This window comes from Suncus etruscus, chromosome 3 (assembly GCF_024139225.1).
Source record: "Suncus etruscus isolate mSunEtr1 chromosome 3, mSunEtr1.pri.cur, whole genome shotgun sequence".
NCBI lineage: Eukaryota > Metazoa > Chordata > Mammalia > Eulipotyphla > Soricidae > Suncus > Suncus etruscus.
Window position 1 is genome coordinate 145,543,413 of NC_064850.1, and position 144,179 is coordinate 145,687,591.

At 35.6% G+C, this 144,179-nt stretch overlaps 2 non-coding genes and 1 pseudogene across 2 annotated transcripts; 1 reads left to right on the forward strand and 2 right to left on the reverse strand.

Annotated features, from left to right (window-relative positions):
* Positions 1 to 22,505: 22,505 nt before the first annotated feature.
* LOC126004491 (ubiquitin carboxyl-terminal hydrolase 15-like) lies at positions 22,506 to 104,896 on the reverse strand (annotated as a pseudogene).
* On the reverse strand, positions 82,073 to 82,179 carry LOC126005726 (U6 spliceosomal RNA). The gene has a single exon (XR_007494764.1). It is a non-coding gene; the product is annotated as a U6 spliceosomal RNA (small nuclear RNA).
* LOC126004936 (U1 spliceosomal RNA) lies at positions 97,248 to 97,411 on the forward strand. The gene has a single exon (XR_007494140.1). It is a non-coding gene; the product is annotated as a U1 spliceosomal RNA (small nuclear RNA).
* Positions 104,897 to 144,179: the final 39,283 nt, after the last annotated feature.

Sequence of the window (144,179 nt, forward strand, 5' to 3'; positions counted from 1 at the left end):
GGTCTGTGACTTAGAACTGCAGTACTGAAGTTATAAAGAGTAAATGTGTAATAAAGATGGTAGGGGGTGAGAGAGTTAAAGAGAAAAATGAGCTTTTGTAGGGGTGTGCGAAAGGGGAGAATACAAAATCAACATTCTACATACAAAAAAACATAATTCAAGGATAGGGAGTACTATTAATTTATCTTAATTACATTTTTAAATGTATAGAATTTTATAGGTTTTGGACATATAGACTGGTAAGAAATTACCAGTGACTGCTTTAGTGTAACCGAGCAACTCAGCACCCACAAGTTAAGCCTAGGGTAACCTATGACGGTATGTTTTATGTGTCAGCATGTAGTCTATCCTGCAGAATGACCCATGTACATTGGAGAAGAATGTGTATCCAGGTTTTTTTGGGTTGGAGTGTCATATATATATATATATATATATATATATATATATATATATATATATATATATATATATTCCTCTTTCTTCCACTACTCTTTTCAGGGCTAGTGTGTTTTGTTGGTTTTCAGTCTGATTGACCTATCAAGTGTTGACAGGGCCGTGTTGAGGTCTCCCACAATTATTATGTTATTATTAATGTCTTCTTTCAGATTTGTCAGTAAGTGTATTAGATAATTTGCTGGTCTCTCATTGGGTGCATATATGTTTAATAGTCTGATTTCTTCCTGTTGCACATATCCCTTGATTAGTACATAGTGTCCATCTTTGTCCCTTACCACTTTTCTGAGTAGAAATTTGGTGTCATCAGATATTAATATGGCCACCCCAGCTTTTTTAAAAATATATTTTATTTTATTTAAACACCTTGATTATATACATGATTGTGTTTAGGTTTCAGTCATGTAAATAACACCACCCATCACCAGTGCAACATTCCCATCACCAATATCCCAAATCTCCCTCCTCCCCAACCAACCCCTGCCTGTACTCTAGACAGGCTTTCTATTTCCCTCATACATTCTCATTATTAGGATAGTTCATTATTAGGATAGGAGTGTTGGTTGTAGTTTCTTGCCAGGGCATGAGATGTGGGGCTGAGAGGGTATCCTTTTGCTTTGAGAGCAGGTGGTGGATTATTGGGCAGGAGGTTGGTCTCAGTACCTAATGAGTTAAGAACTGGGGGAAAAAAGGGTTACATAAGGAGGCATATTGACTCAGGATTGGAGGATGAAAGAATAGAAGGATTTCTAAAGGGGGGAGAATATAATATATAAGAGGAGCTATATACACTTTTGACATGGATTGTTTACATTTTAGGTTTGGCAATCAGAGAGGAGTCCACTGTATACAAACACACCCACATAAAGACAGACATTAGTGATCTATTCTTAAGTTGTTGGAGGCCTGACCCTAATAAGATGGGTTTGAGCTCTTAATAAATAATTGAATTAGGAAAAAAAATAAATGATTAGCTAAGATATAGATTAGGAGACAAAGAAAGGGAAAAGAAAGGATAAGGGAAAAGAACAGAAAAATAAGTATGATAAAAATAAATTTAAAAAATTGGGCTGGTGTGTCGGAGTTGGAACATTTTCCAATTTCTAGGCACTTCATCACTGATGGAGGTGGACTTTGCTAAATGAAGGTTTCAGGGTTATATAGTGGCTGGATGGAGCATTTTAAGAAAAGCTAGTTTTAGCGTTTAGTGTCCTAAGCCATATGGTTGTGAGGACTATAAAAGGTGGCTACCCTATGTCGCATTTTATGTATCAGGGTTCCTTTCCTAAAGAGAAACTGACAACGTGGGCTTTATTTAACATAGATTGAATTGATGAAGAAGAGGAAGAAAGGAGAGAAGGAAAAAGGAAGTAGGGAAGAAAAATATGAGAGAAAATAGGAAATGGTAATTTGCAAAAATATATTCGATAAGTAACGTAAGTCTGTGGTGTGCCATTGACTGTTTCAGTGGTCTGAATGATCATATGCTTTAGGTCCTAATAGAAGACATAAACAAAAAAAAGTGGGAAAATTGGAGCATTTTATCGAGACATTGTCATACTGAGCACTGTATATGGTATCTAGTATGATTCAAGGTGTCCACCCTTTGTGAAAACTTGCATTTCTTAATAAATGTGAAGATTTGCATTTTTATTGTTGTGCTTGCCCACTGTGCTATATTTTCAACAGAAATGTTTTTTTATAGAAATATATATGCTAGAATACTTATAAGAATATTTCTTCTTTATAGTCCTAGACTTGAAAGTACCCAAATGCCCATCATTAGAGCTGACAAATCTGCATTGCATTTATATAACTACAAGAATGAGTAACTTCCCATACAATACAATATTGGATGACTTATTTGCCTCAAATGCAAAACAGGTAAAAAAAAAAACAACAAACAAACCCAAACAACCCTGCTCTTAGAATTTGGGCTAAGAGACTACTATTGGTACTAGTTTTTAGAAAAAAACCCTGAAGTTGGTGTTCCTAAGGCTGCTGATAATGTTCTGTTCCTGGACCTGGTTGCTCTGTAGTTTGTGAAAATTTATTGAGCATTATACTTATGACCTGTGCACTTACCTATATATGTGAATTTATATTTAAATCTAAAATTTAAAATGAGTTGGTGCTATTGGTTCTTTTTCTTCTTATCAAAGAAGCTTGGATTGAAATAGTAAATAGAGAAATTTACCATTGAGGAAAGAAATTGTTTTATTACATTTTTCAAATTGATGCTTGTTCTGAAAAATACAATCAGTCATCAAGCTGGCAGGGTTATCAATGTACTGATAATTTATAAATGATAATAATTGTCACAGTATTTTTAGCACCTTTGAAATGAATTGAGTTATAATTCAACTTCCTTATTTGACTTTGGTCATAATTAATATTTTTCTTGAAAATCAATTTCTTAATCTTAAATGTTATATACCACCATTTTTATTTTGTAATGTGCTTTTAAAGCGTATATTTGATGCTTTTGATAAAGTTGTTTTCTATTCTTTACAAAAGGGATCATGTCCAGTGATACTCAAGGGTTACTCTTGCCTCTGCACTCAGGAATCACCTGGTGGTGATCAGGATAGCATATAGGATTTGGGGAATTGAACCTGGGTTGCAGTTTGCAAGGCAAGTGCTTTACTCACTGTGCATTTGCCCCAATCCCTATTTTATTTTTAATCATAGGATATTATAATGACTAAATGTATAAATGTGCACCTGCTTGAAAGTGATTATTGACTTTACAATCCTTAACATGGAACTGACACTAAAATTAACTGCCTTATGTGTATTTATTTCAAGCCAAGCAGAAACATTGACTAATGACTCTTGGAAGCATCTTAATAAGTATGATTATATAGAGGTTCAGAACAGAGATTTTTTCAAGTCAATCCTAGAAGAGTTTGTTACTTGTAGATTTAATCTCATTTATGTAAAATTTATTTGTAAAGGGTATTGAATTTTTGCTTCATACTGAAAAAAGTAGTCTGATGTTGCAAAGGACCTCTGGCTTCCAAACAGTCCACATGATGGGAGGTTTTCTTGAGAACAGTGTTCTGAATGCTGTGACAAGGACAAACAATTGTATCAGGCCAGGAGTATTCACAAATCACTTTGTGCTGTGCTTCTTCAGAATGCTATGTTCCATGCATCATTCACAAGGTTGAGGACAATATAATAACTCTGCACCAACAGTTTGTTAGAACAGTAGTTTTATTTTAAAAATGACATTTTGTTTCTTTTTTTGAAACCTCTTGTTCGTCATCAGTTAGGCCATTCATTTGAATCTGACTCTCCATTATACCACAAGTTATATTGGATAATATAATGTTGCATAAATGCTTCCATTTTTCCACTAATTATACCTTGTGGCTAAAGTACTTGAGTGGTTGTAACAAGTAGATTGGTCTCTTCAGCTTATGTGTGCTTGCTTTTATTTCTTAATCTGATATAATGCTTATAGTTCTTTTTTAATCAGTGCTTAAAATATCTCATTACTTTGAACTAGTAATGTAGCATGACTTACCTAATACAAACAACCTAATACAAACATATATAATACATGACCATGACCTATCTAATACAAACAACATACATTGCAACCAGAAACAATTGGGTAATGGTTACATTTACAAGTTATATATATGTATACATCCATATACATACAGAAGGCAACATATTCACCCAGATGAGAGTGCTTAGAATGCTTTGACATCATACATATGATACATTCCCTTCCTTTTTCTTTCTGGAGGTGCTCTTGTTCAACACCCTGTGATCTTTGAGAGGCTTTTTTGGTGCCAGAGATTGAACCTAGGCATGCTAGGTCTGAACCTTAACTGCTGTACTCTTTTTTCTAGCTTCATTTTCCTTGCTTTTAATTGTTCCTCTATTTTCTGTAGAGGAGCGAAGAGGTGAAGAGGCAGTTTGCTTTAAATAAATCTAAATGCTGCTTTCTCTCAGTTATGATAGCGTTCCAGTAAAGACTCAAGTTCTGAGTGGGACAGTATTTGAATAAGTATCATGAGTGTTTTCTGTGTTTTGAAAATAATTAAATTGTTTGCCAAAGTACTGGACAGTTAATATTTACAACAGCAGTGAGTGACTGTTCCCTTCCCCCCATATTCATGCCAGTATTGGTTATTTTTGTTCTTTGTGATCTTTTATCTATCATGTCTATCTATATACTTTAGTATCTGACTTCTGCCACTCAATATATCAGTAAATTGATTCATCCATACTCTGTTTGTAGCTTACTAACTTCTGTTGCTCTTCTATATTGCAATTTAAGGATATGCTATTATTTTTCAATTTTATTGTTGGAGGATATTTGCCTTTTATGAAAGGTGTCTTTACACATATTCTGTCATGCAGTTTTTGGTAAATATTATAATGCATTTCAACTGGGTATATATATGAAGGAATAGAATTTCTGAATTTTAGGTAATATGCATATTTAGCTTTCTTCTATGCTACCAAATAGTTTTCTATAATTTACCAAACTTGTAGTTTTACACACAAGATTCTGGCTACTCTGTTTTTCAACAATCTTAAGATATTTTTCTTTAACTTTTTTGTTTTATCTAGTTTAATCCTTAAAGTTTCTAGCAAGTATTTTCTCATTTTATTTTAATTTTTATTTCCAAAATGACTCATTATTTGTGGAACCTTGTCATATGCTTAAAAGATAGATGTAAGATGCCAAATATCAGTTAAATGAACTGATCCATCTTTTACTTATTATTATTAAATTGCATTAATAAGTATAAATGCATATTTATAAATACATAATAATATATAAACCTTTTTGTGTTCTAAATGTATATCAGTGGAAATATATATCTGTAGGTTGTTTAATGTTTTTATGAATAGAAATTATATAATAATATATTCTAATGTACTGATATTTTATTTTCTGCATCTTAAGTATCATTTTAAATATTTTCTTCTAGAACCAGAAATGGCTGTGGATCAAGTGGTAGAGGACATGCCTTGCATATTTGAGGCTCAGAATTCAATCACTGACTCGTGTGCACTGTAACATGTGGCCTGTTATAGAGTGGCTCACATAATGGCAATAAAATGTTCGTTTTGCTAAACTCATGAAGATCTGTTACATTTTTTATTCACTTATTTATTTTCATAGTATTTTGAAATACTCCAGGTTCCGTGTTTGAGGGTTACTCCTGGTGGTGCTCAAGTCCAGTATTATTGAACTAACCCAGGGATTCTCTATACAAAGCATGTTCTCCAGTCCATTAAGCTATCTTGAGCTCTTGTCCTATGCGTTTCTTAAAAAACATTATTTAAAACCTTTTAATAGTAAATTGGTAAAGTTTTTCTTTGTATATTCTGAAGCAATGCCTATTTTTCTAGTCATAGCAGAACTTTTGCTAAATTGGTGTTTTGATCCTTGAATGTTTGGAATAATTCACCACTAAAAACCAGTTGGGCTTGCTTATTGTTTATTGGGAAATTGGGAATAGTGGACTTAATTTTGTTAATGAATATCATACTATTTAGATCATTTGTTATTCTGTTAACTGCTAAATTTTATTTAGATTAATTTTTTTATTTCAGTGTTTTATTTATTTTTATTACTTTCTTTATTTTAATTTTTAAATATATTTTTTTATTTAAGTAACATGATCATATTTGGGTTACAGTCATAACCAGAACACTCCCCTTCACCAGTGCAACATTATCCCCTACCCCCTTCCCATCCTCTGCCTGTATTCGAGACAGGCATTCTACTACAGTAATTTGTTTTTAAGTTCAGTAAGTTGTATTTTTTTCCTTAAAGGATAAGAGTAAAAAAATACAGTAAAGGTGTGATAGTGGCAATCGCCAATGTTTGCATAGGTTCAGAAAAATGGAGAAAATGGAAAAAAAATCCTTGACCTGATTACAAAAAGGCCTCACCTCAGAAGTTTATTGGCATAAGACAGACTCTGGGTTCCAGGCATACCAGTCTTTCCAACTCCAGTCATTTATTTAGATTAATTTTTAAATTTAAATTACTCATTGAATAAACGGAAGGGTTTTGTTTTGTTTTGTTTTGTTTTGTTTTGTTCTGTTTTTGGTATTGGAACTACACCTGGCAATATTCAGAGCTAACATCAGGCTCTTCTCTCAGGAATTACTCCTGCCTGTGCATGGGGAATCGTATGGATTGCTGGGATTGAAACTCACGTTAACTGTGTGCAAGGAAAGTGCTAGCCCACCATACACTATCACTTCAGCCTCCTTAGTCTTATCTTAATACTATCAGACCAACTTATGTCTCTGTGATCTTTATTTAAGTTTATTTATGTTATTGGTAATTTGTGTACTTTTTATTTTCTCACTTGTTTTAGGAATTTTAAAAAACTTACCTTTTCAAAGAGCTATATTTTGGCTTTGATGATTGTCTTACATTAAGCATTTATTGCTCAAATTTTAATGATTAGCTTTAGTTTATTCATTTTGGTGATTATTTTATTTATTTTTCCATCTACTATTCTGAAATTTATGCATTTTATAAACTTATGCCATTGACAATAAATGTCATTTATTTTTTTAAAGATGATTATAGTTGGTTTTCAGTCATAATAAAACATCCCCCTTAAAAGGGGAAGAACAAATAGCCAGAGAAATAATAACAGAGAACTTTCCCACCCTCTGGAAAGAAACTTCAGTGCAAATCCAGGAAGTAAAGAGAGTCACTAATAAAATAGACCCTAATAAACCAACACCAAGACATATAGTAATCTAAATGGCAAAAAACAAAGAGAAAGATGAACTCCTTAAAGCAATAAGGGAGAAAAGAATCCTCAAGTACAAAGGAAGGGACAGAAGAATCAAACCAGTTCGCCCATTTGAAATAATTCAAGCAAAAAGACAGTGGAATGACATATTTAAATGACTGAATGAAAGAAATTTCCAACCTAGGGTCCAATACCCAGCAAAACTATCATTCATATGGGATGGCAGACTAAAAACATTCTCAAACAAAAATGAACTCGAATTATTTGTGCAAACCAAGTCGATCCTAAACGACCTACTCAGAGATGAATTACACAATCCAAACCCCCGATTGTAACAACAACCACCCTACACAACACAACTGCACAACAGTCATCTCTGTCAATAGTCTCTCTAAATGTTAATGGACTAAACTTTCCCATTAAAAGACACATAGTAGATAACTACATTAGAAAAAATAAACCAGACTTCTGCTGTCTGCAAGAAATACACCTACAACTACAGGATAAGCACAGGCTTAGAATAAAAGGATGGAAAGTAATTATTGAGACCAATGGAAAACAAAAAAGAGCAGGGACAGCCATTCTTAAATCAGACCAAATTGCATTCAACCTCAAGAATGTGATCACAGACAAAGAAGGGAACATTAGATCAAGAAGTACTAACCCTGCTCAATATCTATGCACCTAATGGAGAGCCAGAAAAATATATAAGGCAACTGCTCGCAAACCTGGAGAAACACAGGAAGGGAAATATGATAATAGTAGGGGACCTCAATACTCCACTATCACCACTGGACAGATCCACCAAATAGAAAAATAGCAAAGAAATAAAAGTTCTAAATAAAAATTAGAGGATCTAGGGCTAATAGACTTATATAGGGCCCTCCACCCCCAGAAAATAGAATACACATTCTTTTCAAGCCCACATGGAACCTTCTCCAGAATAGATCATGTCTTAGGATACAAAGCCAACTTATATAAGACCACAATGTAAGGATCATTAGAAGCACCCTATCAGATCACTGTGCAACAGAGGTCAAAATTACTTCAAGAAGAAGCAATGAAGAAAAACTAATGCCTGGAGATTAAACAACATGCTGCTCAACAACAGCTGGATCAAAGAGCAACTCAAGGAAGAAATAAAAAGATTCCTTGAGACAAATGATAATGAAGAGACAACTTGTCAAAATTTGTGGGACACAGCAAAAGCAGTAATTAGGGGAAACTCATAGGCCTATGTCAAGAAACAGGAAAATGACAAAAACAACAGTTGAAAGGATCACCTCAAGCAATTGGAACAACAGCAGAGAAATTCAAACACAACCAGAAGGCAAGAAATAATAAAATCCAGAGCAGAAATAAACAACATAGAAACTAAGAAAACAATACAAAAAAAAATCAATGAGACCAGGAGTTGGTTTTTCGAAAAAAATAAACAAGATAGACCACTGGCAAAACTCACCAAAAAAAAAAAAAAAAAAAAAAAAAAAAAAGGAAAACACCCAAATCAGTAGGATCACAAATGAAAGGGGAGAGATTAAAACAGAACCCCAAGAAATACAACATATCATGAGATCATATAATGAACAACTATACTCAGGCTGAAGAACCCAGTAGAAATCGACAGATTCCTGGAAAAATACCATCTTCCGAGACTGGAAAAGGAAGTTCTAGAAAGCCTAAACAGACCAATCACCTCAGAGGAAATTGAAGATGTAATTAAGAAACTCTCTAAGAACAAAAGTCCAGGCCCAGACGAATTTACAGGTGTATTCTATCAAACATTCCGAGAAGACTTACTACCACTTTTCCATAGATTCTTCCAAATCACCGAAAAAACAGGAATCGTCCCCAACTCCTTTTATGAGTGTAATATCACACTCATTCCCAAAGATGGCAAAGACACCAGCTAGAAAGAAAACTACAGACCAATCTCACTAATGAACATAAATGCAAAGAAACTCAACAAAATCTTAGCAAACCGAATCCAGCACTTCATCAAAAATATCATATATCATGACCAAGTGGGATTTATACCAGGAATGCAAGGTTAGTTCAACATATGCAACTCAATCAACATTATACATCACATCAACAACAAGAAAGACAAAAACCATATGATCAGATCAATCGATGCAGAGAAGGCGTTTGACAAAATCCAACATCCTTTCATGTTAAAGACACTCAGCAAAATAGGGTTAGAAGGAACCTTCCTCAAGATAGTTACAGCTTTCTATGAAAAGCCCACAGCCAACATTATACTTAATGGTGAAAAACTAGAAGCATTTCCACTAAGGTCAGGAACTAGACAAGGCTGTCCACTCTCTCCACTAGTATTCAATATAACCTTAGAAGTCCTAGCAATAGCAATCTGACAGGAGAAGGGAATCAAAGGAATCCAAATTGGGAAAGAGGAACTCAAACTATCTCTATTTGCAGACAATATGATGATATACATTGAAAATCCTAAAGAGTTCACAGTAAAACTTCTAGAAACAACCAATACAGCAAAGTGACTGAATACAAAGTCAATACACAAAAGACAGTAGCATTTCTATATACAAATAACGAAGTCGAGGAGAAAGAGATTAAAAATACAAATTCATTTAAAATAGTATCAAAAATATCAGGTACCTTGGATTCAACCTTACAAGGGAAGTGAAGGACCTATACCAGGGAAACTTCAAAACACTTCAGAAAGAAATTGAAGAGGACCTAAAGACATGGAAGAACATCCCATTCTCATGGGTAGGTAGAATTAACATAGTCAAAATTACTATCCTACCCAAACTACTATATAGATTTAATGCAACCCCTATCCAAATTCAGACACAATTCTTTAAAGAATTAGAACAATCAATCACAAAATTTATCTGGAACCACAAAAGACCCAGGATAGCCAAACACATACTGAAAAACAAGAAGCTGGGTGGCATCTCCTTACCTAACCTGAAACAATACTATAAAGTCATAGTGATCAAAAGAGCATGGTACTGGAACAAAGGCAGGACATCAGACCAGTGGGTCAGAACAGAATTCTCAGACATAAACTCCCAGATATACAGCCAATTAATATTTGACAAAAGAGGCAAGAACTTGAAATGGAAGAAAGTCTATTCAACAAATGGTGTTGGTGCAACTGGAAAACCACATGTATAAAAGTGAAAACTGACCCATACCTCACTCCTTATACAAAAGTCAACTCAAAATAGATCAAAGACCTTAAAATCAGACTCGAATCTATAAAGTTTATTGAGAATAAAATAGGCAGAACACTCGAAGACATATATATCAAAAATGTCTTCGAGGATGGAGCGCCAACAGCAAAAACTTTAGCATCAAACATAAAGAAATGGGACTACATCAAACTAAAAAGCTTCTGCATGGTGAAATAAACTCTACTTAACACAAGAAGACAGTTAACAGAATGGGAAAAAATCTTTACGCTTAACACATCAGATAAATGGCTGATATCTAGAACATACAAAGCACTCAGAAAGCTGAGCTCCCAAAACCAAATAAAGCCATAAAAATGGGGAGATGGAATGAATAGACACTTCTATGAGGAAGACAGAAGGATGGCCAACAAACACATGAAAACATGCCCACCTTCACTCATCATCAGGGAAATCCAAATCAAGACAACAATGAGATACCACCTTACACCAGTGAGGATGGCTCACATCAAAAGTAATGGGAACAATCCCTGTTGGCGGGGATGCAGTATGAAAGGCACTCTCAATCCACTGCTGGTGAGAATGCTCCTTAGTCCAAAACCTATGGAGAGCAGTGTGGAGAGTGCTCAAGGAACTCAGAATTGAGCTGCCATTTGACCCAGCAATTGCTCTCCCAGGTATCTACCCCCAAGTTGGAAAGACATTTATTCCAAAGAACGTGTACACCTCACTATTTATCGCAGCACTCAGTATAATAGCCAAGTCTTGGAACCAACCTCAGTGTCCAACAACAGATGAATGGATCATTAAGATGTGGTATCTATACACAATGGAATACTACATGGCAGTCAGAAATGATACAATCACAGACTTTGCAGCAACGTGGATGGACCTATAACATATAATGTTAAACGAAGTAAGTCAGAAGACGGAAGATAAACACAGAATGATAGCACTATTCTGAAGCACCTAGAACATACACCTTATATACAACTAATACTCAAAAATCAAATAACATGGTTTAACAGGTTAGAAACTCCAAACACGATAACAGTCAACATATACTCGAGAGCAGTGCCCAAAACACGTGAAAGAGGTACAACACAAACTCTTGACTACAGATTATACCACAAAGAAACCAGCAACAGCAGAAACAGCAGCATAGAGAGAATAGGTATGTAATCAGCCTTCTTCTACAAATACCCATAATAATCCCTTAGGGATCTTATATAGGATCACAGGTAAAGAATACCATGGAAAATTACTGACTCCAATGGAAACATCTCAAAACAATATGTTTTAATGCCTTAATCTTACTATATTTAAAATAACCTCTCAGCTTTTCTGTCCACAGGCGTTCTTGAATACAAAGGGTGGACAAACTAAGATGGCATCTCGGGGCTCAGTCACACGAGATACCATACCCAGCTTGCACTCTGAGAATGTCCCAAGAAAACTCTTTAATATACACTTTATCTCTAGGTTATACCTTCTTTTTTTTTTTTTTTTTTTTTTTTTTTTTTTGGCTTTTGGTTTTTGGGCCACACCCGGTAACGCTCAGGGGTTACTCCTGGCTATGCACTCAGAAGTTGCTCCTGGCTTGGGGGACCATATGGGACGCCAGGGGATCGAACCGCGGTCCGTCCAAGGCTAGCGCAGGCAAGGCAGGCACCTTACCTCTAGCGCCACCGCCCGGCCTCGGTTATACCTTCTTCTAAGATTTGAAGCACGTGATCAGTCAGACCACCGAAGCAGCAACTGTGACCTACAGACGTATACAACAGACACTACTCATCGAACACATTCAAGCAAACTAGCATTCCCTTGCTGTTTTCTCCTCTCTTTTCACTACTTTCTTTTTTCCTTTCCTTTTCTTTTTTTTTCTTCTCCTTTTCTTTTTTACTGTATTTTCTCTTTTCTTCTTTCCTGCCCCTTTTGTATACTTTCCCCTTTCCCCCTTTGGAAATCCGACTATCCCTTCACCCCTCAATCCCATCCAGACCTCCCACCATATTAAAACTCTTCACCCTCAGTTCTTAATCTATTAGGCATCAAGACTGATCTCCTACCCCAACGAACCAGTACCCAGCATCTAAGTGAAGGGACACCCAGTCAAACCCACACCTTGTCCCTGGCAAGAAAAGGCAACCAACTCCCCTGCTGACTCATGCTGCGTGGCCCTCCCTACCAACTCCCCCTAACGTGGACTGTTACTTGAAACTGGACTTAGCTCTAAAAGTATCCCAAAAGCAAGAACTCTTTCAAGACCTCCCTGCCGCAAATCTTTTGCCAATCTCAAGAAGGTCAGGATGTGTGATGAAAAGGTGCTCGGGAACCCACATACCACAAGAAAATCTCAAAAGACAATGGGGAAACCTATACTTCTATCATAAGTATAAGACCTGTATTACACCACCTCTCTACCTGCTTTTCTCAAAAGTAAGGTAGTCTCTTGCATCACTTTTTCCTTTATTTTTTTATTTCATTTTTTAAATGTTTGTTCTTCATATACATATGTGAGCACATATATTTTTGTTCCTATTTTTTTTTTTTATCTTTTTTGGGTGTGTGACCTGCTTCTGTTTTGTTCTCTTTCCACCCCCAAATGCACCGGCAATATAATGTAGCACCGTTTCTCCCTGCAAAGACACACTAAAAAAAGGGGAAATCTTACGTATAAAAACAAGCTCTTATCTACTAGGTATAAGAACCCATACTTGTTTACAATACAGGAATATCTCCCACCTTGAAAATATGTCACATGGACCCAACTTAGACCCCAGGTGATTAGAAGCCATCCGTCCAGCCTTGAACCCTGGATCCCAGACTTAGAAATGACAGTTCTTCACAAAAGCTACAGGAAACAAATCCCATCCGGGATATCCTTAATACTGCTGGGACACCAACAAGTGCCAGCTCTAATATATCTTGACAACGAGAAAACTGGGAACAATGTGACCAAAGAGCAGATTATCCTACCTCGCCAGCTAACAATAAGACAAAATCAGAAGACTTGTCACCCTTTGGTCTGTCCAAAAGCCAAGATCGCGATTTATAGATGACTGGCTGCTAGAACCATGACCGAACTGTATGTATCCTGGGACCAATAAAAAAGCCTTAGTCTAGAGTTTGAGCTACGACCTGCACAACAACCATGATATCCAGGTCCAAAGGTCTGGCTGAGACAATTGCAACGGAATATGTATTCTGGAAACACAACGAAAGATGCTATCCTTGGTTCCATCCTATGATCAGCGCAAAGACCAAGACCACCAACCACAGAAGACGGATTAAAATGACACTGAGGGAACAGAACTTCTAGTACCACAAAGAAAGACTTCATTGTAAGTTCCGCTCCTGGACCTGTGCAGATACTGAGATCTCTAGATACAGAGGTCTGATTTTATCACCCAGGATGGAGCAGAAGTCTTCCAAACACCAGGAAAGCACCAAGGGAAGAGTAAATGAACCTGAACGGAGTGTATAGTTAATCCCATGACAATATACTCGAAGGGTGGAGAAAACCCGTATCTCTTAGGCCAAGAGAATTCCTTTTCGAATGACCTCAATATTTACTATGCCTGTGCAGGATGGGAAAAAAAAGGCAAAAAGCACAAAACATTTTTTGCTTATTTATTTATTTATTTATTTTTTATTTACCTATCTACTTTTTGTCAATTTCTTTGTTTTGGTGTGGTTATTGAAGTTGTTGTCTCCATTCATATTTTTTTCTTCTTTTCTTTTCTTTCTTTATGTGCTCTGCCATGTTTTTTTTATCTCAAGACTGTGGCTTTTTTTGTGGTGCTTATCTTTATTGTTGGAGTGCTCACTGGATATTTTATTTGACACTTCTTTTTTTACTGTGGGGTGTTTCACCTTCTTTTTCCCTTTCGTCTCTCAAACCGATGATGAGAGCCTCTAGAAGGATTCCACCCGTTTTTGGCGTATTTGATTCCCCCCCCCCCAGTTTATTACTTTTCTCTTCTTCAAATAAAACCACATAACTTGAACTATCTAGTACTGCCTCCCAGTCAGAGGGGAAAATACCAAGACCAAACAGGTGTAAGATTACTAAGTAGTAAGTTAGGTACAGAGGGGACCACATATTCTAGCAGCCCCGGGAGTGAGGGAGAAGGATATGGGAGGTAGGACGGGAACGGAGGTGTAGGGAGGACAAATGGGTGATGGGAATCCCCCTGATTTTATGTAATTATGTACCGAAAATATTATTGTCAACAATATGTAAGTCACTATGATGAAAATAAAAATTATATTAAAAAAAACAAAAAAAAACATCTCCCTTCACCAGTGCAATCACTGGTACCACTACCAATGCCCCCCCCCCCCCATGTCCCTTATTTATCTATTTTTTGATAGTTTGTGCCAGTAAGTTTCACAATCCTAAGTGTAGTAGATGGGAAAAATAGCACATTTTCAAAAATTTTCACTGAAGTATCCAGCTCCGGGGCAAGTATTTGTGATTTTGGAGACCTGATACTGGTAAGCCAAAAGGCTTACATGTTAGATCCCTGGGTTGGCTTTGATTACCATATTGAGATATTGTTGCTTGTGGGGGGGGGTCACCATCAGAAACTTATGTTCTTTTCGCTTAGTCATTTTTAAACATACGGTGACCCCAATATGTTACCTCAATTTTAGAATCTTCTTTATCTTGGCCTTCAAAAGAAATTTTCACTTTCTGGCTAAGAAGGGGTCAGGAATGTAAAGCCATTTTTCTTAACTCAGTGCTTTGCCCATTCCCACTCTAAGTTTTTCCTGTTTCTCTTCATCACTACCCTGGATCCATAGAACTTCAGGAATCTTTTGTTTGGGCTACCTTTGATAATAGCCTGACTCTTCTATTTGGATTCACCTGACCCACACTGGTGCTCTCCAATAGGGGAAAATGGAACAGGGGAGGTTGATAACTTTTTTGGTTTAGCCTCTTGTTTATTTTGTTGTAACCACAGACTCAAGACTTTGCTTTGTTGTTGTTGTTGTTGTTCAGGTTCTATTTCCTAAATTGGCTACTCTAATTCCTGACAGCTCAGCTCTCTAGATTTGAGCAGTCAAACAATCACACAGATCATTATGAGTGTTTGGGGGAACTTTTAATAGCATACAATATGAGATTGTACTTTGCATGCTGAAAATAATAAGCTTTCTGAAAAGAGCAGAATTTGGTAGAGATTGACAATATTCATCTTGTGCCTTTGATGCAAATACCAAGTTTCTCTCCAGAGAACTTTCTCCTTCAAATAAAAATATTTTTGAATATTTTGGCATTCAGGCAAAGAATTAAGAATTTTTAATTAACTTCTCTCTTTCCCTAAGGAATGGAGAAGTTAAAATTTTTTCCTCCTTCATATTGATTATAATTTTGCTTTAAGTAAAAAAAAGTAGATCTGTTTTCCAAAAGGCTTATGATTTGAGCATATGACTTTGTGGCTAAGGTGACATTCTTGCAGTCTTGAAACTGAGAATTTGATTTTTGCTTTTGCCAACCTGTGCCTAGTTTGATCCTGGCAACTGCTGTTTGTGCCTGGAAATTGCTGTTTATTATCCAAGACAGAAGTACCTTACCTAAAAGGCTAGAATCCAACCCTCCTACCCCCAGCAATCATATGTTCATGCCCTATAAATAAAAGATGAATTTCTATGAGTACTGGGTTCAGTGTGCAGGCACCATAGCCAACAGAAGGAAAGAAAAGGGAACTAAATTAATAAACAAAATCTAGATGAAAATGTTTGATACAACACAGCATTCTGAAAATAGTAAGGAGAAATATATAATGTTTTTATTTCAGCATGTTTGATTTTTAAAAATACAATATAATTAACTGCACTTAGATTTTTCAGCATCTATTTCCTAAGTCAATTTTATACTTTTGTGCTACACTTGGTTTAGTTTCCATCTTTGCTTTGCATCATCTTGATTGGTAACTATGTCAATAAGTATTTGCTTGTTTAGTATTTTACAATAATTACTGTAATATTTAGATAAAAACATGGACAGAAAAGGATGCTCCTTTTTTTCTGATTTATGGTTGCTCAGGGTTTACTCCTGGCTCTCTGCTCAGAAATAGCTCCTGGCAGGTACGGGGGACCATATGGGACACCGGGATTCGAACCAACCACCTTTGGTCTTGGATCGGCTGCTTGCAAGGCAAACGCCGCAGTGCTATCTCTTCGGGCCCAGGATGCTCCTTTTTTGCCACTCACCTCTGTGGCTTTGTGATATTATTTATCAACTTGCATTGATGAACCATGAGCACCATGTCCAGCTCCATTTCTGTCCAGCTCCCCAGTCAGGGCAGTAGTATCATGAAGGCAGTATGAAGAACATAACGACACAGCTCCTTTCTGAATTTTATGTTGTTAGAATAATAAAGTATGTACTCTTGTGTTGCTTGTCATATTTCAAATATTATTATGCCTGTGATATCCATTCTAATTGTTCTCAAGTATATTATCTGACTCTCTTCCCTTGTTTTTATATTTGTTTTTGGCCACACTTGGCTGTGCTCAGGAATTAAGCATGACTTTGTGCTCAAGGGTCACTCCTGTTGTTGCTTAGGAAACCATCTGCAGAGCCAGGGATGAAACCAAGTTTGGCTACATGCAAGGCATGTGCCTTAACGCCTGTTCTCTTTGTACCCTCACAATTAATATTTTATTTAAAATATTTCAAACCTACCAAGACACTGAAAGTATTATGCACCATTCAGATTCAACATCATCTTTCTTTGTGCTATACTGTCTCTAGCCATCAACTTTTTTTTTTTTGTCACCTGGTGACAGTCAGGGGTTATTCCTGTCTATGCGCTCAGAAATAACTCCTGGCTTAGGGGACCATATGGGACTCTGGGGATCAAACCAAGGTCCGTCCTGAATTGGCTGCAATCAAGGCAAATGCCCTACCACTGTGCTATCGCTCCGGTCCCATCAACTAATTTTTTAATATATTTCAAATTTGCCACTACAATCAGACAACTTAAATATGCATATTTTCATTGCATTGTCTTGATTTTGAAAACATTTATAGACAAATATATTAGGATAATATCTGTATATTTTTTTCTTTTGAGGGGAGGATGGAGGTGTTAGGGCTGCATTCAAAGTTAGGCTTACACCTGACTCTGCTTTGGGATCACTTCTGGAGGGACTTGGGGCTGTATGTGGTTCTGATGATTGAAATCGGGTCAGCCTTATGCAAGTGCCCAACCAGTGTGTTATATTTTGTTCCTATATGTGTGTGTACATACATACATACATGCATATATCTTTATATGCATCTATATATGTCTATATATACATATATTTGTGAGAAAATGAAAATAATGGGAACATAATATTTAAATTTATGATTCCTTGTTTTAATCTTTTATTGTTATTGTTTGGACTTAAACATTTTTTATTTATTTTTATAATTTTTATTTTTTGTGGTTTTTGGGTCACACCCGGCAGTGCTCAGAGATTTTTCCTGGCTCCGTGCTCAGAAATTGCTCCTGGCAGGCACGGGGGACCATATGGGATGCCGGGATTCGAACCTGATGATCTTCTGCATGAAAGGTAAACGCCTTACCTCCATGCTATCTCTCCGGCCCCTTATTTTTTAATTATTTTTATTAATTACTTTATTTAAACACCATGGCTATAAGATTGTTCATAATATATTTGTTGTTTTTTCCACAGTTAAAGTCATACAATATACAATACACTTTATCAGTGCACATTTCCCACCACTGATGTCTCCAATTTTCCCCCCATCCTCCTCTATGCCTTCTCCCCTGCCTGTCTCTGGGACATACATTTTTTCTTTTCTCTCCTCTCCTCCACTCCCCTACTCTCTCCTCTCCTCTTCTTCCTCTTCTTCCTCCCTCTCCCCCTATCCAGAACGTCTGGACTAACTTTTATGAGGAAACCACTTCCTAGACTTTAGCCTCATCACCACAGAACAGAAATACAGTACTACCTTCCCTTCTGGACTGCAGAAGACCCATCTGAAAAACAGGAATGGAAAACAAGTAGGGAAGTAGGAGACAGGCTGTTTGCTGTTTTTCCTTGAGCAATCTTTTTTGTAGATTAGTATGCACAATTTTATATAACTAAATTGAATCATTCAGAGGAAATAAACATAGTTTTAGAATTTCACAGCCATTCAAGACTTAATAGAAAAAATAGAAAAAAACACCAACAGACATATTCAAGAATGGAAATTAAAACTAAACAAAAACAAAAGTGCAGTTCCAGACAGTTTTACAAGTGGTTTCTTTCTTTTTTTTTTTTTTTTTGGTTTTTGGGCCACACCCGGTGACGCTCAGGGGTTACTCCTGGCTATGCGCTCAGAAGTTGCTCCTGGCTTGGGGGGACCATATGGGACGCCGGGGGATCGAACCGCGGTCCGTCCTAGGCTAGCGCAGGTAAGGCAGGCACCTTACCTTTAGCGCCACCGCCCGGCCCCACAAGTGGTTTCTTAAAGGTTTAGAATTAAAGGAGCACTGTAAAAACAGTGTTAGATTGGCAATTATCGTTTGCATAGGTCCACCAAAGTATGGGGGACATGGAAAGGAAGAACATTGGCCTAAATACAAGGAGACCTTACCCTTGAAGTTTCCTGACATAAGTCCAATTCTAGGCTCCAGGCAAACTAGTTTGTCCAATCCAGGTCATTGTCTGTAGTGCCAATACAGTTTTATTTTTTCACACAGTCTTTGTTGTTGGTATCATGTTTCTGTATTGAAGATCCTGGAATCTGTATATCCTACATTGAAGTCAGGATAGTGAGGATAGGTGTCTAATTTCAATTCAGAATTAAAGGGCAATGCAGAAAGCCCTGTCCAGTACGCAAGTCGTTGTTGTTGTTGTTTAAATCTTCTCAGTGTTAAGGAAAGACTCTTTTGAGTAAATTGATGTCAGAGCAGCAGTAGGGTCTTCTCTGGTACAGTATTGCTTCCAGGTGATTTCATAGACAACTTTGGATGTTTCATAGATGGCTTCTCTGGTTCAGGGGTGAATGGAGAATGCCCAAACCTCTGAAGCCTGTGCCAGGTCATCATGTCAATATACAGGGTGTAAGGTCCCATTGCAACACAGGATTTGTGTGTTCCTATCTCTTTTAGATAAGAACTTATTTGTATGTATAGTATTTTCCATTTTAATGTGCCCATGCAAACAAGAAATAATGCCACCTGGCGTTATCAATGTATAAGGGGGTCGCAAGAACAAGTCCAACAATCTCCGTGACCTGGTTCAAACATAAGCATTAAACTGAGGGACTCTTTCACCAAAATTCCTTATTGAGCAGTTCACAATGAGAAAAGAAGATAAAAAGTGGGGATAATAAACAATCTAACTTAAGACAGTGGACACAATTGTCACCATTTAAGGAGATATTCAATAATGGTTATAGTGGTTGAGGGACTATATCTACAATATTCAAGTATGGTACCCCCACCTGAACTGGTCTCTTCCCAGCTTAAGGGTCCATCCACCCATTTTTATTTAAAATATAGTGCCCCCCCGCACGGTTTTTGAAATGGAGACCAATGAGGAAAAAAAATACCAGTGAATGTCACAACACAATGTCCTGACATACACCAGTGCTGCATCGGCCCTCCATCCACTCCATGTGAATCCCCGCTTAGTGTAGGGAGAGAAAGGGGGAAAGTCTGAGGGCCACTATAGAGTCCACCTGGGCCGACAAACAGGGAAGGCCCGGAGTAGGGGAGAAATAGGAAAATGGCTGATGACCTGCCAAGCCTCCCAGCACCTCCCAAGCAAGGGAGTAAGCCTCCAGAACGGGGTGTCCCCTAACCCCATACCTGGGAAGAGCTGGCCTTCAGGATCAAGGCACCGGAAGCCAGCTATCTGCCCAGCCCCTCCCTCTGCTCCTGGACTTAAACATTTTTGTCTTTAGGGAGTAGAGTTGAGGGAAGAAACAATTGATTTGTAGCTAGTTTTTGCTTTGAGTTTGTAGAGTGAATAGGAAAAAGGGGAATTTATGATTAAGCGAATAGGAAAATGAGATTTGGCAAAGTAGAGAAAAAGGAATATTACTTGTATTTCTGATTTGAAAAAAAATATAGAGCTATTTCTATCATTTAATCCATCTAAGGTTTCTCTGATGGCATGCACTGTGTTTAGAAGAAACTCTGCCAAAAGTAAAATTTATTTAGTAAAAACCTAACAAATAGCATATAGATAGAATTAAGAATAGAATTTTTCAATTTTTAATGGGGTAGGAAAGGTTGTATTTATAAAATGAAAGATCACGGATTTGTTGTTGTTTGGGGCCACACCAATTGTGTTTGAAGATACTGCTGGCTCTGCACTCAAGGGTCATTCCTGGCAGTACTAGGAAAACCATAAAGATGCCGGGTATTGAACCCAAGTTAGCTGTGTGCAAGGCAAATTGCCCTACCCATTGTGCTGTCACTCTGGCTCCAGGAACATAGATTTAAAGGGGCATTAGAGACCATTTATTCTCTATTAAAATAAAATTTTTGGGGGGAAGTTTAAAGAATATTGCAGAGATTGTGTTTTAATTGATATAGGTAGAGTTAAATTCACTTGGATTTTCTAATTCATATCAATTTGAGAACTCTTGATACAGTTCAAACTTTTGGTATATATTTTTTGCTGATACTTTAGAAGTTCTGATGTAGGAATATAAAGTTACATTTGATGCATATTTCTTAGCTAACCAGTGCATAATTAAGATTAAACCCAAATTTAAAAAGGTAGTCACAAGTTACATGAAAAGGAAGCTCTCCACAGTATTCTATGCTTAGAGGAATTGCTTCTATAAATGGTCTGTTTTCTGATGTCAGCAAATTTAACTGATTTCAAACTTATTTTTCACATGAATTAAAATTACCATAGAGAGACTTCCATGGAGGTGGATTATATAATCCCTTAATAGCTGAAGAAGTCCATGTTCTTACATTTGTTTGTGGGTCCGTCTGTGGTGATATGCTGCTATCGTGACATCAGACAAAAACAACACTCCATGAAGGGGACAGTTGCTATATATATTTGGTGCGTACTTTGAGAAGTTGCAACTTCATAAAAACTTTTGTGTGGGCAGTCACATGGATCATCTCAGGGTCCTAGTGAGTTATACTCTAAGCAAAGTTATAATTTGATGAATGTGTTTTTGAATGTTTACATTTAAATTTTTAAATCTTTGGAGATTATATTATAAACAGATTTGACTTTAGATATTATATATTAGGCTTAATTGACTATATTATATATTTACATATATGTATCTTTATATTACACATATCTCACATCTAATAGAAGCTGGTTGAATTGAGATCCTTATTTGTCCCTTACTAAATAATAATATTTGGAGATAGGTTGTCAAGCCTTATTGCGATTGTTATTAAAATGGGACAATTAGGGGCCGGAGTGATAGCACAGTGGTAGGGCGTTTGCCTTGCACGTGACTGATCCAGGACAGACCTTGGTTTGATCACCAATGTCCCATATGGTCCCGCAAGCCAGGAGTGATTTCTGAGTGCAAAGCCAGGAGTAACCCCTGTCTGTTATCAGGTGTGGCCCAAAAGCCCCCCTCCTCGGAAAAGGGACAATTCTGAAGAGCTTTGTTGCCATATAGAGAGCCAACTGACCTGAATAAATGGGTATAATTAGAAGAAAGATAATTTTACTCTTTGCAATAATTATAATTCACATTTTATTATACATCTGTTAAACATTTGCTGTGTACCACTCCTGTGTATGATATGTACCAAAAGTGTTTAACATTTTTTGTAGCCTATTTCCTTAAATTCTAATAATATGCCTATGGAATATATTCTAATCTATTTTATAAATAAATGGAGATATTGAAATTTACAGAGAAACCTTAATAAGATCAAACATTAATAAGAGTTAAAACTCAAACTCAGTTTGATTTCTGAGCCTCTATTTAAAAAATTAAAAAAAGAGGAAAACCAAAACAAAACAAAAAAACTGAAGGTGGTGATTTTTTTGCATGGATGCATCACAAGTTGGGGAAAATAGAAAGGAAAAACCATTGGCCTAAAGAAACAGGGTGATCCTACTCAGGAAGCCTCTGCCAAAAGACCAATTAAATAATCTAGTCATGCTAAATTCCCTACTTCCCAAGTTTTTCTTCATGGTACCAGTAAAATTTCTCCTCAATCACGGTTGTTGCAGTCAGGTTTCTGTAGTTAGAGATCTTGCTTTTTGAACGACCCTAGTCAAATTCAGTATGTCACAAAGTGGTTTCATCTCACTGTTAAAGGAAACCTGTCCTGAAAGCAAGTTGTTGGTGTTTCCAAGTCATCGAGGTGTTGTATGAGCCTACCCTGGAGCAAGTCAGTGCCAGGGAAGCATTGGGTCCTTCCCCAGTAAAAGTCCAATTCCTGGTGCTGGTGCAGGAAACTGCCAGTTCCAAGGATGGGATTAAGGGTTCAGGCGTGAATGGCTGATATTGACTTAAGCCTAAGTCAAGTCCCTGTGATAAATGTTCAGGTTGAAAGGCCAACTGCAATATAAAATTTATGGATTCCTATCCATTTAGATAACTTCTTTCTATAAATAACATAAGCCCATTTTAATGTGCTTATGTAAAAAAAAATGCCACACGATACTACTGGTGTATATGGGGTAAAAGTAATGAGCTAAACAATCCCTATAACCTGATTCTAACACAAATTCAGAACCCAAGAGGAACTTAGATACTAGAATTTCCTACTAAATAAATCTATAAATGGGATGAGAAAACTACATATACATAAGAAAATACACAATAATAATTATACCTAGTAAGATATACATCTAAAGAAATATATAAACAAAATATACATATCCCCTTTAAGTCTTTTAAAATAGTCCAGTGAACTGGGTTGAATAAAATCCAGAGCAAAGCTTCAGCCTGTGATGTGGTCTTGTGGAGTCTGAAAATAACTCCCAGCAGGAATCAGGAAATGTCTTTGAGCAGAGGGTCTCTCAAAAGCTTAATTTAGTAGTGAGCAACAATCCTCTGAGAAGGGAGGTGGGAGAAAAGGACCACCAAGAGCAAATCAGCAGAAGTAGTGGTAGCAGCTTCTTTCCAGGCCAAGGCAAGTCATGCTTGGATGCTCTCTTTTTGTTTTGGAGGCTTGTTGGCAGCTGGTTGTGTAGGGGGAACATTCTGGTTCCTGAGGAGTTAAGAACTGAAGAACTAAATAGGGAGAAATGACAGATTAAGGGTGAGAGAATAAAAGAATAGTAAAGGATTTGTAAAGTGGTAAGTGGGAGAGAGGGGCGGAGAAAGGAAAGGTTATATATAACATGGGGAAGGACTATATACAACATAAACAGACATTATGTACATTACAGATGGACATTAGACAGACATAGAAGTGTCCACCACACACATTTGCACACACACATAGACATACAATGAATATTGATCCAGTTTGCAGTTGACAAACTGACTCAGGTGGGGTGGCTCAGAGCGCTTAAAAAATATAAAGCTGCAAGTTAGATGGAAAGGTTTTTCCATTTTCTAGGTAAATCGTCATTGGTGAGGGTAAACTTTACTGAAGAAAAGCTTCATGGGTTAGATGTGTATAGAGCATTCTTAAAGCAATCATAATTTTTAAGTCTTGTATAATAAGCAATGTGATAATGAGCACTGTAAAAGCAGTCTACACCATGAAGTACCATCTAGTGAGTCTTGAGCATCCAGATTCCTATCCTAACAGCAAGTTGAAATAATTGGCATTATGATATAATAATAAACTAGCTTGAATTGAAAATAAATTGCAATAATATACTCAATGAATGAGCACTGTAGCAAGAGTTTATGGCAAGCAGTTTCCTATTCTAATGTTATCTGTGAGCATACAGATATGTCCTATGTCCTATTATATGTCCGAATTGCAGGCATAATTACATGGCAAATGAATAGATTAGAATATTTGTCAAGACATTAACTTAATGAGTACTGTATTTTGTGTCTAATATAGCACTGCAATATGAAACTAGAGCCAAAGAACCACTATCAACAAAAAGGTTAAAGAGTTATTATATACATTAAAATTAAGACACTATAACATTCTTATAGTGAGCACTGTAATGGGAGTCCATGGCTTCCAAACTCATTCTGCACCTGTTTCTGTGGATAAAAGGATTAGAACATTATTATAAACATTTATAGAGCAGTTGATTGAACCACCAAATCTAAACAACTGTATCCATTATATAGGTCTCTAATTTTTTTTGTTTGTTTTTTGGGCCACACTCAGTGACACTCAGGAGTAACTCCTGGCTATGCACTCATAAATCTCTCGTGGCTTTGAAATCTATATTGGATGCCAGGGGATTGAACCATGGTTCATCCTGGGTCAGCTGTGTACAGGCAAATATCTTACCGCTGTGCCATTGCTCCAGCCCCATATATAGGTTTCTTTGAAATTTGCAAGAAAATATAAGATTTTGTTTTTCTACTCTTTCACTCAGTTTCATTTCTTCTCCTTTAAAAACTCTGGGGTCAAGGGTGTTCAAGACAACTACCATTTAGACCACTGCAGTTATTTTGAATATATCATATAAGTGATATTTTGTATTTATCCTTCTTCTGGCTTATTTCATTTAACATATATTCTAATTTCTTCCATGTTGCATGATTGCATTATTCCTTACAGCTATGTTGTATTCCACATATGTACCACATCTTCATGATCCATTCATCTGTTGTTGAGTATCTAGGTTGATTCCAAGTCTTAGCTATTGTACCGAGTGCTGCAATGAATAGCGATATGTACACATTCTTTTGGATGAATACCTTTCTGTCCTAGGTATAGATACCCCAAAGGGGGATTTCTGGGTCAAATGGCAGTTCAATTTTGAGTTTAGAGAGAACCCTCCATACTTTTTCACATAGGGGTTGGATCAGGCAGCATTTCCATCAACGATGAAGGAGAGATCTTTTTTCACCACATCCTCGTTAGTAGAGATTGTTCCCATTATTTTTGATATGTGCCATCCTCACTGGTGCAAGATGATATCTCATTGTTGTCTTTCTTTCTTTTTTGGAGGGGGGGGTGGGTCACACCCAGCAGCGCTCAGGGATTACTCCTGGCTCTATGCTCAGAAATTGCTCCTGGTAACTCAGAGGACCATATTTGATGCTGGAATTTGAACCACCGTCGTCCTACATGCAAGGCAAATGCCCTACCTCCATGCTATCTCTCTGGCCCCTCATTGTTGTCTTGATTTGGATTTTCCCTAATGATAAGTGATGATGAAAATTTTTTTCATGTTTCTGTTGGCCTTCTTTTGGTCTTCCTCAGAGAAGTGCCTGTTCATGTCCTCTCTATTTTTTGATCAAGTTTTTAGGTTTTATAGAGTTAACCATTGTGAGTATTTTGCATATCCTTGATATCAAAGAATTATCTGATGTGCTGAGTAAAAATTTTTCTCCCATTTAGTTAACTGCCTTCTAATTTTAGTTCAAGTTTTTTGGTCACACAGAAACGTTTTAGTTTGATGTAGTCCCATTTATTTAGGTTTGATGTTATAGCTCTTGCCATTGGCATCTTCTCATTAAAAACTTCTCTGAGGTCTAAGTCTTGAAATATTCTGCCTATGTTATCTTCAATGAACTTTTTATGTTCAGATATAATCTCAAGTTGTTAATACACTTTGAATAAACTTTTGTGTAAGGTGTGAGATATGGATCAATCTTTAATTTCTTACTGTTGGTTATCCAATTTTTTCAACTCAATTTGTTGAAGAGATTGTCTTTTTTCTATTTCAAATTCTTAGCTCTTTTGTCAAAGATTACTTGACGATATATATTGGGGATATGTCACTGGATATTCTATTCTGACCCATTGATCTGAAAATCTGTTTTTGTTCCAGTGCCATGCTATATTGATCACTATGATTTGGTAGTAGACTTCCTATTAGGTAATGAGATATCTTCCAGTTTCTTATTTTTCAATATGGATTTGGCTATTCTAGGTCTTTTATGGTTCCACACAAACTTTATAATTGATTGCTCTAAGTCCTTGAAGAATGTTTCCTGAATTTGAATAAAGATTGCATTGAATATATATAGTAGTTTAGCTAAGACAATCATTTTGATGATATTTATTCTACCAATCCACGAGCATGAAATGTTCTTCTATTTTTTAGCTCTTCTTCAATTTATTCTGAAGTATTTTGAAATTGATTGATATAGGTTTCTCATCTTTCTTGTTAGGTTGATTCTTAGGTACTTGATAGTTTTGAACCCTATTTTAAAAGGGTTAGACTGTGAGATCTCTTCTCCTCTGAGTCATTATTTGTCTAAAGGAATACAACTGTCTTTTGTGTGTCAACTTTATAGCCCACCACTTTATTGTATTGTTTATTGTTTCTGTGGACCTATTATGGTCTTTAATGTATTATCATCATGTCATCTGCAAGTAGAGATAGTTTATTTCCTCTTTTCTGAGTTAAATATTTTTATTTTTTTCTCTTGTCTGATTGCTATTGCTAGGGCTTTTAATACTAAAATTATTAAATCAGAATTGTTGAATAAGAGTAGAAACAATGGACATTCTTGTCTTGTGCAAGACCTTAGTATAAATGCTTTCAGTTTTTCACCATTAAATGCTGGCTGCAAGATTCTTACGAATAGTCTTACTATCTTGAGGAAAGTTCTTTCTACACACCTGTGTTGCTGAAGGTTTTCATCAGGAATGGGTGTTATATTTTATCAAATGCTTTCTCTGATTTGATTGATATGATCATATGGTTTTTATGCTTATTTCTACTGATGTGGTGTGCGATGTTGATTGATTTGCATATATTGAACACCCTTGCATCTCTCAGATGAAACCTACTTGGTCATGATGTATCATCTTTTTGTTGTGTTGTTGGATTCAGTTTGATAAGATTTTGTTAAGGATTTTTGCATCTATATTCATTAGTGAGATTGGTCTTTATTTATTTTTTTCTTGGTGGTATATTTATCAGCTTTGGGAATGAGCATGCTATTAGCTTCATAGAATGTATTAGTGAGGATTCCCATTTTTTTTTCATGTTTTGGAAGACTCTAGGGATCAATGGTAGTGACCCTTCTCTGAATGCTTGATAAAATTTACTTGTAAACCTATCTGGTCATGGACTTTTACTCTTGGGTAGTTTGTTAATTACTGTTTCAATTTTCTTACTTGTGATTGACCTGTGTAGGCTTACTACTTCCTCCTCAAGTTTTTTTCAGAAATCAATCCATTTCTTCCAGCTTCTATAGCTCAACAAAGTCTAGTTGTTCATAATAAGCTCTCATGATGTCTTGGATTTATGTGTTTCTTTTGTAATCTCTTCCCTTTCATTTTTTTCCTTGTAAGTATTGCCAGTAGTTTGTCTATCTTATTTATTTATTTATTTTTCAAAAAACCAGCTGGAGTTTCAGGCTGTTTAAGAAAGTGATTTATTGAACTGTTCAATGAAATGTTGCTAGAGGTATATCTGCTTTAGATTTTAATAAATTTGGGAAAATGTAAAAGTAAAATATGAGTGAAGTAAAAAGTTGTGAATGTTAATTAGAAGACTGAGAGGGGAGGGAGTCAGGTTTGTTGGTGATCTGGTAGATAGTCTGTGGCTTATGCATCTGCTCTTTAGTGGTCTCAGGCACCTTTGTTATGTAACAAAGGTGTATATAATCTTCTTTGCATAGAATATTGCCTTTTATGCTACTCATAATAAACATGGATGAGAGATAAAATCCTGAAACCATAGTTAAAATAGAGGTAATTTTCTGATGAATTGTCTGTGCAATTTTCTGAAGCCTTTCTGATCTGGGAGAAATTCATCTCTATCTACCTTACTCCTTAGCAATCTACAAAATGATACTCTCTGCCTAAATCTTTAAGATTGTCCTCCATGAAGACTCTTTTACCTAACTTTTTCCTTTTTTATACTCTATTTTATTCCCTGTAGGTGTCCTCAGTGGCCTTCTATTCTTCCTGTGTATCTTGGGGCTTTTCAATCTTTTTTCTCTCCTATGTAATATATTTAGGTTTCAATCCACTAATTTCTCCTTGTATAGAGGGTAATAATATTTCCTCCATTGTCTAATGAATGATAAAACTTTGTCTTGAATTCAGCTCTATTGACTTTGGAGAGAGGACAAGTCTACAAATTGGTGACTCACTCTCAGGAAGTTAGTTTTGTTTCCTGCTACATTAAAGAAAAAATTTTATTTTAATATATTTGTATTTAATATATGTTAATATAAATTGTTAATATGTTAAATATTAGCTAAATTTTATATTTTTTAAGTATACACAGTAATGTTCTAGGCTTACTCAGCTCAGAATCAGTCCTGATGATGCTTAGGGGAAATATGTGCTACAAGGGATCAAACAAGGCCAGCTGTATGCAAGAAAAGTATTTTATGTTGTACTACAATTCCTGCCTAAATGTTGTAGGTTTTTTTTTGGGGTGGGGGGAGGTCACACCTGGCAGTGCTCAGGGGTTACTCCTGGCTCTATGCTCAGAAACCGCTCCTGGCAGGCTCAGGAGACCATATGGGATGCAGGGATTTGAACCACCGAACTTCTGCATGCAAGGCAAATGCTTTACCTCCATGATATCTCTCCGGCCCCTAAATGTTGTAGTATTTTTTTTGTGGGGGACCACACTCAGTATTGCTCAAGAATTAATCCTGGGGTTTCTTGGTAGACTATATGGGATACTAGGGATCAAAAGTCCAGGGGCTGCATGCAAGGCAAACATAGTACCCAATAAATGCCACAGGATTTTATTAATTAAAACAATTATATTTCTCCCTAGTATCTCTCACAAATGACTGTATCACTAGCTTATTTTACAAGGAGGCCTTTCACAGGATTTTAGTAGGTGGAACCAATTTTGAGTTACCGCTCTTGAATTTCTAGGTTTAGTCCAAGACCAATAATGGCAAAAATAAGACTGGAAACTAAAAAGAATCTCTGTGATTTGATAGCATATGACATTTTCAGAGAAGGAAGAGGTTCAACTTGGGTAAAGAGAGGATGAGATACATAGTTTATAAGAATGAGAGTAAACTTGTGAAATCGGTTTGTGCCAAGCCCACTGCACCTAACCCACCACTGAAAAAAACAGCAGCCCACCCTCCAACTCTATCTTTCTGACTAAAAAATGGTCCACTCCTCTACCAAGCCTCAAAAGAAAATAATGGCTACTAATACTTCTTAGTTAGCTTTTTTTTTTCAGGCCACATCCGGTGACACTCAGGGGTTACTCCTGGCTCTGTGCTCAGAAATCACTCCTGGCTGGAGGAACCATATGAGATGTCGGGGAATCGAACCGTGGTCTGTCCTAGGTCAGCCACATGCAAGGCAAATGTCCTACTGCTGTGCCACCACTCTGGCCCCAGTTTTTGTTTGTTTACTAATATATTTAGTTAAACACCATGGTTACAAACATATTTGTAGTTGGGTTTCAGTCATATAAAAAGTACACCCCATTCACTAATGCAACCTTCCCACCACCATTGGCATTTTAATTATGTTAATCAGCCCGATCCATGATTATCCCAATCAGGGTATATATTTCCATTTCTTAGTGTCCTCTTTTATTTCCTGAAGCAACATTTTGTACCATTCTTTGCATAGGTCTCTCACCTCTTTAGTTAAGTTGATTCCAAGGTACCTGATTTTCTGAGGCAAAATTGTGAAAGAAATTTAAAAATATATTTCTTCTTACTCACTATTTGCATATAGAAATGTTTATTGCAGCACTATTCACAATAGCCAGAATCTAGAAGCAACTCAGGTTTCTAAGAATTGATTAGTGGATAAAGAAACTGTGGTAAATCTACACAATGAAATGCTACACAGCATTTATTTATTTATTTAGAAAAAATAAAGTCATGAAATTTGCTTGTACATGGCTAAATATGGAAAGTAAGATGCTGACCAAAATGAGTCAGAGGGAGAGGGGTAGATACAAAATGATTACAACCATTTGTGGGATATAAAAAAGATAGTGTGGTAATAATATCCAAAGACATTAGGGATGAGGGCCAGGAGGACCAGTCCTTTGTAGGAATATTGCCACAAATAGTGGGGGTAGTGCAGTTAATGCAGAGAAAAGACTACTGTGATAATGATAATTGGAATTGATCACTCTGGACAAGAACTGTGTGCTGAAAGGAGATCAATGTGATCAATGTGATATGCATGATACCCTTTCAATAATAGTATTACAAACCACAGTGTCTAAAGGAAATGAAGGAAGAAATACAGAGAGTAGAAAAATGTCTTCCATAGAGGCAGGCGGGGGTGGGCGCAGGGGAAGGGTAAAATGGGGAATTGGTGGCAGGAAATGTGCACATGAAGGTGTTGGACATTTTATAATTGAAATGCAGTAATGAACAACTTTGTAACTATGTATATCTCATGGTGATTTAACTAAAAATTTATTTACAAAATGAATCCCCCAAATCCTCAAGGAGATGAAACTACCTGAGACCAAAAAAGAAATATATTAACTTAAAAAGTGTTAAGTGAAAGTGCCTAAAAGGAAAATAGAAGGTAGAAGAGAAGATAGAGAAGAGAGAGAAAGAGAGAAGAGAGGGAGAAAGAGAGAAAGAGAGAAAAAATATCTGCCATAGAGGCAGGAGGGGGGGAGAGTGGGGACATAGGTGGCAGAAAATGTGCTCTGGTGACTAGATGAGTATGGACATTTTATGACTGAAACTCAATCATGAACAACTTTGTAATTTTGTTTCTCATGGTGATTAATTTAAAAAATAAAAAAGGGGGGCTGAAATAATATATAGAGAACTTGGTAATTTATTTGTTTTGAATACTTAAAAAAGATGATTCCTTGAGAAAATGTTTTAAAGTGAGTCTTATAGGACAGTGTTTTCAAATTCTTACTTTTAATTTTCGACCTCTAGTAACAAATATAATTGGGTTTAATTAGATAAATTCTTTAAAAGTAAACATATATAAAGATTGAATTTATGAATCAAAGTCAGAGTATGGATGGAGTTGGTGGGTAATAGTATAAAAGAAATCTTTGCTGAGGAGTTATGATTAATAATAAATATTAATTTTAATTGTGTTTTACTTCTTCATGTGCTAAATTAAAGTTCAATAATAAGAAATTAATTTAGCATCCTGATAATTTCTCCAAACTACCAATATTTATGTGATAATTTTTTTTAAGTCTGAGAATATAAAACTAAAAGTCATCACATTTGACACTGAGATCTGATTGTACCTCTTCTCAGTATCTTTTATTGCTTCTCATACCGCTCTCTCTCTCTCTCTCTCTCTCTCTCTCTCTCTCTCTCTCTCTCTTTTTCTTTTTGCCTGTCTTACATTTTACTGCTGAATGAAATATCAGCTAAAAAGCTAATAGGCATCTTGCTCCTCTGTTTTATAAAAAGTCAATAACAAACCCTCTGACAAGATTGTTACTGTATTGTATTAGGTTTGGGACCAACTGAAAATGCTCATTTACCTTTTATGGCAGTAGAAAATGTGAAAGAAATGTGCCTCAAATAAAGATGAACAGTTTTTTGTTTTTCTTTAGGGCTTATTGCTAGCTCTATGTTCAGGGATTACCCCATTAGGGCTTGGGGGACCATATATGGTACCCAGGATTGAACCCAGATTGAGTACATGCCTTATCTACTGTGCTACCTCTTAGGCCTTAAGAAGACACGTCTTATACGATAGGTTATTGGTTCTATGTTCTGGTTTATTAGCTTGGAGAAAATGCTAGAAAAAAATGCGGAAGCATGATTTTAGTGAAAGACTGCCTATCATTGCTTTAGTGTTCTCAGAGTGCTTTAAAGAAAACTTTAATCAAATTAAAGTAGAAGTCATTTGATATCATCATGCCATTCTAGCTTAAATTTATAAAATATGTTTATATCTTAGTATCATTGTCAATTACAGAAAAGGCTTGATCCATTAATATTGTATTCAGAAGGGAAACTCAGATATCACTAGTCCAGTTTGCTTTACACAAGGGACTAGCTGAGAGAATTGAAAGGGAATTCAAACTGCATTTTGAGGAACAAATTTAAAAGTTAAGATGTAGAAGCATTGTTTTAAGTTGATTTTATTGGACAGCAGTTTTCCAGGGGGCATAAGGACACCTTCAGGATGATATAAGAAAAATGAAAGTTATTATGGAAATAATATCCAGAAACAATAGAGTGAGGGCCAGGAGGACCAGCGCATGATATGTGGCAATGAATTTGTCACAAAGAGTGGTAACAATTACTAACTACTCTTACAACTACCATGACAATGATAGTGAGAATCAGAATGGCTGTCCCAGAGACAGGCAAGGGGTGGAGGGGGAAGAAAATGAGGGACATTGTTGGCAGAAAAATTGCACTAGTGAGGTTGTGCATTATATGATTGAAAGCTAATTATGAGTATTCTGTAACCAGGGTGCTTAAATAAGAAATTATTAAGTAAAAAGGTGTCCAGTGTGTAATTGTGACTTGTTTAATGATATTGACTAGTGCCCTCTCTCCAACTGGCTATAGAATACATTTCAGATCATGAGATTGTTTCACTATCACTGGATTAGGAATATTCTCACAAGAAAATGTTTTTGTTTTAATATGAAATGTAAACTAAATGAAAAACAAATGTCGACTTTAGAAAACACATATATAGGATTGAAATAATGAAAAATATTAATGAATGTAGGGCTTGGAGCAGTGGTACAGCCATAGGGCTTCTACATTGCATGTGGTTTGACCCCCAGCTTCCCATATGGTTCCCCAAGCCAGGAGCAATTTTGAGCACATAGCCAGGAGTAACCAGTGAGCGTTACCTATATATATATAAATGACTTTAATTTTTTTAAATGCAAAACTGTGCCAGAAATTTGAATTCTTGTGGAATAAAGCGTATTAGAGGGAAATGCTCCTTCATATAACAGTACCTGGAAAACCATTATAAAGGAGATATACTGCATAAAAATTTGCTATAAATTTAGCTACTTAATACCTCATTCATTCATTATCTCACAGTTCTGTGGTCAAAACTGACAGGCTGTTCTGTTCAAGTTGTCAGAATTCTGTTCTCTTTTCTGGAAGCTCTGGAAAAAATTGCTTCTTATTTCTTGCAGGTTGTTGACAGGATCTAGTTCTTGTAGGGTAGAGGTCCTTGTTAGTTTCATAGATGAGCAGCTCTTCGGACCCACAGGTACCTGCATTCTTTTTTCCGTTCATCTACTGCTATTCAAAGCTGTAGTACATATCCTGTTCTTTGCATATTTGAACTCTAATGTTTCTTTCTGTTCTCATCTGGAAAAACTGCACTTTGAAAGAGCTCTTATGACTAGATTAGCCCTGTTGATTAATTTCCCTTTTGCCTTTTAACATAACATAATCATAAGTGGAATCTTACCATATTTTGGGAGTTCATCCATAATCCAAAAAACAAAAAAGATGTATATTGAAGGGTTTTTGGAGGTCTTAGATCTCTTATGTATCATGAAGAAAAAATTTAGGTTTCTGTAACTCAAATAAGCAACTATATATATATTTTTTTCACAGTACAAGTTAACAATTGAACAATATACAGTTTCTGCTTTTTTCTGATAGCTATGGTATTTTAATAGACTTATAGATAGTTTTAAGTTTTAGCAATTTGAGACAATTTAATTTTTAGTTTAATATATATTACTTTCTAATTATAAATAGCCTGAAGTCATATAATACAAATGCATATATGAATAATACATAAAGAACATATGCAACTTGATGTTTTTGTCCTATTATTTAAGTCTTCAATTTGGGCATGTGTGTTTAATATTCTAATTTTAAATTACCAGTTAAATTTGTGGTCATGTCACCTTTATTTTTATACCTTTAACTTTAACTATTTCTTATTAGAACCATTTCTCATATCTAATATTTTTCTGAAACATAGTATTAATAATTGCATATAAACATTGACTCATTTAATTTATAATTTTCTGGATGCCATGCAATATTAATTTTCCATAAATGGAAAGTATATGCTTCTTCTTAATTATTATTTCTATAATTGTAGATTTTTCATAGTAAGATTTTCTTAATAGGGTACATATAACTTTTTTGATAAATTAATATTTGTAGAGAAGGCATTGGATTTCTATGTGCATATTTAAACTATTTTTTCCTTTTATTATTATTTTTTCTTAGTTCTTTTTCCTTCCTTTGCTACCTTTGCTGTTGTAGTAATCAGGGATCACACACCCTTAATTGCAATGCTCATATGGTTGTGGTGCTTGCTCGGACCTGAACAATTTCATTGTATGCTTGAACATACTTGGTTGTGATGCATAAGAGAACTTTTATTGTAGTACTAGGACTTACCAATGGTAATTAAATTATGCTCATCATATGGGGCACCTGCCAGGAATAATATTTAAGGCTTTTTACCTTAATGATAGGACTTTTACTACTGAGAAATCTTCCAGGATACACAGTATTTTTTTCTTTAGAATATTATGATTGAAAAATTTAACTATTTACAGGGGGTTATTGATAATTTGGTAGTGGTTGTGCTGTAGCAATATATTTTGAAAAGGAATGAAAGTGACCCCTTAAATCAGGTACAGCCATGTAAGGTGGTGTTGTTAATATTTAAAAAAAGTTCACTTAACCACTTCCTCCACATCTCAAAAAAATGATGCTTTAATTTATTATCAAATGAAACATCCACCTAATGTTAGCACATTGCAATATAGGGCTTAAAGTAATCCTTACTATTGCCAACAGGAAAACAAAGTTCTCTTGGAACAAAATTAATGGCTCTAATTCAGTTTGCATTGAATTTTTTAGTTTGTTTTTTTTTTATATAGTAACATAACATATAATATAATTGACATAATAATAATACATGTAAGTCAAAGAGAGATTCTGATTAAAAACACAATTTTTTTCCATAATGGCTAACATATCTTTCACAGTAGTATTTTAGGTACATATTAACATTGAATCAGGGGAATACCCATCACCAACTATGTCCTTCCCCCATTCCAGTTCCCTTTCTACAACCCATATACCCCACCATCATCCCCCGGGCTGCTAGAGTAGGTGGACCCCTCTGTGTCTGGCTTACTATTAGTGATCACATATCTCTTTGGTCCTGGAACCCTCCTTTGTTTCCCCCTCTACTTAAGAGGCAGAGCTAGAAGAATCGAGGTATGTGGTTTTGTTTGAAGGAAAGAAAAGCAACAGATTGGGGTACAAAATAAGAGGGAAAAAAAAAGAAGTCAAAAGTCAAATACGCTGAAAATGGGCAGAGTCCCCCAGAGGCTTCCAACCTCAGTTTGAGAGGGGACGTGAAAAAGGTAATTGAGATACCACAACAATACAGAAAAAAATATCGAATTAAATAACCGGTGAACACTATAGCAATAAAGACAGGCACCACACAATAGTCTCGATTCTGAAATCAAATCATGCTCATGTGCAAAAAGAAAAAGACAAGACAAAATAAAATAAAATAATATTGGAGACATCAACCGTAGTCTCCACACCAAAATAAAGATGTCAAAAAAAAAAATCAATCAATCGATAAATAAACATGTGGAAAAATGATTGTTTTGTGCTTTTTTTTTCTTCTTCTCCTTTTCTTTATCCTCCTGCATAGGCACAGTAACTATTGGGGATATTGCAGAGGAATTACCTTGACCTAGGAGATACAGGGTTTCTCCACCCCTGAAGTATACTGTCATGGAATTAACTCTATACTCCTTGCATGATCATTTACTCTCCACTTGCTGCTTTCGTGGTGTGTGGAAGACTTCTGCTGGTCTTGGATGGTAAAATCAGACCTCTGTTTCTAGAGATCTTGGTGGCTGTGCAGCTCAGGGAATGGAGTTTATGAAGTCTTTCTTTATGGTTCTAGCAGTTATGCTTCTTCACTTTCGTTTTAATCCATCTTCTGTAGTTAGTGTTCTTGGTCGTTATATTGCTCCTAGAATGGAGCCTGGGATAAAGTCTTTCGTTATGTTTCCGGAAGACCCGTTCAGTTGCAGTTGTCTCAGTCAGACTTCTGGAATTGGAGTTCTTGTTTGCTGAACAGATCGTATACCAAAAGCTAGGCTAGAGCTTTTTGTTGCTGTTGTTGTTGTTGTTGTTGATCTCTGGACAGTTTACATTGAATTTAAAATAAATTTGCCATTGCATTATCATTGGAAAGAAATTATTTATCAAAGAAATTTTTAATATTGTGGAGATTTTATTGTCAAGCTTACTATTATTTATTGACTCTGAACCTTAAATGAGTTCACCTTGGATAAAAAGTTTATTCTTTTAATATTCATATACTTTTATTTATTTACTTATTTTTGTTTATATTTGGGTCAACTTGGCAGGGCTGGAAGTTATTCTTGGTTCTGTACTCAGGGGCTGTTTGATTTTTATTTTTCTAAAAAAGTATCTCATATTTCTTATTTAATTTTTAAAGTACTTTAAAAATTCTATATTATCAGTACACTAAACTATTAGTGTTCAAATATGGCTATTTAAATATTATTATTAAATTAATAGTGGAGATGGCTTAGAAAATGTAAAATACAATTTTAATTAATTAAATCACAATTCAATAAAATGAATACTCTTTTCATCAATCTATTTCACGTTAGATTCCACTGTTCTATCATAAACTATCTAAATCAATAGTAGAGAAGAACACAAATATATTTTTAATCCACAGTGACCTCATTCCCCAATTTAGATTTTTCCAGTGAAAGAAAAGGAATAAGGCTATGCTCCTTTATATTTATCCCTTAATTGCTTTTAGGCCTGTAAGGTTCTGTTTTGTTCAGGTGGTTGTTTTGAAGCATATTGTGCTTTCAGAATCTCTTGAAATATTTACAGATGATGAACCTGCAGCCAAAACACTCAATAAACAGCACCTGCAGGACTTAGACTTTGTCTATATTTGGTATTTAGGACTAAAGACATGTGGTTCAGATGGGGTTAGAGAATAGGACTTTTGGAAGATAATTAAAATAAATTGACATAGAAGCTTGAATCATACAACGTGCTATATTTTGTTTTTATATGACTTATTTTTATTATGTTATAGTATTGGTTTTTAATGTAACATGTCAGTTATTTTTTTTAGCAATACAACATTTTGTAAATGTAATTAGCAAATGAATGTAGGCTTGGGCTATAATAAGGATTCTCTTATAGTTATTACCCTATACATTTGATCTTTGTCTCTGTTCTCATTCTCCATTCAGTGATGCACTAATAAATGTTTCACGGCTGAGTCACCAAAGATCACTAATTTAATTTAAAAAGTCCTGATTCATAGCATTAGTTGTTATCCATGTAAATATGACCAATTCCAAGCTATCAAAGATTAATTGAATGCTTACATAAGTTTTGAAAGTTTGAGACTTAATGAGTGAACTGGTATAATGAGTTGGAAAAATTATGAGTTGGTGCAAATCTGATATAGCACCACACTGCCTTGTGTTTCAGTTATTTCCTGATAAGTACTAGACTTTCTCTAGCATGCATAGCTTTAGAATTGGTATCACTATTTGTATATACCCATTTTTTTTATATGTATCTATGTTATTGTGGTGTTTATTCATGGAAAAGTTAACACTTAGGAAAGTTTTAATCCTCTACTTTTCATGTTATAAAATTGCTTGTAGCACTGCATTTTCTAAATGTTCTAAATTTCCAATAATTAAGAAATTTTCCTTTGCTTCAAATTTACTTGTCTGATAAATTAATTCACTTGCTTACTCACAAAAGGAAATAATTGTGTATGAAAAAAGGGAAAATAATTAAAGATGAAATTTAGTTTAATGCTATTTATTTCTATGTATAGAATTTTTATGAAATTCTGAAGTGTAGGTTATATTCTTGGCAGAGTTGATTCTTAAACAGTGTGCTGGAGGATAGTGGGGTAAGACACTTGCTTTGCATGTGATTGACCAAGTTCAAACTCCAGCACCTTGTAAGGTCCTCCAACTCCTGAACAAGGAGCCAGGAATAAGCCCTGAATACAGATGGTTCTGGTTTCTAAACAAAATAAAGTAAAACATGTACTAGAGGAATCAGAAGGCTGCTTGTCTATACTGAAGATGGAGTCACATAGGCTCTTCTGGAGGTTATAATATCTTTAGGTGGGCATTTTATTGAGAGGTCTTAAGATAATAAAGCAGAGAAAAAAAAAGGAAATTATGTGAAAAAGCCTTGTTACCTTTTTAATAAAGAAGGCCTTAGAGCCCTGTGTCCTCAGTTGCAAACGATTATTATTTAATTGATATTTAGTTTTATTGTAGTTTATGTAACATGGCTACAATACATTAAGTTTGCAAACATGCCATTAAATTTCTAGTATTTATTGCATTTAACTCACATGGTGTTTAATTCAGATGAGCTCCTGGAGACAAAAACATTGTATTGTAAGAACTTCTCCAGCAATACTGAGAGATCTCAGTAACTATTATTATTTTTTAAGATGATAATTTTATTTTATTTTATTTTTGTAAATAATTTTTATTGTGTATTACAAGTATTTCACAGTAATATTTGTGGTACATAGTGGCATTGAATCAGGAGTATCCCACCACTAGTGTTTTCCTCCCTCCACCCCAGTTCCCAGCATCCCTCTCCTTTGCCCCCAGACTGGTAGGGTTACTGGTCCCCTTTGTGTATAGCTTGTTGAAGGTTGGCTACAGTTCTGTTGTCATTGACTTTGGGTTTGATGTTTTATTTTTTAAAAAAAGTTTTAAATTAAATCATCATGAAATATAGAACTAAAAAGTTGTTAATAGTTGAATTTTCTTCATATAATATTCTAACACCCATTATTTTCCCCCAAAATTTTCATAGTTATCCTCCAGTTACTCCCATTCCCAATCATACATTTTTCTTCTTTCTCTCTCCTTTCCTTTTCCTTTAGGCACTCTGGTTTGCAATATTGTTACTGAAGGGTATCATTCATAACACTTTACATCCTTTTAATTCTCAGTTCTTGTTCAGAAAGATCATTTTAAACTCTTACTGTCATAGTGGTCCCTTCTCTGTCTTAACTAAACTTCCCATCTATCATTTTTATTGTCTTTTGGTATTATTCTCACACTATTTTTTTTTTTGAGGGTGAAACACATGTAGTCTGGCTGTTTTCTACCTAGTATCCAGCTCACTGCCTGCCAGAATTGCCATTTTTTATTGAATACAGTTCTTTTCCAAGGAGATTTCTTTCTGGCTTTTTTTTTTTCCCAATCAGTGACCTCTATTTGCAGTTTTTGGGAGGCCGTGGTAGAGTGCCAGGCCTCGGGGTTGGGGGGAGCTACAAATTTTCAGCTCTCCCCCATTCATTTCTATTGTATGTCCCACCTGAAGGAGCCTCCACCATGTTCAGAACAAATGCCATTCTCAGTCCAGCTTAAGAAAGCTGTGACAAGCCACCATAAGGCCAAAGCACTCACCATTGTTGCAGTTTTTTTTTTCGGTTCAGGGTTCAAGTCAGTTCAAGGTTTGGGCCCCAGTTTTAAAATCACCCCACGTGCCGTATCTGCAAGCCCTGGGTGAATGAGTCTGCATCAAGGTCACACAAGAAACAATCCAGACCTGTCTGAAGGTGAAACATATGTAGACTGGCAGTCTTCTACCTAGTATCCCTATGTTTTTTTTAATTCCATGGATGAATGTTATAATGTTATGCCTGTCTCACTCCCTCTAACTCATTTCACTTAGCATGAAACTCTCCATTTGTAAGTAAATTTCATGACTTTATTTTTCCTAACAGCTGCATAGTATTCTATTGTGTATCACAGTATTTTTTTTATCCACTCATCTGTTCTAGGACACTTGGATTGTTTCCAGATTCTGACTATTATGACTAGTGTTATAATGAGCATAGGAATTCAGAGGACTTTTCTGCATTAATTTTCTGCAATAATTTTCAGTGATCATTAATGCGGTAATCTACATGCAAATAAAAACAATGCCTTTATGAGCCCCTATAATTATACTCACTTAGAAAGACAAAAATTATTTTTAAAAATACAGAAAATGTAGATGATTTCTTTAAGTTGTACTTTAATAATTGCTGTTTGCTATTAAATTATTAAAAGTCAGATATCTTGGGCCTTCTCTCTGCTGTCCTGCAGTCTGGGATTTTGATCCTCTCTGCCATTGTTTCCTGAGGGCTCTTTTTTTCAGAGGTGGGCCGTCCCACCCACAGACAGTAAAGTTGGTTTCTGCTGTTTGACCTGAAACACAGCAGACATCTTGGGCCTTCTCTCTGTTGTTCTGTGACCTGAGATTTTGTCATGTGCACCTTCTAGCCAATAAATAACACCACAACATGTAGAAAAATCCACACTACAAGCATGACAATGGGGAAAAAATGCAGGCCAACAACAGGCATAGAGAATAAAGATGCCAACTCTAATTACCTGAAAACTGCCAACCACCTAGTTAGACTCTCAGATATGGAGTTAAGAGAAGAAATATGGAGAATATTCATAGAACTCAAAGAAAGCATAGGTCGAGTTGAATAGAACATAAATAAGAATGAAAAGGATATGAAGATAAAATAAAAAAAAAACAAACCTCCAAACTGTAATAGCCGGTCTGAAAAACTCAGTTGATGAATGGAAAGCCTCTCCAACAGGGTGCCTGCCAGCAACTGAGGATAGAATCAGTGAGCTGGATGATGAGAAGCATAACAACTCCATACAGCAGAAGAGACTGGAAAAAAGCCTTAAAGCAAATGATCAGACAATGGAAAAATTACTCAAAGAATGTGAACAAATTAAAATAGAAGTCTTTGATAAGCTCAACAGAAACAACGTAAGAATCATTGGTATCCCAGAGACCCAGAAAGAAAATACCCAGGAAGAATCAGCAGTCAAGGATATAATAACAGAGAAACTTCCAGAGCTAAATATTGCGTGCAGCCAAATACTGTGTGCCTGAAGAATACCGCCTAAAAGAGACCCAAAGAGGGGGCCCAACTGTGAAAAACTGTGAGTGTGACCTGTCTATGTCTGTCTACTGCCCTCTTGCGTGAAACTCTTGCGAGTGGGGCAAAAATAGGCTCCAGAAACCTCGCTCGCCCAGACGCCATTTTCAGGGAGGGACTACAGAGCATGAAAACCGGCAAAGCTTTGCAAAAGCCAGCTCCCAGTGTGTGACACCAGGCGGGGAAAATCCACGAAAGTACACCGGCCGAGTGGGGCCCAACGGTGAAAAACTGTGAGTGTGACCTGTCTATGTCTGTCTACTGTCCTCTTGCGTGAAACTCTTGCGAGTGGGGCAAAAAGAGGCTCCAGAAACCTCGCTCGCCCAGACGCCATTTTCAGGGAGGGACTACAGAGCATGAAAACCAGCTAAGCTTTGCAAAAGCCGGCCTCCTGTGTGCGACACCAGGCGGGGAAAATCCGCGAAAGTACACCGGCCCAGTGGGGCCCAACTGTGAAAAACTGTGAGTGTGACCTGTCTATGTCTGTCTACTGTCCTCTTGTGTGAAACTCTTGTGAGTGGGGCAAAAAGAGACTCCAGCAGAGCACGGCCGCTCCGCTTCGCTACGTGGCCATGCACTCTTTCTAAGGAAAGAACACCATTGCAACAAAAAGGGAAAAATTACACTAAGAACGGTGCTATATCACAGAAGCAAACATTTCTCTCTGGACTGTCTTCTCTGTTGCATGCTCGGGCCTAAGATTTGACCCAGTGTGAGGCTTCATCCACGGAGGACTCCCCTCCCTTAGAGGCAAGTCAGCCCATCCAGAAAGGGAGGAGCCAGAGGAGTGTGCTGCCTGCATCATATAGACAATGAATACCACCACAACACGTAGAAAAACCCACAATACAAGTGTGACAATGGGGAAACAACGCAGGCCAGCATCAGACATAGAGAATGAAGATGACAATTCTGAGGACCAGATAATGACCAACCAACTAATCAACCTCTCAGATAAGGACTTTAGACTAGCAATATGGAAGATGCTCAACGGACTCCAAGAAACCATGGATCGAGTTGAACAGAACACTAATAAGAACCAAGAAAATATGAAGACAGAAATCACAAAACTCCAAACTGAAATAACAGAACTAACAGGACTGAAAAAGTCAGTAAACGAAGTGAATGACAAAATGGATAAGCTCTGGGACAGGGTATCAGAAGCTGAGAATAGAGTTGGTGCTGTGGAAGATGAGATACATAACAATTCCATACAGCAGGAGAGATTGGACAAAAAACTTAAAGCAAATGAGCAGACAATGGAAAAATTAGTCAAAGAATGGGAACAGATGAAAATAGAAGTCTATGATAAGATCAACACAAACAACTTAAGAATCATTGGAGTCCCAGAGACCCAGGAAGAAAATTTCCAGGAAGAATCAACGGTCAAGAACATCATTAAAGAGAAACTTCCAGAGCTAAAGAATATATGTGATCAAATCCTGCATGCTGGAAGAGTACCAACCAAAAGAGACCCCAGAAAAACCACCCCAAGACACATCCTAGTCACAATGACAAATCCTACAGATAGAGACAGAATTCTGAAAACAGCAAGATCAAAAGGGGAAATCACATTCAAGCAAGCTTCCCTGAGATTTACAGCAGACCTGTCACCAGAAACACTCAATGCCAGAAAGCAGTGGTGGGATATTGTGACAAGACTGAATGAAATGAATGCTTCACCCAGAATACTATACCCAGCAAAACTCACTTTCCGGTTTGACGGAAGAATACATGGTTTCACAGACAAAAAACAGCTCAGAAACTTCACAGACACAAAACCAGTCTTAAGAGAAAAACTGAAAGACCTAATCTAAGACAAGACTACCCAAAAGACACACCAAATTTTGAAATAAAGATGGCATTAAATCCCAGGACAATTCTTTCTCTCAACGTCAATGGACTAAATGCACCAGTTAAGAGACACAGAGTGGCTAAATGGATCATAAAACTCAATCCAATCTTCTGCTGCCTACAAGAAACGCACCTGAATAGTCAGAACAAACATAAACTCAAAATAAAAGGCTGGAGAAAAATTATCCAAGCAAACAACACCCATAAAAAAGCTGGAGTGGCCATACTAATATCAGATAATGCAAACTTTATACTCAGGAAGGTTGTAGGGGACAAAGATGGACATTTTATATTAATCAAGGGGTACGTAGAGCAGGAAGAATTCACTCTCCTCAACATATATGCACCGAATGAGGGGCCAGCAAAATATTTAATACAATTGTTGACAAATCTGAAAAATAATATCAACAACAACACAATAATTGTGGGGGACCTTAACACGGCTTTGCCAACACTGGATAGGTCAACCAGACTGAAACCCAACAAGAATATACTAGACCTGAGGAGAGAAATGAAAGAAAGAGGCCTAGTGGATATATATAGGACACTCCATCCCCAGAAACCTGGATACACATTCTTCTCCAATGTACATGGGACATTCTCCAGGATAGACTACATGCTGGCACATAAAACATACCTCCATAAGATCAAGAGGATAGAAAATTTGCAGACTACCTTCGCTGACCACAAGGCTCTGAAATTATTTGTGAACTCCAAAGGGACTCAGAAGAAACACTTTAACACCTGGAAGTTAAACAGCCCCATGCTGAATAACCAGTGGGTCCGAGATGAAATCAAGGAGGAAATCAAAAGGTTCCTGGAAACAAATGACAATAAAGACACAAACTATCAGAACTTATGGGACACAGCAAAAGCAGTACTGAGAGGAAAATTTATAGCTTTGCAAGCACACATCAGGAAGGAAGAAGGGGCCTACCTGAATAGCTTAATGACACAGCTAATAGAACAAGAAAATGCTCAACAAAAGGACCCAAGAATAGGAAGACAGAAGGAAATAACAAAGCTGAGAGCAGAAATCAACGAAGTGGAAACTCAAAAAACAATCCGAAAGATCAACAAAAGCAGAAGTTGGTTCTTTGAAAAAATAAACAAGATTGATAGACCACTGGCAAACCTAACAAAGAAAGAGAGAGAGAGAAACTTGATAACTCGTATCAGGAATGAAAAAGGAGAGATCACTACTGAACTGACAGAGATTCAAAGGGTAATCAGAAACTACTTTGAAAAACTCTATGCCACTAAAAATGAGAACTTGGAAGAAATGGATAAATTCTTGGACTCTTATAATCTTCCACGGTGGAAGGAAGAGGATGTAGCATATCTAAACACCCCCATCACCATTGATGAAATTAAAACAGTAATCAAATGTCTGCCGAAAAACAAAAGCCCAGGTCCAGATGGATTCACTAATGAATTCTATCAAACTTTCCAAGAGGAACTACTGCCAATCTTGGCAAGACTCTTTCATGAAATTGAACAAACAGAAACACTTCCAAATAGCTTTTATGAAGCCAACATCACCTTGATACCTAAATCAGACAGAGACGCTACCAAAAAAGAAAATTACAGACCAATATCGCTGATGAATGCAGATGCAAAGATCCTCAACAAAATCCTGGCAAATAGGATTCAATTGCCTCGTTAAAAAGATCATCCTCTACGATCAAGTAGGTTTCATCCCAGGAATGCAAGGCTGGTTTAACATCCGTAAATCTATCAACATAATACACAACATCAATAACAAGAAAAATAAAAACCACATGATCATATCAATAGATGCAGAGAAAGCATTTGATAAGGTCCAACACCCATTCTTGATCAAAACTCTCAGCAAGATGGGAATGGAGGGAACCTTTCTCAATATAGTGAAGGCCATCTATCACAAGCCAGTGGCAAATATTATCCTCAATGGAGAAAAACTGAAAGCCTTCCCTATAAATTCTGGTACAAGACAAGGCTGTCCTCTTTCACCACTCCTATTCAGCATAGCACTGGAAGTACTTGCTATAGTGATTAGGCAAGAAAATGATATCAAGGGAATCCAGATAGGAAAGGAAGAAGTCAAGCTCTCACTGTTTGCAGATGACATGATACTCTACCTAGAAAACCCTAAAGACTCTATCAAAAAGCTTCTAGAAACAATAGACTCATATAGCAAGGTGGCAGGCTACAAAATTAACACACAAAAATCAATGGCCTTTCTATACACCAATACTAATAAGGAAGAAATGGACATTAAGAAAACAACCCCATTCACAATAGTGCCACACAAACTCAAATATCTTGGAATCAACTTGACTAAATATGTGAAGGACCTATACAAAGAAAACTATAAAACTCTGCTCCAAGAAATAAGAGAGGACACACGGAAATGGAAACGCATACCCTGCTCATGGATTGGCAGGATTAACATCATCAAAATGGCAATACTCCCCAAGGCATTATACAGATTTAATGCCATCCCTCTAAAGATACCCATGACATTCTTCAAAGAAGTGGATAAGACACTTTTGAAATTCATTTGGAACAATAAACACCCTCAAATAGCTAAAGCCATCATTGGAAAAAAGAATATGGGAGGAATTACTTTCCCCAAATTTAAACTGTACTACAAAGCAACAGTTATCAAAACAGCATGGTATTGGAATAAGGATAGGTCCTCAGATCAGTGGAATAGGCTTGAATACTCAGAAAATGTTCCCCAGACATACAACCACCTAATTTTTGATAAAGGAGCAGGAAATCCTAAATGGAGCAAGGAAAGCCTCTTCAACAAGTGGTGTTGGCACAATTGGATAGCCACTTGCAAAAAATTGAACTTAGACCCCCAGCTAACGTCATGTACGAAGGTAAAATCCAAATAGATTAAAGACCTCGATATCAGCCCCAAAACCATAAGATATATAGAACAGTACATAGGGAAAACACTCTAGGACATTACAGGCATCTTCAAGGAGGAAACTGCACTCTCCAAACAAGTGAAAGCAGAGATTAACAGATGGGAATATATTAAGCTGAGAAGCTTCTGCACCTCAAAGGAAATAGTGCCCAGGATACAAGAGCCACCCACTGAGTGGGAGAAACTATTCACCCAATACCCATCAGATAAGGGGCTAATCTCCAAAATATACAAGGTACTGACAGAACTTTACAAGAAAAAAACATCTAACCCCATCAAAAAATGGGGAGAAGAAATGAACAGAGACTTTGACAAAGAAGAAATACACATGGCCAAAAGACACATGAAAAAATGTTCCACATCACTAATCATCAGGGAGATGCAAATCAAAACAACGATGAGATACCACCTCACACCCCAGAGAATGGCACACATCACAAAGAATGAGAATCAACAGTGTTGGCGGGGATGTGGAGAGAAAGGAACTCTTATCCACTGCTGGTGGGAATGCCATCTAGTTCAACCTTTCTGGAAAGCGATATGGAGATTCCTCCAAAAACTGGAAATCGAGCTCCCATACGATCCAGCTATACCACTCCTAGGAATATACCCTAGGAACACAAAAATACAATACAAAAACCCCTTCCTTACACCTATATTCATTGCAGCACTATTTACCATAGCAAGACTCTGGAAACAACCAAGATGCCCTTCAACAGACGAATGGCTAAAGAAACTGTGGTACATATACACAATGGAATATTATGCAGCTGTCAGGAGAGATGAAGTCATGAAATTTTCCTATACATGGATGTACACGGAATCTATTATGCTGAGTGAAATAAGTCAGAGAGAGTGAGAAAAACGCAGAATGGTCTCACTCATCTATGGGTTTTAAGAAAAATGAAAGACACCCTTGTAATAATAATTTTCAGACACAAAAGAGAAAAGAGCTGGAAGTTCCAACTCACCTCAGGAAGCTCACCAGAAAGAGTGATGAGTTTAGTTAGGGAAATAACTACATTTTGAACTGTCCTAAGAATGAGAATGTATGAGAAGAATGGAGAGCCTGTCTAGAGTACAGGCGGGGGGTCGGGTGGGGCGAAGGGAGACTTGGGACATTGGTGATGGGAATGTTGCACTGGTGATGGGTGGTGTTCTTTGCATGACTGAAACCCAAACACAATCATGTATGTAATTAAGGTGTTTAAATAAATTAAAAAAAAATCAAAAAAAAAAAGAGACCCAAAGAAAAGCACCCTAAGACACATCCTAGTCACAATAACAAATCCAACAGATAGGGATAGGATATTGAAAGCAGCAAGATCAAAAAGGGATTACAATTATATTGAACAAATTTAGTTACATTGAAAGGAGCATCCTTAAAATTTACAGCAAACCTGTCACAAGAAACCCTCAAGGCCAGAAGACAGTTTTGGGACATAATAAAAACTCAATGAAATAAATGCTTAGCCTACAATACTACACCAAGCCAGATTCACTTTCAGATTTGAAGGAAGTATATATAGCTTCATAGATAAACATCATCTCAGAAACTTTGCAGACTCAAAACCAGCTTTAAAAGAAAAACTGAAAGGTCTACTTTAAGACAGGACAGACCAACATATACACCAAACTTTTACACTAAATCCCATGAGATCGATCTCTCTCAATATCAGTGGACTTAATACACCAGTTAAGAGACACAGAGTGGCTAAGTGGATCAAAGAACGGAATCCAACCATTTACTGTCAACAAAAAACACACCTGAATAGTCAGAACAAACATACACTCATAATCAAAGGCTGGAGGAAAATTATCCAAGAAAACAACACACTTAAAAAGCTGGAGTGGCCATATTAATATCAGATGACACAAACTTTAGACTCAGAAATGTTGTAAGGGAGAAAGATGAACATTTCATACTAATCAAGGGATATATGTACACAAGGAAGAAATCACACTCCTAAACATATATGACCCAAGAGGAAGGAGCAAAATATCTAATACAATTGTTGGCAAATCTGAAAGAAGATATCAATATCAACACAATAATTGTGGGATACAACACGGCCCTGTCACCCCTTGATAGGTCAACTAGACTGAGGTCCAATAAAAATATACTAGCTCTGAAAAGAGAAATGGAAGAAAGTAGCTAGTGTGTGTGTGTGTGTATATATATATATATATATATATATATATATATATATATATATATATATATATGTCACTCCATCCCCAGAAACCTGGATATACATTCTATTCCAATACACATGGGTCATTTTCCAGAATAGACCACATGCTGGCCCATAATACATACCTCCATAAAATCAAGAGAATAGAAATCATGCTGACTATCTTCACTGATCACAAGGCTCTGAAATTAGACATGAACTATAAAGGGACCCAGAAGAAAAACTTTAACACCTGAAAATTCAACAGCTTACTACTGAATAATCAGTGGGTAAGAGATGAAATCAAAGAGAAAATCAAAACATTCTTGAAAATAAATGACAATAAAGACACAAATTATCAGACTTTATGGGACACAGCAAAAGTGGCACTGAGAGGAAAATTTATAGCTTGTAAGCACATATCAGGAAGGAATAGGGGCCTAAAGGAATAGCTTAATGACACAGTTTATAAAATTAAAAGAAAAGCCTGTCTAGAGTACAGGTGGGGGTGGGGTGGGGAGGAGGGATATTTGGGACATTGGTGGTGGGTATGTAGCACTTATGATGTGGGGGTGTCCTCTTTTATGACTGAAACACAACCACAATCATGTGTGTAACCAAGGTGTTTAAATAAAAAATATTATTAAAAAATATCAGAAAAAAATCCAAATGAAGGGAGCCAGAGCGATAGCATAGCTGTAGGGCATTTGCCTTGCACTCAGCAGACCTGGGTTGGACCCGAATTCTATTCCCAGCATCCCATATGGTCCCCCCAAAATAAAAAAATTATCAACTAAAGGAACCAAAAATAGGTAAGAGAAGAAAATAACAAAGTTTAGAGCAGAAATCAATGAAGTGGAAATCCAAAAAACAATCCAAAAATCAATGAAAGCAAGAGTTTTTCTTTGAAAAAATAAACAAAATTGATAGACTACTGGCAGAACTCATATAAAAAGGGAGAGAGAGAAACTTGATAAACTGGATTAGAAATGAAAATGGGAAGATCACTAAAGATATTGCAGAGACTCAAAGGGTAATTAGAGACTACTTTGAGAAACTGTATGCAATAAAACATGAGAACCTGGAAGAAATGAATAAATTCTTGGACTCTTATAACCTTCCATGGTTGAATAAAGATGATGTGGCATATCTAAACAGCCCATCGCTATTGAGGAAATTAAAATGGTAATCAAAAGTCTTACCAAAAACAAGAGCCCAGGCCCAGATGGGTTCACTAATAAAATTTTTCAAACCTTTTGAGAGAAACTACTACCAATCCTTTTCAGGCTCTTTCATAAAGTCAAAGAAACACAAATACTTCCAAATAGTTTTATGAAGTTAACATCACCTTAATACCAAAACCAGAGAGAGATGATGCCAAAAAAGAAAAGACCAATATCCCTGATGAACACAGATTTAAAGATTCTCAACAAAGTTCTGGCAAATAGGATCCAATGCCTCATCAAGAAAGTCATTCACCATAACCAAGTAGGTTTCATCCTAGGAATTCAAGGATGGATTAACATCCATAAATCAATCAACAATATACACCATATAAAAATATAAATGATGGGGCTGGAGAGATAGCATGGAGGTAAGGCATTAGCCTTTCATGCAGAAGGACAGTTGTTTGAATCCCAGCATCCCATATGGTCCCCCGTGCTTGCCAGGGGTGATTTTCTGAGCATGGAGCCAGGAGTAACCCCTGAGAGCTGCCAGGTGTAACCCAAAAACCAAAAATAAAATAAAATAAAAATCATACGATCATATCAATAGATGCAGAGAAGCATTCAACACTATCCAACACCCATTCTCGATAAAAACCGTCATTATGATGAGAATGAAAGGAAGTTTTCTCAATATCATCAAGGGCATATACCAAAAGCCAATGGCAAATATTATTCACAATGGAGATAAATTAAAAGCCTTTCCTCTAAAGTCTGGTACAAGACAAGGCTGCCCCCTCTCACCACTCTTATTCAACATAGTATTTGCCAGAGCGATTAGGCAAGAAAAAGATATCAGCATCAAGAAAGGAAAGGAAGAAATCAAGATCTCACTGTTTGCATATGATATACTATATTTAGAAAACCCTAAAGACTCTACCAAAAAGCTTCTAGAAACAATAGATTCATATAGAAAAGTGGCAGGCTACAAAATTAACACTCAAAAATCAACGTCCTTCTTGTACACCAATAATAATAGAGAAGAAATAGACATTATAAAAAGTCCTATTCACATTAGTGCCACAGAAACTGAATATATTGGAGTCAACTAAATAGGTGAAGAACCTATACAAAGAAAACTACAAATGCCTGCTTCAAGAAATAAGGGAGGACACAAGGAAATGGAGATACATACCCTACTCATGAATTGGCAGGATTAATATCATTAAAATGGCAACACTCCACAAACCATTGTACAGATATGATGTAATCCCTCTAAAGATACCCATAACATTCTTCAAAGAAGTGGATCAAACACTCCTGAAATTCATTTGGAACAATAAACACCCACAAATAGCTAAAGCAATCCTTGGTAAAAGGAATATGGAAGACACTACTTCCCCCAATTTTAAATTGTATTACAATTTAAATTGTAATTAGTTATTAAAACAGCATGGTATTGGAATAAAGACAGATCCTCATATTAGTGGAATAGACTTGAGTATTCAGAGAATGCTCCTTAGATATACAATCAACTAATCTTTGATAAAGGGAAAAGAAATCTTAAATGGAGCAAGGAAAGCTCCTCTGGCTCCATCCTTTGTGGGTGGGACAACTCACCTCAGGTGAAGGTGAGCCCTGAGGGAAGGATGCTGGAGAGGATCAAATCTCCCAGGCTGAAGCAAGCAGAGAAAAGGCCCAAGATGTCTGCTGTGCTTCAGAGACACAGCAGAGTCAGCTAATTCCACAATCTCTGGGCAGGGAAGACTCCCCTGTTTTAATTTGTATTGTATGAAAGGAGTTGTTAAATGGGATAAGCATATATTGAATAAATAAATGTATTACTCAAGTCCCCAAAATGGGTGCCATTTCTATATATTAACCCAAAAAACTAAAATAAATCCCTCTCTAATTTGGAAAGAGATATGCACACTTATATTTATTGACGTGCTATTTTAGCCAAAATGTGGAACTAACTGAACTGATGATAGATGAGTGGATATAGAAACTACAATGATATATACAATGGAATAGAACCAGCTATAATGAGAAATAAAGTTTTTCTTTTTACTGAAGTATGAATTGAACTGGAAATGGTCATGCTAAGTAAAATAAATCTGAAGGAAAAAGAAAAATACCAGACAATTTCACAAGTCTGTGGGATATGAAGAAGAAAAGCAGTAAGTAGAGAAGGCCAAGGTAAAACAAATTCCTAGACTCTGACCACACACCAGAAACTACTAGAGGGATAGAAGAAGGCCTAATGAATGGTAGGAATAGGGTTTGTAGTGTAGCATACTTAAAAGGGGTATTAAATAGGTTTTGTTTACATTTGGTCACACCCAGAAATGCTCAGATGTTAATTCTGGTTCTGCTCTCAGGAAACTCTCTTGGCAGTACTCAAGAGACCATATGGGATGACGGAAATGAATCCAGATGGGCTATGGGCAAGAAAGAGCCCTACCTACTGTGCTATTCTAGCCCTGAGTTGTTAAATTGAAACACTAAAGTAGATCTTTCTTTGAGAGACTCCCAAGGAACGTGCATTTCTCTCTCGATGATTCTCAGACACTGGGCTGGTAGTTCAGTAGGTTTAAAGTATTTGGCTCTACTTGGGCTCTGCAGTGCCAGTGGTATCACAACACTCTAGCTTGGAAATCTTCTAGGTCCATTCCTGGTAGTGATTTGGGGCCTTTAAGATTACATCTGGTATATCTTAGGTTGATATGTGTGCTGGGGATTGAGCCTGAGTTCCATGACTAGGATGTGCCCTAGCTTCTAAATACTATAAAGTAGTTTTGTAAACTGATGTTATTTCAAAAGAAACTAAATCATTTCAGATCTTATGGGAAAATTTGAGACTAGTTAGTTCAATTATCTCACTTTACCATAAGTAACTATCAGTAGTGAGAGATTGAACAAGTCACCTTTATTTATCCCATTCTTTCTAGAATTCCCACCTTTGTCAGGTTAAAATTTGAAGACATACCAGTAACTATTTATATATTAAGATTGAGATGAGTTATTTATGAAGATGTTGACACTGAGCTAGTATATAATATTAAGTTACTAGAGTAACTTTAGTTCCATTAAATGCAGCAGTTATCAAATTTTATTTTTTGTAAAAGTTCTAAAAATTTAATATCATCATGGCTATGCTCAGATAGTTTTCCCTAATTAAGTGATACCTCAAAATTTCGTTGTTGTGAAATAGCCCCACCATTTTACAATCCACAAAACACAAGGGAGACCAAGCAGATAATAGAGGGATAAAAAATTAACAAGAGTTAAGGGGTATGGCTTACATGAGCCACATGGTCCCTTGAGGATCACACGGGAAGCTCTAGATATCAGAGTACCTTTGGGGTGGCCTTACTATTTTTAGTACTTCAGGAGTGAGTAACTCTGAATTCATGGATTTTCTCATTGGACCACAGGCCCAGATGGGAAGTTGAATATCAAGAAGAAAATGGCTGTTCAAGTTATTTTACATTCACAAATTTTGTTTGATTTTAAACTACATATGGCACACTTTTAGCTCTGCACTTAGGGATTACTCCTGATTAGGCTTGGGACCATATCTGGTGAGCTGGTGATTAAACCTGGTCAGCTCTATACAAAACAGACCTTATCCTGATGTACTGTTCTTCCAGCCTCATCTTTTACTTTTAAAATGTTTGTGGTTGACTAAATTTGAGGGGAAAAATGCTGTATTATGTGAACTGGCATATATTTTGTTGATGATATGTCCTATTTAGTGACTTTACCATAGATTGAAATTATTTTAGACTGTGTATGGCAATTTTCTTTACCTAGAAAATTCAATTTCCTCCAAATGTGATTAAAGTTATTTTAAGTTATATAACTGAGCAAAATACTAATTTATATGGACAAGCTCATTACTAAACCTTTTAAAAATGCATTTAAATTTTCGTCCATACCATAGTTTTGTATTATATTCCTATAATATCTTTCTAACGGTATTTGTAATCTATAGTCAGAATAATTTGAATTCTGAGGAGATAAATTTAAAATTAGTTAATTTACATTTGTCCTGACCAGTAACAGTCATTTAATCTTTTCTGTATATTTTAATAATTGTTCTGTATTCAGCCTGTGTACTAATTGAGTTACTTATTTAAATGGTGAAATAGTTTCTTAATAACTTCTTTAATTATTTAGCTGTTTAACAGAGTTCAGTCTTCTTGTCTAGAAAACAGAGAGCATGTGATTCTCAGTGCTGGCATTATTTCTAGTTAATGGTAATAACCTAGAATTTTTGATAATGTTTTCATAGTGTTTTTAACATGTTTCTTTGTTTTTGTGTTACCCCACTTAAAAATTTAGAATTTTGATATGCTGAATTAGACCATCCTTAACCACTAAAAGCACAGCTTAGCCCCAGACTCATTTATTTTGAATTAGGCAAAATTGGCATCATCCCTGCATAGATGAATGACTTTTGACTAAATTGTGTTGTGTTCTTCTAAAAAAAAAACCAACAAAAAACAACAACCAAAAAACCCCACGCAGCTTTATTTTCCACCCCTGAAAAAACACTATTACTTTTATTGCCAATCATTAATGGTTAGACATGAAACTGGCTGTTCCCTTAATGTCACCCTAGTGATTACATATTCATTTACTATATGTGTGTAACACATCAGATCCGTGTCCATTCTACTTGTGATTATTTTCAGATAACAGTCTGCAGCTAGATTGTTCCTGAACCCTGAACCTCTGATGCTGCTTAGGCGGTGCCATCCTTTTGTGTTAATTTATTCTTTGATTACTTAGTTCTTAAGCTTAATACATTTTCATCACAATCTGTACAAAATTTCCATTATCTATATAGCTCAAACTCATGTATCAACCTTTGTCATAGTCAGTTTGATGATAACTAAATCCGCACATAGCAATAAGAAGCGAGGTTCTTAAATAGGATGGGGGGAGGGAAATGATGGGCTATATTCATTTTTTATTTACCAAAAATTTGGCAGAGAGATATGCTATGCCCACTAAATTTGTTTATAGAGCATGCTTTTAAAACCTTGGAATTTTCTTTTTTTATATTCTTCATACCAGAGATCAACTGTAAAGTTGATAACACAGATTGTATATAAGATAGTTAACATAAAAATAGTCTGGAAGAATGCATGCCACCATCTGTGTTGTCCTATCTAAAATTTGTATCCCTGTCTCAAATTGACTTTCAAATTAATGATTATAAATATTGATAGGAATATATTAGGAAAATTGTAGTTTGTCTATGAATAACATAAAATACTCTATGTAGATATTTAACTTATACATAGAGGAAAATTCATTTTGTCTTGGCAGATAAATTCAACTTGATATTTCCTTTTGAAATGTGTATTAATCAAAAGACACATAAGAGTTTAAAAATATTCTCTTTTTGTGATAGAAGTTTAGTAAGTCAAAGGTTAATGATGGAGACATACATCAACCATAGTATTTTGGTGACTCACAAAAGCACTTAGAAATGCATTTGCTTCTGGATAATGTATGAATGTGTACATGAAATACAGCAATCATCAATCAGACATGAGAATAGAGAAAGAAATTATTTATTAGTCACAGAAGAAAAAGTAAGACTGATGTAGCATAAAGAGAAAAGATGCATTTGACCAAAAAAGATACATAAGAAAAAAAACAACAGGTAAAATATGATTACATTTGGAGCAAATTGCTATACAAGTAAAGTGAGTCATATTTTCCCTCAAAATGCTCATTTTGTTGGGTGAGAAATAACTAGCAATAAATCCAATAAATTTTATTTGATTTGATATATAGACACTGAAACTCTCTGCCCCGAGGAAAATCTTTGTGAATCTAGCTATGTACTGCTTATTATGAGGTTTTTCAAGTATTTTTCTAATTAAAATTGTTTCCTTTAGTATAATGTTTTCATAAGAAAAATACTTGAAAATAAAGTTTGATCATATCTTGTCCTTTCTTTACATAGTTTTATTTTCTCCATTGTGCAAATAATTTTTAATTGGACAACTTAGGAAAGATAGTCTGGGAGCAGTGGAATGGAACAATGACCCTGGGAAGAACATTCTCAAGTGTTTTTGAAGTTGTTTAGATAGAAGCAACAAAATGAAATTCAAGGATAATCTGCCCTCTTTAAAGTATTTTCACTTATTTTTATGGTTTAAAGCATAGTAAAATTACAAGAAGATTTAGCAGTGTATAGAAGTCATGGGCTCTAATGGGTGTCCATTTTAATCTGGAAGATTTATCCATGTGAAGGACCTCTCTGCTATTTGCATAGAACCTTTGTAAAGGAAGGGCAGAACTCCACAATTAGAGTTGATGTTTATTTTAATTAATTAATTTATTTCTGGTTACTCCCAACTGTGCTCAGTGTTTACTCCTGGCTTTGTGCCAAGGGATAATATCTGGCAGGCTCAGGGAACCATATGGGCTGCTGTGAATTGAACTAGTATAGCCTTACTTGTCATACTATCTTTTCTATCCCTTGAGTTGATGTTTAAAGAAGTAACAGAGTAAACAACATACACTTCTGTTAAGGTGATTAGTTAAATCTTTTCTTTTGTTTGTTTTTTTAGCCACACTCGGTAACTCTCAGGGGTTACTCCTGGCTATGCGCTCAGAAGTCACTCCTGGATTGGGGGACCATATGGGACGCCGGGGGATCAAACCATGGTCTGTCCTAGGCTAGCGCTAGCAAGGCAGACACCTTATCTCTAGCGCCACCACGCTGGCCCCAGTTAATCATTTTTTTAAGAACATGTTTAAAGGAAAGTGATGAACTGAAAGCCCTGAGTACCTACATGGTTAGGCACCAAAGTGGAAAAAGTTTTTGAAAAGGGAGCCCAAAATGCACTGAAAGCATTACTATACCATGTGCATAATTTCTATTTCATGTTCTATGAATAGAAAATTAAGTGCAGATTGGTATATGGGTGAATGTGTTCAGTCTCTGAGTAAACAATGCTGGAACATGTGCCTTCAGGATAAAATAAATAAATGTCCTGTTGTAAATTCGGGACATAGATAAGGCTGTTGGGACAAGTTGTTGTAAGCTAATCACTATATCTGAGTTTCTACCTGCTAAGTATCTATGTATCCTCAGTATATTTGGAACTAGCTGATAATAGTGTGACATCTGTAGAGAATACCTCTCTTGTACATAGATGAGTCTAGGACTATAGAAAAGCCCAAGACTGCAATGTGGGAGGGTGGCATGGGGTCTTAACCAGAACCTGATTCTTGTTTTAACAAGTCTTACATGATGCCATGTTCTTGAATCACTTTACTCCTAAACATCTTCATACCTGTGATCACAATAGGGCAGCAGTCTCCAGTCTGTTTATGAATTTGAATCACCTGAGGAAGTTTTTACTTTACGCCCTAGTTCTTTACATTCTAAGATGAAAATTCTTTGTCTGTGTCTTTTTAATTTCCAAAGGAAAAGGTCAAACTAATTAACAATGTTATGGTAAAAAGAAACAAAAACAAAAACAATGCTATGGTATATCTTGGTTACTAAAAAAAGAAAAAATATAGTGAAATTTTGAAGTGATGTCCCTAAAAGCAATTTTTGTATTTAGAACTATTAATTTTTTTAAATTGTGGCAATTTTTATTGAAGAAAATAAAAAGACAATTGTTAATTGTTTGCTATAGAAGGAAAAATCAGTATACCTATAGCTTTCATGTAGCTATTTTGTGAGGAGATTTATATATAGTTCTTGTAAAGTAATAATTCTATATTTTGGTTAAGGATTACTTCAGTTTAATTTGCTAAATATTTGTAGCTAAAAGCCACTGATAAATCACTTATGTGTGAGATGGAAATTAATGTGTCTAAATAGGATTATATGAAAGAATCTGACATGGTTAAAAATACTAGCTAAAAAGTTTGTCTAAACTTTTTTTAAATTATTATTGGTATTAAAATGACTTCAGAAATGAGACAAGATGTGATGAGAGAAATCCAACTCAGGCTGGCCACATGTAAGACAAGTGCCTTCTCTATTCTCTTCTGTATTCTCTCTGGTGAATGACAACATGAAACAGAAATTTGAGGAACTAAGGCAAAATTGTAGCACTTCAGTATGGGGAGAAGTTTTCTTATGCACTTGGTAGAAGTTAAAAGACCTTTTGGGGCAGTCAAGGGGCCAGAGAGAAAATACAACAGATAAGGCATTTGCATTGTATGCCGCTGATTATGGCTCAATTTCTGGCATCTCATATGGTCCCCTTAGGCTGCCAGGAATGATTCCTGTGTGCAGAACCAGGAGTAATCTCTGAACACTGCTGGATGTTCCCCTTCTCCAAAAAAGGAATGACATTCAAAGGACATTGTACTTACTAGAACACTGCACTGCATCTAGAACTATGAAAGGAGGCAATTGAAACTGGGCAGATTTTTGTGAAGCCCACAGGGTGGAGTCTTCATGACATAAGATTAGTATCTCACTGGAAAGCCATGCAATAAATAAAGACAGTTAATGTGTTTGCAACATCTGGCTTTAGACTCGTTGCTGAAGCTGCTTTTTGGCAGCTTTCCCCAAGTGGGTTAATTTGCTTTCCTACAGGGCCAAGCTATTTCTCAAAATGTATGTTGCCAAACAATGATTCTCTTGAACATAGAATTCTACAAATTTTGCAGATTCGTCGAAGAGAGGATAAATGGCATATTTTCTTTTCTCTATTTTCTCTAAAGGAAAAGTACATTCAGGGACTTTTGAGAAGACAAACAATAATGATGCAAAGATTCTTTCATTCAACACACACATACCTATATATGAGCATCTACAGTTTTCTGTCTTTGAAACTATAATGGTGAAAATAACTAATAAAGTTTTTGCCGCATATAGAGCTTGAAATCTCATAGAGATGAACAATTATCACATAATCATTCAGAATACTTATTATTTATGGAAATAATACAAGAAAATGTGTTTGTAATAGGAATATACATTTATAATGGAGATTTAAGTGTCAGTCAGTAGTAGAGAGCAGTCGTTTTATATATTTGTGAAGCAAGCTATTACAAACAGTACTGAAAACAATATATGTGTGTGTTTTCATAATTTTGTTGGCTCTATAGTCTGGACATGTTTTCACTGACTCTTCTTCTCAGGGTCTTGCCAGGTTGACATCAAAGTATCATAAGGACTGTGTTATGGATTCTTTTCTCAGACTATTAGTCATTAGGAAAATTCATTTCTTTGTAATAGAGAAAATGTACAGTTCTTGCTTTAATGATGGTCATCTGGGAAGCTAGTCAAAGGCCCTAGAATCTGTTGTGTTTCCTACCTCAGAACCCTCTTTACAACAGGCATTTTGCTGCTTCAAGGTCATAAGTTGGTGCTTCTTACACTCTCTCTTGTCTCTTTTAAATTAAGATTAAGTTAAACTCATCCAGGATAATTTCCCTTTTGATAATTCCATATCAAGTAAATGGAGATTTTATAAATTTGCAAACTCCCTTCTACTATTTAGTGTGTTGATCATAGGAGAATGATCCCATTATATTTAACTGTAGGAATGTAGAAAAGGAATCAGAAATCCTCTGACTATGCTGGGGAAAAAGGGTTGGAATTTAGGACAGACTGGGGTGGGAGGTGCTGGCATGAGATGGACTCTGGGAGCAATGGTAGAGGGAGATTGAGTGGTGGGATTGATGCTGAAATATTGTATGTCTAAAACTCAACTTTGAATAATTTTGTAAACCCAATGATTCAAATAAAAGAATAAGAAAAAGTAAAAAAAAAAAGTGAAATGAGGGGCCAGATAGAACACAGTGGTAGGGCCTTTGCCTTGCATGTGGCCAATCCAGGATAAATGGTGGTTAGAATCTCAGCATCCCATATGGTCCCCCTGAGTCTGCCAGGGGCGATTTCTGAATAACCCCTGAGTGCCACTGGGTGTGACCCCCCCAAAAAAAGTTAAAAGAGCAGGTGGCCAAAATAGCTCAGTTAAGAGAATGTTAAACTGAAAAAAAAAAAAGACTTTATTATTTTTCAATTCTTGTTAATTCTACTTAGAAGCTCATTCTAGATGAAAACAAGAAATCAAGTTGTTTTTTAAGTTTAACTTGGCTGATAAAAACTTTTTTTGCTTCATAAATTTAACTTATGTTAAAATGTTTGAGAGCTTGCTAATTTCCTCAGTTGGTATAGATGTCTAATACAGAGCCATGATTGACCACTAGAGTTTTTGCCAGAATAATCAGGTGTAGGGCTAAGAAGAAAGCGATAGTTGTGGATACATTTTGAGTGGCCAACTAATAAAGAATTGTCTCAAATTTTGAATTTTCTTTTTTCTGTTTGATTGTGTGACTCAGATTGCATTGATAAAGAATTTTCCCCTAAATTTAAAATAATTTATTTTCACTTAAATTTTTTTCACTTAAATTGTTTTATAAAGTTTTAAAATATTTAATGCTTTTATTATTATGGCATAATAAATGTATTTTATTCAATGAATGTAGACATAATTTTACTATTAGTTGTTTATGATAATTTTAAAATTAGTATCCTACAAGATGTAAATCTTGAGATAAACATCTGTCTTTTTGCTTTTCTAGTGAATACAATTTGTTGATTTTCCCTACTAATTTGTGTAGCATGTTTTTATGAACAAGAGTTTTGTGTATTATAAAATAGAGTTGACTATTATATTTGTTTATTTATTTATTTATTTATTTATTTATTTATTTATTTATTTATTTATTTATTTTTTGGCCACACGCAGTGATGCTCAGTGGTAACTCCTGGATATGATTTCAGAAATTGCACCTGGCTTGGGGGACCATATGGGAAGCTGAGGATCGAACCCAGGTCTGTCCTGGGTCAGCTGCGTGCAAGGCAAATGCTCTATTGCTGCACTATCATGCCGGCCCCTGATTATTATATTTTTTATTCACTAGTTTGACTATTCTTGCTATAGACCTACGATGCTGATTCTTAAACTATTGCTTCATAACACTCAGATCTAAAAAGATAACTTCATTTAAAAATTCTATTATATTTTTATTTCTTTCACCAAACATTTTTTCCATTGTCTTTCCTATTTTAGAATTCCTATAATTTGGAGATTGTTCCTCTTATTGCAAAATTTAATCTTTATTATAAATTGCTTTTCTAGTACCTCTTTTTGGTTGATGTGGTGTTTTTTTGTCTTTTAGTCAGCAATTCTATTTTAAGCTTCTTCCTTTTTTTTTTTTTCCTGTTCTTTTGCTTTTTGGGCCATGCCTAGTGATGCTCAGGGGTTACTCCTGGCTATGTGCTCAGAAATCACTCCTGGCTTGGGGACTAGATGGGACACCGGGAATGGATCCAAGGTCTGACCTGGATCAGCCACGGCAAAGCAAACACCCTACAGTTGTCCTATCGCTCTGGCCTCTGCTTCTTCCATTCTTGAGCCCTGCTACTGTATGGTTATGCTCTTTTCTATCTGTTTAGATGAGTTTTTTATGTATGTATTTTTTTAAATCAATAATTCTTTGAGTTTATTGGTTCTTTCAGTGATTTCCTCAATTCAGTATGAAGTCATCTTGGTCAAGTACTTCAAATAGTTGAGGAATTTCTTGGGATGCTGTATCTATCTTGTTGATGCAGCTAGAGTGACTTTTTTGTTTTCATTATTTCTAGTGCTTTGCGGGAGCTAAGCATGGAGTTCTGATTTCTGGGCAAATCTGAGCAGTGATCCAGTGCTCCCCTTTGTAAATTAGGCATTGGCTATGACTACTGATTTTTGGCAGGCACTGATGACTTTGGGGGGTTTCTTAAATGCTTGCAGGATTGAACTGGTGCCAATGGCCTTGATTTGTGCACACAAGCTTAACAATAGGGGATATGAGGTACCAAAGCTCTGTAGCTGATCTATTATCAAAATTTAGTTTGCTTGGCTCTGGTCCAGGGTTTTCTGTTACTGGTGTGTGGCAATAATATACCATCACAAACCAGCTGACTTAGGGATTCACTAGAAATTGTGGCTATGTGTGAATTAACAATATCTAGCAAACTGATCTTCATAGCTACAGGGAAATTTTTGCCTTTGCTTGTACAGTTTGTGGATGGCTTGCTGAACTGATGGTGATGGGGAATTTGTTACTTGCTATAGTCTGGTCTCATTTGCTCCTCTCCCCCATCATTTTTTGTTTGTTTGTTTGATTTTGGGCCCATCTGGCAGTTCTCAGGGGATTATTCCTGGCTCTGCACTTAGAGACCATTTGGGATGACCATTTGGGAGACCAGTTTTGATGACTGGGTTGCACACAAATCTGTTTGTGGTATACTTATATTTATTTGTGATGCTCTCTGGGGATTGAAAAATCAGGTTGCAGAGGGTGATTTATGGTTCAGTGGTAGAACACTTACCTGAGTTGTATAAGACTCTGGATTTAGTTTCTGGTATACTAAAAAAAAAAAAACACAACAGATTGTAGTACTTGTATACTTGGCTGCTATGTTCATCAAGTTTTGTGCTTCTTCAGTTGTAGTACTCCCAGTGCTTGTTGAGTTGTCCTCTTCAGTGTGGTTCTCAAGAACATTTTGGTTATAACATATTTCTTGGAAAGGGGGTCATTGTTGTGTGTGTGCATGTTGTACACTAGGGGCTGTACTTCTGGTTGTGTTACTTCCCATTTTAGGTTGCTTCTGCACCTCTGGCTGTGGTATGGTGGGTTGGTCTTATTGTATCAGGGATCATAGATAGTAGATAATAGATAGTAGAGCCTCCAGTATTGTGCCTGGCACATATGGTGGCACAGGGAGACAAGTATTTTTTGTTACTCCAAATAAAAATAGAATTGAGGTGATATCAAGAAATTGCATACTTTTTCTCAAAGGAAAAAAAAAGAGAATACTTGGCAAATTATATACAGTTTTACATAATCTTTGTTTTCTCACTTTCATTCCAATGACTAGACTTTCATTGTTCTAATTTCAGTCAAATATCACTCACTTGAAAACTTGTTGATTTTTCTTTTGATTTAATTGTTTAATACATTTATTGGAAATTTAATTTGTTCATTCTCAAATTACTTTTCTGATAACAATTTTTCCCCTTGAGTAGTGTCTAATTCCCAGCACCCACACTTGTGTGGTTATTTTGACTAGTGCCTTTAACTGAAAAACTTTATGTCAAGGCTTTGCACCATGTACAACTCTGTATTTTTTGTTATAAAAATAATATTACTTAGCAATAGCTTCCGAATTCTTTTCATAGACTTGTTTTATTGTTGTACACTGAGCTCTTCTAATTCTATTAATGATTACTTTTCTTTGTGATTTATTTGTTTTTTCAAATATATATATATATAATATAAAATACACCTATCCTAGACTGATATAATTATTTTGTCAATAGAAATATTAAATCTTAGATATTTTGTTTTTAAAATTATGATTTTTTTTAAAATATGAATAATGTGTATTTGAGAGCTATGTAAGGGACTGATTTCAGGTCACAGTTTTTTGGGTGTAATTTTATTGAATGTTAATAAATTTATACATGATTCTAAATCTATGCATGAATTATTCACTTTTACGTTATATATTTTTCCTTCTAAGTTCCATATGTTATTATACTTATGATTTACAATTATATTGAGCTTTAAAATATTGTGCCTATTTATACTTGCCCACCATTGTTTTATACACAAAATAAGTACAAATAGAATAGTTTTCTCTTTAAATTATAATTTTCTCCAGTTTCTCAAATTTACCATATTTTATACTACAATTTTTTGTACTTAGACCATTGTTAACAATAAGAAACATGATATTTTTTATTATTATTATTAGTCAACCTTTGTTAAAATTCTAATTATCAGTGCTGAATTGTGATCATTAGGGTAAACTCATCTGCAGAAAAATATCTAGCTACATGGTTTGAATAAATTGTTAGTGAGAGAAGACCATGGAAAAATATCAACTCTTTAAGGCTATAAATACCTGGCTATCAAGGGGGCAATTAGTTAAATAAATTTAAATGTATTTATGCAATTGCTGGGATGATATCATGCTGGTACATAATTTTAAAAAAAGTTGCCTGACATTTTCTAATTTAAGATGGAGACCAAGCAAGAATCCTGCTGCAATGTCACAGTGTATAATTATTGGACAGCCAGCAGCAATTTTTAAAGTTAAAGTCACACTGTCTCTGAGACTAGTGTCATACATTGCTAGTTTGAATTAGTTTGTGAAAGTTATTTATATATCAGACACTTTAAATTAATGAGACATAGCATTCCATTAATAAATTAAGCCTAGAAAATTATGTTTGCAAAGGTGATAGATATCTATAAATAGGTAGGGTAAGCAGAGATAAAATATTTAGATTTTTATTTGCTCTAGAGATAAATCACTTATAAATTATGAATTATTTTCTCACCTTTATGTTGTTGTTGTTAGGATCTAAAACTCAGCTTCTCACATCACATAGGCTTAGCTTTCTCAGATGACCTTCCCTATTATTCAATATTTCCCAACCAAATCAAGCCAATTCTGTCATATGTCTCCTATGCCAGTTTCTACCTTCTTACCTTACTACTCCATTTGCCAGAAACTTTTCAGGTGACACTTTCTAAAGGTTATGTGATTAACAGAGAATAAGCCTCTTTTCTGATATATCCTAGGCAATATAGAAGAGAAAATATGATGGAGGGTATTTTAATATTCCTACCATTTACTGAATATTTTTCTTCTTACAGAGTACTGTAGATGACAGAGTGGTAGGCTTATTTTGTAAGAAGCCAATTAGAAAATGAAGCTATGGTGGGATCAGGGTACTGCAAAAAATACTGGCAAGATACATGGACAGCCAGGTCAAGATAGGAAAAGAGCAAGATCGAGTAAAAGGGTGGAGAAATAGCATAGCAGTTAAATTTAAGGTGGTTGTCTTTCAAGTTTTATTCTTGGCACTACATATTTTATTTACATATTTAAATATTTTATTCTTGGCACTGAGCCCTACCAGAATGGAATCCTGGATACAATACTCGGCACAAGCCCTGAGCACAGTTGGGAGTGGCCCCAAACCAAACAAACAAAAATTCTTCTAGAGTTTTTTTACTTAAGGGTATCTCATGCACCAGGTTCCCTCCTTTCATTTCCTTTTCTTCCCTACATTTTTTAATACAGTCTCTACTGAATTTAAATTAAAATAAATTAAATATAATTGAAGATAACAGCTTATTTAGAAATGGATTCACAGATAAAAAAAGATGAATTTAGTTAGCAAAATTTAGTGGAAATAAGGAAATATAAATTCTAGTCAGGAGGATTCACCATGGAAAATTTCCAGAGATGCATTCAAGGTACAGGCAGCTTTCTTTGGCAGTATTGTTATGGACAGTGGTAGTTTTTGACGAAATGGCTATGGCATTGCCAATCTGCCAGTAACAGTACCACACTGTGAAGAGAATTGGAAGTAGATCATAATTAATGAATCACTTTTAGTGCGCACTTTCAAAGTACAGTGTCAGCATAGTATTGTTCATACATAATTTGCTCTTTTGAGGTTGAACAATTAAGCTTAACCTCAGGACTGGAAAGAATGAAAATGTCTTTCAGACCTCTGTGTTAATAGGGAAACAGTAAGTCATGATGGGTAAGATTACAGGCATTTCCGGCTCAAATATCAGCTTTGCCTTCTAATGATCCGAGCTACTTAATATTTCCAAGATACAGTATATTATGAGCATACTCTGTAACATGAATAATAACAAACTACTGATATTGTATTTTTTGCCACACCCAGCAATGCTCAGGGGTTACTCCTGGCTCTGTCTCAGAAATTGCTCTTGGTTTGGGGACCATATGGGATGCTGGGGGTCAAATTAGCATCTGACCTGGTTCAGCCGCATGCAAGGCAAAATGCCCTACCACTTTGCTACCACTCTAGCCTCATGATATTGTATTTTTATTAAAGGATGAAATGTTAATATTTATGGTAGTTATATATTTATGGCAGTTATTCTTTTTCTTTTTGAAGGGGTTCACACCCAGTTGTGCTCAGAGCTTATTCCTGGTTCTGCATTCAGGGTCATTCTTGACAGGGTATGGAGGATCATTTGAAGTGCTGGGAATTGAACTTAGGTTGAGTGCATGCAAAATAAGTTCCTACCTGTTGTACTATCTATCCCGCTGCTAATTGCTAAAGTATATGGCATTTATAAGATAATTCTACTTATTTCATCAAACTTTCCCAAACTCACTGTGCCATAACATGGGCACACGTATTGTGGTGAATTTTTAAATTATGCCAGACTTCCTTGTATGCAGGCTTTGTAAAGGTCCATAATTCTCTGAGACCTCATTAGAGAATTATAATAAATCTTCTATTCTTTGATGTTTATGAAATCACTGTTAAAACACTTCAGAATACAAATCAAAAATCAGAGCACAGATATATATATAAGTCCAGATCCTTGAATTACCAAAGTTTTAAAATTTCAACTTAAGGATGTGTAGTTATCTCAGATGCTTCTGTTAGACTTAGTTGCTTATTACATGAGTAAATATTTTTAGTATAGGGCCTGCTTAAGTGAGCACTACATATGGAAATAAATTTCTGAAATGACCTTAATTAAATCTACTTTATAAAGTAAAAACATTTGAGTGAGTTGGGTGAGAGTTCTAACAAATTCATTGTACAATCTCACAATTTTAATAACTGATTATGTGCTTCTGTAAAATGTGATGTGTGTGGGTATGTGGGTATGTTGAGTGAGAGAAGTAGAAAGAGAGATAAAAGAGAAGAGAGATCATTTTTCTTGCTGATCAATAGCACATGACTCACTAATACTGCAGCAGAAGTCCACAATATATATAGCTTATTTTTTTGTGAGGAGATGAGAGGATCTCATCTGGAAGTGCTCCTGGCTCTGTGTTCAGGATTCAGTCCTAATACTATTTAGGAACCATATGTGGTATCCGGGATTGAACTTCAAACTTCTGTATGCAAAACATATAGTATGACCCTAGGAGCCATCTACTCGGCTCTTAGTTAAAAATGTTATAATTATTTTAGGCATTATTTTAACAGTTGGTCAAAATTTATTGCTTTTTTGGGCTGTTTGACAGTACTTCCTTTGTGTGCTCTAACTGAAAAATCTAAGTAGCTCCTGAATTTAAACAGACTGTTCATTTTTATTAACTTTTACATTTTTTGCATTATGTTTAAAATGAACTTTTCCATCACAGGGAAAACACTTTTTCCTTGGTGGGATGACTCACTGTTGGCTGATTCATCTCCCTCTCAGGGCGGAAGCTCGGTCTAGTGGTTCAAGCTGTGATGTGTGAGTCAGTTGTTCTGGATTCATTTCTCATTTGGTTCTCCAATAGTTGGTTAAATCCCTTGTCCAATGGAGATGGTACCTCCCTATGTATAGCACAGGGGGGCTGTCAGAAATGATGGATTTATGCAAGGGATAGTGAAGAAAGAAAAGGTGAGGGAAATTAAAAAAAATTAGTCCTAATTTAAAATATCACTTTTGGTATTCAAGTTTTTCTTGGATTAGTGTTGACTTCAGGGACTTTGTGGTAAATCAGAAATGGTTGAATATTGGGGCTTTAATTGCAGACCAAAGGAGATAATTACCTATAGAGCTCCTTTTCCAATATAACACTGAAGTGACTTAATAGAAAACAAGGATTGATTGCTAATCTGAAGCTAGAAAATCTGTTAAAGCTTTTATTATTTGGTGTTTTCCTTTTATGCACCATTTAATGGGAGATTTTCTCAGTATGATAGTATTTTCTGACAAAAGGGGTATACAGGGTTAATAGTAGCCATATTATCAGTGCTGTCTATTACACAGTAAGCTCTAAGTTGTAAATAGGATGTGGAATTCACATTTACTATAGAGAGCTAGGCGATTTTTAAAAGAAGTTGCAGTAGTGTCCTGCCCATCATATGACTATTTGAAAATAAAAAAAGAATAGATTCCTTTAAAATTATAATAAAAAATAAATTTAACATTAGAATAACTGACTTATCTAGTTATTACATAAATATATGTCTAAACCATTGTTTTAGTTTTATTTGTTGTGTTGTTTACATAAGTATAAAAACAGTTTGTTTACTTTTGGTCATGTTAAATTTTCTCCAGACAGATTTCTCCAAAAACTGGAAATCGAGCTCCCATATGACCCAGCTATACCACTCCTAGGAATATATCCTAGGAACACAAAAACACAATACAAAAATCCCTTCCTTACACCTATATTCATTGCAGCACTATTTACCATAGCAATACTCTGGAAACAGCCTAGATACCCTTCAACAGATGAATGGCTAAAGAAACTGTGGTACAAATACACAATGGAATATTATGCAGCTGTCAGGAGAGATGAAGTCATAAAATTTTCCTATACATGGATGTACATGGAATCTATTATGCTGAGTGAAATAAGTCAGAGAGAGAAAGAAAAACACAGAACGGTCTCACTCATCTATGGGTTTTAAGAAAAATGAAAGATATTCTTGCAGTAATAATTTTCAGGCACAAAATGAGAAAAAAGCTGGAAGTTACAGCTCACCTCATGAAGCTCACCACAAACAGGGATGAGTTTATTTAGAGAAATAACTAAATTTTGAACTATCCTAATAATGAGAATGTATGAGGGAAATAGAAAGCCTGTCTAGAGTACAGGTGGGGGTTGGGTGTGGAGGAGGGAGATTTTGGACATTGGTGATGGGAATGTTGCACTGGTGATGGGTGGTGTTCTTTACGTGACTGAAACCCAAATACAATCATGTATGTAATAAAGTTGGTTAAATAAAAAAAAAGAAAGAAAAAAATTTTCTCCAGACATGCTCCTTTTGGATGTTCAAGTAACCTTTCTTTGTTAATATTTTCCTGTCTGTGTTGTTTCTGCTGGGATACTTTCACAAGAGCCTTGAGCTTTTATTCATCCAGAAGGAGACCCTAAGTAAAGGACTTGACTGAAAAGAATATATTTGGGAGATGATTCAAAGGAACTTTGGAAGGGGAAGGAGGAAGAGAGAGAAATTAATAGTGTATTGTCAAACAGGGTACTGCAACATGCGACTATCCTAAACTTACCAATAACCTCTGGGATACAGGAAGAACATATCTTACAGTTACTTTCACAAAAGCAATGAAGCTGAAGTATTTATTCATATATAATACTGGCTGAGGCCTACATCCTAGTGCATGATCCCATTGTTAGCAATAGATAGAGAAACACAGGGGTTCTTAGTGGGTAATTCCAGGGTGATATGAATAGGCATTCATATTATAATATACTCTTTGCTTCACAGTTATATTTTCTGCCAGAAATTTCTCCCAGGTTCTGACAGTACATATGTTTTATTTCACTCTTTGAAAATATTGCCATATTAGATTTTTATTCTTTTTAAAAATAATTGTGATATAATTTACCATATTAATAATTTGAAGAATAAAGTTTAGTGTCATTAAGTATATTCACAGTGATGTTTAATAATTATTACTATTTATATCCATACTGTTTTTTATTATTTTTAAATCCCACAGATGAATGAGGCTTTTCAATATCTATCTTTCTCTCTCTTCCTCTGACTTATTTAACTCAGCATAATAGTTCCCATTTTAATTGATGTATAGGAAAATTTCATGACTTCATTTTTTCTGACAACTGCATATATTCCATTATGTATATGTACCATTGTTTCTTTAGCCACTCATCTGTTGTTGGGCATATATGTTCTTTACAGATTCTGACTATTGTAAATAGTGCTGCAATGAATATAAGTGTGCAGAGGCCATTTATGTGTGTGTGTGTGTGTGTGTGTGTGTGTGTGTGTGTGTTTAGGGTATATTCATAGAAATTCAATAGCTGGATCTTATGGGAGCTCAATTTCCAATTTTTTGAGGAATCTCCATATTGTTTTTTAGAAAGGCTATTCATATCTATAATTTTTCATCATGCCAAACTGAAACTATCATTTAAATAATAACCCCTACTTCTCCACCTCAATCCTCAACAACTAGTAAAACTCCAATTTGTGTCTATGAAGTCAGCACCTCTAGGTAACTTATCCAAGTGGAACCGTAGACCTTTTTTTTTTTTTAGTTTTCTGTCTTATTTCACTTAGCATAGTGTTTTTAAGTTTCATTAAGGGTGTAGCATATATTATAATTACATTCCTTTTTAGGATTAAAATTCCATTCTATAAGCATAACATATTTTTATCTGTTGACAAAGATGGGCTATTTACATCTTTAGCTAAGGTAAATAATGGTACTATGAATAGTGGTAGATAAATATCAGGGCTCTCTTCAAAACACTGTTGGTGTTATTTCTTAAAATAGAGGTGGTGCATTATTTTCTAATTTTTGTATATTTAATTTTTGAGGAACTATTATTATTTTCCATAGCATTTTTGCCATTTTGTATTCCCTCCAATATACAAGGGTTTCAATGTCCATATGCTCTCACCAATATTTATATATGCCCCTTTAACAAAGATTAATTGATTGTATGTCTAGGGAACATTCTCTGAATACTCATCTATTACATTGATCTGAGGGTCTGTCTTTATTCCAATACCATGCTTTTTAGTGACTATTGCTTTGTAATACAATTTAAAGTTGGGGAAAACAATACTTTCTATCTTTTTTTCTCTAAGGGTTTCATTAGCTATTCATGGGTGTTTATTGGTCCAAATGAATTTAAGGAGTGTTTGATCCACTTCTTTGAAGAATGTCATGGGTATCCTTAGAAGAATTGCATTAAATATGTACAATGCTTTGGGAGTACTGCCATTTAAAAAAGATTTATTTTTATTTATTTTTTGTTTTTGGGGGCCACACCCGGCGGTGCTCAGGGGTTACTCCTGGCTGGATCTGCACTCAGAAATTGTGCCTGACATGCTCAGGGGATGCCATATGGGATGCCGGGAACCAAATCCAGGTCCATCCCAATTGCCGCTTGCAAGGCAATTGCCCTGCTGTTGTGCTATAGCTCAGGCCCCAATGTTACTATTTTAATGATGTTAATCCTCCCAATCCATGAACAGGGTATGTGTCGCCATTTCCTTGTGTCCTCTTTTGTTTCTTGTCATCCTTATAGTATGGTGTTTTCTACATATTATGGTGAGCATCATTGACCAGAGACATGCACAGTAGAGGCCGTGCTTTTCTTGCTCTACTCTTCGGGGCAGGGTTCACTCAACACATTTATGTTTGCCCTACTAGCACAGAGCAGGCTTGGCCCTTGGTGCAAGGTTTGCTCACTTAATGTCGATGTGCTGTGCTCCATTGTTAGGGGAGGGGCCTCCACTCTTTCTGGCAATGCACAGTGGGGGATGCTGGTGGTTAAGGGAAGGGTCCACTCACCTGCATTCATGTACATGCTGGGGCAAGGAGCAGGCTCCACCATTCGGGCGAATCCTCTCACCTACTGTAGGGGTAGAGACTCCACTCTTAAGGGTGATGTACATCTGGGTGCTGCTGGTGGTTTGGGGTCCACTCCAGTTCTGTCCTTTCTTAACATCACCAATGTAGCTGAGACCACTTATCCGCGGTCTCCCATCATTTCATGTGTCTTTTTCTTCCCTCACTCAATTATTTTTCCTTCTCCACACTATAGTCTGGGGCCTAGGATATTCTTGACGACCCCATTTAAACCATTGCATATTTTTATGCAGTTATTCTAAATACCACATATAAGAGATATCATTTTGTATTTATCCTTCTTCTGGCTTACTTCATTTAATATATATCTTCCAGTTCCATCCATGTTGCAGCAAATTGCATGATTGCATCATTCCTTACAGCTACATAGTATTCCATTGTATACATGAACCACATCTTCATTATTCATTTGTATGTTGTTGCACATCTAAGTTGATAGCTATTGTACTGAGTGCTGAGATAAATAGTGTTATACATACCTTTTGGATGAGCTTTTTTTTTGCTCTGGTGATAGATGCTCAAAAGTGAGATTGCTGGGTCATATGGCAATTTGATTATGAGTTTACTGAGAACCCTCCATAGTAGTTTGCATAGGGGTTAGATAAGGCAGCATTCTCAACAGCAGTGGATGAAAGCTTTTTCTCACCCCATGTTCACCAACACAAACTGTTACCAGTATTTTTGATATATGCCAGCCTCACTGGTGTAAGATAATATCTTATTGTCATTTTGATTTGTATTTCTCTAATGAAAAGTGATGAGCATATTTTTCATGTACCTGTTCGTTATTTCTTGGTTTTCCTTAGAGAGGTTTTTATTCATTTTTTCTCCCCATTTTTAATGGGGTTTTACAATTTTGTGGGGTTAGCCTTTGTGAGTACATTATATCCTAGATATCAACACTTAAACTGATATGTTGAGTGAAAATATTTTCTCTCATTAAATCAACTGGTTTTTAGTTTTAGCTCTTGTTTTATATTTTTTGCTTTAGAGAAACTTTATATTTTGATGTAGTGGGAAAGATTTTTTTTTTTGTTTTTGGGTCACACCTGGCAGCACTCAGAGGTTACTCATGGCTCTATGCTCAGAAATCACCCCTGGCAGGCACGGGGGACCAGATGGGATGCCGGGATTTGAACCACTCTCCTTCTGCATGAAAGACAAACACCTTACATCCATGCTATCTCTCAGGTCCCGAGAAAGATTTCTTAATACCTCGTTTCCTCTATCTATATAGATTGAGATATAACAATTATTTGGTTGTTGCAGGAATTAAGTGTTTATCATGGCATATTAAGCAAGTTACTATAAAGATAGATTTGAGTCCTGTCACTGTCTAATAATGATAGTCTACATGGAATTATTATATATAGAAATGTATATGTATATAATTAAAAGGTATGTAATTTCAAACAAAAATTTCAGAAAGTTTAAAAGCTGGTCTGGTTCCATATCATAGTTTATTGCAACATGATTACTATAGTATTTTGAGTATTTGAGTATTTTATCACAACATATGATTACATCTTGTTTTACAATCAGACATTTTCCTTGGAGTGTGATAAGTGGAGGCATCTGAAGAGGAGTAAACACTTATCAGTAAAGATTATTATTTTGGAGAATTGTAGACAAGGAACTTGTTTTATGATGGAGGAAAGACAAAGATAGAATGTAAAATAAAATTAAAAATTGGAAATTCAGAATATAATTATAGATGGGTAGATAATTAATTTTTGAAGAAGATGGAAATTTTTTCTGGGTAGAAATTAAAAGGCAGACAGAAGGACAAACAATTTAGAAACTATCAATATCATACATACATAGTAGTCAGTAGAGGCAAATGAAATGCTTCAATACTCTTTTTCTCCATGTATGCATTCTTTCTTATTTCTTTTTAAAGCTAACTCCTTATGCTTCCATTTCAGTTTAAAAGTTTCATCTTCACAGCATTCTTCAATCTTACACACTTGTGAACAAGGATTTGTCTTACTTCTGGTCAGTAGAGGGGCAGTTATAAATGTAGTAGAAATTATAATGGTTTTCAATATTTCGATATTGGTGAACTGGCACTGGTCAGTGAAATGGTGCTCAAGAGTTCTCCCTTATTTTATGAAATTTAGGTGCTCTCTTCACATAGTGCAGAGCCTGTTGACCCTTAGCACTCTCCTTAAATGTTTTTTTCTTGGCATAGTCGGTCAGGACAGAGATTATGCTCATCTCATTTCTCTCTTCATATATCCATTGTCTAAGCAGGTGCTTCATCCATGAAGTTACTTAAATAATGTACATTGATTGATAGCATAATTGAATAAAGATGACTGTTCAAGAAAAATGAGTGTAGCAAGAAAAAGACCTCAGGGTCAAATTGAGAGGGACATCAAATAAGATGAGCATTTAAAGTAACCTTTAAGAGTCAATTATTAATCTTGACTATTAAAATTTAATTACATTTTTTCTGTCTTATTAGTATGTAGCCTTTAATAAAATTCAACACTGTTAACATTCCATATGCATATATATAATGCACCATCACCTTTCCTCACTTAACATTTTAACCAAACATTTTCCTTAATATTAAAATATCTTTATTTAGAATTTAATTTATTTTGGGGGTTGTGTAAGTGACCTTTTTTTTTATAAAGAAATGTATTTTTTTTATACAGAGATGGTTTCAGAATTCCTCCATCAAGGCAATAAGCACAGGTGTTATCTCCTAATTTCCTCCTATTCCCTTTTAAATTTCTATCGATATTACTGTCATTTTGTTATGTGCTAAAAAATATAATAAAATCTACCCTTTTAGCAAATTTTAATCTCTCTTTTGAAATATAGAAGGTGGGTGCAGAGGTTAAAAAATTAGGATTATTCAGTTTTACATGTACATTTTATACTTAGTAAAGATGTTAAAAAAGAAAGAGAGAAAGAAAGAAAGAAAAGGTGTCGAAGCAATGGCGCACCGATAAAACCTTTGCCTTTCACGTGGTTGATCCAGGACGGACCTTGGTTTGATCCCCAGTGTCCCATGTGGTCCCTCAAGCCAGGAGCGAAATCTGAGCACATAGTCAGGAGTAACCCCAGAATAACTCAGAAGTAACCAGGTGTGGCCCAACCCCCCCAAAAGATGTTATTGATTATCTTAGATTTATCCATAATAAATAAACAATACCTAGCAAGGTACTTATTTTTGTTTGCTTGTTTGTTTGTTGATTTTTTTGCCACATCTGGGGATACTCAGGGGGAGTACTCCTGGCTTTGTGCTCAGGAATCATTCTTGGTGGTGCTTGGGAACCATATTGGGTGAGCAAATTGTGCTATTGCTCAAGCCCTTAATATGGTAATTTTTAGGAAAAGGGATTATATGGTAACTACTTATCTCTGGATTGGAAATATAGTACAGTATATAGGGTGTTTATCTTGCAAATGTTCTACTCAGGTCCCATCCCTGACACTGCATATATTCCCAGGAACCCCATGAGGAGTGATCCCAAAGCACATAGCCAGTAATAAGCCCCTAGCATAATCCATTTCCCCAAATTTACTTGCCACATACTTTGTGTGCAATATAATTAATATTTGTGAAACAAATGTTGCAAGTTATATATTTTAATTTACATTTTGATCCTTTAGACATTTTCATATGGAAAACTGGTATCTCTCGTTATTCTAAATAGGTTTTGTTGACTCTGTTCTCTAGTTACCGTTTTTGCTCTGACTACTGGAATCATTCCGCATATTTGTGTGTGTGTGTGTGTGTGGGGTTGGTCTATATCCTATGTTGCTCAGAGATTTTTTTCTGGATCATTCCTGACCATGCTTCAGGGATGCCAGGTATCAAATCCAAGTCAGCTATGTACAAGGCAAGCACCCTATACATATAACTCTCTGGCCCCACATTTTACATCTTAGATCTGACTGTTGTCCTCTGGAGAATTATAGTTTCATTCAAAATATAATTTCATTCTCTGGAGAATAGCTAATTTGTAAGATATTTTACATTCTTATGTTCCTTTATTTTGAGTCAAAGTCAGGGCATTGCTAGTTATTAAAGACCTCACTTTTCTGGCTAGATTGTTGGGTTTGTCCTTCTCTTTACTGGTGCCTTTTTGTATTCCCCTTATATATCTTTTATACTGTTTGCTATATACCTGGTTAAATGGGAAAGGTAATAATTAATTTTTAAGAAAATCCAATAATTTTGGGAAGCAAAAACTTACTGAAAGCGTCACATGGAAGGATATCATTTAAGTTTCAAGCAGTTCATAGTCCTAGTTATGATATATTAGGTTCATTATTTTATTTAAAACAATTATTTAAAGCAATATGATGTATGCATTTCATGGACACTCTAGTCATATGTGCTTTGCTTAACTTTCTAAAGGATTTCTTTGTGTGTACATATGGAGAATTCGATCAGCTTTTCCTCTAATTTTACTGTTCAACTCAATACTATTATGAGATTGACCCTAGATTCACAGTTATTCAATGCCAATGAATAGTCAAATTCTCTAGGAATTTCAATGATGAGGAATCAAACCAATCCATTGACAGTAATAGGTGGTCAATTTTATGCCATCAAGACTTCAGGCTAGTAGCTTTATAAGAGATTTAATTAGCATGACTTTGGTAAAGTTTAACTTTAGAAACTACTGTGACCTGGAGTTTGAACAGTAGTACTAGCAGGTAGGGCTCTTGCCTTGGATGCAGCTGACCTGGGTTTGATCCCTGGTATTTTATATAGTCTCCAAAGCACACCGGGAGTGATTCCCACACTCCCTGAGCACTTATGGTTTAACATCAAAAGTCTTTAATGTAGGTGCAAGAATTTCATATTCCTAAAAATCCTTATAAAGAAGGCTCAAGGTAGCTTAGCATGAGTTATGCCTAAATTGAAACTGGACTTCGGGTAATAACAATAATGTTATTGTGGAGAATTTTGCTAGTCTCCTCCATTCCTGAAGTGCAAGTACAAACACTTCAAGTCCTTAAAAGACTAGAGTAGTTGTGTGGAAAGGGAAAATCACAGCAGTTTAGAAAAATGATAAGGAAATCATTAGATTTATTTTATTCTAGGTAGTTGGTGGTACTAACCTCTTGTATTTGAAAATAGAAGGTAAACTTTAAAAAAATGGTAGCTTTTATTTCCTTAAAAAAGTTTAGAGCCTCATCTCTGAACATCAGTATGATTAAATCAAAGGTGCCAGCAAAACAAAGGTCAGTTGAGATAGTCTCAAAGGGTAGAATTGCCTTGTCTATAAAAAAATAATGAGTTCTACTTATTGTGTATTACTTACTATGTACTAAAAATAGAATTAGGAACACAATTACTTTTATTTTATAGCAAATGTGCAACATAGGTGTTTTAATATCTACTTTATAAAACAAAAACTGTAATTCCTAGATATATTGTTTTATTATTTACCAGTAAATGAAATAAAAATATAGATCTTTTGGTTCAGTGATAGTCTTGTAAGAAACCCATTATGTCAAACTTTAGAGGGTTCATATATTTCCCAGCAAAAAACACAGAGTGAAATAGATCCTTACCCCTTCACTCTTCACAGATATAAAAGTGTTGAGTCTTTAGTTTTATCTTAGAACAAATAAGAAGATATACATTATACCATATTCTGATCAACCTTCAAAATAGCTGTTTTCATGATACCAAATTTAATAAAAATGAATAAAGAGCATCTATGCTCTTTAAATTGTCCTTCAAAGCTCTTGGTCCCACTAATTGGAAATCTTCAATGTCGTAGCCTTTGAGAAGCTACTCACTGGAAAATTTACGTTGCATAATATTCAGGTATGTCTGTCTTTCTTGGTCCTCTAGCTTCCTACCACAACCATTTGTATAACCTGTGTGAAATGCTTTCATTTGCTTCATTTTTTGAATTATTATTAAATTTATTTTACTTATTTATATTTTTTGTGTGTATAGTTTTGTAATAATTATCCCTGTGCTTTAATTTTCTGGTTTTAAAATGGGGATAATATAAGTAAGTTTCAAAAAATTCACAGGAAGCTCAAAGAGACTAGAAAATATTACAAATAAAAGGAGTAATTATTATTGTTTTGAGATTGAAGAGAGAATATGTGAGTCTATTTGAATGCAATTCACTTACTGTATAAAAAGTTTGACTTGATTATCATACCCCTAAGGGATTTCCACTGTCAGTTTTGTTTGAACAATTACTGACTGATAAAGAAAAATTATGAATCAATTTCAATAATAAATATTATTATTAGCTTTCTCAGACTAATTTAGAGCACAGAGGTCCCTCTGTGTTCAGAACTCATAACATTTATTGTTTATAACAGTAGTTTACAAACTTGACTGCATATCAAAATCACAGGAGGAAATTAAAAACAACCAGTCACTGTGGGCTCCATGCTCAGATACTGAATCTATATATATTTTTTTCATTTCCTCTTGTTCTGAGTACTGTGCAGATTTGAATATCACAAGTTAGTGCCAGTTTTTTGATTATGAGTATTCATATTTAACTTTTACTGAATATTTGTTTTAATATTTTCTGTTATTATTTTTTAATATTTTCTGTTATATTAATGTGAGCTTTGTATCTCTGTAAGAGTAGAGTATTATTACTGTTGATGTTTATGTAGGAGAAAGTACTAAATTGCTCACAGGTCACAACTAGTGGTTTGTACTTCAATTATTTGGAGAGATTATTGCAAGCTTTTAATTATTCATAATACATGTTTAGAAAACTTGAAGACGCTAGAAATGATATTCACCTTTTTTCTGGCTTCATACCACATAAAAGAACTTAAGAGAATTTGATTTTGCTGGGGCTAGAATTTTCTATTCTAAACTTTAAAATATATATATATTTTATTGATGGAGCCAGAATAATAGCACAGTGGAAGGGCATTTGCCTTGCATGCGGCCGATCCAGATGGACGTTGGTTCGATCCCTGCATTCCATATTGTCCCCAAACCAGGAGTGATTTTGAGCACATAGCCAGGAGTAACCCCTGAGCTTCACTGGGTGTGGCCCAAAAACCAAAAAAAAAGAAAGAAAGAAAGAAAGAAAGAAAGAAAGAAAGAAAGAAAGAAAGAAAGAAAGAAAGAAAGAAAGAAAGAAAGAAAGAAAGAAAGAAAGAAAGAAAGAAAGAAAGAAAGAAAGAAAGAAAGAAAGAAAGAAAGAAAAGAAAGATGGAAGCTATTTAGAATGCATCTCCATTTTAATTCATGTATTGCATTTTACAGATATGGAAGCTGAGGTATAAACTAGACAAAGACTGCCCATATCACATTGATTTTTTGTGATTTGCAATTACAGTATTTTTTTTTGTTACCCAGGCCAACCATCTTTCAAAACTACTCTTTCCTGCTTTTTTATTTTTTTGGATGGTGATGATGCTGCTTAAAAAAAAATCTCTCTAAGAGCATGAAATTATGTAGTTTTGGTCTGAGCAGATGTATGGAATTGGAAAAGGGAAGTTTTATTCCTTTGCAAAGACAATGAGAATAAATTGTCATGGAACCACAATAAGGTTCCTTCGTACAAGTTGGAAGAGCAAGAGAAATTTTTTCTTTAATTTTACTACATGTTTCCTTGAGTTTTGCAAAAGTACCAAGAAACCCATAAATACTGATGTCTTAAAAATTTTCCTTGATTGTTGTATTCTCACAGATATGTGGTTCTGTATATCAGAGTATTCTTGTTTGCTTTTAAGAAACATTCACCTTTTTTTTGTTTGTTTTTGTTTTTTTGTTTTTGTTTTTTGAGCCACACCCGGCAGTGCTCAGGGGTCACTCCTGGCTGTCTGCTCAGAAATACCTCCTGGCAGGCACGGGGGACCATATGGGACACTAGGATTCGAACCAACCACCTTTGGTCCTGGATCAGCTGCTTGCAAGGCAAACGCCGCTGTGCTATCTCTCCTTTTGATTAAAATTAGGATCATGGAACACAACATGTACAATCAGTAAACCAGTAGCTAAATTAATTCACATTATCTTAACTATTTATTAAAGCTTTAACTTTTTTTTTTTGGGCCACACCCGGTGACGCTCAGAGGTTACTCCTGGCTATGCGCTCAGAAGTGGCTCCTGGCTTGGGGGACCATATGGGACGCTGGGGGTTCGAACCACGGTCCGTCCAAGGCTAGTGCAGGTAAGGCAGGCACCTTACCTCCAGCGCCACCGCCTGGCCCCAAGCTTTAACTTTTAATGTATGGGGTACACATTAATCCATGACAACTGACAAAATAAATTAGACACTTTTTCATAGTGCCACAATTTTTAATGCCATAAATAAACTTATAATTGATGGAAAAAATAATGTACTCTCTTAGTCCGTGTAGGCTTATAAAACAAACATACCATCAACTGGGTGCTTTGCTTAATGTTTATTTTACATCTTGAAAGGTTGGAAGTTTAATATAATGATGTTGGTAAGTTCAGTGTCTGGTGAGCACCGACTTTCTGGTTCTATAACTGACTGTCTCCTCTGTGGCTGCATAGAACAGGAATAATGGAGAAAACTAGGGTCTCATTAATAATGACAGATTTGATATTTCACCACACAATTGTCATAAACTTCATGACTTTTTTGGAAAATGTAAAATGACACTATATGTGAAGCTTTTAATTGTGTTAATTTTACTGAAAATAAAACAAAAACTCAATGCAGTGTAATATAGTAACCCCTTTATCATCATGACCCAATCACCTTCCAAAGGCCCAATTGGAGAACAGTTTTTAACATGGTTCATAAGCACACACATAGATTCAATTTATATCCTGCTTGAACACTTTTGGGCTCTAAAAGAAGTTTTTAAGTTAGTACTAATGAGACATTGTCATTATTATAGCCTGGAAGCACTAATTTATGGTCATCGTTATAAAAGAATATTTTAATAACTTTAATTAAAAGCTAAGTGGTCTGATAATTATTTACTGGGAAATAAAGACAAGAAACCATATTAAAATTGCTTGTAGACAGCAAGTATATTATTTTATCCTATTTCATGAGGTTCCATACTGCATAATTAAGCATTATTTAAAAATTATTACCAATATGAATTGTAAATAACCTTGTTTCTGGTGCTAGCTCATGTTTAGGTTCAAGTTTGAGCTCTGTTACATCCTATTTGAGTATTTTTCTTAAGTCTCTGATCCTCAGCTTTTCAACCATAAAATGAAGGAATATTAAAATTTATTTTAAACACTTGTTATAATGATACAGAATTAATACGTGAAAGTTTTAGTGCAGTGTCAGTAGTGATATACTCTATGAATACTGGAAGTTTTATGTTTATCTGAGATTGTTAGCGAGCTTATTGTAGGAGGAGAGGACTGTACAAAACTTGCCAATTAGGCCAATATTTTTCTGGCAATTGTCTGTGCCAAAAGGAATAACAAATTCTTTAAAGGGGCCCATGGGGAAAATTTGGGGCTGGGTAAAGAAAACAAAACTGAGTATTTTTATCTTGGCAAAATTAGGAGTGAAGAAGATATTGAAGGCAAAGGAAATAAACAATGTGAGTATAGTTAAAAATATCTATGGAGGTAAATCTTTTAGATTCTTTTATATTAACTGTCAACAAATTATATTGTACATGCAGTTTTTTATTTTTGTGAGGATTTTGACTTTTGATATATAATACATTACATATAACATAAAAATGATTATTTAATATTGCAGGAAGAATTTGGATTTTGACACTACCATACTGTAGGAATTTATGTTTAATTTAGATCTAATAGGGTTAAGATAAGAAGTGGTAATGGGATTTTAATTATTATAATAATGCATTATTCCCATAAGACAAAGACGCTTTGAAATAAATTTTATCAAAATGTGGTATATAAATTAAATGCATCACAATTTCTCAGAATTGGTACAAGTTATTGCAAAATGATTTTCATGTAAAACATCTCTTTTATTAAACCTTGATACATATTTAATGTAATAATTTTTATCTGCTACTGATGAATGTTTAGTAAAGTAAATATAGATATATACTAAACAATTAAGAACCTAAATATTTTGATTAACTGTCTCTTCCTAGGTGGATTACTGAAATTAAGTATTTTTTGTTCTTGTTATAATTTATTGGCGTAAGTGGTAGGACAATTGCCTTGCAGACGCTGACCTAGAACAGACCAAGGTTTGATCTACTCCAGGAGAGATTTCTGAGTGCATATCCAGCGTCACTGGGTGTGGCCCAAAAACCAAATATATATATGTGTGTGACATATAGTCAATTTACTCATTGGAATTTCACAGTTTTTAGAAAAAAATCCAAATTTAAAAGTCTATATTGTATATGTAACTATAACAATGATAGAGATATTTTAAGTATCCAATTTTTGTTTTGTTATGCATTAATGGAAGGGAGATTAGGGCTATACTTTCACATTAGTTATATTTTGGATATTAAACAAAAATAACACCGGAATTAGCTGATAGTACAGAGGATACATTGCTTGTCTTGCCCATGGCCAACCCAGGTTGGCCTGGGTTTCATCCCTAGCACCCCATATGGTCCCCTTAACCCATCAGGAGTTATATTTAAGTATAGAGCCAAGAGTAAACCCTGAACACAGCTAAATTTAGTCCCCAAGCAAAATGAAACAAAAACAAACAAAACTAAGAATGACACTTTTAAGTGAAACAAATATAACTGTGAGAAAAAAATCCAGTTTGCCTTACTTTTAATACATATGGAATTGAGTGAGCAAGACCAAATGAGAGAGAGAAATTTGTCAAATGAGAAATAAAGGAATATAGGATATCATTTCCCTACATGTATATTACTACCTTGATGTCACTTGATGTTTATCCGCCACTTCCTTTTCTTAGGCATTGGAATTTCTCTCAGAAGACAGGACTCTCTCCTTTTAATTTTTTTTTACAATAGTACAGTAGTACTATGTTGTTTTATATTAACAGTATTGCTGTACCATGCCTGCTTTAGTAGTGCCAGTTTAATTTTTTGGCTGGTATTTTTAGGTCTATGATCCAGGATCAAGGAATTGTTTGATGCTCTCATTTTGCTTCTCTGCAGATCAAGATCATAAATTTTTGTTTTACTCTGACATAATTATTAATTATGATAACAATCTAGTTCCTTCCATATTGCATTAAAATTCATGATTTGTTTTGACTGCATAGTGTTTTTTTTTAAATATGGAACGCTTCACGAATTTGCGTGTCATCCTTGCACAGGGGCCATGCTAATCTTCTCTGTATAGTTCCAATTTTAGTATATGTGCTGCCGAAGCAAGCATGACTGCATAGTAGTTAATCTGATATATATAAAACACATATGTATCATTATATATATATTACAACCTCTTTATTTATTGAACATTTGAGTTGTTTTCCAATACAAGGTCTCTTCTATGCTAACATTTTTTATATGTGACTAATGGTAGCTTTACTTATATGTTTGTGATTCAAAATATGAACATCTTTCTTTGTGTTTAATACTACTAAGTTCTATTTTTTACTACTAAGTTCTTTTTAGTTCAAGAGAAATAGAAACAAGTGTGATATTCTATTATGAATTTATGGAGTTAACACTGTCTTTTGGTTTATTAAAATATCTACAGAAAGGTTGGAGAAATAGCACAGGTGGGAAGGCACTTGCTTTGATAATTGGCTTAATACTAGTACAATATATACTTTATATATATATATATATATATACAATATATACCTGTGCAACTCTAGGACTGAATCCAGAAAACAGAACCAGAAATAAGCCCTGAACACTCCTGAGTGTGTTCCTCTCCCACCAAGAAATCTCCATAGATTCTTTAACTCTGTCCCTCATAAATTCTCATGCTCTTGAGGACTTTGAAGTTGAGTAAATTAGCTCTTTTGGGTCTGCTGATGAGAAGTAAATGTATAGACATAGTAAATGTATAGACATAATAGTTGAGAGCTCTGTGATGTTAACAGAGATGTATATAAAAGTTCTATTAACACAATTGCGACTTTTACAGCTTTAGAGGCTTCACTTGTCTTAATCCAACCCCCTGGGTAAATGGGTCTGAAGCAGGGGTGATGCAAGGATTAAGAAAACAAGACAGGCATAAGGAAGAAATGCATAAGATCAGGGGGCTTCCAGCCCCATGGACTGAGCCTGACTGTCCTCCTTATTGATCAGACTCAATCCACCTGGGGGGAGGGAAGGACAGACTTAGTTAACAGTACTTATCTAATTCTTACTTAACAGACAAAAGTACCTATCTAATGCTAATCAAGACTAAATGGGTCTTTAGTGATGGGTGAAAGAAAGAGGAAAGGAGAGAAAAGTCACTGTTTGGGGGAAAGTAGGGCTTGTGCTCTGTGTGTATAGCTATAACAGTGAATACAAAAATGAATATATAATTTCTAAAAATAGAAGCTACATATAGCACAATAGGCATTTGGAGATGGAGGTGAGTGTTATACCTTTAAGAACTAGAATATTTTAGAGGGGGACACACCTAGTGATGTTCAGGGCTTACTCCTGGCTCTGTGTGTACAGGTAACTCTTGTTGGTGCTTGAGGGGGACGCATGTGGTACCTAGATTAAACTGGAGTTCACCTCATGCAAAGCAAGTGCCCTTACCCCAGTATTATCTCTCTAGCTCAGATCTAAAATTGTTAATACAAGTTAATACAAGTTAACTTGTTAGTACAAGTTAATACAATTTAATACTTGTATTATATGCAATTATTATATTATATACAATATTATATGCAATATATGTATATTTAGCACAGTAGCTAAAGAGTGAGATTTATTATTATTATTTATTATTTATTATTGCAGTGAGATTTATTAGTCTGTAATATTTCTCTAGGTGTCAACTTATTTCCAATAATAGCTGAGTTTAAATGAACAGAGATTGTGCATTACACTAATACTTGGGGAAATGGAACCCTAAATATTCTGAATTTTTGCTTCCTTAGAACTCTTGTTACAATGGAATGTACTGAAAGGAAAATTACCAGAGTTATTGAGTTTCTTTTGAGGCAGCATAAAATGGATCATTTTTTTCCTTTTCCATTATGTTAGTAATTCCTCATGCAGCATTTACTAAATTAAATATATATATTCCTATATACACAAACAGTTTGAAAAACCCATTTTAAAATTTAAGCATATGTATTATAATATTTGGGGCTAGTTAGAATCAGAAGAAACCTGAACTAATAATCTAGAAATATAGACCCCAGGCCTATACTTGCCACTTTTTGACATTGGAAAATAATTTCATTAGAGGTTTGGTGTGTGTGATGCATTTATATCTGTGTGTGTATGATTAGTAGATGTTGAAATAGGTTAATGACCCCCTAATATTACTAAGGGTGATCTCTGAGCACAGAGCCTGAAGTAAGCTATGTGTATATCCAGGTATATCCCAAATCCCTCAAAACAAAATAAGAAAGTAAGGCAATAACAATTACCTAGGAACATTTTTTTTTAATGCATAATTTTTTTTTATTTAAACACCTTGATTACATACATGATTGTGTTTGGGTTTCAGTCATAAAAGGAACACCACCCATCACCAGTGCAACATTCCCATCACCCAAGTCCCAAATCTCCCTCCTCCCCACCCAACCCCCGCCTGTACCCTAAACAGGCTCTACATTTCCCTCATACCTTCTCAATATTAGGACAGTTCAAAATGTAGTTATTTCTCTAACTAAACTCATCACTCTTTGTGGTGAGCTTCCTGAGGTGAGCTGGAACTTCCAGCTCTTTTCTCTTTTGTGTCTGAAAATTATTATTACAAGGGTGTCTTTCATTTTTCTTAAAACCCATAGATGAGTGAGACCATTCTGCGTTTTTCTCTCTCTCTCTGACTTATTTCACTCAGCATAATAGATTCCATGTACATCCATGTATAGGAAAATTTCATGACTTCATCTCTCCTGACAGCTGCATAATATTCCATTGTGTATATGTACCACAGTTTCTTTAGCCATTCGTCTGTTGAAGGGCATCTTGGTTGTTTCCAGAGTCTTGCTATGGTGAATAGAGCTGCAATGAATATAGGTGTAAGGAAGGGGTTTTTGTATTGTATTTTTGTGTTCCTAGGGTATATTCCTAGGAGTGGTATAGCTGGATCGTATGGGAGCTCGATTTCCAGTTTTTGGAGGAATCTCCATATCGCTTTCCATAAAGGTTGAACTAGACAGCATTCCCACCTAGGAACATTTTTAATTGTCATAATAATCTGAGAGTTAGTTATTGGCTTCCATTGGTTATTATCATCATTGTAGAAAAAGTGCACAAAGATATTTTACACTGTGAATGTATAAATGTGTAAGTAATAAGAGTTACATTTAGAGCAGGGGTCTCAAACTCGCGGCCTGTGGGCCGCAAACAGCCCTCCTAACAACATTTTGTGGCCCTGCCCTAGAGGAATCTTTTTTTGTTTTGTTTTGTTTTAGTTGTTTGGGTCACACCCCCCAATGTTCAAGGCTTACTACTAACTTTGCACTCAAGGATCACCCAGACTTTGCCTTCTGTGGCCCTCAGGTACATTGAGTTTGAGACCCCTGATTTAGAGGAAACTACAGATTTTAATTCTTTAGAATCTTTCCAATTCTATATCCATATTACAAATTTGAAAAGCAAAAGTAGATTAAATTATAAATCATGTTTCAGAATTTCAAAACCATAAATGCAATGAAAACTTTCTAAATACAACAAAAATTTGGTTTCCCACAAGACAATGACTTTTCTTATACTTAAAAATATAAATTAAAGGGTTGGAGTTATAGCATACTTACTTTACTTAAATGAACAAAAGGAATAATTATTTGTGTTCTGATTCACCCCTGGTATCCTACTATCCACTATTCTTTTCATTGGTGATGATCAATACATTGTCTATAATACAGAAGTTTATTTTTGTTTTTTTATTATATATCATATATAAATAGTATACAGTTTGTTTATCCTTATTTATTTTACTATACAGGATATCTTTTATGTCCATCCATGTTGTCATAAATAGCAGGATTCCATCTTTTAAAAAATAGAACAATGATATTCCACTGTATATAGATGCTACATTTTATTTTTCTTATTATAGGCTCCTTAGATTGCTTTCATTAATTGACTATTAAAAATTACATTTCAATAAACATAGGTGTACATGTATCTGTACAAAGGAATTTTAATTTTTAGGGTCAATATTCAAAAGTGGGATAACTGAGCTATATGAATTTTCTACTTTTACTTTTCTGAGGAATTCATACTGCTTTCCATAAGTACTAGTTTACACTTCTGCCAACACTGGTTAAAGATATTCTTCTCACATCTTCTTTAACACTTATTTCTTATTTTGGATAATAACCACTATCACAATTGCAAGTGATATCTTATTATCTTGATATGAATTTTCCTAATATTAAAGGTTGATCAATGTGTTTTGCTTGTACCTATTGAACATCTCTATGTGTTTCTAGGTGTGGTATTAACCATCTGTATAAAACAGATTATGGAAATAGAAAAAATAAAATGTTTTAACACAAATTTTATTTAGGAAGTATGATTTACAAAGCTGCTCATAATAGAGTTTCAAGAATCTTCTAACATGTACTTCACCATCAGTGTTTACTTCCTTTTACCCACTGTCCCTCTGTTCCATACTTTGAGTCTGCCTCCTTGCCAAAAGTATTTTTGAGTTTGATTATTGTAGTTTAGATCCCAGGCTTACAATATTTTTGACTCTGTGGTTTAAATATATACACATTCCATACTGCTACATAAAACTAAAAGGAAATATTGTAAAATATTTCATATAACAATAACAGAAAGTATCAAAATCCAAGATATAAAATCATTCACAAAGATCAACAAGAAAAAAAAACAAAAACCCTATTAAAAAGTGGAGAGAGGAAATGAATAATCAAAACATATTTCTTTTTCTTTTTTTTTTTTTTTTTGGTTTTTGGGCCACACCCTGTGACGCTCAGGGGTTACTCCTGGCTATGCGCTCAGAAGTTGCTCCTGGCTTCTTGGGGGACCATATGGGACGCCGGGGGATGGAACCGCGGTCCGTCCTAGGCTAGCGCAGGCAAGGCAGGCACCTTACCTCCAGCGCCACCGCCCGGCCCCATCAAAACATATTTCTAAAGGAGACAAATATTCAGTAGATATATGAAAAAGTAATGAAAAATTAACACTTATTATCAGGGAAATGTAAATTAATACAACAATGAGCTATCATATCACATTAGTGAGAATCAAACATATCAAAAAGACTGGTAACAACCTGGATTGCTGAGAAGGTAGTAAAAATGGGACTCAGATCCAAATTGGTTGGAATGCTGTTTGATTCAATTCCCTAAGAAAACAGTATAGAGATTTCTCAAAAAAACATTTGAATATATAGAGCTTTCTTATGACCTAGAAATTCCAGTTCTTTTTATATTTTAATATCTTTATTTAAACCTTGATTACAAATATGATTGTAGTTGGGTTTCAGTCATCGAAAGAACACCCCCCCCTTCACCAGTGCAACATTTCACATCATCAATGTCCCAAATCTCCCTCCTCCACACACACACACACACACACACACACACACACACACACACACACACACCCGCCTGTATTTGAGACAGGCTTTCTACTTCCCTCATTCATTTACATTATTATGATAGTTGTCAGTGTAGTTATTTCTCTAACTGCACTCACCACTCTTTGTGGTGAGCTTTGTGTCATGAACTGGACCTTCCAGCCCTCATATCTTTTGTCTCTGAGAATTATTGCAAAAATATCTTTCATTTTTCTTAAAACCCATAGATGAGTGAGACTGTTCTGTGTCTATCTCTCTCCCTCTGACTTATTTCACTCAGCATAATAGATTCCATGTACATATAGGAAAATTTCATGACTTCATCTCTCCTGATGGCTGCATAATATTCCATTGTGTATATGTACTAGAGTTTCTTTAGCCATTCATCTGTTGAAGGGCATCTTGGATGTTTCCAGAGTCTAGCTATTTTAAATAGCACTGCAATGAATATATGTGTGAGGAAGGGATGTTTGTATTGTATTTTTGTGTTCCTGGGGTATATCCCTAGCAGTGATATAGCTGGATTGGATGGGAGCTCAATTTCCAGTTTATCTATTGGATTTAAGAAAAGAAGACATAATTGCAATATACAGAGAGAATACAGATGATGGCTTGAAGAACTGACCACAATATAAAGCTTAACACAATAAATGGTGAGTTGGAGAAATAACTACACTAACAACTATTATGACAATGGTAGTAAATGAGAGAAGTAGAATGCCTCTCTCAAATACTGATAGTGGTGGGGAGGGAGATGGAGGTCATTGGTGGTGGGAATGTTGCACTGGTGAAGGGGGGTGTGTTCTTTTTTATAACTGAATCCCAATTACAAACATGTTTGCATTCATGGTGATGAGAACTATGAGATTTATTTCTTCTAAAATATACAACCTCTGATGTTTCCTCTTGGTATTATTAGTCAAGGTATTTTTGATGATCTCTATCCTTTGTATGCTTCTGATCTTTCCCTAATTATATCACAATAGTGGTATTCATCATCACCATTCATTATTAGCTTATTTCCTTTTGGGGGTGGCACATTTGCGGTGCCCAGGGGTTACTACTGGCTCAGGTGGACTTGGGAGACCCTTTGGGATGCTAAAGATTGAACCTGGGTCCGCCGCAAGCAAGGCAAACACTTTAACCACTGTACTTTCTTGCACTGGCCCTGTATACACTTACTGTTTCTTTTTTTGTTTGTTTGTTTTTTTGTTTTTTTGTTTTTTGGGCCACACCCGGCGGTGCTCAGGGGTTACTCCTGGCTGTCTGCTAAGAAACAGCTCCTGGCAAGGCACGGGGGACCATATGGGACACCGGGATTCGAACCAACCACCTTTGGTCCTGGATTGGCTGCTTGCAAGGCAAACGCTGCTGTGCTATCTCTCCGGGCCCACACTTACTGTTTCAGATAACATAGTATGTCAATAATTCCATTCTCTGTTACAATTTCAGCTAAATACTGTGTCCAACAGTTGTTTCTTATATTTGAGGTTTCTGCTCTCCTAGGTGGAAGTCTTATCTTATGACTATTTGCAGGATAGAGATCTTATTTCACATTTTCTATCTCCCATCTTGGGCCTTTCTATGAAGACAGAGCTCTGTTTCCTGTAGGTAGGGAGAGAAGGACTTAACATGAATATTCTGTAACCTAGTGTTGTGGAGCAAGTGGACTACTGATAGTCTTCAACTGCTCCATGGTCTCTGCATTAGGAGTTCAAGAGAGATAGGCTGCCGCTGGGCTGACAAACCATTGCAGAGGACACCAATGGCTCAATGTAGTTTCCCTATAGCAAAAAACTAGAGAAAATTATACCTGCATGGTTCATGGAAATTATTAAAAGAACATCATTTGAGTCACTGTGATTACAGTACTGTTTTATAGAGGTTTATAAGTACAATGTTCTAAAATAACACCCTGTTAATAATAGAGTTTCTGGCGTAAAACGTCCCAACTCCAAACTTACTACTGCCATTGTCAACAACCTTTTATGACAATAACATATTTTCAATAATGTGAAACAACATAAATTATTTTTTAAAATATTTTTTATTTTCTGAAGGGTTTTCAGTTAATTAGACAGTCTTATGAATTCTAGGTATAGTTTTCTTTCCTGTCTTACTAATGTCAGAATTGATAGTTGCTTTAAAGGAAGCAAATCAAGTTTTCATACATAAAACAGGTTTTTTATTTGTTTGCTTTTGTTTTTGGATTACACCTAGCAGTGCTCAGGGGTTAGTTCTGGCTCTGTGCTTAGAAATAGCTCCTGGAAGGCTCGGGGTACCATATGGGATCCGGGGATAGAACCTGCATCCATCCTGGGTCGGCAGCATAAAAGGCAAATGCCCTACAACTATCCTATCACTCTGGCCCATGAACCAGGATATTAATGTGTGTTGATCATACTATTCATATGGGATCATAATTATCTACATCTTGCTTTGTTTCAAAAATACCAACTCTTAACTACTTTAAAAATCTACTCAAATTCTCATTTTGAGCTCTTATTTACTTTGGTAACCTGCTCTTTGAATTTTTGAGATTTTAAGAAAGACAGATGAAGATAAAAGCGTCTCTTCAAATAATTAATTTTTTTCTTGTGAAGTTATATATGGCTCCTCAGGTTGTTCTGGGAGTGTCGCTTAGTTCATAGAATCTGAAAGTTAAAGGTGAGTCTGATTTTGTAACTTTTTTTTAACTTTTTAATTAATTAATTTATTATATGATTGATGGGTTGGTTTCTAGGCCACATCCAGTGGTGCTCAGGGGTTACTCCTGGCTCTGCACTCAGAAATCATCCCTGGCAGGCTGGGGGACCATATGGGATGCTAGGAATCATACTGGGTCCCTCCCAGATCGGCCGCATGCAAGGCAAACACCCTACTGATGTACTATCTCTCTGGCTCCTGATTCTATATCTTTAATATTTGCAGCTGAGACCAGCAGAAGCAGAAAGTCAATGAATATTTGGATCTTTTGTTCAAAACTTCTTTTATTTCCAGTAGTCAAAAACCTAAGAATGTTTTCAAAAGTCTGTCATTAATAACTGTTAACAAATTTGTTTATAAAGAGATTAAATAAACATTATAAATCATCTTGTCAAGTATTTACAATGATATATTATCATATTCTTACCCATATAAAAATTGTTTTTATATTGTTAAAATATTAATTAAAACTGTTGTAATTACATTTTTTAGATGTAAAAGTTTTTAAGAGGAGACAAATATGTGAAAAAACATAAAATAAACATTTTAACTTAATTTCAAAGAACTTATTTTTTTCTTTTGTTTTTGTTTTTGAGTGGCATTTGGGAGTGCATAGGGCTTACTCCTGGTGGGATTGGGGTGACATATGGGATATTAGGGATTGAACACTGGTAGGCTACATGCAAGTCAAATGCCATGCTCTGTGTGCCCAAGTACAAGTGTAGAGAATAATTTTTAAGAAATTCAGGGCCCAGAGAGACAGCACAGCGGTGTTTGCCTTGCAAGCAGCCGATCCAGGACCAAAGGTGGTTGGTTCGAATCTCGGTGTCCCATATGGTCCCCCGTGCCTGCCAGGAGCTATTTCTGAGCACACAGCCAGGAGTAACCCCTGAGCACCACCGCCCCCCCCCCCAAAAAAAAAGACAAAAAAAAAAAAGAAATTCAGCTTTGCATTTGGTAAAATTTGAAGCTGAAAGGAATAGATCATAAAGTCCATTATCTCTTTTTTATAGAGGAGGAAACAGACTGAGAGAATCTGACTTGCCTACTGGGAAAAGTGGCTAATGGCACAATTAAGAAGCCCCAATTTTCAGACTCCTAAGTGTTTCCTTACATTTTAACTACACACTTTACTAATACATATTAACAAATGTCATCAAGAAAGAAAAAAATGAAATAAGTTCATAGACAAATTATTACCCTCATCCCTCATTATCCCCTACAATTGGCACAAAGTTCAATTTGTGACTCTTGGGCTGTAAACCTATATATACTTTAAAAATTAAGCGTTTGGAGATGATTTCTTTGTCCTGAAATTTTCAGGTTGCTTGAAATACAAACAGAAGGGCTGCCAGTCGCCCAAAGCACATGCTGATGCTTGCTTACTAGGATTCTGATTGGCTGCAGCCACCTCTGTCTCTGTGGACCTCATTAATTTGATGTGCTTTGCTTCTATGACAATAGAACATTTGCCTACTCAATTATTGCAATGGTATTTCTCAACTTGTTATACTCCTTTAGGGTCTGGAAATAACTGGGAAAGGCTTTATTTAGAGGACTCCTCTAAATTATTTTTTCTCTTGAACCTGATAAAAGAATGTCTGTTTTTGGGCCTGGAGAGATAGCACAGCGGTGTTTGCCTTGCAAGCAGCCGATCCAGGACCAAAGGTGGTTGGTTCGAATCCCGGTGTCCCATATGGCCCTCCGTGCCTGCCAGGAGGAACTATTTCTGAGCAGACAGCCAGGAGTAACCCCTGAGCAACGCCGGGTGTAGCCCAAAAACCAAAAAAAAAAAAAAAAGTCTGTTTTCTCAAATAGGTTAAGGTGATAGCTTTCACTTTAGTATTTTAAATAAAACAGCTTTTACTATAACATATGAAAACATGTAAATCTCTTTTGTATGCTCAATATTTCCTTTGTTTTTTTAATGGGTTTGGTTGTACATGTAATGATAACAATCAGAACAATAAATACTGCCAGATTCAATTTATTTTTATTTTATGTTTGGTTTTTGGGCCTCACTCAACAGTTATAAGGGCTTGCTCCTGTCTCTGCACTCAGGGATCACTCCTGGAGAGTTTACTATAAGTTATACCAGATGGGATTTTGAACAAGGCAAGTACCTGATCACTGTATTATTTCTGTATCAATATTTTACAATTGTTATTGTATTGAATAATTTTGTTAAAGGATGAATTCGTTTTCAAATATTTTTAGAAACAAAAATAATTTCTCCATATTTAAATAGGTAAAAGGTTATAGTAAAATAAGATTAGTAAAAGCTAGACATTTATTCTAATATTATGTTATTAGAAAGTCATAATCAGGGGCCAGAGCTGTGGTGCGGCAGTAGGGCATTTGCCTTGCACGCGGTTGACCTAGGATAAACTGTGGTTTGATCTCCGGCTTCCCATATGATCCTCCAAACCCAGAGCAATTTCTGAGCGCATAACCAAGGATAACCCTGAGCGTCACTGGGTATGGCTGCCTCACACACACACACAAAAACCAAACAACAATGAAGAAAGTCATGATCAATTTTTCCTTTCATTTTATGAAGTTTTTGAGGATTCCTCATGCAAGCATTCAATTTTGCTATATTTTAGTAAAATTTTCACCTTGAAAGGATGAATCTGCTGTCATGTCTTTGACTAAAATGTAGCATTTCCTGTTTTAATCGATTGTTTTCTTTTCTGTCATTTCATAAATTTTGTTACATTGTCTATATTTTAATTCTGTTTTAACTAATGTTCTTAAACTGTCATAATAGATGTTTATTGAACTCACATTAAATAAACATGCAAAGCAACACAATAGAGAATTAACATTATTTCCTTCTATTTTATAGACTTTGAAGTGATCCCAAGCAGATTAAATAGGATGTGCAATGTTTTACAAGAGATAAGTTTTGAGTTTAATTCAAAACTAACATTAAAACCTAAGTCTATGCATGAAGCTAAACAATCAATTCTAGCTCTTTACTAATCTCTTTCATTGTATTCTTTCCCTAACGTCAAAGCACCTGTCAGTGTCTTGTTCTTTGAGCCAAAAAACAAAAATTTCTTCTCTAGATCCTACTTCTACAGTACACCTTTGTTTTTATTTTCCTATTATTCAATTACCCTGGAAGATTACTCATATGCACTCTATTGTTTTTACCTCCTCATTCTTTGATCCACTATTACTCGTCTTTTGCTTCTACTATTGTAAAAACCTTTTCTGAGAATGAAAAATTAAGTGATAAATTATGTAACTTTTTCTTTAGAAATTTAAACATTTAAAAAATTTTAAGACATAAAAACGTTTTATTTAATTTTTTAGATATTTTTATTTTAATCAAAGTGGATTACAGATCTTTCACAGTAATATTTTAGGTACATAGTGATATTTAATCAGGGGCATTCCCACCACCAATGTTGTCCTCCCTCCACCCCTGTTCCCAGCATGCATCCCATATTCCCCTCTTTTATCTCCCTGGCTGCTATCATAAGTGGTCCTCTCTGTGTCTAGTATGTTGTAAATTGGGTATCAACTCTGTTGTTGTTGGCTTTGGATTTGGTGTTTAAGTTTGATCATTTTTTCTTTTTACTTCTACTTAATGTTCATATGACTGTTTGGACTTGGTACCCTCCATTATTTCCCCCTCCATTTGAACAGATGGTTCAAGTTGTGTGGTTCTGTTTGAAGGAAAGAGAAAAAAAATGGGGCAAAAATCAAACAAGCAAAAAATGGGAGGAGTCCTTCTAGAGGCTATATCTATCAATTTAAGAGCAGAAAGGGACAAGGAAGAAAAACATAACACCAATACAAAAAAAAAAAAAGATAAAAAAATCAAAATACTTGAAAAGCACCAGAGCAATATAGACAGCCACACAATAACCATGGTCCTGAAATAAAAACAAAACAAAGCACAAATAAAAACCCACGGCAATAAATAGAAACAATAAAAGAAACTAAAACAAAATTGATCTGTGCTTCTCTCTCTTTTTTTTTTCTTGCATAGACACAGTAAATATTGGGGGAGATTAGAAAAGGAATTCCCTTGGCCTAAGAGATACAGGGTTTCTCCGCCCTTGAAGTAGTATACTGTTATGGGAATAACTACAGGTTTTGTACATTCTCTTTTACTCTCCCCTACGTCCTTTTGTGGTGTCTGAAAACTTTCCCCTCTGTGTGGGTGATGAAATCCTGCCTCTGTAGCTGGAGATCTTGATATTTGCACAGGTCCAAGGATGGAGCCTAGGATGAAGTCTTTCTTTACGGTTCTTGAAGTTGTGATCCATCACTGTTGTTTTAATCAGTTTCTGTAATTGGTGGTCTTGGTTTTTACCTCCATTCTAGAACAAAGCCTAGGATAGAATCTTTCATTATGTTTTCAGAAGATCTGCTCAGTCGCAGTTGTTTCAGTCAGACCTCTGGAATTAGAGATCTTGGATGTTGTACATATCATAGTACAAGGCCTAGACTAGGGACCTTTTTTGTTGGTTCCAGGATAAGTTCTGCCAAGTCATGGTTATTAGAGTCGGTCTTTTCATCTTATCATTAGGAGGTGAGGTAAGACTACCTGTCTCAGTCCAAGTTGGTGCCATTTCCTTGTTTTCAGGATGTCATATAGTTTTCATTTAACATTAGGTGTGCTTACATTATTTACTATGTTGGGGATAAAGATAGAGGTAAAAATAATAATGCTTTTCAATATGGAGATTCCTCCAAAAACTGCAAATCAAGCTCCCATACGACCCAGCTATACCACTCCTAGGAATATACCCTAGGAACACAAAAATACAATACAAAAATCTCTTCCTTACACCTCTATTTATTGCAGCACTATTTACCATAGCAAGACTCTGGAAACAGCATAGATACCCTTCAACAGATGAATGGCTAAAGAAACTGTGGTACATATACACAATGGAGTATTATGCAGCTGTCAGGTGAGATGAAGTCATGAAATTTTCCTATACATGGATGTACATGGAATCTATTATATTGAGTGAAATAAGTCAGAGAGAGAGAGATAAAGACGCAGAATGGTCTCACTCATCTATGGGTTTTAAGAAAAATGAAAGACATTCTTGCAATACTAACTTTCAGACACAAAAGAGAAAAGAACTGGAAGTTACAGCTCACCTCATGAAGCTCACCACAAACAGGAATGAGTTTAGTTAGAGAAATAACTAAGTTTCTAACTATCCTAATAATGAGAATGTACGAGGGAAATAGAAAGCCTGTCTAGAGTACAGGCGGGGGTTGGGTGGGGAAGAGGGAGATTTGGGACATTGGTGATGGGAATGTTGCACTGGTAATGGGTGGTGTTCTTTACATGACTGAAACCCAAACACAATCATGTATGTAATAAATGTGTTTAAATAAAAAAATAAAAATAATAATAATAATGCTTTTAGTTGAGGGAACCATGACTTGGTCTAGAACTTCCAGCTATGTTGCTGTCATAATAGTGGAATTGAATTGTTTAATTATTCAATGGCAGATGAGTATAGAAAGCAACTGTGTATATACAAAACGGTATCACGCAACACGGAGAAAAGATGAAATCTTCCAGTTTGTTGCACCTTGACTGGAACTGCAAGGTACCACAAATTTGCTTATTATGCTTGCACAGGGCCACAATAATTTTTATATTGTTCCAAATTTAGTATATATACTGTCTAATCAAGTACTAACTGGAGGTGATATCAGCAAATTCATTCAGAAGGAGAAGGAAAAAATGCTAGATAACCTAACTGTTATATATAGAGAGAAACTAAACAAGGGATTAGATAGCAGTGAATGATGACAAACCCTTGGAGTTGGATTATAAAACAGATAATCAAGCTGGTGGTTAGGGGGATGAGGACCAGAAATTATTAGGTCGGGGCTGGAGAGATAGCATGGAGTTAGGGCATTTGCCTTGCATGCAGAAGGACGGTGGTTCAAATCTTGGCATCCTGTATGGTCCCCGAGCCTGCCAGGAGGGATTTCTGAGCATAGAGCCAGGAGTAACCCCTGAGTGCTGCTTGGTGTGATAAAAAAAAAAGAAAAGAAAAGAAAAAAAAAGAAATAAATGATTAGGTTATTAGTAGGGTCTTGGGCACTTTGGTGATGGTGAGTTGGGGTAACTGTATGCATTGATATCATAAACACCGGCACTACTATAAGCATGTTGACTAAATAATAATAACTAAACCAATAAAAAATAAAGAATTGTACACATGAAACAAAACACAGATAAACATGCTCTGGTATATGGGTATCTATTCAGGTATTATGACAACAAAATAACCTAAGAAATCTAAAAAGCTTAAATTTTGTATCATTCTAAGAGCTTTTATCTTTTTGATTCCAAGTTTGTTGTTCTCAGCAGCTGGATAAGTAGACTTTAGAGCTTATTTCACTTAGGTAAAGAGCAGCCATTCTGGTGAACTTTAATTCCAGAGCTTAAACTCTGATGCATTTCATTAGTATGTTAACAGCTGGCTGAGCAGTAGTTTTGAAGAATTCACATTCCCTATCCAGGGTTTCTCAGAAAATGTTTTGTTACTAATACTTAAATCCAAGTTAACTCTAATATTCAGGAATAATTTGAGTTATAAACAGGTAGACATATCATGTTATTTCAAAATATACATATACTCTAAAATATACATATACAAAATATATACATATACAAATGTACATATACGTCAGGATTCTTCCAAATTTATTCTGTGACTTCTTCTTTTTCTTTTTTTTTTTGATTTTTGGGCCACACCTGGTGACGCTCAGGGGTTACTCCTGGCTATGCACTCAGAAATCACTCCTGGCTTGGGAAACCATATACGACACTGGGGGATCAAACCGTGGTCCATCCTAGGCTAGTGCGTGCAAGGCAGACACCTTACCGCTTGTGCCACCACTCTACCCCTATTCTGAGACTTCTAAGGTCTACTTTTTGTTACAAAAAATATTACCACAAAGATGCCTTTTGCTATCCTTACATTTTCAAAGTAGGTTGTCATTTTACAATTTGAAATTAATTTTATAGAAAACTGATATTCAGTGTTAAAAACGTATCACCTATACTTACCTGGCAGGGGAGATACCATGATCACGAAGGTAGTTTCCCCAGGGCGAGGCTTATCCATTGCACTCCAGATGGGCTGACCCCTTCGATTTCCCCAAATGTGGGAAACTCAACTGCATAATTTGTGGTAGTGGGGGACTGAGTTCGTGCTCTCTCCTGGTAAAAAACAAAACAAAACAAAAAAACATGTCACCTAAATATTATTTTTCAGGATTTCTCCAATTTTCTTACCCCTTTGATTATTTCTTTTTTGTCTATCTGCCTTTTTGCATTTTTTAAGCTTTGGTTATTATAAAGGCAAAATTTTTGTTTTTTCTTTGCTGAATTCTAGATAATCCTAAAATGTGTAGACTAGGAAGATACAATAAATGGATAAATTTTAACTTTAATTTTTCTCTCTCCCTATCTACTTTTTTCATAATTTTATTTTTATTTTTATTTTTGTTTGGTTTTTGGGCCACACCTGGTGGTTACCAGGGGTTACTACTGGCTGTCTGCTCAGAAATAGCTCCTGGCAGGCACGGGGGACCATATGGGACACCGGTATTCGAACCAACCACCTTTGGTCCTGGATCGGCTGCTTGCAAGGCAAACGCCATTGTGCTATCTCTCCGGGCCCCCTTTTTTCATAATTTTAAATCTGTAGGATTCAAATATTAAAAAAAGTGAGCAAGGTCATGTTAATTATACAGGGGAATAAAAATTTTATCTGTTGGTGTAGTTACTTTGATACCTAGTGCAGATAGAGCAGATTTAAACAGATAACTTATCTGACATCTAGTGTCTCAAAGGCTCTTCACTGATTTAAGAAATAAATCTCTCCTTTTATTTATTTATTTATTTATTTTTATTAACATTTTTTGGGGGGGTCACACCTGGCAATGCTCAGGCGTTATTCCTGGCTCTATGCTCAGAAATCGCTCCTGGCAGGCTCAGGGGACCATATGGGATACCGGGATTCGAACCACCATCCTTCTGCATGCAAGGCAAACACCTTACCTCCATGCTATCTCTCTGGCCCCTCTCCTTTTATTTTTTAAAGAAAATGTGCCATATAGTTGATGTAGTTGACAATAATACATTTGTTTCCATTTGTGTGAAAACAGCCATTAAAAAAAGAATATTAAAAATAAAAAAAGAATATTAAAATTAAAAAAAGAAGAGAAGGAAGGAAATTTAAAAAGAAATAAAGTACAGTAGCAAGCTAATTTGTGAAAATTTTTATGTTTCCAATGAATTAATACAATGGCAGAAGGTAAAGATTTAGCAAACTCTTGTTAGTTGTCCATTCGTTAAATTGGCTTATTCCTATAGGAATGATAATATTAAACAAATGAAGTTGTCCAGGAATCCAAAGCACTGATACTGACACTATGATTGTTTGTGGGGTATCTTCTCAGCTGCCAGGCCTCCGGAAAAGGAAAATGTGGGTTGAAGGTTGCCCATATTTGCTCCAAAAACAGACCTGGTGATATTAGCTTACATGTTGGGTTGCTTTAAGATTGTTTGGTCAGATTGGTGTCCCTGAAGAGAATTGTAGAAGAGAGGAAAGGTAGTGCCAGAGGCAAAGTGGTGGTTCTGGAGATGGATGTAACAGGCAGCTTTGGCAGGTGAGGATTTGGTTTGCCCTCGCCTTCAAGATTTCCAGTTTTCTGCTGTGTATTCAGTGTACCATAATTTTTCTCTGTCCAGAAAGAGGGAGTCTATGGAGCTTGCCTGTTGCGAACATGGTGATTGCATTTTTACGCGTGGTTCCTTTTTTGATTTAGATGACTTTTCTTGATTTTATGTGCAGCATATTCCTCATATTCCTCTAGATTCCAACTTGAAAATATTTTCCGAAAGAATGACAAAACTAAGTTAGGACTAATATTTTTATTACATTAAAATTTTTGTAGTATATGGAAAAAATGTCATAACTTACATAGTTTGTCCTAAATTATAATTGCATACGAAACAATTATGGACCCACTTTTCTTTTTTTAAACTAAATTCTTTAATTGAATCATCATCAGATACAGTTACAACGTTTTTTATGATTGAGTTGCAGTCACACATGTTCAATAACCACATCCCTTCACAGTACATTTTCCACCACCCATATCCTTAATTTTCCTCCACCCCCCTCCTTGCACCGCCCTCAATGGCATTTTCTTTCATTCTTTCTTTCTTTCTTTCTTTCTTTCTTTCTTTCTTTCTTTCTTTCTTTCTTTCTTTCTTTCTTTCTTTCTTTCTTTCTTTCTTTTTTTCTTCTCTTTCTTTCTTTCTTTCTTTCTTTCTTTCTTTCCTTTCTTTCTTCTTTCTTTCTTTCTTTCTTTCTCTCTTTCTTCTTTCTCTCTCTTTCTTTCTTTCTCTTTCTTTCTTTCTTTCTTTCTTTCTTTCTTTCTTTCTTCTTTCTTTCTTTCTTTCTCTTTCTTTCTTTCTCTTTCTTTCTTTCTTTCTTTCTTTCTTTCTTCTTTCTTTCCTTTCTTTCTTTCTTTCTTTCTTTCTTTCTTTTCTTTCTTCTTTTCTTTCTTTCTTTTCTTTCTTTCTTTTCTTTCTTTCTATTTTTGTTTCTTTTCTTTCTTTCTCTTCTTTCTTTTTCTTTCTTTCTTTTTCTTTCTTTCTTTCTTTCTTTCTTTCTTTCTTTCTTTCTTTCTTTTCTTTTCTTTCTTTCTTTCTTTCTTTCTTTCTTTCTTTCTTTCTTTCTTTCTTTCTTTCTTTCTTTCTTTCTTTCGTTCTTTCTTTCGTTCTTTCTTTCTTTCTTTTCTTTTTCTTCCTTTCTTATTTTTTCAGTTTAGATACTGTAGTTTGCAATAGTTACTGAAGGGGTATTATGCATATCATTTTATATTTTAGCACTGCATCCAGTTCTTGTCCAGACTATTTCCAACTATCATTGTTGGATCCACTTTTCTATCCAAAATTGTGGTAGATGCCTCTAGTAATTTTCATGTACTCTTATACTGCTCCAATTATTCCTTCTTCAAGTAATTATTTAAAACATTACTTGAAGCACTGTGATTTACAACACTATTTTTAGGGGTTTATGAATACAGCGTTCCAACACCACACCCTCCACTAGAGGGTCTGCTTTTCTCCACTGTTATTCAAAGAATTATTATATGCAACTTGAGTATAGCTTCAGACATATTTATTTGTCTTTCTACAATGTAACATGTATGTTTTCAATAATAGGCATTTCTTTCATTTTGTGTTATATGCCCAGTATTCAACCCACATGAGACATGTAGTCAGTGAACATTTATTAACAAAATAAATGGTTGCTCTCTCACCTTCTGCTCACAGAAATATTATATGAGCATTTTATTTTGTTGATGCCAAAGGATGACTATTCGTTGTAAATGGAATATTTAAATGTTTTCCCTTTGGACTAGGTGATATCAATTTCAATGCTGTCAGCTGTCCAAGATTGAGATCAGCAAAGAACTAAGCAAACTAGACCACCATTTACTCCTTGTCCCCTTGGTCCATAGAGATACATCTCATAAAGACAGCTATTGATTACTTCCATTACACTGCTGGGAAAGAGAGCAATAATTGCTTTTGGATGTTGTCAATGAGTATTTCTGTTAATTTATCAGGAGCAAGGCCACCTGATCCCTCCTCTTAAAAAACAAAAAAAAGCTGACAAATTTACATATCTGTATTTTAAAATATTTATTTAATTTGAAAGTAAAAAAAGTAAAATTCAAAATTAATGTTTTCAGAAGATTATTAATATAACTAAATAAAACATTTTCAGGTAGAAAACAATATTTTATATAAAACTACTATTCATATTTAAAATTTATTTAATGTCTTATTAGGGTTTTATAGAGCTGTACACTTATCATACTCATTTTTTAGTTAGGTGAAGAACCCAGATAGCTTCCAAAAATCCTGCACATCAATCTTTTACCAAGTTTTTAAAAATATCGGAAAATTGAATGAGAAACAGTATTGGAATGGAATGGACATTTGAAAAAATGTATAACAAAGGATCCACTTTGATTAAGACAATATGGGTGTGGATATGGAACATACACTTTGATGACCCTGTAAGGATTATTTTTGCTTTTACTATTATTTAAGCATTGTATTTAACTGTTATTCATGGTATAATAAGGACCGTTCAAGAATGAGTAGTGAAAGAATTTTGGATATTTGGATTTAGGGATAGTTCTATTTTACTTCTTGGGGCTTACTTTATAATTAGAAATAAACTACCAGTTTATTTTCAGTCTTGAATTAAATTATGTTGATCATTTTATTTATATATGGTATTAGTAGTCTGAAGCCAATTCCTACAGATTATGAAATATGATTCTTTCCTATTCAACATTCAGTGTCATATTGGTAGCTTAAAATGGGCTATCGTGGGAGTATTTACACAGGAGCAACTGACAAATACTATGAAACATAATATATGTTTCCTTCAAAAAAGATGGTTGCTAATCATTTTCTGCATGTCATATCCAACTGTCTATTTAGGAAATATTAATATTGTGTGCCCAGAATCCCTCTAGTTAAGTAATCCTTCGCATGATGTGGTCTAGTAGGTATTTCAGTCCTAGAACCTAAACTTCTTTTACCATAAAGATAGTTTTAAAATTTAAAAAATTTTAAATTTTGCTCTGTTCTTTGAACATATCGTTCTAGTATGCTTTTCTGTATAAAGAAGCTATCATTGTAACATGTACTTCTCACCTTTTACACATTTCTTATGCAATTTGAGTTTAAAAACTGTGTGGTGGCAATTGCCATCTCTATGATAGTTCTTTATTATATTTTTAGATATATTATTCAGAAAGATTTTTTTTGGCTAAATGATTAAAGTTTTATATGTATAGTATCATATAATCTGAAAATAGTGATATTTTAACTTTTACTTTTCCAGAATGAATCCATTTTTTGTGACTGAATGCTATAGCAAGGATATAATCAGTTATATTTATTAATGAAGAAAATGGAAATCATTGCCTTGAGTCCAATCTTAGAGGGAGGACTTTAGATTTTAACTTGTTAATTATGTTGATAGCTGTGGGTTGGTTTGAAGTGGTGTTAATATTTTCTGTTACATTCCTTCCCTCCCTCCCTCCCTCCCTCCCTCCCTCCCTCCCTCCCTCCCTCCCTCCCTCCCTCCCTCCCTCCCTCCTTCCCTCCTTCCTTCCTTCCTTCCTTCCTTCCTTCCTTCCTTCCTTCCTTCCTTCCTTCCTTCCTTCCTTCCTTCCTTCCTTCCTTCCTTCCTTCCTTCCTTCCTTCCTTCCTTCCTTCCTTCCTTCCTTCTCCATACCTGCCACTGGTAGCCAGAGAATTGCAGTGCAAAATGTCCTACTGTGTCTTAAAAGCTCTTGGTATAATGTAGTTAAATTTTCAAGAGCACATTTGATTAATTCATCATAAGATTTGTCTATTTCACCTCTCATTTCTTTTTTTTGAAGTTTTTTTTTATTTAAACATCATGATTCCATATATGATTGTGATTAGGTTTCGGTCATGTAAAGAACACCCCCTTCACCAGTGCAACATTTTCACCACCAATGTCCCAAATCTCCCTCCTCCCACCCCATCCCCACCTGTACTCCAGAAAGGCTTTCCAGTTCTCTCATTCATTCACATGATTATGGTAGTTCTCTGTGTAGTTATTTCTATAACTGCACTCACCACTCTTTGTGGTGAGCTTCATGAAGTGAACTGGAAGTTCCAGCCCTCCTCTCATTGTCTCTGAGGATTGTTGCAAAAATGACTTTTATTTTTCTTAAAACCCATAGATGAGTGTGACCATTCTGCGTCTCTCTCTCCCTCTGACTTATTTCACTCAGCATGATAGATTCCATGTACATCCATGTATAGGAAAATTTCATGACTTCATCTCTCCTGATGGCTGCATAATATTCTATTGTGTATATGTACCACAGTTTCTTTAGCCATTCGTCTGTTGAAGGGCATCTTGGTTGTTTCCAGAGCCTGGCTATTGTGAATAGTGCTGCAATAAATATAGGTGTGAGGAAGGGGTTTTTGTATTGCATTATTGTGGTCTTAGGGTATATCCCTAGGAGTGGAATAGCTGGGTCGAATGGGAGCTCAATTTCCAGATTTTGGAGGAATCTCCATATTGTTTTCCATAGAGGTTGGACTGGCCGTCATTCCCACCAGCAGTGGATAAGAACTTTCTCTCCACATCCCCGCCAGCACTGATTGTTCTCATTCTTTGTGATGTGTGCCAATCTCTGTGGTGTGAGGTAATATCTCATCATTGTTTTGATTTGCATCTCCCTGATGATTAGTGACAAGGAGCTTTTTTTCATGTGCCTATCAGACCTGATACCATAAAGTATATAGAACAACACGTCGGTAAAACACTCCATGACATTGAGACTAAAGGCATCTTCAAGGAGGAAACTGCACTTTCCAAACAAGTGAAAGCAGAGATCAACAGATGGGAATACATTAAACTGAGAAGCTTCTGCACCTCAAAGAAAAAGTGCCCAGAATACAAGAGTCACCCACCGAGTGGGAGAAACTATTCACCCAACACCCATCAGATAAGGAGCTAATCTCCAAAATATACAGGGTACTGACAGAACTTTACAAGAAAAAAACATCTAATCCCATCAAAAAATGGGGAGAAGAAATGAACAGACACTTTGATAAAAAAGGATCACATCTTATTTCTAAGGGATTGTCAAAATTCAGTTCTTCTTGATACTTATCAGTGACTGAAGAAATATTCAGTAAAAGGAGGTGTATTGTTCAAACACTGAATAGCTGAGTTTATGAAACAAATATTTACCAAGTTACTTAGGCCACAGTGTTGACTTTATATTTCTTTTAGGTTCCGAATAATCATAGTTCATATAAGCAGAATATGACGGATAACAATAATTTGAATTTTTAACATTTTTGTTGTTATATATGTTATTATAATTATTTGATAGAGATGAAGGAGATCTTTGGTAAAGTTGAAAAGTTGGGTGCATCTGGGGACTTGGAGTAGAAGGATCCCTTGGCCAAGTTGCATCTTTGTTTTTTCTGTTCTATCATTAACATATGTCGTTGGTATAAACCAACATCCCGAATAGTGCTGTCTGGTTTATTCAGTGGCTCAAATGTATTACTCTTATATTTTTTCCACAATCTAGTCTCCCTTTTATCTGGAATATTGAAGAATTTTTATTTCCTTTTCAATTGTATCTTTTGTGTCAGTTTTGCTAAATATTCTAGTTACATTATTAATGTTGACATATTCACAATGCTTCAGTACTGTGAGATATACTTCTACTTAGCAGTGCTTTACAAACATAACCCTCTTCAATCACCTTTTGTGCTATTGGTTCTTGACCTTTCACCAATGGGTACCAGATGACAAGCTTATTCCAGTCCTCAGTTGGTAATATGTAATCCAGTTCACCAATAAGATGTTCTTTGAATGACTGGGCATAGCAGTTTTTGAGAAATCCAGAGTTATCTATTGGTCCAGGATAAATATTTTGATCTCTCATGTGGCATTTTTCCTACCTGCCTAAGCCAAAATATTTTTTCCAATGGACCAGTGATTATCAACTAGGTACCAGGTGTTCCCTTTGTGGAGCGGGATCTTTAGCAGCGTCACGATGTCAGAACATTGGATGTGTCCAAATCCACCACTCTGCCTTTCACCATCTTCTTCCACTAACAGCCTCCACTTACTTTTTATGATTAATTCCTACCTTTATAAAATTATGTTCTGAAAAGCTATTTGATGCTATTGCTGTTTCTTTGTGACTTTTAGATACTTGAATTGTATTCCAGTTTGTGAAATATCCTGGAGAATGTTCCATGGGTGCACTTTAATTTTAGGCAAAGTTTTATAGATGTATTAGGTTTGCTTAAATGGTGGATTTTCACCAGCACAAAATTCTTAAATTCAGGATCAAAATTTTATAATGAATTTATGTTCCCTATTTGTTTCTAGGTAATTTATTTTTAGAAACTCACATTAGCTCTTGAGTGTGTTTCAAGTCTTAGTTCTTTTACACAGAATATGGAAATGAATATCTTTTTATAAAATAATATGTTTAAGTACCATGATTATAAACATGATTGTAGTTGGGTTTCAATAATAAAAAAAAATTCCATCACCAATGTCACCCATCTCCCTCCTCCCTCTCCTGAGAAATGAATTATTTTTATTTATTTTTATAGTTTTAAACTAAGACCATAGGATCTTTTAATGTATATGCAATGGAACCCATTTGTCACTGATAAAATTTCATGGTTAGTTTCTTTCTTTTTAAACACGTTGGTTTCAAACATGATTGTGGTTGGATTTCAGTCAGATAAGATGACACCCCCCCCCCATCACCAGTGCAACATTCCCACTACCAATGTCCCAAATATCCCTTTTCCCCACCCTGCCCCCACCTGTACTGTAGAGAGGCTTTCTATTTCCCTCATACATTCTCATTGTTAGGATAGTTTGCAATGTAGTTATTTCTCTAACTAAATTCATCATTCTTTGTGGTGAGGTTCATGAGGTAGGCTGGAACATCCAGCCTTCCTCTCTTTTGTCTTGGAAAATTGTTAAGAAATGTCTTTCATTTTTCTTAAAACCTATAGATGAGTGAGACCATTCTGCGTTTTTCTCTCTCTCTCTCTCTCTGACTTATTTCACTCAGCATAATAGGTTCCATGTACATCCATGTATAGGAAAATTTCATGACTTGATCTCTCCTGACGGTTGCATAATATTCTATTGTGTATATGCACCACAGTTTCTTTAGCCATTCATGTGTTGAAGGGCATTTTAGTTGTTTCCAGAGTCTTGCTATGGTAAATAGTGCTGCAATAAATATCGGTGTAAAAAAGGGATTTTTGTATTATAGGTATATTCCTAGGAGTGGTATAGCTGGGATCATATGGGAACTCAATTTCCAGTTTTTGGAGGAATCTCCATTTCGCTCTTCAGAAAGGTTGAACTAATCAGCATTCCCACCAGCAGGGGATAAGAGTTTCTGTCTCACTGCATCCCCGCCAACACTGCTTGTTCTCATTCTTTGTGATGTGTGCCAATCTCTGTAGTGTGAGGTGGTACCTCATAGTTGTTTTTATTTGCATCTCCCTGATGATTAGTGATGTGATGCATTTTTTCATGTGCCTTTTGGCCATTTGTATTTCTTCTTTATCAAAGTATCTGTCCATTTCTTCTCCCCATTTTTTGATGGGTTTGATGTTTTTTTTCCTCATAGAGTTCTGTCAGTGCCTTGTATGTTTTGGATATTAGTACCTTATCTGATAGGTATTGGGTGAATAGCTTCTCCCAATCAGTGGGCGGCTCTTGTATCCTGGGCACTATTTCTTTTGAGGTTCAGAATATTCTCAGCTTAATATATTCCCATCTGTTAATCTCTGCCTTCACTTGTTTGGAGTGTGCAGTTTCCTCCTTGAAGATACCTTTAGTCCCAATGTCATGGAGTGTTTTACCTACGTGTTGTTCTATATACCTTATGGTATCAGGTCTGATTCATGGTTAGTTTCTTAACAATTCTAATATATCATGTGCTCATATATGTTCCATAATTTCCCTGGACTAAGTATTTATGTTTATAAATTAAATCTATCTGTTGAAGCTACAATACTTAATGCTATTGTATTTAGAAGTGAAACTATTGGTAGGTAATAATGTTATATGATATAATAAACATATGTCTTTTTATTAGGATTGGTCTCATTAAAAAGTTTAAAAAATTGGTCTCATTAAAATTGGGATTGGTCTCTTTGAAAAATAGTCACTTTTAAAAGTATGATTGTCTCTGTCATTTGAAGATACAAGAAGTAATATTATGTATGTCTGAAAAGTAGGAATAAAATCCTTATTAGAAGCCAACTATGCTGAAACTTTGATTTTGCACTTTTCTAATTTCCAGAACAATGATAAAAGTTTTTGCAGTAATCCAATATATTATTTTTAAAAGGAAACCTGGACAATTTAAGACAATATACATGACAAATGCATGTTCTTTGAAATGTCAATACACCACATATAAAGCATAGTTTGAACAAGTAAATAATGTTGTGTAATAAAATACTTCTTCAATACTTACCTTCTTTCCTTACAACATGTTTATTCTCCACTTGTTCATTAAATTAATTCATGAAAAGCAAAGCAAGAATTATTTAATATACTTCTATCTTATTTTTTAGACTTCTTTATACCAAGCTACTTGCTTTAGAGAAATGAAATTTCATATCATTTTATTTTTTCTCTCATAGTCAATATTTTAATAGAAAAAAGTACTTCTTTTGTGGTAATGTTTTTCTTAGAAGAAAGTAACATGTAGGAGTCAGTTTTGATCATTATAGAGTGTTGTTTGGAAAGAAAATAATCATTGACTAAGCTTAAAGTATTATACTGATCACTTAATAATGAGTTAGGTTATTGCTTCCAGTCTTGGTTCTAACTGATATTATTTTGTAAGTAATTGTGGGAATTGTACAATAATTAGTAAATCAGTTTTACCATAACACTGGTAGAACCCATATAGGTTTCCTTTGTAGTTAAAATTTTATTTCATAGAAAGTAGAAAAGTCAATTGAAGTGAAAGAGGAAAGGGTAATTATATTAGCCAAGATTATTAATGATATTGAATTCCTCCATAAAATAATAAAAAATAATTCCAAAATTATTCCCACCTTTTGTTAAACTTATTCTATTTGCTATGAAAAATAAATATGATGACAAAATTAACATCAATGAGGATTTCTCTTTTGGGATGTGACATTTTAAATATGCACACCTCACTCAAAGGTTACTGCTTTTTCTGCACTCAGAAATTACTCCTAGTGGTGCCCATGGGACATTATGGGATGCCACGATAGAACCTAAATTAGCCTTGTGGTAGGCAAACACCCTACTTGCTATACTATAGTGTTGGGCTCATAAGTATTAAGTTAGAAATGCCCCAAAAGAGTGGAAATAAGATTTGAGGAATGGAGGTTGGAAATTGAAACAATAAACCCTTTAAAAGTGCTCAGTAGATTAAGGGGGCTAGATATTTAAAAAATAAACTTGCTTTATTTAAGCACCATGGTTACAAAAATGTTCACTGTTGGGTTTCAGTTATAGAATGTACAATAACCTCACCAGTACACCATTCCTACCACCAATGTAACCTATTTCCCTCCTACCCTATATCCATGTCTATCTCTGGGGCAGACATTTTTGCTCCTTTCTCTCTTTCTTACATTTTTGACACTGTGGTTTGTATAATAACGAATGGGTGCCATGTATGTCCATTGTAACTGCACTCTCTACATTTTGTGGCAAGCTTCCTTTCATGGACTGGTTCTGCTGACTCTTATATTTATTGATCTGGATATTATTACCATACTGTCTTTTAGTTTTCTATCTCACAGATGAGTGAGATTATTCAATGTCTTTCCCTCTCCCTCTGACTCATTTCACTTAGGATAATAACCTCTGTATTGATTCATGTATAAGCAAATTTCACAACTTTATTTTTCCTAATGGCTTCATAATATTCCATTGTGTAGATGTAGCACATTTTTTAAAGTTACTTGTCTGTTCTGGGGCACTTGGATTGCTTCCAGATTCTGGCTATTTTAAATATTGCTGCAATGAACATAGGAGTACAGAGGGTTTTATTGTATTATGTTTTTGTGCTCCTAGTACCCTAGGAATGGTATTGCTGGATCATATGGAAGCTCAATTTGGGTTTTGTTTTGTTTTGTTTTGGGGTCACACCCGGCAGCGCACAGAGGTTATTCCTGGCTTTATGCTAAGAAATCATTCCTGGTAAGCTCGGGGGACCAAATGGGATGTCAGGATTCGAGCTACCATCGTTCTGCATGCAAGGCAAACACCCTACCTCTATGCTATCTCTACAGCCCCTCAATTTTCAGTTTTATGAGGAATATCCATATTGTTTTCCAGAAAGACTGGACAAGTTGATATTACCACCAGCAGTGAATGAGTGTCCCCTTTTCTCATCTAGACCAGCACTGGCTGTTGTGTCTTTGTGATATGTGTCAGTCTCTGTGGTGTGATATGATATCTCATTGTTGTTTTGATTTGCATCACTCTGGTGATTAGTGAGGGGGAGCATTTATTTTTGTGCTTTTTGGCCCTCTGTATTTCTTCTTTGAGGAAATGTCTGTTCACTTCTTGTTCTCATTTTCGGATGGAGTTAGATGCTTTTTCCTTATAAGTTCCATCAGTGCCTTGTATATCTTAGATATTAATTTTTTATCTGATGAGTATTGGGTGAATAGTTTATCTCATTACATGTCTGGTCTTTGTATCCTACTCACTGTTTTCTTTAAAGTGCTGCAGCTTCTAAGTTTAATTTATTTGCCTTTGTTTTCACTTATTTGGGCAGTGGTGCTTCTTCCTTAAAGATTCCTCTAGCTTCAATGTCATCAGTGTCATGGAGTATTCTGCCTACACTTTCCTCTATGTACTTTATGGTTTAATATCTGATATCAAGGTCTTTAGTTCATTTTGATTTGAACTTTGTGCATGGCATTTTTGCATGTAGTATACCAGTTTTTCTAAACACTTCTTGTTGAAGATGTTTCCCCCCCTTCACTTTGTATTTCCTGCCCCTTTGTAAAAGATTAATTGCTCATATACTTGGGGGCAGTCTCAGAATACTCAAATCTATTTTATTAATCTGAGGGTCTGTCCTTATACTAATACTAGGCTGTTTTAATTACTTCTGCTTTATATAAAACTTAAATGTTGGGGAAAGTGATGCCTCCTATCTATTTTCTCTCAAGTCTTGCATTAGCTATTCATAAAATTTGTTGTTTCAAATGACTTTCAAGAGTATTTAATCCACTTCTTTGAATAATGTCATAAAATTCCTATAGAGATTGCATTAAATATGACATTGCTATGGGAAGTATTGCCATTTTAATGATGTTAATCTTACCAATTCATGAGCAGAATAAGTAATGGTTTTTTATTTATTTAATAATATTTTATTGAGCACCGTGATTACAAACATATTTGTAATTGGGATTCAGTTATAAAAAAGAACACCCCCCCCTTCACCAGTGCAACATTTCTACCACAAATGACCTCCATCTCCCTCCCCACCACTGTTTGTATTTGAGAGAGGCATTTTACTTCTCTCATTCACTACCATTGTCATAATAGTTGTTAGTGTAGTTATTTCTCCAACTCATCATTCATTGTGGTAAGCTTCATATCATGGTCAGTCCTCAAGTCCTCATCTGTATTGTCTCTGTATATTACAATAATGTCTTCTTTTCTTAAATTCAATAGATGAGTGAGACTATTTTGTGTCTATCTCTCTCTTCCTCTGACTTATTTCATTCAGCATAATAGTTTCCATGTCCATCCTTGCATAAGGAAATTTTATGACTTCATCTCTCCTGATGGCTGCATAGTATTCAATTGTGTATACATACCATTTTTTTTAGCCATTTATCTATTAAAGAGTTTTTTGATTGTTTCCAGATTCTGGCTATTGTAAATAGCATTGCAATGAATATAGATGTAAGAAAGGGATTTTTGTATTGCATTTTTTGTGTTCCTAGGGAATATCTCTAGAAGTGGTATAGCCTGAGACAATGGGAGCTCAATTTAAAGTCTCTGTGGTATGAGATAGTACCTCATTTTTGTTTTGAATTGCATCTCCCTGATAATTAGTGATGTGGAGCATTTTTTCATGTGCCTTTTGGCCATTTGTATTTCTTGTCTGAGGAAGTGTTTGTTCATTTCTTTTCCTCATTTTTTGATGGGCTTTTTTTTTTTTTTTTTTTTTTTTTTTTTTTTTTTTTTTTTTTTTTGGGTCTCACCCGGCAGTTGCTCAGGGGTTACTCCTGGCTCCATGCTCAGAAGTTGCTCCTAGCAAGCACGGGGGACCATATGGGACGCCGGGATTCGAACCGATGACCTTCTGCATGAGAGGCAAACGCCTTACCTCCATGCTATCTCTCCGGCCCTGATGGGCTTTTTTTTTTATAGTTAAGTGTGGATGTACCTATTTTAGACCCTGAGACCCACCCATTTCTGGGAGGGGTCTTGGAAACCGGATAGTAGGTGTAACCTTACCTGCGAGACCCTCCCATTCCTGGGAGGGGTTTTGGAAATGTTAGATAAGGCTTGGAGAAGGAAATTCGGCCCTTTTGGCTTTTTGCCCTTTTGGCTCTTTGCCCTTTCTGCGCTGCTGTGCGCTCTGGCTTCTGGGTTTCTGTGTTCTGGTCTTTGACCAGCATGGAGCCCAAAGGGAAGATGGCTAACAGGAAATAAGATGCAGGGCTAGCAAAATATTGCTGTGCTTGAAAGGTTATGAATAGGCCACACACACGTGGTGGCTAGGGCTTGAATAAAGTTGTTGCTTTCTGACGCCTGACTGTGAGTGAGTGATTCCACCTGGGCCTGGGACTCGCCAACTGCATGGAGGTTGCAGAGCCACGTGGACTGGGATGGCACGGAAAAAAATCCACCGCCATCCAGCCCCATCGTTAATTATTTAATGCAACAGTTAAGTTCTGTTAGTACCGCGTACATCTTTGACAGTAGCCCATAATCTAATGGGTTTTGGGTAAATAGTTTCTCCCATTCTCTGTGGGTGGCCTTTTGTATCCTAGTCACTATTTCCTTTGAGGTGCAGAAGTTTCTCAGTTTAATATAGTCTCATTTGTTTATCTCTGCTTCTATTTGTTTGGACAGTGATGTTTTCTCCTTGAAGATGTCTTTAGTCTTAATGTCATGGAGTGTTTTACCTACGTGTTCTTCTATATACCTTATGGTTCTGGGTCTGATATCAAGGTCTTTAATCCATTTAAATTTGACCTTTGTTCATGATGTTAGATGGAGGTCCAAGACTGACACACATCACAAAGAACAAGAACAATAAATGCTGGCAGGGATGTGGGGAGAACAGAACTCTCATTCACTGCTGTTGGGAATGCTGTCTAGTCCAGGCTTTCTGGAACAACATTATGGAGATCCTCAAAAACTCTAAATTGAGCTCTTATAGGCTCCAGCTATGCCACTTCTAAGGATAAACCCTAGGAATTCAAAGACACAATACAAATATACAAAAATGACTTCTTCAAACCTTTACTTGCTGCGGGGTAGCTTTTGGGTCCAGTTGCTTTAGAGAACTTCTTTGAGTTCTCTAAACGAGAGTGAATGCAACGGTGAAGAAATATAAGAAAAAAGAGAGGCACACAATGTATGTAGAGAAACAGCATGTTCTAAACTTTTTAATGTGGGGGACAAGTATATAGGAGGAAAATTGCCAGTCACAGGGATAAGAAGAACGTTTACAAGCAAAGTACAGATTAACAGTAAAACAATTCACCTGGCTAGGGGGATACTATTAAGTAAGAATCCTGAGTTACAAAGAAGAAGGTTTATTTTAACTCTTAAAGAAGTTCCTGGCAGGCTAGCCTCAGGAGTAAAAGTAGGGTTAGTAAGGAGCAGAGTTTCTCTATGAAGTTCCTATTTTCGAAGGAAAGTAGTTTCATTGTTTAAGGGTCGATATGAAGGAGAAAAACTATGTATCAAAATGATGTAATTTTTCTTCTTGTAAAAGTTTAACAGCCCAAATCTACATCCTGGCCAAACTTTTTTCCATTTAAATTCTGTGGTTAGAGTTAACAAATACGAGGTCTCGTAGAGAAGTTTTTCAATATTTCTGTGCAAAGGCACACTTTTTAATGAAAAAAAAAATCACGAGGCACACCACCACTAGAAAATGTTAAAAAACACTTAACTCTGTGCCTATATATAAAGTAATTCTCTTGAATAGGAATCAAACACAAATAAATTATTTTATAATTGCTTTATTATGAAATAAATCATTAGAATCTAATGATTGGTCTATTTGTGAGCTGAAGCTACGTGTTACAGATGAAATTGGAATTTTCCCCATAGCACACCAGACAATATCTCACGGCACACTAGTGTGCTGTGGAACAGTGGTTGAAAAATGCTGCTATAGAGAATGTCCCCAGAAGCAGAAACTGCATTTTAAAGACAGAGGAGGAAAAAAAGTTGTTACTAAGTGTCTTTAATTTAGTGTTAAAATTGTCCAGGTAAAGGGAAATTTAATCAAGGCTATATTTGCCTGTAATACACACAGCAGAAGAAAAAAGGCCATTTAGATGTTAGTTATGAAGAAAGCATAATGTCCGTACCATAACACGAATTTCAAAAATATCTTTAAGGAATTGACTAGCCATCCACGTAGGGGAGAGGCTACCCAGCAGGCCTTCTGGTGAAATATTCTGTGGGAGTATTCGAAACAACAACCACACTAAGAATATGGTATTTTCGTGGGCCTTCTGTCCATCCTCCTTTTAGAAATATAGAAATTCCTATTAATGGAACGACATATATTAATTGCAGCACTATTTACAATAGGCATAATCTGGAAACAACCCAGATGTCCAACAACAGATGAGTGGCTAAAGAAACTGGTACAAATATACAATGTTATACTATGCAGCCATTAGGAAAAATTTAGTCATGAAATTTTCTTATACATGGATAGACATGGAAACTATTATGCTGAGTGGAATTAGTCAGAGAGAGATAGACAGAATAGTTTCACTCATCTATGGGATTTAAAAAAATAAAAGACATTATTGTAATAATAGCCAGAGACAATAGATATCAGGGCTGGAATGACCGACCTATGGTATGAAGCTTACCTCAAAGAGTGGTGAGTTTAGATAGAGAAATAACTACATTGACAAATATCATGACAATGGTAGTGAGTGAGAGAAATAGAATGCCTGTCTCAAATACAGGGAGGGGGTGGGGGAGGAGGGAGTTGGGGGGCATTGGTTGTGGGTAGCTTGCACTGGTGAAGGTGGGTGTTCTCTTTTATAACTGAAACCAAACTACAAACATATTTGTAATCATGGTGCTTAAATAAAGATTTTTTTTTCTTTTTTTTTTAATATAAATTTTTATTTTGATCATAATGGCTTACATATTGTTGACAATAATATTTTAGGTACATATTTACATAAAATCAGGGGGGATTCCCATCGCCAAATTGTCATCCCTACGCCTCCGTTTCTATCCTACCTCCCTTTTCCTTTTCCCTCACCCCAGGGCGGCTAGAATATGTGGTCCCCTCTGTATCTAACCCACTACTTAGTAGTCTTGCACCTGTTTGGTCCTGATGCCTCCCTTATTTCCCCCTCTATCTGGAGTCAGGACTAGCTAGTTCAAGTTGCGTGGTTTTGTTTGAAGGAGAAAAAAGCAATAAACTGGGGTAAGAGTCTAATACCCCGAAAATGGGCGGAGTCCTTCTAAAGGCTCTCATCATCACTCTGGGAGATGGAGAAAAAGTAGGTGAAACACTCCACTAGTACCAAAAGAAGTGTCAAATATCCAGTGAGGGCTCCAGCTATTTCGATAAGCACCACACAGAGCAGACAAAACAAACAAACAAACAAGTAGAAAAAAAAATAAAACAAAAACAGACAAACAAAAATCACACCATGGTCTTGAATTAAGAAACATGGCATAGCACATAACGAAAGAGAAGAAAGGAAGAGAAAAAAAATAAAAAAAATAAGTATAATTGGGGACTACACTTTCAATAATCACACCCAAACAGAGAAATCGACCAAAATAGATTGGTAAATCAAAAATAATAATAACAATAATAAATGAAGGTACTATATATATTTATATCAAAAAAATAACCAAGGTTTTGTGCTTTTTGTATTTTTGTTTTTTTCCCTCCTGCACTGGCACAGTAAATATTGGGGTCATTCGAAAAAGAATTCACTTGGCCTAAGAGATATGGGATTTCTCCGTCCTTGGAGCATACTGTCATGGGATCAACTCTAGACATTGCTCAGGATCCTTTACTTTCCCGGTGGTGTTTTTTTTTTTTTTTTTTTTTTTGTTTTTTTTTTCCTTTGGTGTGTGGAAGACTTCTGCTCTGTGTTTAGAGGTCTCAGTATCTGTACAGATCCTGAGGTGGGACTTATGATGAAGTCAGTCTTTGTGGTTCTAGAGGTTCTGTTACCTCAGTGTCATTTTAACCCATCTTCTGTGGTTGATGATCTTGGTCTTTGCACTGAGCCTAGGGTGGCACCTAGGATAGCGTCTTTCTTTGTGCTCCCAAAAGCCCCATTCCGTTACAATTGTCTCTGCCGGATCTTTGGGGCTGGGGATCATGATTCTTGTGCAGGTCATAGTTCAAACCCTAAACTAGGGCTTATTTATTGGTCCCAAGATGTATACAGTCTGGTCGTGAATCAAGCAGCCAGTCATCTGTAAATCCCGATCTTGGGTTTTTGTCCTACCAAAGGGAGCCAAGACTTCTGGTTTTGTCTTGTCGTTAGTTGGTAAGGTAGGCTAATCTGCTCTAAGGTCAAAATGATCGCATTTTCCCCGTTGTCAGGATATCATGTTAGAGGTGGGCCTTGTTGTTGGTCTCGTCGTATTAAGGCCGTCCTGGATGGAGTTTGTTTCCTGCAGCTGTTGTGGAGAGCTGTGCCGTTTCTATGTTGGAGATCCAGGGTTCAAGGCTGGATGAATGGTATCTAATCACCTGAGGTCTAATTTGATTCCACATGACATATTTTCAAGGCAGGAGATATCCCTATATTTTAAATAACTATGAGTTCCTATCTCTAGTAGATAAGAGCTCTCTTTTATTTTTTTTTTTAAATGTAAAATTTCCCCTTTACTTAGTGTGCCTTTGTAGGGGGAAGTGGTGCTACATTATAATGTCTGTGTATTCGTGGGTGGACTGATGGGATAACAGCCACAGGTCACCTACCAAAAAACGAAGAAAAAAAAAGGGGGGGGGGATTGAAACTGTATGTGCTCACAAATATATATGAAGGACAAACATTTAAAAAAAAAGATAAATAAATAAATTAAAAAAAAAAGAAATAAAATGAGTTAGCGAAATTTTTATGGGACCAAAGTGGTGCAAAAGACTACCTTACATTTGGGGGAGGGCAGGTAAAGAGGTGGTGTATTACAGGTCTTATGCCTATGTTGGAAGTACAGTTTTTCCCATTGTCTTTTGGGTTTTTCTTGTGGTGTGTGGGTTCCCAGGCATCTTCCTAACCCACCCCCTGACCTTCTTCAGATTGGTAAATATTTGCGGCAGGGGGGAATAAAGATTTTTTTTTAAAAAAAAGTACAAATCTGAGATTACCAAACTAGGGGTAGGGATCACAGAATGAAGGAGAAGGAAGAGACAGACTTTAAGAGAAAGAAGGACTTTGATAAAGGGCCTTGGGCACTTTAAGGTGGTGTGAGGCATGGTAACTGAACATCATGACCACAAATAGTAATATACCAAAAATAGATCATCACCTTAATTATAACCATAAAAAGTTAACAAAACAAAATGGGAGTAAATATACATATTCTAGATGCCTGGAGGCATCTGGCATTTTATGTCTTTCTATCTTATGCACTTGCTGGTATTTTGTTTTGTAAATTTCTACTTCGATGTAGTCAAAATCCACTGCATCTTTTAGTCCTTGTGTATCATGTGGCTGATTCTAGTCAATGGATTTAAACATAAAATTTATATTCCACTGCTAGACATAACCTATAAAAACTCATCTATCAATCTGTCTATCTATCTATCTATCTATCTATCTATCTATCTATCTATCTATCATCTATCTATCTATCTATCATCTATCTACCTATCTATCATCTATCTTTTCCATTTTACCTGTGACTACAATGCTCAGCGATCAGATGTCTTTGTAGATTAGAAGCCTCATGAGCAAGAAATCAATTTCTATTTTTTGAGCCACCAATATTGAGACTATTATAACAGTTTAGTTTATGTTGACTAATGAATAGTAAATATTAGTATAATGCTATTAATATTATGAAAATCAAAGATAATGAATTATTCAGAAAGGTAGACTATAAAGTCAAATCACTTAAAAAATAGAAACAAATCCAGAAAATAATTGGACTTTCCTCAGATTGTAGCAGGGTAACATTGATACTTAGAGATAGATTTTAGTAGTCTTCAAGTCTAGAATGTAGAACCCATAAAATGTATACTTTAACAGACCATTATTCAAATATTAAGGCATTGATAATCATTAAAATTCAAAAATTTATATACTCTGTTCTCAAGACTCTTTATGGGAAATTATGAGGATAAAATGATACTGGAATTGGTAGTAGTTTTATTTAAATATAATTTATGGCAAAAATAAACTTCAAAAGAATATTGCTATTATCAATAAACAGTTTTAAATAAATATACAATAAATATGATTAGACTCTAATACAACATTCTTATTATTTTATATTATTATATACAAATATATTATTATAATCTTATAATTCTTATTTTTGTTAGAAATGCTAAGAAAATTATAGAGACAGCAACCAAAATATATTTTTTGATTTAAAAAAATTTATTGGGGCCAGAGAGACAGCACAGTGGCGTTTGCCTTGCAAGCAGCCCATCCCAGGACCTAAGGTGGTCGGTTTGAATCCTGGCATCCCATGTGGTCCCCCATGCCTGCCAGGAGTGATTTCTGAGCAAATAGCCAGGAGTAACCCCCGTGCGCCACTGGGTGTGACACAAAAACCAAAAAAAAATATTAATAATTTTTATTTTTACCAAAGTAGATTATAAATCATTCAAGTAGTATTTTAGGTACATAGTGACATTGAATCAGGGACATTCCTACATCAATGTTGTCCTCCCTCCACCCCTGTTCCCAGCATGCATCCCATATTGCCCCTCCTTTGCCCCCTCTGCTGCTAGTATAAGTGGTGTCCCTTTTGTGTCTAGCTTGTTGTAGATTGGGTATCGATTCGGTTGTAGTTGGCTTTGGATTTGGTGTTTAAGTCTGATCATTTTTTAATTTCTACTCAATGTTCATATGACTATTTGGTCTTGGTGCCCTCCATTATTTCTCCCTCAATTTGTGAGGCAGAAAAAGATGGTTCAAGTTAATATTTTATCTTACCTTTTGTGGCTTATTAATAAATAAAAAAATAAAAAAGAAGACAAAATAGTAAACTAAGTATATGAAAAGTATAAGAACAAAGTAGATTTACAAGGTAGTTTCATTTGATTTTTATTACATTTTGTATTATAAAATAAAAATAGGCATTTTATTTTATGACTTTTTAACTTCTTTGAGGACAATCACAAAAAATGACCTTATATACTGCACCCAAACATCTATAACTATCATAAAATAAAATAATACAGAGAAAATTATGTTTTCTAATAAATTTAAACTCAATAAAATGAGAGTATCAAAATGTCCTATTATATAAATATGATAGAGATTAGCTATAAAAACAGGTTACATGGATAAATAGTTAGGTGTTAATATGACTGAATAAGAAAACTTGATCATAAATGAACTAAAGTGTAATACTTAATGTTATTAAAAGGTAGTTAGGAGGAAATTAAATAAAATAAAGTAGAAGTTAGTATATTGAGAAACCATAAAAGGGTAAAGTTATATGTGAATTCAAGTATTAGACCTTGAAATATAAATAATATGCCATAAATATAACTAGATCAGAACATGGCAGAAAGCACAAATGAACCCACTAAGAAATGAGAAAAATACCTTACTTTCTGGCATATAAGACAACTTTTTAACCCAAGAAAAATCTTCTTAAAAGTTAGGGGTAGTCTTATACACCGATATACAGCATGCTGAAACTTACTCTAGCTTCAGGGACTAGTAATCCACCCCCCCTCTTACTATCGCATCCCATCCAGCTGCCAAGGGTCATCACTCAGTCCTCTGCTTGTCCTGATTCATTTCAGGGCACACAGAGGTGAATTACCGAGTGCTGCACCCCATCCAGCCTCCGGGTGTCATCGCTGGTATGTGGCTTTCTGGTGCTCAAACCCTATATTTTAACAGGAAAAATAGGGGGTCGTCTTATACTCTGGAAAACACGGTAATCACATTTATAGATATTACAAATAATGGAAAGTTTTTTTTTCAACATTCTAAAATGCATTTAGAATATTTGGAAATATATATTTTGCAGAAAAATAAAATTTACCAAATTAAAGAAAAAAAGAAAAAGAAAAACCAATAGAAGAAATGAAGTCATTGAAAGTCCTTTATAGAACTCTGACTGAACAGTCTCACTGAGGTTAAATCCAAAGTTTTATAAATTGCTCTATAGACTTGATAATGAAAAAAAATTCTAAATTTATCTTATGAAATAGTACATTAACATTCTTACCTAATTCCAATAAAAAATGCACAAAAGACTTTTTAATCTGCCTTGCATGCAGCCAACCTGGTCCCTGGCATCCTGTATAGTCCCCTGAGTACCACCAGAAATGACTAACAAAAAGACAATATGCAGCACAATATTGATGTAAAAATTCTAAATAAATTAGTAACAAAGACAATAAAATAGCTAATAAATGTATATCATATAAATATATTTTATATTATAGATATTATTTTATAGATCTAGTATAGATTTAGGATGAGTCATGATAAAATACAAACTGTGAAATTAGAAATAGAAAAAATAAGTCAATCAAATAGGAAATATTCAATAGGCAAACAGACATAGAAATAGAATAGTAGTTATTTCAGACAAGGGCAGTGGTGTGATGTTCAGTGTCTACTGGAGTTTCTCCTTGTAATAATAAAAATTAAATTCTAAATTAGGTGTTTAGATTGTGATTGCTGCACAATATGACTATACAGAAAAATACTGAAGAAATAGAGTTAGTAGAGAAATTAAGATGTTTGCCTTATACCTAGCCTTAGTTAAATTCCTGGCATCATAAGTGGTGTCCTTAGCACTACTGGAAATCATCCCTGAGTGCAGAGCCATCAGTAAGCTCTGAGCACTACCCATGTTCTATGCTTATAGTTTTGCCTAACAAGGAGATATTATTAGTGAAGAGTTTTTAAAACTCTTGTCTGTTGACTGTCTGCTACAAAATACCTAGGATGCTAATTAAAATGTTTGGGTCTTGGACCCTTTTTCAGAAATACTGAGTTAGAGTATCTATAATCCATGTTAATTTAGAAATAGATCTTATATAAGAAGAAGCAGTTCTTGAACAAATTTTGATGTGAAACAATTTTAATATCACTGGAGATTTTTTATGATTGTCACTTTATTCAGTAACCATTAATTCTGTGCCCAATGTGAACAGGACAATAGGAATAAAGTGGTGAGTCTATAAGTGTTGTTGTATGTAAAATGAATAATTAATCAGAGGGAGACAGATCAATAAACATATAATATAACTGGATAATCTTGAACGAGGAGGTATTATATCCTTACCATCATTTAGGATGTAAACAAGAGTGAAAAAGTGCTTTTTAGGTCTGGGAAAATCTTTATCACCAGATGACCAAAACAAGTATTTGTTTGTCAGAAGCTGAAGAGAAGTTATGCAAGGCAGAGGATGAATGTACATTACTGAGAAATTTTAGTACATTAAGATCATACAAAGGGGGAAGGTAAAAAATCTTTGGGAAATATTTTTATAGATGATTCTAAAATTTAAAGTACATTCATACCATGATAAAATATTATTTAGAGATCATTTTAAAGATCCTGATAAACCTGGCAAATTATAAAAAGAAAGCAATAAATCGAGAATCATTTTACACTAGACGTGCAGAGATGAAATTCTGATCTAAGTAAGGAACAATGCAAAGGGAAATGAATTAAACAGAAGTGGCATTTTTTGAGCAAGAAACAATACAATTCTTTAAACTCCATTTTAACCTAACACTCATCCATAAAATTATCCACTTTTTGCACCCATGACTTAAGAAGCAATCATTTTGAAGATTGATTTCATTCCTCCAGTTTATTATATTTTGACTGTGGCAAACATGTTCTTTCATAATGCAGTAACCTATTCACTTAATTCTATGATTTTATCAATACCTCCCTCAATATGAAACTTTATATGAGAATAGTCTTCTATTAAGTTGTTGATAAAATCAACCAGATTTTGGAGAAATGTATTCTACAACTGATTCTTTTTTGTCCTGTAGCTTCATTATATTCTTTATTTAGACTTCAGGAAGATATATGTGCTGCATTAATGGTCTATTGCCTAGTAACCAGAGTTCTGAAATAAAGAATAAAATTACTGAGAAACAATCTGTGTGAATTATGAGGGAAGTGAGATAATAAAAGCAGTTCAGGAGTCTCTTTGACACCATGTATTAGTTGAGGATGTGCAAATTAATTTATGTATTAAATATTTGTAAGTTTAATATTTCATGGAGACTGTCTTTCCTGTTAGCTTTGGTAGTCAATAAAGTAACTATGGGAAAGTTCTTTTAAAATATTCTATTTATTATAGCTTAAGAATTGTAAGTATTAAAATATATATTAATATACAAACTTACTTCCTCTCAACTCAAAAGTGACAATAACCTTCCACTACCATCCTTATGTCTCTTTTAGTTTGAATTCCCCCCCCCATTTCTACACTCCTTTTTTAGTTATTTATTCTGTTAAATCTTAGGCATTCATCATTTTTCATTACTTTCCATGTTCTTAGAGAATGTCCGCATTCATCTTAAAGAGGGACTGTGGTGTTACAATAAAAATAGTTTTTATAAAACTAAACTTAATAAAAATAAACTAAATAGATAAGGAACATTCTATTGGAAAACAGCCCAGTGCCCAAAACTAGATGACTGGATAAGAAACTTTGCTATGTATACACAATGGAATACTACTTGGTTTTAAGAAAAGATGAAATGATGAAATTAGGCAGTTTGATACTACATGGATAGAACTAGAGTGTATCATGCTAATTGAGGTCAGTCAGAAGAAGAGGAATGATACAGAATGTTCTCTCATTCTCAAACATGGGTTATAAAGATATATATATATATATACACACACACACACACACACATACACATACATACATATAAAGAGAACAAATGGCCAAGGGCAATAGACCCTAAGAAATGATCAAAAGAACTGAACACACAAAGGATCAAGAGGTAGGGGGTGGTGGGAGATACCCTGAAACAATAATAGAGGGAAGTGGCCATAGATGAAGTATGTGGTGTTGGTATGAGAAATCCTATGATGAAACACTATCACTGTTGTGTATGTAAACATTTAAATGGGATTATTAAGTTTCTGACCCTACCCTGACTGGTGATTGTGCCCTACCCTAGGGTGGTACCTAATTCTGCTCCCACCATTGGGTGGTACCTGATCCCATCATTGGGTGGTACCTGATTTGGGGGCATAAAAGCAAGGGTCTGTGAAAGGCGAGAGGATTGCTTCCTGGGGCCTAGCCTTAGGCCTTTTGGCTTCGGCCTCTTCACTGAATAAAGAGCTGTTTTCTTTGGAAGCCTGACTGCCTGTTGGCTTTCTTCCCGCCGTATTCACCTCAGAACCGCTGACTGAACAGGGTAACAGACGTGTGGTCTGAGCTGGAGGAGAAAGGCCTCATCCTCCATCCCTCCATCAGTCAACCTCTTCAGAATCTGACTTGCAACATTATGGTGCCCGAACAGGGACATTAATTTCAGACCTCATATGGACTTCTGCCTGGACTAAGAACTTGGATTAAGTTTAGATGCCTATTGATCATCATTGCAGTGGCCCCCCACTGTGCAGGGGGTATATGCTTCTTTCTCCAAAATAAGGGCCTAATTCAATGCCCTCAAAGATGGGCTTTCTGGTCTACCTGGACTTGAAAGGAAAAATGGGTCCAGAGAGATGGCATGGAGATAAGGCGTTTGCCTTTCATGCAGGTCATTGGTTCGAATCCCGGTGTCTGCCAGGAGTGATTTCTGAGCATAGAGCCAGGAGTAACTCCTGAGCATTGCCGGGTGTGACCCCAAAACCAAACACCAACAACAACAACAACAACAAAAATAAAGAAAAGGTGCTTCTTCTCGCCTGCTACAAAACCTTTCTGGAGTCTCTTTGAAGGATCAGGGGAGTGCCACATCCCACTCAGGAGGGGCACACACCAGAAAGTGTAGTGCTCTCCTGAAAAGGAATTATTTGTCAAAAAGGCCCGCTTAGAGCAGTCAAAATCACTTGACCCTTTGCGTGGATTGTTTGGCCATAATTCCAATAGTGGCTGTAACTATCTCTCTCTTTATTTTTAACCAATATTAAAAATCAGGCCTTAGTAAATTCTTTCTAACAAAGGAGGACAGTACAAATCCCGCCAAAAGTCTCCCACTTAACAGCTCCCTGTAATTTTTGCTACTTTGGCGCCAAGATCAGGTTTTTCCAAAAACTTAGCTCATAGTAAAACAATTTTCAGTTTTCTCCCTAAAACTCTAAAACATTCCTCTCTCTTCCCACTTCCCTGAAAATTACCTGGTTTCTTCTGCTTACCCAAAAACAAAGTGAACCCAAAACAAAACTTCTTTTCACCTTCAGTATCAGTTCTTAATATGCTAATTTAAGCCAGGGTCCTTCATTCTTTTCCCAGTTTCTTTGATGTCAAGAATTTGCACCCTACATTCCAAGCCTCAACCTTTTAAAGGCAGCCAGCTCAAAAAATAAATTTGTCTTCATCTTTTCAGATGCAAGTCCCCATACATTCTGTGTGGACTCATTCATTTCTACAATATTGTTCCGTTCATTCGCTATTCCGTGTACCCACTCTCTCCCCGTGGAATTTTTTCCTGAACTCCACGAAGGATCTGTTTGCAGGTGCTGAAGACTGCAACAGAATTGGCTCACAGCAGGGGAGGGTCAGTAACTTAATAATCCCATTTAAATGTTTACATACACAACATATCACAACTTATAAATTATGGTGTCTCAAAATGAAAAAAAAATCTTTAGAGACTCTAGAATAGGGGTCAGCAAATTTGCCAGTCAAATTTAGATGTTATCCTATTTTTTCTTTGGTTTTTGGGTCACACCTGGTGGCGTTCAGGGGTTAATCCTGGCTCTGTGCTCAGAAATTGCTCCTGGCAGGCTCAAGGGACCATATGGGATGCTGGGGATCGAACCCAAGCACTACCAGGAGTAATTCCTGAGTACAGAGCAAAGTGAAGCCACTAGTAAGTTCTGTCAAGTGTGATGCCACTATCTACCCTCAATAAAACAGAGAAAATCCATTTTTCTTTCTTGTATTTTTTTTTTGTTGTTGTTGTTCCTTAGACACAAAGTTAGGAATTATAAATTACTTAGTGTTCTTCCTGTCTATAAGCATCTGAATTCGGTCACTTGTCATTACAGTTTCTTCCTAATCCTATCATTCTTTTTCTACTTTTGCTTTGTAACTTTGAGCCACACTGTCTTTCTTTGTTTCTTAAGAATTTAACATTTTATTCAACTTTAAAACATCCAATGAATTGAAATGACCTTAATTATATCTTTAAATTGAATTTTATTTATTATATTACTATTGTTAGATAGTAACAACAGTGTTAAAGTTTATGATATTGACATGCAACACCCATCACTACCAGTGCCCATCCTCCAGTCCCTATGTTTCTTCTTCTTAGTCTGCTTTATTTACCTCTGTCCTTCACCGAACCCCCACTCATTTGACAGTTGGTTTGGTATTCTAATGCCCAGAGTCTGTCAATGTTCAGGACTGTCTATTCTCTTGTTTTGCCTTTTTGTATTCTGGTATTTGTTCTTCTAACTCATATTTCACTTAACATAGTATCTCCAGTTCTGTTCATGCTGCAGCCACCTGCATGATTTAATCATTTTTTAGAGTTGCTTGCCAAGGAGAGAAAGGTCTGAGATAAACAGGTATGAAGTAGGGAACATTGAGGATTAAGAAAGACAAACAAGAGAAATAACAGAGGCCAGTGGGATAACAATTTCATAGACTCCATATAAAATATTTATTGCTTAGGGGCCAGAGAGATAGCATGGAGGTAAGGCGTTTGCCTTTCATGCAGAAGGTCATTGGTTCAAATTCTGGCATCCCATATGGCCCCCAGTGCCTGCCAGGAGCGATTTCTGAGCATGGAGCCAGAAGTAACCCCTGAGTACTTTCGGATGTGACCCCCAAAAAACAAAAATAAAACAAAATAAATAAAATATTTATTGCTTAAAACTAGTAATCCTAATGTGGACTGTTGCTGGATACCAGACTTAGCTCTAAAAGGACTCCCATTGCAAGAACTTTACACAAGACCCCCCCCTCAAATTTTTCACCAATCTCAGGAAGGGCAGGGTGTGTGAGAAAAAGGTGCCTGGGTACCCACACCCCACAAGAAAATCTCAAAAGGCAATGGGAAAACATATACTTCCATCATAAGTATAAGACCTGTATAACAGTACCTCTTTATTTTTTATTTCATTTTACTTAAAATCATTTTTCACTATACATATGTGAGCAAATATATATTTTTTATTTCTATTTTTATGTTTTTTGGATGTGTGACTTGTTTCTCTGTTCTTTTCACCCCCAAATGCACCGGCAATATAATGAAGCACCAGTTCTTCCTGCAAAGGCACACTAAAAAAAGGGGAAATTCCCGTGTATATAAATAAGCTCTTATCTACTATAGATAAGAACTCATACTTATTTACAATACAGGGGAATATCCCACCTTGAAAATATGTCATGTGGATCCATCTTAGACTCCAGAAGATTATACACCGACCATCCAGACTTCAATCCTGAACCCCAGACATAGAATCGACACAGTTCTTCACAACAGCTACAGGAACCAAAGCCCACCTGGGACATCCTGAATACTACTCGATCTCCAACATGTGCCAGTTCTAATATGATATCCTGACAAGGAGGAAATTGGGAAAAAATGGACATAAGAACAGGTTACCAACTAATGATAAAACAAAATTGGAAGACTTACCACACTGGGCTGTGCAAAAGCCAAGAACATGATCTACAGATGACTGGCTGATAGAACCATGACCGGGCAGTATGTATTTTGGGACCAACAAGAAAGCCCTAGTCTAGGGTTTGGTCTACGTCCTGCACAACAATCATGACCTCTAATTCCAGAGTCCTGACTGAGGCAATTGCAACTAAACGGGTCTTCTGAAAACATAACGAAAGACGATATCCCAGGCTCCAACCGAGTTTCAGTGCAAAGGCCAAGACCACTAACCACAGAAGACAGATTAAAATGACATTGAGGAAACAGAACTTCTAAAATCACAAAGAAAGTCTTCATCATAAGTTCCACTCCTTGACCTGTACACAGACTGAGACCTCTAGATTTAGAGGTCAGTTTTTATCATCCAGATCGGAGCAGAAGTCTTTCATACGGCACAAAAACACCAAGGGGAGAGTAAATGAACGTGAAAGAAGTCTATAGATAATCCCATGACAATATATTCCAAGGGTAGGGAAACCCTGTATCTCTTAGGCCAAGGGGATTCCCATTTTGGATGACCTCAAAATTTACTGTGCCAATGGGTGGGTGGGGGAAGAGACAAAAAACACTAAATAATCCTTTTTTAAATTTTTTAATTTTTTATTATTTTTAATCTAGTTTTGATAGATTTCTTTGTTTTGGGGTAGATATTGAAGTAGTTGTCCATTTTTTAATTATATATTTACTTTTTCTTTCTTCTTTTCTCTTCTTCCTCCTTGCGCCTAGTCATGTTTCCTATCTCAAGACCATGGCAACTATGTGGTGCATATTTTTATGGCTGCAGTGTTCACTGGATATCTTATTTGATTCCTCTTTTTGAACTGCTGTGATGTTTCACCTTCTTCTTTTCCCCATTGTCCCTCAAACCAAGGATTAGGGCCTCTAGAATGACTCTGCTCATAGTCGGCGTAGTCAATTTTTACCCCATTTTATTACTTTTCTCTTCCTCAAACAAAACCACATAACTTGATCTTTCTAGTCCCGCCTCCCAAGTGGAGGGGGCAGTAATGGAGGCACCAAGACCAAACAGTTATAAGACCACTAAGTAATTAACTAGACACAGAAGGGACCACGCATTTTAGCAGCCCCTGGGGGGGGGTGAGTGGAGGATATGGGAGGCAGGATGGGAGCGGTTGTGGGAGGACAATTCGGTGGTGTGAATTCCCCTGATTCAATGTAAATATGTACCTGGAATATTACTGTGAAAAATTATATTTAAAAAAACTAGTAATCATTAGTAGGAGAAGAAAACATTCTTTGGTCAAATGCTTAACTATCTTAATCAATTTTGGTTAAATATTTGTACATCTGTGTATCTTATTTAAAAATTTTTTTTGAAACCATTGCGAATTACAAGTTTTTCATAGTTGTATTTCAGTCATATAGTGACAGTGAATTAGGCCATCCCATCACCAGTATTGACCTTCGTCCACCATAATTCCAAGCATGTACCTATACCTCCACCCTTAGCATCCTGGTCTACCAGTGTAACAGGTCCATTTTGTGTTACCACCACTTCCCTTGCCACTGTTCCCAGCATGTATCCCATACCTCTATCTTTAGACCCCTGGTCTGCTGGTGTAACTGGTCTCTTTTGTGTATAGCTATAGAACATATTATATCTTTACATGGATAGTTTCTTATCTTTCAGTACTCAGTTTAAATGACCTGAACTCAGAGAGGGTTTCCTTAATACATTCATTTAAATAGCTTCTCATATCTCAGTATACTAATTCATTTTTTCTTTTATTTTTTTAATTTCATGAATCACTGCTTGAAAATATTTAGTCATCTCCTCCATCTTTTCCTTTTAGAACTAGAGTTCATGGGGTTGGTGAGTCCCTTCCAGTAATTCTCTGCACATTAGGTTGGAGCTTCAGTTTTGAGGATGTAGTAATTCGCAGGCCCTGTGTTACAGCAATATGTGAGCCACATCTGATAGTGTTTTGGAGGCCTCCTGGATGGAACCCAGTGATGCTTAAAGGACTGTGCGATGCAGGAATTGGACTTGGGATTACTGCACAGAAATCAGTCCTATTACTTCAGCCTTTTGAACTGTTATTTAATTAATTTATTGTCAGTGTCCTTCAACCCCAATACCTAGATTAATATTTGATATATAAAAGTCCTTAGTTTTTATCAAGATGACTTTTGAGATGCTCTGCTATTTGTGTATGTGTGTGAGAGAGTGTACACGCTTAATTCAAAGACAACAATGGGGCTGAGATATAAATTCAGAAATTTAACTATATAAATTAATATTGCATGTGTTCAGAATTTTACAATAAGTTGGATTTATTTTACTTACAAATCATTCCAGAGATCTTATTAAACTTATGTTGTAAGATGGGAGCATTGGTGATGGGAAAGTTGCACTGGTGAAAGAGGTGTACCTTTTATGACTAAAACCCAACTACAAACATGTTTATAATCATGGTGCAAAAAAACCTGAGTTGTAAATAACTATTATTATAGTTAAAAATTCAGAATGTTGGGGCTAGAGCAATAGCACAATGGGTAGAGAGTGTTTGTCTTGTATAACTAACCAGGGTTTAATATCTAGCATCCTATATGGCTCCCTGAGCACCACCAGATGTGATTCCTGAGTGCAGAGCCAGGAGTAACCCTGAGCACTGTTGGGTATGACCCAATGCTGGATTATTGGAACTGAGCATTAGTGACGGGGCCCCAAAACAAACAAAAATTTATAATATTCTATTAGCAGATATCCTACAACTTCTTCAGCTTCTATTCTTATCTGATGCTTGAGTTATTTTAATAGACAAATATAGATTTCTCAGTATTCCAGTACATGATTAACTACAGAGTGAAAATGAAGTTATATAACTAGTGAATAGCTTTCTCAAACACAGCCAACTTTATCTGTTAGTCTAATCATTTGTAGTTATTTATTTTTTATTTTGGGCCACTTCTATTAATGCTTGAGTTTAGAGAATTAAGCCAGAAGATTTATGTCCAGAGATCACTCCTGGGAGGGCTTGGGGAAACATATGTTGTGGCCATGGAGAGAACCTGATTGGCTGTGTGCAAAGCAAGCACCTTGCCTGCTTATATATCACTTTGGACCTCCTCTAAACTACCTTCTTTTTAATCAGTAGTATCCTTATTCTATTACAAAGTAACCTTTGGAAAAGAAAGCTCAGCTATACTTGCAGCTTAATTTTCAGTTAAATTAAACCCACTGTGACATATTCTTCTCATTAATGAGCCAAATTAGTTTATAAAATTTAAGTGGTCAATTTTTAGTGTCAGTGAAATAGCTATTCTTTTCTAATTAAAAATATATGTCTTTCCAAAACACCATTTTTTTTCATAAATTTGATAAGGCAGTTTAGGATGTTTTCAAAGTTATTATTATGGTTAAACAATTGTGTTATATTACAGAATCAACAAAGAATAATATGTATGCCAGCTGGCTTCTCTTGTTCAAGATTCTCTAAACTAAATGAATGCCACAAAGTATATATTTTGACACATTTGAGATTTGCAATGTTCAATGTACTTAACTCACGACAAGATTGCATTGTTGATTTATGAGACATGTGGGGCTCTGTGCAACTAAATGCATGACCTGACTCACTATTTAATTAGTCAGATGCTGAAGTACTATTTAGTAAATTACTTGTATGGTGGATTAAATTATTCCCTTTTCTCTAAAGAAAAAAAACATCCTAAACACTGCATTCTTGGATACTCAATTTATACTTAATTTATATGTGGAGTTAATTTTAGCAATGCAAAGCATATTTTTTCATTTAAAACTTGAAATTATAAGGTGTTTTATTCAGATGGACATAAACTAGATTTATATTGTTGTCTGGACAGTTTGGTTAGTTTAATGTCTCTGGTGCCAACTTTGTCACACCACTTTTAGCTTAAAATTTAGTTATTTTGGGCATAGTGGTGTTAACTGAACATTTCTGTTAAGATTCTTTTTTAATATTTTAAATCATTTTTGTTATGGATAGGACATGCTTCTCCCCACATCCCCCACCCCATATTTTTATGTTGAAACTCTAGTCCTTGAAATAACCAGTTATAGAGAAAGGACCTTTCAGTAGGTAATTGAGTTTAAACTAGGCCATAAGAGTAGGAGGACAGAGCTGAGTTTATGACTCAGAGGTAGAACACTTGCATGTGCAAAGTTTGAGTCTGATTTCTGGAACTGAAATATTTTCTCACTGCTTTGGCTCCATTTTCCTCTCCAAACAAAGAAAAAACAGAGTGAGTGAATATATGGGCTGATAGAACCGGGGACAAGAAATCAGAGACTTTGTCTGGACAAATAGAGAATGTGAGGATACATTGAGAAGATAGCTGACTGTAAACCAGGAGAGACTTCAGTGCTGGTTCCTTGATCACAAACTTCTGGCCCCTAGAACTGTGAGAAAGATTTCAAGTCTGAAAGATTAAAAACTAGAAATCTCTATCCAGATAATATTTTATAATAAAAATGTAGTCTCATATGGTCCTCCGAGCCCACCAGGAGTGATTCCTGAGTGCAGAGCCAGGAGTAACTCCTGAATTATGCTGGTGTGGCCCCAAACAAATGTTAAACATAGTCCTACTACATACCTCAGCAATTCCATATCTGCTTACATTTTAAATGATGTATACACACCTGTATTTATTTACTTCAGTACTATTTAAAATAGTCGATACCTGAAAAGAAGTCTGAGAGTCCTATAATAGATAAATTATAAAAAACTTTTGGTGAGCCAAAGTGATATGACAGCAAAAGGGCATTTGCCTTGTATGCGGCTGAAACAGGATGCACCTGGGTTTGATTTTTGGCATCCGATATGTTCTCCCAAGCCTGCCAGGAGTGAATTCTTTCTTTCTTTTTTCTTTTTCTCTCTTCCTTCCTTCCTTCCTTCCTTCCTACCTTCCTTCCTTCCTTCCTTCCTTCCTTCCTTCCTTCCTTCCTTCCTTCCTTCCTTCCTTCCTTCCTTCCTTCCTTCCTTCCTTCCTTCCTTCCTTCCTTCCTTCCTTCCTTCCTTCCTTCCTTCCTTCCTTCCTTCATTTCCTTCCCTCTTTCTTTATTCTTCTTTCCTTTTATTCTTTTGGCGGTTTTTGGGTCAACCTGGTGGCTTTCAGGGGTTACTCCTGGCTCTATGCTCAGAAATCACTCCTGGCAGGCTCAGGGGGTACCATATGGGAAGCTGGGAATTGAACTGGGTTCTGTCTGGGTTTGCCTCTTGCTCAGGCCTAATTTAAATATTTTTCAAGTGCTCTGACCTATCCCATAAGGGCCAGTCCTCCAACTACAACTTATCAATGGATCTCTAATGTCTGTCTATAAGTGGGCATGAGTTTGTATGCAGTGGACTCCTCTATGTTTGCCTAATCTATATTGTAAACAATCCATGCCTATATTTATATAGCCCTGTTATATATTATCCCTCCCCCATTATCCACTCACTCCCTAATTCTGATTGATTATATCTCCCCTATTAACTGTCTTCACCTTCAGTTCTTAAATCTTTAGGACCATCCTCCTGCTCCAGTAATCTGCCACTTGGCTGCCACAGCGAAAGGACACCCTTTCAGCCCCACATTTCTCTTCCTGGCAAGAAGATGCAACCAACACTCCTGCTAATGCATTCCATGTGGCCCCTTTTCTCCCATGCCCCCTAAAGGTGAACTGTTGCATATTACTGGAATCAGCTCCAGAAGGATCCCAATTCGAGGACACTACCTGATCCCTTACTGCTGCAAACCATTTTGCAAACCTAATAAGACCACAATGTAGGATAAAATTGTGCCCTAGGTCTCATATCCCCCCAAGACTATCTCAAAAGACTTAATGAGAATACCTATATTTCTTTGTATGTTTAATTTCTCAATAGTATACCTCTTAGTATGTTTATTTATATTTGCAAAGGTAGTCTCATCCATCTCTTTTTGTTAAATTTTAATATTAATTTTTGATTGTTTTGATTCTGCTTGGTACAAAATTCTTGTAGAATAGTATTGCTTGGGATATAAGCTCAGGTCAAAACCAGGGCCCAGACATTGTACAGCTTGTCATTTTTACCCCCAAATGCACCAATAATATATTATAGAATTGTTCCTTTTTGCATAGGCATGTTAAGTGGGGAAATCTTATATATAGAAACAAGCTCTATCTACTAGGGATAAGAACCCATAAATTTTAATGCAGGGATACTTTCTACCCTGAATGCAAGTCATGGGGACTTGACTTAGACTTCATGTGATCGAACATCAACCGTCCAACTCCGAACCCTGGATTCCAACCTTAGAACTGTCATGGTTCCCTACAGCAGCACCAGGAATTAAATTCCCCCTCCCCCAGGGGATTTCCTAATACAGCTCTGGCATCAATTTGCCCAGAGTAGGTTTATAAAGCATCCTGTAGCAGAGAAAATAGCATCAACTTGATGTAAGGGCAGGTTGCCATACCCCATTACCTAACGTGGTGAAATCACTTCATGATGAGAAGTCACTCTATCTGATCTGTGCAAAAACCAAGATCACTAAAAACAGAAGGTTGACTAAATACAGTGACTGAGCAGAACATAGGAATCAGAAAGAAAGATTCTATCCTAGACTTTGTTCTAGGATCTTTGCAAAAACCAAGATCTCTAATTACAGAGGACTGACTTTGACAACTCAACTGAGCAGAACATTTTCTGACACCATAAAGAAAGATCTTGGGATTTGACAATGAACCTGTCTGGAACCTCTAGTAAGTCTCATGTCAGTATGCTTCAATGGTGGAAACACTCTGTATCTTAGGCCAATTTCCTCAATACTTGATGTGCCTCTGCAAAACAAAACAAAACAAAACAAAAAAACCTTACCACTTCAGCCCCCCCTTTTAAATTTGTATCTATAGTTTGTAGACAGGGGTTTGTGCTTATTTTTCTTTTCTTTTTTATCAGAACTATAGAACATGATTCATCCTGTTCTGTCTCATATTTCTATGTTTTTCTATAAATTGAGGGAAAAAAATGAATGACACCGGGGCAAAGCAGTCTCATGAGCATTGAGTGGAAATAAAAAATGTTCAACCTAAATACTCAAACTATTGTCAAGGACAATAGAATAAAGAACCAGACTACAACAAGTTATATTATAAAAAGGGACCTGTTACATTAGCAGTTCAGGGGGCTAAGGGTGAGATATGGGATGCATGCTTGGAACAGTGGCAGAGGGAGGTCAACTCTAGTGGTGGAAATTGCCTTAATTCATTGTCACTATGTACCTTAAATATAACTGTGAAAGACTTGTAATTCACATTGGTCTTAATAGAAATACAAAGAAATCTAATCATTAGACTCTAAAAATGAATTGAGTTTGTAAAGGAGGGAGATGAAAGGGCTCAATGGACTGTGATGGGAGATAGTGGCTTTGATAATAGTAGTGTGTCCCTTAAACTGCATGAACATTTACATAAGTATTGTGCCCTTAAGCAGCATAAACATTTACACTCTTATAAAACAGTTATCTTATAAAATGTGTTAAAATTAACAAAAAACATAGCAGATAAATCAACAACCAGATGAAGGTATTTAGTTATAGTACTCGAGGTAGTGGCTAATGAGAGGATACAGAATTATTTAAGAAGAAATTACAGAGCAACTCTCAAGAAACTAGAATCACTAAGAAAGCATTTCAAAATCAAACCACTAACAAATATTAATAAAATACACATTGGATCCATATTCTATAACTTTCTCATCAAGATATGGTAAAACCATGCATATTATAGGAAATGCTCCATAGATTTCAGATAACTAAGTGTCCAAAGAATTTGATTAGGACTTATCATAATACATCCCAAGATTATGTTTTAGTAAATTTTCAGTATAATAAAATTGATTAATAAATAATAAGATGTTGCATAGAAATTAAGAAAGCAAGTCATTTTATAAGTTTTTGTAGAAGGTCAGTTTTAGGACAGACAGAAGCTTATAGGTTAAGGGCTAATTCTGGGATAAAGGAATGTTAGGGTTTATGCTATGGGTTCCCCAGGAGTTACTTAATCTTAAATTCTCTCATTATCTTAAATATCTTCCAGAGATGAATTGAAACTTAGTTTGTGTTTTTTCATTAATATACTCTGGAAAAAATTTTAAATGTTTTTTAAAAATTATATTAATTAAACACTATAGTTACAAGGTTGTTAATCAAACAGTTTTTTCCCCACCACAGATACTGTTGGCCTGCTTGAGATTCAGTTTGTACAATGTACAAAAACCTTTACCGGTGCATATTTCCCACAGTCAATGTCCTCAGTTTCCCCCCTGCCCTCCCACCTGTAGACATCTTTCTTCTTTCTCTCTGTCATCCTTTTATTTTCCAATTAGACACCGTGATTTTCAACCTTGTTACCGAGGAGAATCGTGCCTATCACTTTATCTCCCTCCTTTCAGCACTAAATTCTTGTCCAGAGTGATAATTTCCAACTATCATTGTTATAGTGGTCCCATCTCTTTCCTAAATGCAATCCCCTCTATTTGTGGCAAACTTCCTACCACATACTCTTCCCCTGTCCCTTGTCTCTATGGTATTAGGATATAATTGATCATTAATATACATTGTATACAGTATTATTTAAATATTTTATTTATATATTTTAAATATATGTTTATATATTTAAATTAATATATATAAATATATAAGATGTAAATATATTAAATATATACTATATATGCTATATGTATCTTTATATCCACACATAAGTGTGATCATCCTATGTCTATCCTATGTCTCTCCCTCTGACTCATTTTGCTTAGTTTAATACTCTGAAACATTATTTCATGTGTTTTTTGGCCAACTGTATTTCTTATTTCAGGAAATGCCTATTCATTTCTTCTCTACATTTTTAGATTGGGTTAGATTTTTTTTCTTGCTGAGCTCTACCAGTGCCTTATATATATTGGATGGGTATATAATGGAACCAATGGAACCAGATCCTTATCAGATGGGTTTTTGGTGAATAGTTCCTCCCATTCCACAGATAGACTTTATATTCTCATCATTATTTCCTGAGGTGCAGAAGCCTTTCAGTTTAATGTAGTCCCATTTGATTATCTTCTACTTGCTTAGATAGTGGGGTTTCTTCTTTGACGATGCCTTTAGCTTCAATGTCATGGAGTGTTCTGACTATAGTTTCCTCTATGGATCTTATGATATCAAGTTGATATTAAGATCTTTAATCCATTTTTGATTTGATATTTGTGCAGGGCATTAGAGAAAGGTCTGAGTTTTAGCCTGGAAGATATATCAAAATGTGATAGGACTCAGAATCCTATTGGCCATTCATTCTCCCCCCCCACCCCCATAGTTTGTTTCAGTTCACTGTATATTATCAGCATAGTCTCTCTAAAGTTCTTTTCAGAGAGGCTATATAGATTGCTGCTAATAGTTGAGTCTTCAGAACTACTATCTTTGTTCACTGTGTTGCACGGTTCTGTGTTGCCTTTCTATTGTGACCTTTGCAGTGCAGTGGTGTTTTTTTTTTTTTTTTATGTGTTGTGGTCTGGTTTCTTGACTAGAAGATATGTGCCACCATTTCACTTTGCTTAGCATCTGTGTTCTTCTCTGAATGACTATTCTGAATTTAAAATGGCTCTTTGATCCAATAAGATACTTGCTGGTCACCAGTTCTGTCTTGTGACCATGCTCTTCCTGGAAAATTTATTTTTATTTAAGTTAATTTTGTTGAAGGTTAAACTTCCCTTCGTGGACCAGAGTGATAGCATAGCAGGTAATTTACTTGCCTTGCATGCAGTCAACCTGTGTTTGTTACCCAACCTCCCATATGGTTTGTTGAGCCCTGAGAAATGTTTGAGCACAGATACAGCAGTAACTCTTGAGTACCACATGATGAAGTTCAAAAGTAAATAAAAAATTAAAAAGTTAACATTCTTAAGAAGGTGCATCAAATGAGTATGGAGTTGCATTTCTTAAGCCTGTTACCTCTTACTGAATATCTTTCAACAATTTTAGGAACTGAACTGACTTTCCCATAATCTGCACTACTAGTCCCACCTTTCCAATTTTGTTCACTGATGTTAGACCTTGATCAGGTCTAGATTATATAAGATTAAGATGAAGGTAATAAAAAGGATTTTTCTCTGTGTGTAAAGAAGTGAAATAACATATTATGTTATGTTATATAGGTTAAGTAAATATAAGTAAACTTAGGAAATCTTGGAGTAGTCTAGAATGAAAGCTAAGAGATGCTGCTGCAGTAGAGGAGGTTAAAAAGGGGAGGGCAAGAAATAATGGTGTTTGGATAAAGTTGGTAGCAGTGAATATAGAAAACAGTGAGTAAATGAAAGTAATATTTGGAACTAAAATCAATAGAAGTTGCTGACCAGCTGAATGAGCGAATTGTGACAAGATAAAAAGGCAGAATGAGGACATCTGTATCTGGGTTCTTATAATGGAGTAAAGATATTATGTACAAGAAGGGAAAATGCTATGTGGATCAGGTTTTCAGGAGAAAATAAAGAATTTCACTTTCTATATGTTAGTTTTGAGATTACTGTTAAATATCTAGGCCAGATACTTAGATATAACTAGCATGAAGTTCAAAAGTGTAGTCTAGCTGAAAACTAATTAGTTGGGAGTCATATTTAATTGCCTGCATATATCTCTTGGCAAAATGCACATTGGAATTTAATGTGATAAACATAAATAAAATTACCTAGGCATCAGAATTAATGAAAATTAATTAAAATAAAATTATTAATCAATAATTAACCCATAATTTACTATTATTCTCAAACAATGTAAGAGAAACTTTCAGGTATAATTGTTCTATCTAACATATCATCTATATCTCATTATGTAATTGACTTAGTAGAACTCCAGATTTTTACTTAACTTTAAACTCCACTGTGCATCCTAACTACTTAACATTTATTACTAATAAAGTGGTTGAATCTCTATGTGAGACCTTGAATTCCTGTCTACTTAACTCTTATAAATTGAGTTAACCTTAAATTGCTAGAATGTTACTCTTACTGCTTTTAGTTAGAGTAATAATTGCTGTTTATTAATGGAAACCATTTTCTACATAGCTCCTAAATGTGGTGCTCCAGGCTCCTCTTGTAGTCTGGCAGATTTCATGACATTTTAAAGTAAAAATTAAGTATTATCAGGGTCAGAGCAGTGGCACAAGCGATAAAGGTAGCCTAGGACAGACTGCAGTTCGGTCCCCCAGCGTCCCATATGGTCCCCAAAGCCAGGAGCGATTTCTGAGTGCATAGCCAGGAGAAACCCCTGAGCATCACTGGGTATGGCCCCAAAACCAAAAACAAATTTAAGTACTATCTATAACAGATGTTATCAAACTCATTTTATCTACATCTTTCTGTTTAGAGGAGAAAATAAATCACTCAGCATTCTTCAGAAAATATACCTTCTTTTTTGGGGGGCAGGTAAAGGTTTTGTGCTCAGGCTGACTCCTGGCTCTGCATTCAGGGACCACTACTGGTGGTGCTCCATGGTTCAAGTGTGGTGCTGATGACTGAACCCAGGTTGGTTGTGTGCAAGGTCTTATATACCTTATATGCTGTACTATCTCTCTAGCCACAGAAATATGCCTACTAAAGTGAAAAAGGCAAAGTGTACCCAATTGTACCTGAAACCACTACTCCTCTTCTTGGAGCATTTTAATGCCCCCTGGGTGGTGGTTTATATTTTTAGGAAACTTTTCTAATAGATGAAAAAAATTTATAGTCAACATGACAGATTGGTAGCACCACCCTTTTTTTTTTATGTTTGCAGACATACACATTTACAGAACATTTGCATTTTGGCAGATTCAGTTAATAATAATAAAAACTGACAATTATAGAATACCAAAAAAGGTAAGTTAAAAAACATATTTCTCTATACTGATATTTCATAATTTTCAAATTATGAAAAATTCTATATTTTAAAACTATAAAAATAAATTTAATTAAGATAATTAAAATGTGCAATTTGGGCAGACTTGATACCTTTTCACTAACAAAAATGACTTTTTTCAGTTTATATTCTTTTGTCAAGTTTTACAGTCTTATTTGACATTTTAGAACTTTTCCTAGATAAGAAGAAGGTGAAATTAAAAAAAAAAACTTGAATAAGAGCAGAATTTTGATATCATTTCTCCAAAGCAGAGCAAAGCAAATTATGGAAACTGTTATTCCACTTTGCCACATTCATCAATCATAAAAAGAGCTATTTCTAAGGGAAGCCTAATAGGATATGATAGGCCCCAGTCAATATAAAGTAGAAAAAAAGACTAAGGAAAACCTCTTATTTTTTTGTAGATAATGGAGAAAACAACAAATGTAGATAATCAAAAGCAAACTTTTAATCTGCCATAGGGTTTATTTCTTATTAAAAACACCAAATCCAAATCCAACTACAACAAAATTGATACCCAATCTACAACAAGCTAGACACAGAAGGGACCACTTATACTAGCAGCCTGGGGCGCAAAGGAGGGGTGATATGGGATGCATGCTGGGAACAGGGGTGGAGGGAGGACAGCATTGGTAGTGGGAATGCCCCGATTCAATGTCACTATGTACCTAAAATACTACTGTGAATGATTTGTAATCTACTTTGGTCAAAATAAAAATTATTAATAAAATAAATAAATGCTTATTAAAATTAGTTCAAAATCCTCAGCATAATCAATTAAATCTAGCTTATATATTCTTCCTAAAATTTCATCCCCAACACTATAAAACTTCATCTATGACAGTCAATTTTGCTTTACTAATGGTAGAAATAATTTTTCTGAATTTGGTAAATAAGACAAAAAATTCTAAGAAAAAATATGAAAAGTTGCTCCTTTTCTCATTTTAAATTATACTATAAAGCTATAATAATCAAAGCATTGTAGAATTGGAGTAATGACAGAATCTTATACTATTCTAATTGAATTGAGACCAGAGACATGCCCTTGACTATATATATATAGTTAGTAGAGAAGAATATGAAGTAGAGCTGTGTTAGTTTACATCTGGTTTTTAGCAAAAACAAAGGCATTCCCCCAACTTTTTTCTTTTCACCAAGTCCTTTGACTTACAAAAGTCCACTTGGATAGGTACTATTGTCTCTCATTTGACCTTCTCCTTCCCAGTTGAATTTGTACTGGTAGAATAAAGAGAGGTTTCAGTTTGGCTTAGTGCCTCTGAAGGGATACCACAAGGGGAGAAGCCAATCTGACTCCATGATTCTTTCCTGACTGGCTTGGTTTATTAATTTATGTGTGACCCTGTATCAGACCCATTCACCAGGGATTGGAAATGAGGTGTATCGGTTATTTTACAACTGGCACTCAACAGGGACTCAGGGACTGGAGAAGACCCCAATGATGGTGAATTACTTGGCCCTCTGGTCGATAATCACCATGATGGTCCCCTCAAGCTGGACTGAATGTGCCGTGCCTTTCACTGGAACATTGGTGCACATAGCCCTCCTGAATGACATCATGTTGCTCTGGTCCATCTATCTGCATTTATTGCTCTGAACTATACATGCAAGACTCCTTAGAGATTCTACCACACACATACCCCGAATAGGAAAGGGTGCCTTCAAATTGGTGACAAGTTCACCATCTAAAAGCTTTCCCTGGGCTCATAATTTGTTTACTACTGTCACTAAACCCGAGAGACTCCACCCCCTCAAGGATGATGAGCCAGTTATCATCTTTGCACACTCAGAGTCTGAAAATGGCTCAACCAGAAATGCGCCAGCTCCCCAAACCCTGAGTCAGGTAGATAAACCAGTGCTGGTAATCCAAGACCTGGGTATTGTCAGATGGTTCAATGTCTGGAAAAGTTACAGATATATACACAAAAATGACACCAAAGAAAATTTCTTTGTTAACTGGACAGCTCTTCAGGAACAACCTCAGGAAGTTTCTGTATAGCATTGGCTATGAGACTGTGGAGGTTGATATAGTGAAAGGAGAGAGAGTCCAAAAGCTACTAATGTGTCCAGACTTAGCGGGATTCCAGTGAAAGGTAGCTGACATGTTCTCAGTCAACATGGGTTCTATAGAACCATCAGCTTGGACTTGCTCAGCTGCCCCACCACCCATGGTAGCAGAGGTCCCCTTAGGTGGGTTTCCCCACAAAGCTTCTGGCCCAGAAACAGAAGACCTTTCCTTCCCAGGATATTTTGGGGGGAAGGAAGAATTTTTCTTATTGAGCTGTGATATCTTTTAATGCAAGCTTGGTAGAAATTCTTTACTACATATGTGCCAGGGACTAGCGTCATGTGAATGGGCCTGAGCAGGGACTAAGAGGATTAAGTAAAGAGGACAGACATAGAGAGAAAAATATAAGGTCAGGGGTTCACAACCTCCTGATTGAAAGCCCAGTTGTTACTGTCCTCTAAGTACAGTATTTATTGCTTAGAACCAGTAAACACAGGAAGAAGGCTAAATGTTAGCAGACAGTTGCCTATCTATGCAAATCTAACCTAGTTTTTATATCAAAGGGCCCTGGGATGAGTATTGCAAGTCTCCAGAATGTCTTCTGCTGAAAGACCTTGGCAGATAGAAGAACAAATACAAGACCCCATCAATAGGATATTCCCTAAAGAATATGGTAATTATGGTATTTAGTAGTTAAGTAATTAAATGACTTCTTCCCCTTTCCTTAGACTATCACCTTTTTTAGCTACAGGTATTTATTTAATAGATATCTGTATATTCAACATATATACACTTTGCTGGTATTTTATCTCACTATAAAACACTGTCTTAACTTACTCATGAATATCTTTTGAAGAATAGAAGTTTTAAATTTTAATAAAATTTAGTTTGCAATTTTTTTATGATTCATACTTAACAATTCACATATGAGTATTGGTTATTTTTTGTCTAATTTTCATTATTATGTTCCATATACATGTTGTTACAAATAGATTTAATGTTTCACTCAATCAATAGTCCTTATCTATATTTATCTAGATCTGTACTTTATCATTTGTTTATCTGTTTATCTGATACCTATATTGACATATCATAGGTACCAGTTCTATGTCTTGTATTTTTTCTGTCCCTTGCTGAATATATAATTTTTTCTCTATCTTGTTATTGGAAGTACTGCCCCAAGAACATAGGGTGCTTTGTTCTGACAAATATTGACAGACAACATTGACATTTAAATATATTAAATTTTCCTTTTTGGGCTGAATCATTTACAAGGAAGACATTTACATGCCAGTTCAAGGTAGATATTTAATAAGTGGTTTCTGAATGAAGAACTGAGCATGTGGCTGACTTGAATGAGAATTTTGAAAAATGAAGTGACTTTTTTTGTGATAAAACAAATAACTTGTAATAAATTTCTTTTTAATTTTTATTGCTATTCATGATATAAACTTTCCACCTATATTTGTTATTAGCACTCTGTGATTTAAGAGTAAATCTATGAAATAATGCTTACAGGGTATTGGCTTAGTAAAGTTCAGAATATCTTTCTGAAATTGTCATTGAACATAAAGACATTTTCTTAAAAGGATAAAGGATGACTTTTGTATCTTCAGATTTGCCATCTAAGAAAAGTTTCCACCACGATGCTTTGTAACCTGAGATGAATCAATGGAAATTTAGCTCAGTTAAGAGTAATGTTCTATTGTAAAAGTCACACTTTGGTTAGTCATAAAGTGAGTGAATGAGGAAACAAACAATTCTCATTGAAAGAATTTCAGTCTTTTTCTTTTTTTTAATTTCCAAGTTACTTTTTATTGTTTTTGTCCTATTGCATGCTTATCCTAAAACCCTTGAAAGGAGATGGGTTTAAATAATAAATTTGAATAATGATCCTTGGGAATACTAGAGAGAGGCTTTTTTGACAGAGAACTTTAGAATTTCACAATTTATTGTTCTGTTTATTTCAAAAAGCAGTTGTGATTTTTTTCCTGAGCCTGAAAAGATGTGACCAAATATATTGTTGAAAATAGTTTGTCCTTGGATTGAAGTAGATTGAAACTGAAGGAAGTGAAGCTAGTATAACAAGATTTGAGACAATTGTAACATTATAAACAGAAGAGAAAGAAATAATTTGTGACATTTTTCTTTAGAAACTTAAATCATGGCAACTGAAAGTTTAAACTATTTATAAAACAGTTAGTTGTGGGGCTGGAGAGATAGTATAGGGGATTAGACATTGCCTTGTACATTGTCAACTCTGGTTTGATCTCCAGCACTACATATGATCCATATGCATTGCCAAAGTGATCCCTGAGCACAGATTCAGGAATAAACCTTAAACATAGTTGGGAGTGGCTCACCCACCGTGGACAAAGCAAAATAAAAATCTTGTTGGTTATAATAAAAAGCCACTGCCCAGGGGCTGGAGCTATAGTATAGTGGGCAAGGTACTTGCCTTGTATATGGCCAACCTGTGTTTGATCCCTGGCACCCCTTATAATTCTATGAACATAACCAGGAGTGATCCATGAACAAAGTCAGAAGTAAATCCTGAGCACAGCTGGTTGTGCCCCAAAACAACAACACCCCAAATCCAAACAAAAGACATTGTCCAGTCTCCTGAAATCTACTTCTCATAAGTACCTGTTCTGTTATTAAATGTGAAGACTAGAGCAAGTTTGAGGAAAAGTTCTAAAAATAGAAGGTAGTTAATTATTGCTGTCACTGAGATATTGAAATAAATCCAGAAGTGTCTTGCTTTTTGAAATTTTTTTTTATTTTGAACCACACCCATTGACACTCAGGGGTTATTCTTGGTTATGCACTCAGAAATCGCTCCTGGCTTGGGGGACCATATGGGACGTAGGGGTCAAGTCACGATCCGTCCTAGGTCAGACCTGTGCAAGACAAACACCTTACCACTGTGTCACCGCTCCAGCTCCTTTGAAATTTTTTTTTGATTTTGGGGTCACACCCGACAGCACTCAGGGGTTACTCCTGCCTCTATGCTCAGAAATCGCTCCTAGCAGACTCAGGGACTCATATGGGATGCCAGGATTCGAACCACCTTCCTTATGCATGCACAGCAAATGCCCTACTTCCATGTTATCTCTCCGGCCCCCTATTTAAATTATTTTTATAGGAGATAATAAGTGAGTTAATTTTCTTAGCACTTTTTTTCGTTTTTTGAGCCACATCCAGCGGTGCTCAGGGGATACTCCTGGCTATCTGCTCAGAAACAGCTCCTGGCAGGCAGGGGGAACCTTTGGGGATGCCGGGATTCGAACCAACCACCTTAGGTCCTGGGTAGGCTGCTTGCAAGGCAAACGCCGCTGTGCTATCTCTCCGGCCCCTTTCTTAGCACTTTTATCTCTGAATAATATCATTGAATAAAGTCCATTGGTCTAGATTTAAGTTCACATAGTATCCCCTAGGTCAGCTACTATTGAGCCCATCAATACATTAAAAATGTATTGCTGTGTTTAGGGTTTACTTCCTGGCTCTATGTTTAGAAATCACTTTTGGCAGACTCAGGCTCAGGGGACCATATGGGATGGGATGCCAGGGATCAAAACTTGTTGACTGCATGCAAGGCAAATGCCCTACCTGCTATATTATCACTCCAAGTTCCTTCATTAAAATTCTTTTCTTTCTTTTTCTTTTTTTCTTTTTGGTTTTTGGGTCACACCGGTGGTGCTCAGGGATTACTCCTGGCTCTGCTCTCAGAAATTGCTCCTCTAGTTGGATAGACTGGTATGCCTGGAACCCAGAGTCTGTCTTATGCCAATAAACTTCTGGGGTGAGGCCTTTTTGTAATCAGGTCAAGGATTTTTTCCCCCATTTTCTCCATTTTTCTGGACCTATGCAAACATTGGCAATTGCCACTATCACACCTTTACTATATTTTTTTTTACTCTTATCCTTTAAGGAAAAAAATATACCTTACTGAACTTAAAAACAAATTACTGTAGTAGAATGCCTGTCTCGAATACAGGTAGGAGATGGGAAGGGGGGAGGGGGTAATGTTGCACTGGTGAAGGGGGGTGTTCTGTTTATGACTGTAACCCAAATATGATTATGTTACTTAAATAAAAAAGTATATTTAATAAAAAAAATGAAATTGCTCCTCTAAGGCTCGGGGGACCATGTGGAATGCCAGGAATCAAATCCAGG